The sequence below is a fragment of the Metopolophium dirhodum genome, chromosome 1 (assembly GCF_019925205.1).
Source record: "Metopolophium dirhodum isolate CAU chromosome 1, ASM1992520v1, whole genome shotgun sequence".
Lineage (NCBI taxonomy): Eukaryota > Metazoa > Arthropoda > Insecta > Hemiptera > Aphididae > Metopolophium > Metopolophium dirhodum.
This window is the reverse complement of record NC_083560.1, coordinates 12521657-12665835: the sequence shown is the minus strand read 5'-3', so window position 1 is coordinate 12665835 and position 144179 is coordinate 12521657. Positions and strand designations below refer to the sequence as shown.

The 144179-nt window shown below is 32.3% G+C and overlaps 7 protein-coding genes and 1 long non-coding RNA gene across 8 annotated transcripts; 1 reads left to right on the top strand and 7 right to left on the bottom strand.

Annotated features, from left to right (window-relative positions):
• Positions 1 to 12009: 12009 nt before the first annotated feature.
• LOC132953704 (zinc finger BED domain-containing protein 5-like) lies at positions 12010 to 12372 on the bottom strand. Its single transcript, XM_061026075.1, has one exon. The coding sequence runs from the start codon at positions 12370 to 12372 to the stop codon at positions 12010 to 12012; it is 363 nt and encodes a 120-aa protein (XP_060882058.1).
• A 31238-nt stretch (positions 12373 to 43610) lies between these two features.
• LOC132953701 (craniofacial development protein 2-like) lies at positions 43611 to 44786 on the bottom strand. The gene has a single exon (XM_061026070.1). It carries the CDS (start codon positions 44784 to 44786, stop codon positions 43611 to 43613), a length of 1176 nt encoding a protein of 391 aa, XP_060882053.1.
• Positions 44787 to 73915: 29129 nt separating this feature from the next.
• Positions 73916 to 85900, bottom strand: LOC132953692 (PHD finger protein 7-like). The gene is made up of 10 exons (XM_061026064.1): positions 85793 to 85900; positions 77111 to 77280; positions 76926 to 77027; positions 76736 to 76860; positions 76383 to 76667; positions 75606 to 75758; positions 74655 to 74770; positions 74155 to 74229; positions 74042 to 74070; positions 73916 to 73951 (listed from the first exon to the last, which is right to left on the bottom strand). The coding sequence occupies exons 1-10, from the start codon at positions 85812 to 85814 to the stop codon at positions 73916 to 73918; spliced, it is 1113 nt and encodes a 370-aa protein (XP_060882047.1). The 5' UTR covers positions 85815 to 85900.
• A 6954-nt stretch (positions 85901 to 92854) lies between these two features.
• LOC132934814 (death-associated inhibitor of apoptosis 1-like) lies at positions 92855 to 93334 on the top strand. Its single transcript, XM_061001182.1, has one exon. The coding sequence runs from the start codon at positions 92855 to 92857 to the stop codon at positions 93332 to 93334; it is 480 nt and encodes a 159-aa protein (XP_060857165.1).
• Positions 93335 to 100081: 6747 nt separating this feature from the next.
• On the bottom strand, positions 100082 to 101224 carry LOC132953682 (uncharacterized). Its single transcript, XM_061026056.1, has one exon. It carries the CDS (start codon positions 101222 to 101224, stop codon positions 100082 to 100084), a length of 1143 nt encoding a protein of 380 aa, XP_060882039.1.
• A 1354-nt stretch (positions 101225 to 102578) lies between these two features.
• On the bottom strand, positions 102579 to 112173 carry LOC132934816 (uncharacterized). Its single transcript, XR_009663087.1, has 10 exons — positions 111757 to 112173; positions 111573 to 111678; positions 111389 to 111512; positions 107267 to 107402; positions 106205 to 106347; positions 105747 to 106137; positions 104843 to 105290; positions 103817 to 103934; positions 103543 to 103699; positions 102579 to 102679 (listed from the first exon to the last, which is right to left on the bottom strand). It is a non-coding gene; the product is annotated as an uncharacterized LOC132934816 (long non-coding RNA).
• Positions 112174 to 113016: 843 nt separating this feature from the next.
• LOC132953671 (uncharacterized) lies at positions 113017 to 119018 on the bottom strand. Its single transcript, XM_061026045.1, has 3 exons — positions 118939 to 119018; positions 114761 to 114960; positions 113017 to 114506 (listed from the first exon to the last, which is right to left on the bottom strand). Exons 1-3 carry the CDS (start codon positions 119016 to 119018, stop codon positions 113017 to 113019), a joined length of 1770 nt encoding a protein of 589 aa, XP_060882028.1.
• Positions 119019 to 119086: 68 nt separating this feature from the next.
• LOC132953660 (proteoglycan 4-like) lies at positions 119087 to 120140 on the bottom strand. Its single transcript, XM_061026034.1, has one exon. The coding sequence runs from the start codon at positions 119813 to 119815 to the stop codon at positions 119087 to 119089; it is 729 nt and encodes a 242-aa protein (XP_060882017.1). The 5' UTR covers positions 119816 to 120140.
• Positions 120141 to 144179: the final 24039 nt, after the last annotated feature.

Genomic DNA, 144179 nt, shown 5'->3' with positions numbered 1-144179 from the left:
TTATGAGCATTTAAAGTTTTGACAAAATTTATCAAAATGAAATTGTAATAATTATTTTGTAGTTAAAAATTTATAAAATGTTCTACTTTTATAGTTAAGTATTAAAAATCTTAAACAAGGTTCCACGTAAATATTGTTGTATATAAATTACTTTATTCACAACAATATCATCAATCTACTTAGTAATATCATAAGCTGTCTAATTGTCTTATATTCTAACTATATTCATAGTAAGTATATTAACAATTTGATAGGTGTTTTATTTACTTCACAATACCTACTCTTACAGAAGTACACTTGCCTTTAATTCGATAAGACCATTAACTGTTAATGTGCGGTGATTTTATAATAATGCTCATTTAGTATCTTTATTTTTGTTATTATTATTGAAAATTTAGTTTTTTTTATCAAATTTTTATTCGTAATTATCTTAGTATTTTTTTAAAATTAAAATGACAAAATATCAATATGATAAATTAATAGTACCTAAGTTTATTATATAATAAGTAATTATGAATGAGCATGCTCAAAAATCAACTGTATAATGAACACGAACATATCTACTGGCTACATGTTTTTATTTCACAAAGACGACTGTAATCGAATGATCAAATACAAGACCGGCGCTGTAAAGTCTTCTCGCCCCCCTTGTTCAGTGATATGGATAGACTGTATTCCAACGTTAAATAATAGGGAAAATTATTTTCACTATACTAAACACAACATCGTGTGTTAATAAAATAAATACGATATCCGCCATGTATATACGCGACTACCAATGTACCTATGTGGAAATAATTACATGCGCAGCAAATCGTTGACAGACGTAGGTACCTACTAGGTAGGTACCTACTTATTATGGTATTATTATAATTCGTTGACTAAACATATTAAACTAATATGTAATAGAATAGTAATTATCGTTTTAATGTTTCGAGTGAACCTTGGAATATTAGTATGATCATATTTTACTGTTTGAACAAATCAAACAAATATACTGATAACTTTTGCATTATCCCCGGTAGGTAATTGGTTGGCGAATGGTGATACAAATAACGATGGTCATTGAAGGTTTATTATTCATTGATTTATAATAGTTTATGAACGCCTATATTTCCATGTCGAAATCAAAATAAAATAGTCTAACCAATCATATAGATACTATTATATAACAATAATATTCTGAAATAATAATGATATGTAAAAAAAAATTATTATTGCCGTGATTATATTTCAATAGGTAGTTTTTTTTTTTTTTTTTTGTTGATCGTAAGCCCGGCAACTATGGCCATTAGCTGTATGGTTTTTTGGTGTATGGTTTTGGTTAGGTGTATTGTATTGTTGGTAGTAGTAGGGGGGAACACGTGTGTGTTGGGTTTTGGCAGAATTTTCAATTTGGGCACCCGTAGGTATCTGCCATGCCCGGGTGGTGGATGGCGGCACTTGTTCTCCGGACACCGTGACTTGCCCGAAGAAAAATGCCGCCCAGTGGCCGGGAGTCGAACCCGCGACTGCCAGCGCCGCAGTCGACGCGTTAGACCGCTCGGCCACCTCGTCCCCCAATAGGTAGTTTTTTTATTGTCAAACAAACAGAAAAACGTTTATTATTATTATTATAAGAAATATTATATGTTTTAGAGTACCTACATGGATATTTTAATAAAATACCTTTTAGACCTATTGAACAATGTATACAATATGATACGCACACACACACGGACACACACACGAGCGCGCGCGCCCCCAAGCTAGCACGCCCCCTGTCCGTCGCGCATGCGTGCACGCTTACAACAACAATATCAACGTCTGTCCCCCGCCACACAAACGCACGAGAGATTCCGATACTCGACCGAGGTGTGTGACATACCTACCGTCACCGGTCACACACGCCACACGCACATTCTAGTCACTACACTTGTAGTTCACCGGAGGGATGTTGTGTCACACCAGAACCACCGCGGCTCATTTTCACTTATGATTTTGCGTCGATGGTCATCGCCAGGTCAATCGATATGATTCATCGTCGTTTTCACACTTGCAGCGATGCCGTCTCACCACCGTAAGTATTATTATCATATTATTAATAATAAACATGCATAGTGATTATCATTATCGTCAATTATAAATTCATACTTGTTCCCTATATTATACAAGAAAATAACACTTGTATAAATAAAATGTATTTATTTATCGTACCTACTTTGGCGTTTGTGAATTTTAATTTTAATTAACGTATTATTTTCCAATTTATTAGATACCTATGTTAATATTATTTTAATACCTACGAATTCTAAATTGCATTTTTTGCGTCATACTAAAAATTTCTGATTTTTTTTTTTGTTGAATATTTCAATTGACGTGCGTATTTAAAATGTTTTGCAGTTTGCCTTATGAAATACACACACACACACACACACACACTTGCGCTAACGCGCGCGTGGCGAGGTTACGTCCCCTGTCCGGCGCGCATGCGTGCATGTGTACAACATTATTATCGACGACTGTCCCGCGTCACACAAACGCACGAGAGATTCCGATACCGGGCGTGCTGTACTCGGCTGCGGTGTACGTCGTACCTACTGTCACACACGCCACACGCCACCTACCGTCGCCGGTCACACACGCCACACGCACATTCTAGTCATTAGTTCACCGGAGGGATGTCGTGTCCCATCAGAACCACCGCGGATCGTTTTCACTTATGATTTTGCTTCGATGGTCACCGCCAGGTCAGTCGATATGATTCATCGTCGTTTTCACACTTGCAGCGATGCCGTCTCACCACCGTAAGTATTATGATCATATTATTAATACTAAACATCCATAGTGATTATAATTATCGTCAATTATAAATTCATACCTGTTCCCTATATTATACAAGAAAATAACACTTGTATAAATAAAATGTATTTATTTATCGTACCTACTTTGGCGTTTGTGAATTTTAATTTTAATTAACGTATTATTTTCCAATTTATTAGATACCTATGTTAATATTATTTTAATACCTACGCATTCAAAATGCATTTAAAATATTCGTCAAACGCGTTTAATCGGAACCGGTTTGTATGACCTCAACAATAGTTTTGGTGGCAATAGTCGGGCGTTAATAATAAGTACCTATTTTATTATTATGTGCAACACGTGTTAAGCAGGTATAATCCGGACAGTTTATCTTGTGCGTTCGGCAACCGTAACCGCTTTAAAAAAGGTGGTCTGAAATACATATTTTTTTCAATAAAATATTGATTTTGAACTACTGATTTCCGTTGAATATAACTGTCAGTTAGTAGGCTTTAATTGTGTATATATTTATGTGTGTGTATGTGTATATATATATATAAATGTACGTGAAATTTGCTTGAGGTTATGGGAGCAGTATAGTAATCTAACGTACTTCCAAAACTCGGTCAGTGGTTAGAGGTATCTACCGTCGAGTAGCATTTCAAAGTCATTTACATGTCCTCTTAATTACCAAGATTTCTTTGCATGGCCTTGAGATGATACCAATGTTCTTTTATTATTATATTATTCCTTCTTCTGGTAAAAATCTTCTATAAAAAAAACGGTGATAATACTTTTATTTTATTACCCATACAATGTTATAAGTGTTGAAAAGAATTTAAAACATGTTTTTTGCAGTTTAAAATTCCATTGAGATTTTGGTATAATAGGTGATTGAAAATAAATTATTTACTATTTATTAGTTTGAATACTTATTCGAAGAGCATTTAATAAAGAAAATATAGTATCGCATCCAATACATTTTGTTTTCGGTGGAGACTTAAGTGAAATATTATGGAAGAGATGATTTTTTTCATTATGATTCAAAATAACTTTGTCATTTTAACAAATAAATGAACATGAATTACCATAGTATGATGCTGACCCATTTATAGTCTTGTGATTAGTGTAGTCCGTTTTTTTCTTCTTTGATCAATGTTTTTTAATTTCAAAATCAGTTGAAAGTCGCAAAAAAATTGTTCGACAAATTTTTTTGAGGCTTGGCTTTTTTTGCTTGGCTGTCTGTTATCTATATATTAGCTTCTTCTCAGGTTTACGATTGTTGTTGTATAACAATTCTTTATAATTTTCTTCAATTACAAGTTGAACTAATCCACCAACTTCATCAGATTTGACATGATGGTCTTTAATAAAATGACACTGAAATTTAAAATAAATAAGCTTAACATGTTTAAAATATTAACCTATTGATTATATTCAACATAGGTGCTAAAATGTTTGAATTCATTCCACGATGGTCTTAAGACCATATTATTTGGTGGTCCGGTCATTATTATACCTAAAATAATAATACAATATAAAAAAACATAAAATATTGTAACTGAAATTTATATTTAAGAGTTATTTGTTAATAATAACAATTAGTGGTAGTGATAGCTTCAACATATGAGTTATAAGAGTTGTTTTTTTGTAAACGAATAATGTTGTTACGTTTCAATAAATTGTATGTCAGTTAACTTTATAGCAGGAGTAGTCTGGCTGGTTTTTTTCAGCCTGTTGATGATTTAAATTTAAACTGTTCTTCCAAAGTTTAATTGTTATTCTGTTTTACTATTTGTAGTAAGTACTAAATCAAAGTTATTGAAAATAGTCGGGTTTAAAAAATAATGTGATTGGAGTCTATTATAAAATCATGCCAAATAAATTTACATCTGAATCAGTGTGGTTGGTTACTATTGTTGTGAGCGGTAAAATTTAATTTATAGTCCTAAATCATGCCTCACTAGTCACTAATACTCAGGGCTAGAAGTAAGTCACTTTTTTTAACTAAAACAGCGGTCTTTGTCAAGATTAGTAATGAAAAATAGTTTATGTTCCCATATCGTACTGCCAACTGTATCATTGTTTCCAAAGTCTCATACTTTTATTTTTGTAATTTTTGTATTTTTTTTTTTTTGATATGTCATTATCAAATAATGAAAAACAGATTAACGCTTATCATGAGATATTTTTGAAATATTTATGAAAATAAATTGTAAAACTTGATTTAATTTACACATAACCCTCCCACCCACAACCAATTTCATAATCGTGGCATAACCACTGAATACAATTAAGGTGTTTTATCTATATAGTATTTTTATTGTTTTTAAAAACCAAAAATTAAGTTCAGTTGTTATCAGTTGAGTCAAATAACTTTAAAATTATTATTTTTTCAGTAAATCTTATTTTATTTTTTATTTTTGTTTTATTTATAATTGTACACATTTTTTGGTAAGTAAATAATTCTAGAATTTGTAAGGTATTATAATATTTATTTTTTATTTATAAATAATTTAACTGACCTAAGTCCTTTATAATAATACATAAAATAAACATAAAAAAATGAAACAAAAATAGATGAATAATTATTACAATAAATTACTTGACAATTATAAACTGTTATGAATAATATCAAAAGGAAAAAAATAAATTAATTGTATTTAATTAATTCAATAAATTAAAAACAATCAAAATTAAATGAGAATAATATATTAAACATATTATTTTCAAAACATTAATTAGCTTGGCGGGCCGATACAAAAACCGAGGTTGGCCAAATTCGGATCGTGGGCCGTAGGTTGGAGACCCCTGCTCTAGATATAAGAATATTATGAATATATGCAACTTTTTTCAACAATTTGTATTCAACAATTTCAAGTTTATTATTATATGTCGATAAATTCTGTGAACAAATTAATGAGCCGAATTCCAAGGAAGAACGTACAAGAGAACAATACAAATTTTTTAATTGTTGCGTATTTCTATTTATGAAATCAAGCATCTTGTATGATTTATTCAATACGGTTTTGTGATTAAAATAACGTAATTATATTAGTTTAATACAATAAAAATAAAATTAATAGGTAAACGACTTGTACCCTTCTGCACAACATATCATAACTGTGATACTATGATAACAAATCCTCATGTGACCATGCAATCATTTTTTCAAATATTAAATATTATTTCATAATACATTTGAGAATCAACTCTAGGGCGCTAAAAAAAACCAAATTTATTGTTGTTATAAGTTAATATTAACAAGGGTTTGGCCATTTAAACTTAAGGGTACTTTATATAGTATAAACACAATTAGTATTCTCGTCCCATTGACAACAATTTTCATGAGCGTATACCACACAGTCCCATTGCCCACCCAAGGCTTGTTAGACCATATTTTGTAGTCTACCCTGTTTTTCCTAAGTATTTTTAGGATAACCCACTTTGATAATTAATGTTTTGATCGATGGTCAATCTAGCACCTTGTAATTTAGATTTTTATATATTTTTTAGTCGTTGTAATGTAATAAAAAGTTTGTTGTATGACTGTTCGCCTTTATAAACATATGGTGTGATAATTCAACTATTTTATGACAAATTTGTATCTTTTGAGTCTTGAAAATTTCCATTTTACTTAATTATAGTGATAATAATTATAATATGAACTAAATATATTTTACGCTTGTTGATGTTGATTTCATCATAAAAACATTTTATGGTAGAATCGTTACGCACTAACATAATTTAAAATAATAAATGTATGATATAATTTGGTTCTGAGTTATGAACTAAAGCTTATTACTTCAACTACACTTCACATAATCCATTTATAAATCAAAATGTTTGAAATTGTATATAAATATAATATTATTTTAATAATTATAATTAATAAACTATTAGTTGTGTACCAATACTTGTATAATAGCCATTTGTTCTTTTCTTCCACATTTGCATTAACATTGATATATATTTGTTTTAAAATTAAAGAAGTAAAAAAAAGAAAATACCTGATAATATATAACCTATTATTAGTCAATATTGTTGAATATGATAATCATTGTAAGTAAAATATTCAACTGAAACATGGTGTACTTAGATATGGTTTTATATATTCTTAAATAAACGCATATGTATGAGCCCCTGGCATAGTCTAACGATTTGTAAGCTCATAAATGTATTATTTTTGAAAGAATATTGAATTAAAACCCATAAGCTCCAACATAATTGTTTGGATGTAACTGTTAGCTAATTTGCACGTGGTAAAACGTGTTTACAGTTTAAAAACAAAAGGTATATATATATATATATATTTGACTACAAGCAATGGGGTTATATATAACATATATAACACAGTACATTAACAGTCAATAAGATTATAATCAAATGTGTGGTAGAGAATATTTAACAAATAGTGGTTGTGTAAGTGTAGCTATATAATTAATATTATCTTTATTAACTATTTAAAAATAATTTACCAATCAAATAAGATTTATGTTACTTAAGCTATTACTGCAATTCATCAGTTATGATGTTTATGAAAAAACTGGAATAAAAATTATAATGGAATACTAAATAACGCAAAATAGAATAAGTAAATAAAAAATAAAAAGTGATACTACTAGCAAATAAGTTTAGAGTGACAAAATGTTAAAACATACTGAACCATTATTAAAAAAAAAATATATATTTTTTGTTTATTTTAATATTATATCATACAAACATTATATAAAAGTTATATTAAGAAAATAATTGATTTTGAAGATTTTTTTAATAAATTTCAAAATTTATAAAAACTCAATAAGCGTAAAATAAAGTTTTAGTTTTGATAATTATTCAGGTGGCACTACTAAGGGCCCCCAATATATTTTAGGCTCACTATGTATTTATAATCTTTGATCAAAATTACTTATTGTACCGAATGTGTATAAATTGTAATTATATTTAAATAAAAAAAAAAAAAGAAAAAAGTTTTGATAATTTCTTAATAAAAATAACAACAGACTGACTATTGGTTTAGTTTTACTTTATTAAGCGTATTACTAACAACAAAAAATAATGGAATTTTACAATGTAAATGTGCTAAGGTTGTATCATCGTCTTAACCATTTATCAGTATACAAGAACATATTATTAAATTCGTTTATACACATTATCAAAATGTTTCTTACTATATAGAATCACAAATATGAGGATCTAAGTGTTTTATATTTTCTTTCTATTCTTTCACTTTTTTTATTTATATATTTATCGACCTAGGTATTTTATTGTCAAATAAATTATCATTTAATAATCACATAACCATAATGTGTAATAAAGCTCTCTAGAAATTGGTTTTATAAGACGAAACTGTTTAGAATTTAAAAATCCAAAATACTTTATACCATTATATTGTTCTTTAGTCCGCTCTATTCTAGAATATGGCTCAGTTATTTGGAATCCTTACCAAGCTGGACTAATTAGTAAAATTAAACGAGTCCAAAAACGATTTTTGTGAGTACTGGCATATGAGTCTAATAGAACTGACGTTTCATTTGAGCAACTAGCTAGCAGATAAAATATAGAGTCGCTTGAAAATAGGAGAACATTTCATGATGTGTCTTTGTTATATAAACTACTGAATTCTCAAATAATTTGTACAGAACTATTTAGCTAAATACCTCTAAATGTCCAACAAACTAATAAACGTGTGACAAAAAGTTTTATGTACCTACTTATCGTAATAATTATAGTCAATTCGCACCGATCAATAGAATGCTAATGTCTGGCAATTCAATTAATAATTACGATTTTTCTATGAAAATTTAACCAGGTTGAAATCAATATTTAAATGTTAACGGTACTATTAAGTATTAAATATAAACATTAATATAATATGTTTGAAGTTAAATAGATTAATATTAAGATAATATTTTTTTTGCTTCCGTAAGTCCAAATGTTTTTGTAAAATCATATAGCTTAAACTCTATAAAATGATGGTTATCGATGAGTTAAATATTTAAGCCCCCGTATTTTATTTCGATCATCATAATTTTTGTCCCGTTACGAATTAATTCATACTTAACTGTCGGCATATTTCTTGAAACATACTGTATAATGAAATATGTGTCTGTTCTGTTAAGACTTCATTAACACATTTAGTATTTCAAAACCGTGAGCAATAATCATATTTGATACGTGTATTCTCTTCATACGGCGAAGAAACAAATTCCACTAAACCGTAAAATGTATATTTTACTTATAATATATTCATATTTTTAATTTGATTATTGAAATATTAAGTAGGTATTTAATTATTTATATTTTTACCTGGACGATGAGAATTGAATGTAGTTGTAGCCGGTGGTAGAGTAAGGAAAAATTCAAAATGGTAATTCATTAAAATGTGGCTTCACTGAGTAGTTGGAGTCGAAGGCACAATATGGTGATAGCAACTCGAAAGACGATGCAGTTGCGGGTTGGCGGTGTTGCGTGGTGTGTGTTCGCACTGATCCGGCGGCAATCGTTTTTAGTAACGGCTCTGCGGTCGAGGAGATCGAGGCTGCTAGGAGGGACGATTGCGATTCCTTGGTGAACTGACGTCAGTACAAGGGATATGGATCGTAAGATCTGTGGCGTATCCGTGTATAACGGTGTCGTTAATACCGTCCAGCTTACGCAGGTCCAGGGAGAATGCTGTATAAATTTGGAAAATTGTGTCCGTGTATATCGGTGGTTTAATACCGTCCGGCTCACATTTGTTCGATACTGTGCGCACTGCGGACGCACTCGCTTCTTTTTGTTTCGTTACAACCCAATTGCTCAAATATTTTTCGGAGTGAATATTTTGTTACTGTGTAGTCTAAACCACCAATAAAAATAACACCAGACTATTAGCTTAGTTTTACTTTATTAAAACGTATTACTAACAACGAAAAATAATGGAACTTTACAATGTAAATGTACTAAGGTTGTATCATCGTCTTAACCATTTATCAGTATACAAGGATATAGTATTACATTTATTGAAATGTTTTTTACAGTATAGAATCACAGACATGAAGATCAACGGGTTTTATATTTTCTTTCTATTCTTTCACTTCTCAGTTTTCATCACTTTTTTTTCTAATTTTTAATTAATATTGCAGACTTGACTCTAATTTGTGAAAATTATGTATGCTGGTATGGGTAGCCGGGTTGTTGTAGACCAGTAGCGGATGCAGGAAGGTGAACTGGAGACGTTTGCCCCACATCCCTAATCGTCGTATTTGGTCTATGTTTCAGACTGTCTTTAGCCAATTTTGTAGCCTTTTTGTATTTTTAAACATGTATTCTCGTCCAAATCACATCCGTTTTCATGTACACGACAGCACAAGTGCGCACTTCCTACCCTCCCTTGAGCCATTGTGTTCAAGAATCAACCGCTTGCGCTATTTATTGTTAAAAATATAATAAGATATGTGATTATTTATTTGATATAGGTAATTTTAAATATCTACAAATAAAAATTTTGGTTGAAATTAAACGAGCAGTGGCATCAACTTTCCTGTCTAATGCGTATGCGGTCTGGTAACGTTAATTATTATTGTGTCTTTTGATATATAGCCGTCGGTATAGCGTCGGAATATTGTATTATCTTTATTCTACGTAAATTACTATTACTGTTGTGATGTAGGTATATACTATTTATATATGTATAGGTATATTCTGAGACCGTTCTATTAGGAAACTATTATAAGTGGCATGTAAACGGTGTGACCGTAAGTGTGTTATACCTTGCACTTAATATGTGAAATATACTCTATTATTATTATTATTATTATTATTATCAAAACACTTAACTTCAGAGATTAGTAAGCGTCGTGTTATATAGTATATCAACTCTAAGGAGATATGATACTATTGCCAAACACATATATTATTTGTTCTTTTTTTCGTTTAATACGTAGTGACGTGTACTCGATGATTGAATCAAGGTCGATCCTTTTCCGGTCGAAGGGTCTGGTTAGGATCGAGGTGATGAAAAAACACAAAACAAACACTTTCTGAGTGTCACAAAATATTTATAGCAATATTACGACCTTATAATAATACATGAGGTGCCGCTCGGGCAATGGGTTCAACGTCAGACGATATGCTATCGGTCCGACGGTCCGATGACGGATACTCGAATCTGTTATGTTAAGACTTCATTAACACATTTAGTATTTCGATATTAAACACAAAACTATATTTTTTATTACATAATGACAAAAACATTAATTGCACTCTTAGGCAGAGAGGCTAGAAGTGACCAGTGGCAACAACAGTGACTTGTTGATATAAATAATTACCATCTTATTACAACAGTGTCGTAAGCTTTTGAATTGTGTGCTATGTACGTTGTTCCTTTCATTTCTTTGGTCAGTGTCCATTTAAAAAAATTATCATTAGCCGAAACGGCGGCGCCTGTAGAAAATAATATTTGTTGCCTTCAAAACCGTGAGCAATAATCATATTGGATATGTGTATTCTCTTCATAAGGCGAAGAAACAAATTCCACTAAACCGTAAAACGCATATTTTACTTATATATTCATATTTTTGATTCGATTATTGAAATATTAAGTAGGTATTTAATTATTTATATTTTTACCTGGACGATGAGAGTTGAATGTAGTAAGGTCGATCGTGTTCCTGTCGAAGTGTCTGGTTAGAATCGAGTTAATGATGAAACACAACAAAATCAAATTCTGAGTGTCACAAATTATATATTGTAATATTACGTCCAAATAATAATTCATGACGACGTGCCGCTCGGGCAATGAGTTTAACGCCAGACGATAGGTTATCGGTCCGATATAATCCTAGCGTAAATATATTTTAAATATAACTCGAATTAGATATTTTTCGTTTCCGTCTAAGACTTACGTCTATACGTCGTTTCACTGTATTATCTGAAAGAGATAATTGAGCTATTTTCCTTTTGCTTTCTTCGCCAAGTACTATTTCAACAGCTTTAAGTATGCTAGGTTTAATTAATGTTTCACCCAAGGTATGGGGTTTCTTTTGCTGAGCCCCCATGAAGGCGATGTGATATGAAGCTTCAACAATTTTTTCATTATTCTGTTGAAACTCACCGGTATGGTCAATTTTCATTTTACTTGAAGAATTTTTTTTAGCAACAAAAAACTCTTTAGGTTTTCCTTTTAGCATCGGATGAGCTGTGGTTAAATGTCGTTCTAGTCGACTAGGTCGGAGGGCATCGTTACTTAATACAACGTGACAAATAACATAAGGTATGGGGTTTCTTTTGCTGAGCCACCATGAAGGCGATGTGATATGAAGCTTCAACAATTTTTTCATTATTCTGTTGAAACTCACCGGTATGGTCAATTTTCATTTTACTTGAAGAATTGTTTTTAGCAACAAAAAACTCTTTAGGTTTTCCTTTTAGCATCGGATGAGCTGTGGTTAAATGTCGTTCTAGTCGACTAGGTCGGAGGGCATCATTACTTAATACAACGTGACAAATAACACACTGAGGCTTTTGGACACCATCTTTTTCAATGAACGTAAAACCAAATTTGACATAATCATCGATATACGTTCTTATTTTCGGAGGAGCCATTACTTTGATATACGTGCACTCGCGACGACTACGTACTACGACACTGACGTGCACTGAGCAACTGCAAAATAAAACTAAATCGAGTCTAAACTAATCTAATAGTTTTTTCCCCTGGCTTTTTCTTATCGTACTGATTAATTTACGGACGATGTGGCATGGCACCTAACTATGGCTAAACACTTGTAATCTTTATCGATTACTTTATCGACTTTAACGACCCTATATTCTATAATCTATATTCCATAACGATAACCAGTCTTTATTAATTTTTCATTTTTTCTCTTAATTTTAAATATAATAAAATTTGATAAATAAAAATTTTACTTTGTGATGACTGCTTGCGCCTCCCCAGCGATGTGTATACGCCCCCCAGGTTGGGAACCGCTGGTCTAAGTTGATCATTTTTGTTTTGATTTTTTCGGTTTTCTTCTGGTTTCCATGTGTTTTGATTTAACCCACAGTTTCTCCATTGAATTAAGTATTGTATTTCGTTGTTTATTGTTTGATGGATGAATATTTTTTAACTTGATATTCATCTGAATTTATATATTATGAAAAATATAATAAGATATTATGTGAATATTTATTTGAAATAGGTAATTTTAAATATCTACACATAAAAATGTTGGTTGAAATTAAATTTGTTGAATTGATAACTTCTTCACCGATATCATAATATGTTAGGATGGTAGTGTGGTGTGCCCAAGCGTATTCTTATTGTGTTACGAGATCGGCGTAATTTAGTCAAATCACAATATCGGTCAATGGTCGACGCTGGACGAGCGGCGGCATCAACTTTCCTGTCAAATGCGTATGCGGTCGGGTAACGTTAATTATTATTGTATCTTTTGATATATAGCCGCCGGTATATTGTCGGAATATTGTAATATCTTTATTTTACGTAAATTACTATTACTGCTATGATGTAGGGTTATAATGTAGAAATGAGATAAAATATAAATACGACTCCTGTCGATAGTTATATTAAAATGGTAAAAGTTAGAGTAGTAAAATTACGCTAATACCTTCCACCAGGTGTTCGTTGGGCTCTCGAGATCGTTTATTCGAGAATTAGATCAAATATACCATACAATAAAATTTTATGGAAAAAAAGCACATACAATGTATTAACTGCAATCAACATAAAATATTATTTTATATGCCTTACCTGATTCGCAGTTGTTTGTAGATAATTTTGTAGGAGTTTTAGGTTTTAGATAAAACAAAGTAATACTTCAAATACACAAATTGAATTAAAGAACGCACTGATTATTGCTCGCATTAGGAGTCCAGTTGTCGCTCGACGAAATCGGTTTTTTGGGACTTGAGAGGTTGTTACTCTGGTGGTTGGTGCTCATGCACTGATTTAAGGGACGGACTCGAGGCTGCTGACCAGAGAGTGGTGGGTGGCTTTGTCACCAATTTATCGTGGGCCTGGGAACTAGATTTTTCTTTGGCGTTAGCATAAAATAAAGTCACACACATCCTACGTAATATTGTTATGAGTGCGTGCCGATATCTTAACTGCCGTTGTTAATGGTTTTATTTGATGCGACCGATTTCTACAAGCGACAGTCTGGCCGTTGTTTATTATTCTGTAAAATTTTAGTTTATTATAATGGTGTGTCAGCATATCATTACAGTAGATATAAACTATTTATATATTATGTATAGGTATATTCTGAGACCGGTCTGTTAGGAAAATATTATAATAGGTATGTAAACGGTGTGACCGTAAGTGTGTTATACCTTGCACTGAATATGTTAAATATACTCTATTATTATTATTCAAATTATTTTTCTATTTTATTATTACTATCAAAACACTTAACTTTTTCGGTTTTCTTCTGGTTTCCATGTGTTTTGATTTAACCCACAGTTTCTCCATTGAATTAAGTATTGAATTTCGTTGTTTATTGTTTGATGGATGAATATTTTTTAACTTGATATTCATCTGAATTTATAAAATATGAAAAATATAATAAGATATTATGTGAATATTTATTTGACATAGGTAATTTTAAATATCTACACATAAAAATGTTGGTTGAAATTAAATTTGTTGAATTGATAACTTCTTCACCGATATCATAATATGTTAGGATGGTAGTGTGGTGTGCCCAAGCGTATTCGTAACATATTATTACTGTGATAGTATGATAACAAATACTCATGTGACCATGCAATCATTTTTTCAAATATTAAATATTATTACATAATACATTTGAGCATCAACTCTAGGTCGCTAAAAAAACCAAATTTATTGTTGTTATAAGTTAATATTAACAAGGGTTTGGCCATTTAAACTTAAGGGTACTTTATATAGTATAAACACAATTAGTATTCTCGTCCCATTGACAACAATTTTCATGAGCGTATACCACACAGTCCCATTGCCCACCCAAGGCTTGTTAGACCATATTTTGTAGTCTACCCTGTTTTTCCTAAGTATTTTTACCTTTCTCACACACGGTTAAAAAAAAAAATATTATAACATAAAATTGAGTAGTTTATCAAATTTACTTGATCAAATATTGCTCTCTTTCGAGTTATTTAAGACATCCTATTCTGGAAGGTCCATAGCTAACTTATACCCACTTTGATCATTAATGTTTTGATCGATGGCCAATCTAGCACCTTGTCATTTAGATTTTTATATATTTTTTAGTTGTTGTAATGTAATAAAAAGTTTGTTGTATTGACTGTTCACCTTTATAAACATATGGTGTGATAATTCAAATATTTTATGACAAATTTGTATCTTTTGAGTCTTGAAAATTTCCATTTTACTTAATTATAGTGATATTAATTATAATATGAACTAAATATATTTTACGATTTAGTAGATTAGTATGATCATATTTTACTGTTTGAACAAATCAAACAAATATACTGATAACTTTTGCATTATCCCCGGTAGGTAATTGGTTGGCGAATGGTGATACAAATAACGATGGTCATTGAAGGCTTATTATTCATTGATTTATAATAGTTTATGAACGCCTATATTTCCATGTCGAAATCAAAATAAAATAGTCTAACCAATCATATAGATACTATTATATAACAATAATATTCTGAAATAATAATGATATGTAAAAAAAAATTATTATTGCCGCGATTATATTTCAATAGGTAATTTTTTTATTGTCAAACAAACAGAAAAACGTTTATTATTATTATAAGAAATATTATATATTTTAGAGTACCTACATGGATATTTTAATAAAATACCTTTTAGACCTATTAAACAATGTATACAATATGATACGCACACACACACGGACACACACACGCGCGTTCGCGCCCCCACGCTATATACTCCGGCCCACGAGAGAAGTAACCCGTTTCGCGCATGGAGACTGCCGGCTGCGACCATTCCGAGACCTCTATTCCCCTACTTTGTGTCATTCAGTGTCGGGTTGTGGCGTGCATACAGCGCGAAACAAGCGCTATACAGAGTGATTATAATATATTGTGATTCATAATATTAACGTATAGCACGAGTGGAACAAATGTTAATTAAAATTCATTTTTATTTTTAAATATTCAATATTTACAAAATTGTACGTAAAAGTATCAAAACATGTAAAATTTAAAGTATATAAGTACCTACATAATATGTATACTATAACGTAATATTTCACGTTTAGGTAGGTATTCAAAAGTGATTTAGTTATGTTAGTATTAATAATATATTTTACAACTGTATGAAAAAACAAAAAATATACTTATTATTAGTACATAAATACAAAAAAAAATGTAAGTCACTTTTATAAATATTATATTTTAGAATCGGATAATAACAAAAATATAATATTTAGTATATAAATACAAAAAAATATTTAAGTCACATTTATTAATTAGGTATATATTTTACAATAATTACTCGTCAGAAAAATCAGAAGAAGTGTCACCAGTTATAGTCATTATATGTGAATGTGATTCTTCATTATCCAGCATATTTTCAGTGATGAAGTCAATTTCATACAATTTGTCTTCTTCTTTAATAGTATGATTAACGAAATTGGCCCACATGTCAGAAGTCACTTTCTGGACACCTTCGATCAGCAATTTTTTAACATAATTTAGTTTAAATGTTGTATTATTTTGTTTAACATGATTCTTCACTACAGACCACGCAAGTTCTATAGGATTAAGTTCGGCATGGTAAGGTGGCAAACGTAATACATGTCGATTTGTTTTCAAAGCCTCTTCGTCAATTACATATTTAGTGTGAAGAGGTTTAATTTCGTTTACCTTATCAAGCAATCGAAATTTCACCATCGGTTTATCGAAAACAATGTCTTTAGACTTTAACCAATTTATTATGTCTTCTTTTTTCCAAGCCACTGTGGGAACCGGGTCTTTTTTGACAGAATGGTACGATGCGTTGTCCATAACTATTATTGAATTTTCCTTTAATCGAGGCAGAACTCCACAAAACCATTCGTAAAACGTGTCGCCATTCATTTCGTCGTGGTAGTCTGCTGTGTTTTTTTTCGACTCAAAACACAATAGACCCCCCTCGACGAAACCATCTGCTGAACCAATATGGACAACTATTAGACGTTTGCCTTTACCTGATGGATTTTTGGGGCCTGTAGATAGTCCTTTCAGGAATGCATCCCTATGAGATTTTACCGAAGTGTCAATCCATACTCTACTGCTACATTCCCCTGCGTTTACCCACGTTTCATCAAGGAAATATATTGTACGACCTTCACTCCGATATTGCCTTATGTCCTCAATATATTTTTGTCGCCAAACAACGAGATCTCCTCTTTCCGTAAGCGCACTATTCCGATTCCTTTTTGTATATTCAAAATTTAACTCTTTCAATATCCGCTGTAAAGAGGTTCTAGGTAAACTCGGAATATCTGGATCCTCATCAATAGCATTGAAAATTTTCCTTAAAGTTGGGATTTCACCTCTAAACCAAAATCCATGAATTTTTTGACGAATTGCGTTTTTGTCAAAATCGTCAATTTTGTCATTGATTTTGGGGCGGATTTTTGTTTTACACGGCGACTTCAACTGTCCTGTATTTTTGTACTCACTTATTATGGTTATCACTGTACGCTTTCCAAACCCAATTTCTTTTGAAATAGATGCTATCATATCTTTATACTTTATGTCTGGCTGTTGATGTTTTTTTGACTTGTATAAATTCACAATATTCTGTTTTTGCCCTCTTCCAACAAACTGAAACAATAATTATTTAATTATTTAATTACTATAATACGATGTTCAAATATAAAAATGATTTCGTTTCGTTCATAATTTAGAATTTACGAATTATGTAAAACATATACAAGGTGTAACAGATAAACCTGACCAAAAAATAAATAAATAAATAAATAATGCTACCTTAACGTAGGACAACAATTTTTTTACATTATATGAGTAGTAAATATACTCATGTCAGAAAATGTCCTAAAACTTAATTTAAAAAAATGTTATTACGTTCCTAATGAATTTAATCAAAAAAATATTCATATTTTAAAAAATTCTAAAAAATACCTCTCGTGGGCCGGAGTATAGCACGTCCCCTGTCCGTCGCGCATGCGTGCACGTTTACAACAACAATATCAACGTCTGTCCCCCGCCACACAAACGCACGAGAGATTCCGATACTCGACCGAGGTGTGTGACAAACCTACCGTCACCGGTCACACACGCCACACGCACATTCTAGTCACTACACTCGTAGGTTGTCTATTATGGTCATTGAAATTTCCGAGACTTAAAGTAAAAAAACGTTCTTTACCTATGCAGTGACACACAGCCCTTTAATATAGGTTCTCATTATATTATAAAGGTATCTTAGGTATCTACGAAACTTCCAGGCGAAATGAGAGAGTGAACATTTGGCGAGAGTTCTCAATCCTGCACTAAAACTTACGTCGGATACTACCACTATACTTGTAGGTATAAATACACTCACAGCTGCCATATGCCGAACACAATGATATAGTTTATGGTATTATATTATTTCGTATAGTGCATATATTCTAAGGTTTGTATAAACTTTTCGCTGCAGAGTGCAGAATAATGGCACATTTGTTGAATATAGTCGTGTTCAGTTTAATTATATTACACATAATAATATTGTGTAAATTATAATAATACCTATCTACAAAAAAATTTCTTTTGTACACCAAAATGTAGCCGTGTATATTATAATACTGCGGTAATATTGCGTAATAGTATATTGTTATAATTATTATATATGCCCATAAAGTTATCGGTTCCACCTTGAGGGGTACTGAATTACCCGTGATTTCGATTTAGCACTGCATAGGTAACGAACGTTTTTTTACTTAAAGTCTCGAAAATTTCAATGACCATAATCAACAATTTGTACTAGCAGAACAGTAATAAATCATATTTAAAATTAAATAATAAAGAGCATTCTCGATGATTTTCACAGAATAATGTAAATAGTGTGTCTACACTCTATACTCTAAGATTTTAACTCCACACACATAATATTTCTATAGACTAGTATAGTATATGCAGTAGTGTATATGCATAATGCATATAGTATAGAATTTGTATAGTATATATAATATAATATAGTCTATAGTCTATTAGTCTCACAATAATATTATATAGAAAAAAATCTAACCAAATTTACTGTCCTATTTGGACAGTATTTAAAAATATAAATCATAATAATATTTAAAGCAGATGATGGATATACGCATCACATTTACCCTTAACCTCCAATTACACATGCATACACGAATCAAGGACAAAAAAAATCCCTGAAGCCATAATCGTTCAATAGAGCTGTCAATAATAATAAGAATAAAAAAAATATAAAATTTAATGATTATTATTATTATATTATTGCCTGTGTACCTATACGATGAGTAATCGAAATAATGCTTTGATTTTCAATGTCAGCTGGGAAGTCAGTCAGCCTTTGTCAAAAACCAATTTTCCCGTTTTTCCGGGCGTTTTTGAAAACTATTGGGAATTTTAAATTTTTACCTCCCAAAAGTTGCAACTAGTTTCACTTTCCCATCAAACAAGATACTGAAGTTGAAAATCGAAGCATTATTTCCACAACTAATCGTGTACACAGACACAAAAATAAAAATAAAAATAAAAAAACACACATCATTGTAAAATCAATCGTTCCACTCAGAATCTAATAAGAAAAAATTCGAGCAAATGGATTTTGTTTTTTGGTGTAACTCTAAAAAAAATGATTCTGAAAAAAATTATCACTGGTTGTTTATATTAGCATTATCTATACTTTATACATTTTTCAAAATATTTCGATGTGTTATGAACTGTATACAGAGATTTACAGTTTACAATTGTATTATTTTTTTTTTCTATAAATGACAAGAAAATTGTATTTGTTGGGTAAAAAACCTTAAACATTGAATACAAAGCTCCTGATATGTTGTTACAATGACATTTGAAAAAAATAAAAATCCATAAATACAATTTTTTTTTATAAGCATAATAAAGTTCAAATGTCGACAAAACACGTAAAAATCACGAAAATGTGCAAATTATTTTGAGTTATAAATTCATAAAAAATATTCTATTCAAATCTAATATTTGAAAATTTAATACAAGATTTCTTATAAGTTTATCTATCTTTATCAATAACAAAATCTCTACCGGAAAGACAAATTACATTTTTATGAGCGTTTGATTTTAAAATTTGTACAACATTAGATATTTACTCGATTTCTCATGTATCGATTTTGTTATTTTGTTGTAATTCAAAAACAAATAACTGTTGATACATGAAAAATTGACTGAATGTTTAATTTCTCATTGTTTTGAGCTGTTTACAGAAAATTAAAAATATAAATTTTTTAAATTTTTTTCTATAAATAATAATAACTATTTATTTGTTGTTCAAGAAGCGTGAGAATTTAATACAAAGTTCCTGATATATTGTTACAACAAAAAATTAAAAATATTGAAAATGTATATGCATTTTTTTTATGAGCATTTAAAGTTTTGACAAAATTTATCAAAATGAAATTGTAATAATTATTTTGTAGTTAAAAATTTATAAAATGTTCTACTTTTATAGTTAAGTATTAAAAATCTTAAACAAGGTTCCACGTAAATATTGTTGTATATAAATTACTTTATTCACAACAATATCATCAATCTACTTAGTAATATCATAAGCTGTCTAATTGTCTTATATTCTAACTATATTCATAGTAAGTATATTAACAATTTGATAGGTGTTTTATTTACTTCACAATACCTACTCTTACAGAAGTACACTTGCCTTTAATTCGATAAGACCATTAACTGTTAATGTGCGGTGATTTTATAATAATGCTCATTTAGTATCTTTATTTTTGTTATTATTATTGAAAATTTAGTTTTTTTTATCAAATTTTTATTCGTAATTATCTTAGTATTTTTTTAAAATTAAAATGACAAAATATCAATATGATAAATTAATAGTACCTAAGTTTATTATATAATAAGAAATTATGAATGAGCATGCTCAAAAATCAACTGTATAATGGACACGAACATATCTACTGGCTACATGTTTTTATTTCACAAAGACGACTGTAATCGAATGATCAAATACAAGACCGGCGCTGTAAAGTCTTCTCGCCCCCCTTGTTCAGTGATATGGATAGACTGTATTCCAACGTTAAATAATAGGGAAAATTATTTTCACTATACTAAACACAACATCGTGTGTTAATAAAATAAATACGATATCCGCCATGTATATACGCGACTACCAATGTACCTATGTGGAAATAATTACATGCGCAGCAAATCGTTGACAGACGTAGGTACCTACTAGGTACCTACTTATTATGGTATTATTATAATTCGTCGACTAAACATATTAAACTAATATGTAATAGAATAGTAATTATCGTTTTAATGTTTCGAGTGAACCTTGGAATATTAGTATGATCATATTTTACTGTTTGAACAAATCAAACAAATATACTGATAACTTTTGCATTATCCCCGGTAGGTAATTGGTTGGCGAATGGTGATACAAATAACGATGGTCATTGAAGGTTTATTAATTATTATTCATTGATTTATAATAGTTTATGAACGCCTATATTTCCATGTCGAAATCAAAATAAAATAGTCTAACCAATCATATAGATACTATTATATAACAATAATATTCTGAAATAATAATGATATGTAAAAAAAAATTATTATTGCCATGATTATATTTCAGTAGGTAGTTTTTTTTTTTTTTTTGATCGTAAGCCCGGCAACTATGGCCATTAGCTGTATGGTTTTTTGGTGTATGGTTTTGGTTAGGTGTATTGTATTGTTGGTAGTAGTAGGGGGGAACACGTGTGTGTTGGGTTTTGGCAGAATTTTCAATTTGGGCACCCGTAGGTATCTGCCACGCCCGGGTGGTGGATGGCGGCACTTGTTCTCCGGACACCGTGACTTGCCCGAAGAAAAATGCCGCCCAGTGGCCGGGAGTCGAACCCGCGATTGCCAGCGCCGCAGTCGACGCGTTAGACCGCTCAGCCACCTCGTCCCCCAATAGGTAGTTTTTTTATTGTCAAACAAACAGAAAAACGTTTATTATTATTATTATAAGAAATATTATATGTTTTAGAGTACCTACATGGATATTTTAATAAAATACCTTTTAGACCTATTGAACAATGTATACAATATGATACGCACACACACACGGACACACACACGAGCGCGCGCGCCCCCACGCTAGCACGTCCCCTGTCCGGCGCGCATGCGTGCATGTGTACAACATTATTATCGACGTCTGTCCCGCGTCACACAAACGCACGAGAGATTCCGATACCGGGCGTGCTGTACTCGGCTGCGGTGTACGTTGTACCTACTGTCACACACGCCACACGCCACCTACCGTCGCCGGTCACACACGCCACACGCACATTCTAGTCATTAGTTCACCGGAGGGATGCCGTGTCCCACCAGAACCACCGCGGATCGTTTTCACATATGATTTTGCTTCGATGGTCACCGCCTGGTCAGTCGATATGATTCATCGTCGTTTTCACACTTGCAGCGATGCCGTCTCACCACCGTAAGTATTATTATCATATTATTAATACTAAACATGCATAGTGATTATCATTATCGTCAATTATAAATTCATACTTGTTCCCTATATTATTCAAGAAAATAACACGTGTATAAATAAAATGTATTTATTTATCGTACCTACTTTGGCGTTTATGAATTTTAATTTTAATTAACGTATTATTTTCCAATTTATTAGATACCTATGTTAATATTATCTTAATACCTACGCATTCAAAATGCATTTAAAATATTCGTCAAACGCGTTTAATCGGAACCGGTTTGTATGACCTCAACAATAGTTTTGGTGGCAATAGTCGGGCGTTAATAATAAGTACCTATTTTATTATTATGTGCAACACGTGTTAAGCAGGTATAATCCGGACAGTTTATCTTGTGCGTTCGGCAACCGTAACCGCTTTAAAAAAGGTGGTCTGAAATACATATTTTTTTCAATAAAATATTGTTTTTGAACTACTGATTTCCGTTGAATATAACTGTCAGTTAGTAGGCTTTAATTGTGTATATATTTATGTGTGTGTATGTGTATATATATATATAAATGTACGTGAAATTTGCTTGAGGTTATGGGAGCAGTATAGTAATCTTTATAAGTTAAGCTGCTTATTTATTAAAATTAAAACAAATAACAATTTTGATAGGAAATTTATTGGAGGGAAAAAAGTGTATCGCCTGTGGGCAATGGGTAGATAATTTCCCACTTTGGTCGTTATCGATTTATTTCTCTTATTTGAAATGTTATCAAATACATATAATTGACACTGTCGTATACAGAAAAAAATAACGGTTTTTTTCAAACAAGTGGGAAAAATATTACCTGTGACCACACAGTGCTAGAATTTTTTTTCTTGGGTGGGAAATATATATCCCCTTGCCCTATAAAGGGTTAAAACCATCACGATTAGTTAAAAAAATATCTAACGAATCTAATGAGGAGGAGATGTTATTAACTATATTTAACGCCTGCGGGAAAAATGAATCAGCAGCAAATTTATTAGATAGTACGGAATAATAAATAATTCTTTATTTCTAGAGAAATATGATGGTACGCAAATGCCTAATGTTTCCAATAATTTGGAACAATCAATATTTCCATTTCTTAAGTTATATATAAATAATACATCTGCTAGTTTTCTTCTAACGGACAGAGTATCTAGAGCAATTGAAAACTGGGCTGTATTAAATGATTCTCTAGATCAGGGGTCTCCAACGTTTTTTTTACAGTGGGCCAAATTTAAAATACGCTTTGGAAACGCTGACCAGCATTTTTATGTAAGACTATTATAAACCGTTATGAATAACATCAAAAGAAAAAAAATAAATTAATTGTATTTAATTAATTCAATAAATTAAAAACAATCAAAATTAAATGAGAATAATATATTAAACATATTATTTTCAAAACATTAATTAGCTTGGCGGGCCGATACAAAAACCGAGGTTGGCCAAATTCGGATCGTGGGCCGTAGGTTGGAGACCCCTGCTCTAGATATAAGAATATTATGAATATATGCAACTTTTTTCAACAATTTGTATTCAACAATTTCAAGTTTATTATTATATGTCGATAAATTCTGTGAACAAATTAATGAGCCGAATTCCAAGGAAGAACGTACAAGAGAACAATACAAATTTTTTAATTGTTGCGTATTTCTATTTATGAAATCAAGCATCTTGTATGATTTATTCAATACGGTTTTGTGATTAATTTGAAATGATAAACCATGTTCAAAATGAATACCAAGATGTTTTATAACACAAACTCTCTTTAGTAATTTATGGTTGATTTTATATTTAAAAATAATTGGATTTTCGAAGCGAGTAAAGGAAATAAAATGGAAATTTAGTAATATTTAGCGGTGGGTAGTTACCATTGATATGTAGCTATACAATTAAAATAACGTAATTATATTAGTTTAATACAATAAAAATAAAATTAATAGGTAAACGACTTGTACCCTTCTGCACAACATATAATAACTGTGATACTATGATAACAAATCCTCATGTGACCATGCAATCATTTTTTCAAATATTAAATATTATTTCATAATACATTTGAGAATCAACTCTAGGGCGCTAAAAAAAACCAAATTTATTGTTGTTATAAGTTAATATTAACAAGGGTTTGGCCATTTAAACTTAAGGGTACTTTATATAGTATAAACACAATTAGTATTCTCGTCCCATTGACAACAATTTTCATGAGCGTATACCACACAGTCCCATTGCCCACCCAAGGCTTGTTAGACCATATTTTGTAGTCTACCCTGTTTTTCCTAAGTATTTTTACCTTTCTCACACACGGTTAAAAAAAAAAATATTATAACATAAAATTGAGTAGTTTATCAAATTTACTTGATCAAATATTGCTCTCTTTCGAGTTATTTAAGACATCCTATTCTGGAAGGTCCATAGCTAACTTATACCCACTTTGATCATTAATGTTTTGATCGATGGCCAATCTAGCACCTTGTCATTTAGATTTTTATATATTTTTTAGTTGTTGTAATGTAATAAAAAGTTTGTTGTATTGACTGTTCACCTTTATAAACATATGGTGTGATAATTCAACTATTTTATGACAAATTTGTATCTTTTGAGTCTTGAAAATTTCCATTTTACTTAATTATAGTGATAATAATTATAATATGAACTAAATATATTTTACGCTTGTTGAAGTTGATTTCATCATAAAAACATTTTATGGTAGAATCGTTACGCACTAACATAATTTAAAATAATAAATGTATGATATAATTTGGTTCTGAGTTATGAACTAAAGCTTATTACTTCAACTACACTTCACATAATCCATTTATAAATCAAAATGTTTGAAATTGTATATAAATATCATATTATTTTAATAATTATAATTAATAAACTATTAGTTGTGTACCAATACTTGTATAATAGCCATTTGTTCTTTTCTACCACATTTGCATTAACATTGATATACATTTGTTTTAAAATTAAAGAAGTAAAAAAAAGAAAATACCTGATAATATATAACCTATTATTAGTCAATATTGTTGAGTATGATAATCATTGTAAGTAAAATATTAAACTGAAACATGGTGTACTTAGATATGGTTTTATATATTCTTAAATAAACGCATATGTATGAGCCCCTGGCATAGTCTAACGATTTGTAAGCTCATAAATGTATTATTTTTGAAAGAATATTGAATTAAAACCCATAAGCTCCAACATAATTGTTTGGATGTAACTGTTAGCTAATTTGCACGTGGTAAAACGTGTTTACAGTTTAAAAACAAAAGGTATATATATATATATTTGACTACAAGCAATGGGGTTATATATAACATATATAACACAGTACATTAACAGTCAATATGATTATAATCAAATGTGTGGTAGAGAATATTTAACAAATAGTGGTTGTGTAAGTGTAGCTATATAATTAATATTATCTTTATTAACTATTTAAAAATAATTTACCAATCAAATAAGATTTATGTTACTTAAGCTATTACTGCAATTCATCAGTTATGATGTTTATGAAAAAACTGGAATAAAAATTATAATGGAATACTAAATAACGCAAAATAGAATGAGTAAATAAAAAATAATAAGTGATACTACTAGCAAATTAGTTAAGTGTGACAAAATGTTAAAACATACTGAACCATTATTAAAAAAAAAATATATATTTTTTGTTTATTTTAATATTATATCATACAAACATTATATAAAAGTTATATTAAGAAAATAATTGATTTTGAAGATTTTTTTAATAAATTTCAAAATTTATAAAAACTCAATAAGCGTAAAATAAAGTTTTAGTTTTGATAATTATTCAGGTGGCACTACTAAGGGCCCCCAATATATTTTAGGCTCGCTATGTATTTATAATCTTTGATCAAAATTACTTATTGTACCGAATGTGTATAAATTGTAATTATATTTTAATAAAAAAAAAAAAAGAAAAAAGTTTTGATAATTTCTTAATAAAAATAACAACAGACTGACTATTGGTTTAGTTTTACTTTATTAAGCGTATTACTAACAACAAAAAATAATGGAATTTTACAATGTAAATGTGCTAAGGTTGTATCATCGTCTTAACCATTTATCAGTATACAAGAACATATTATTAAATTCGTTTATACACATTATCAAAACGTTTCTTACTATATAGAATCACAAATATGAGGATCTAAGTGTTTTATATTTTCTTTCTATTCTTTCACTTTTTTTATTTATATATTTATCGACCTAGGTATTTTATTGTCAAATGAATTATCATTTAATAATCACATAACCATAATGTGTAATAAAGCTATCTAGAAATTGGTTTTATAAGACGAAACTGCTTAGAATTTAAAAATCCAAAATACTTTATACTATTATATTGTTCTTTAGTCCGCTCTATTCTAGAATATGGCTCAGTTATTTGGAATCCTTACCAAGCTGGACTAATTAGTAAAATTAAACGAGTCCAAAAACGATTTTTGTGAGTACTGGCATATGAGTCTAATAGAACTGACGTTTCATTTGAGCAACTAGCTAGCAGATAAAATATAGAGTCGCTTGAAAATAGGAGAACATTTCATGATGTGTCTTTGTTATATAAACTACTGAATTCTCAAATAATTTGTACAGAACTATTTAGCTAAATACCTCTAAATGTCCCACAAACTAATAAACGTGTGACAAAAAGTTTTATGTACCTACTTATCGTAATAATTATAGTCAATTCGCACCGATCAATAGAATGCTAATGTCTGGCAATTCAATTAATAATTACGATTTTTCTATGAAAATTTAACCAGGTTGAAATCAATATTTAAATGTTAACGGTACTATTAAGTATTAAATATAAACATTAATATAATATGTTTGAAGTTAAATAGATTAATATTAAGATAATATTTTTTTTGCTTCCGTAAGTCCAAATGTTTTTGTAAAATCATATAGCTTAAACTCTATAAAATGATGGTTATCGATGAGTTAAATATTTAAGCCCCCGTATTTTATTTCGATCATCATAATTTTTGTCCCGTTACGAATTAATTCATACTTAACTGTCGGCATATTTCTTGAAACATACTGTATAATGAAATATGTGTCTGTTCTGTTAAGACTTCATTAACACATTTAGTATTTCAAAACCGTGAGCAATAATCATATTTGATACGTGTATTCTCTTCATACGGCGAAGAAACAAATTCCACTAAACCGTAAAATGTATATTTTACTTATAATATATTCATATTTTTAATTTGATTATTGAAATATTAAGTAGGTATTTAATTATTTATATTTTTACCTGGACGATGAGAATTGAATGTAGTTGTAGCCGGTGGTAGAGTAAGGAAAAATTCAAAATGGTAATTCATTAAAATGTGGCTTCACTGAGTAGTTGGAGTCGAAGGCACAATATGGTGATAGCAACTCGAAAGACGATGCAGTTGCGGGTTGGCGGTGTTGCGTGGTGTGTGTTCGCACTGATCCGGCGGCAATCGTTTTTAGTAACGGCTCTGCGGTCGAGGAGATCGAGGCTGCTAGGAGGGACGATTGCGATTCCTTGGTGAACTGACGTCAGTACAAGGGATATGGATCGTAAGATCTGTGGCGTATCCGTGTATAACGGTGTCGTTAATACCGTCCAGCTTACGCAGGTCCAGGGAGAATGCTGTATAAATTTGGAAAATTGTGTCCGTGTATATCGGTGGTTTAATACCGTCCGGCTCACATTTGTTCGATACTGTGCGCACTGCGGACGCACTCGCTTCTTTTTGTTTCGTTACAACCCAATTGCTCAAATATTTTTCGGAGTGAATCTTTTGTTACTGTGTAGTCTAAACCACCAATAAAAATAACACCAGACTATTAGCTTAGTTTTACTTTATTAAAACGTATTACTAACAACGAAAAATAATGGAACTTTACAATGTAAATGTACTAAGGTTGTATCATCGTCTTAACCATTTATCAGTATACAAGGATATAGTATTACATTTATTGAAATGTTTTTTACAGTTTAGAATCACAGACATGAAGATCAACGGGTTTTATATTTTCTTTCTATTCTTTCACTTCTCAGTTTTCATCACTTTTTTTTCTAATTTTTAATTAATATTGCAGACTTGACTCTAATTTGTGAAAATTATGTATGCTGGTATGGGTAGCCGGGTTGTTGTAGACCAGTAGCGGATGCAGGAAGGTGAACTGGAGACGTTTGCCCCACATCCCTAATCGTCGTATTTGGTCTATGTTTCAGACTGTCTTTAGCCAATTTTGTAGCCTTTTTGTATTTTTAAACATGTATTCTCGTCCAAATCACATCCGTTTTCATGTACACGACAGCACAAGTGCGCACTTCCTACCCTCCCTTGAGCCATTGTGTTCAAGAATCAACCGCTTGCGCTATTTATTGTTAAAAATATAATAAGATATGTGATTATTTATTTGATATAGGTAATTTTAAATATCTTTTGCTGAGCCACCATGAAGGCGATGTGATATGAAGCTTCAACAATTTTTTCATTATTCTGTTGAAACTCACCGGTATGGTCAATTTTCATTTTACTTGAAGAATTTTTTTTAGCAACAAAAAACTCTTTAGGTTTTCCTTTTAGCATCGGATGAGCTGTGGTTTAATGTCGTTCTAGTCGACTAGGTCGGAGGGCATCGTTACTTAATACAACGTGACAAATAACACACTGAGGCTTTTGGACACCATCTTTTTCAATGAACGTAAAACCAAATTTGACATAATCATCGATATACGTTCTTATTTTCGGAGGAGCCATTACTTTGATATACGTGCACTCGCGACGACTACGTACTACGACACTGACGTGCACTGAGCAACTGCAAAATCAAACTAAATCGAGTCTAAACTAATCCAATAGTTTTTTCCCCTGGCTTTTTCTTATCGTACTGATTAATTTACGGACGATGTGGCATGGCACCTAACTATGGCTAAACACTTGTAATCTTTATCGATTACTTTATCGACTTTAACGACCCTATATTCTATAATCTATATTCTATAACGATAACCAGTCTTTATTAATTTTTCATTTTTTCTCTTAATTTTAAATATAATAAAATTTGATAGATAAAAATTTTACTTTGTGATGACTGCTTGCGCCTCCCCAGCGATGTGTATACGCCCCCCAGGTTGGGAACCGCTGGTCTAAGTTGATCATTTTTGTTTTGATTTTTTCGGTTTTCTTCTGGTTTCCATGTGTTTTGATTTAACCCACAATTTCTCCATTGAATAAAATATTGAATTTCGTTGTTTATTGTTTGATGGATGAATATTTTATAACTTGATATTCATCTGAATTTATATATTATGAAAAATATAATAAGATATTATGTGAATATTTATTTGAAATAGGTAATTTTAAATATCTACACATAAAAATGTTGGTTGAAATTAAATTTGTTGAATTGATAACTTCTTCACCGATATCATAATATGTTAGGATGGTAGTGTGGTGTGCCCAATCGTATTCTTATTGTGTTACGAAATCGGCGTAATTTAGTCAAATCGCAATATCGGTCAATGGTCGACGCTGGACTAGCGGCGGCATCAACTTTCCTGTCAAATGCGTATGCGGTCGGGTAACGTTAATTATTATTGTATCTTTTGATATATAGCCGTCGGTATAGCGTCGGAATATTGTATTATCTTTATTCTACGTAAATTACTATTACTGTTATGATGTAGGTATATACTATTTATATATGTATAGGTATATTCTGAGACCGTTCTATTAGGGAACTATTATAAGTGGCATGTAAACGGTGTGACCGTAAGTGTGTTATACCTTGCTTGAATATGTGAAATATACTCTATTATTATTATTATTATTATCAAAACACTTAACTTCAGAGATTAGTAAGCGTCGTGGTATATAGTATATCAACTCTAAGGAGATCTGATACTATTGCCAAACACATATATTATTTGTTCTTTTTTTCGTTTAATACGTAGTGACGTGGACTCGATGATTGAATCAAGGTCGATCCTTTTCCGGTCGAAGTGTCTGGTTAGGATCGAGTTGATGAAAAAAGACAAAACAAACACTTTCTGAGTGTCACAAAATATGTATAGCAATATTACGACCTTATAATAATACATGACGTGCCGCTCGGGCAATGGGTTCAACGTCAGACGATATGCTATCGGTCCGACGGTCCGATGACGGATACTCGAATCTGTTATGTTAAGACTTCATTAACACATATAGTATTTTGATATAAAACACAAAACTATATTTTTTATTACATAATGACAAAAACATTAATTGCACTCTTAGGCAGAGAGGCTAGAAGTGACCAGTGGCAACAACAGTGACTTGTTGATATAAATAATTACCATCTTATTACAACAGTGTCGTAAGCTTTTGAATTGTGTGCTATGTACGTTGTTCCTTTCATTTCTTTGGTCAGCGTCCATTTAAAAAAATTATCATTAGCTGAAACGGCGTCGCCTGTAGAAAATAATATTTGTTGCCTTCAAAACCGTGAGCAGTAATCATATTGGATATGTGTATTCTCTTCATAAGGTGAAGAAACAAATTCCACTAAACCGTAAAACGTATATTTTACTTATATATTTTTTTTTTGATTTGATTATTGAAATATTAAGTAGTTATTTAATTATTTATATTTTTACCTGGACGATGAGAGTTGAATGTAGTAAGGTCGATCGTGTTCCTGTCGAAGTGTCTGGTTAGAATCGAGTTGATGATGAAACACAAAAAAATCAAATTCTGAGTGTCACAAATTATATATTGTAATATTACGTCCAAATAATAATTCATGACGACGTGCCGCTCGGGCAATGAGTTTAACGTCGGACGATAGGTTATCGGTCCGATATAAGACTAGCGTAGTTATATTTTAAATATAACTCGAATTAGATATTTTTCGTTTCCGTCTAAGACTTACGTCTATACGTCGTTTCACTGTATTATTTGAAAGAGACTGGTCTATTAGGAAAATATTATAAGAGGCATGTATACGGTGTGATTAGAGAATTTAAAACATGTGAAATTCGTAAGCGTCGCTTGCAGTTATGCACAAGTATGAATGGGTTGAGCAGAATTAACGGTTTTATACCTATAGATATAGGTGCAGCAGAAATAGTTATATTAGCTGATCAAATATTTAACGCTATTAGAGAATTGTAAATAAATAACTATAAAAAAAAAAAAAATTTACGTCGATTAAAAATTTGTACATGAGAACAAGAGGTTTTTTATGATCGTAAAGGGGTGGATTTGGGTGCCTTAGAAATATTCGAAGTAACTGAAATAATATTTAATTCAATGCAGTTGTAACACACATTTTTATTCAAATAATCATATCCCTACCCACCGAACTCTATTTTTTTCAAAATACTTACATTTATCTATCATTTATCAAACGATAGAACATTTTTCTGTATAGTATTGACAGGTTCAAACAGATTATAATGATATAACGAAATCTCTTATTGTATACTTATAAAATTATATCAATTCCTTTTATCTTATAAAAATTTATCGATTTTTCCGATTCAGTAGTATTCAAACTATCAAATTGTTTGTATCTAATATTTTTATTTCTGCGACACTCTTTCAAATACTATGGACTCGTATTCAAGTAAATTTCTGCATATATTTAATATTAGTACGATTTTATTTATAGTCTTAGAAGTAGTACATTATTATTTTCACTCAACGCTAGAAAAATTCTTAACATCTACATGTGGTGCTTATAACAATTTTGAAGATAATTGCCTAACTTGCAGAGATAAAATGGGTGATTATTGCTATTTATACCATATGTTAGATAGCCAGTTATGGTACAACTTTATAGCCGAAAAATTCAAATTCAAGCTCGAATGGCTCGTTCCGCTTCTGGCTATGTATTCTAGCTATGATTTTGAGTATTTTTTAAAAAAATATACGAATATGTATACCAATTAAAATGCGATCGTTGCTTTGCTAGCTGGAACCTACATTTGTCATGGGGGCGTCTGGTTTGGGATCATAATTTAGGTCCCCGATATTTTGATAATTTAGTTTTTAAAATGTATCTATAGATATCATGATATCGAGAATCTAGAATTAAGGGACGTTCGAATAGGAAGAAATTATTGGCAACATCTGACGTTCAATATTATGTTTGTATCGTTATGTAAATATTTAGATACTAAACATCTAGGTTGTTAAGATTTATCCAACACACTCCTTATAGAAACAAAAAACCATAAGAATATACTCCATCAGTTAGACATCGAAGTTGATCATACGAGAGTTGATATAACATTAAGTAATCGATTGTATAATTTCGGTGATGTGTATAATCTAGGTTACGTTAATAATCGTCTGTACTTTGAGGAGAAGACTTGGTAAATGGCTATATTCTGATTATATTCTAGTTTTTAAATATTCTATCTTGTATATATTCTAGTTTTTAAATAATTTAGTTTTTATATATTTTAGTTTTTAAATATTTTAGTTTATAAATATTTTTTTATATATTATATTACGTATGTATATATATATTAGGTCAGAATAAAATCTTTTGTTATCCCTCGGGAGACGGTTTCGTGGAATCTATGCAACAGATGTGTGACCACCATGAATTGACCACACTTGACATTTTACAATATACACTGGTCTGTACCTCATCAATCAAATTCTGATCCCACGTAAATATTGAAGGCGAGTTTTTATAAAACGATTGATTGAAGTTAGAATGAAATGATTCACACGCATTCGTGGTTCTTGTTAATGAAGAAGTTGCTTCCGCCCATAACTTGGGGGAGGGGGGGACTTACTTGTATTTGAGATGTAATTGTTCAATAAATATTGTGAATACGCTAGAATACGATTATCAGATGGACACTGTGGCATAAAATCTTCCATAAAACAACTCATTACTTCACTGGGGCTTAAAAATAATAAACCAAAGGTATGCCTTAGCCACATACCAATATTACACATATTTTTTCGTTCACAATCTATGTCATTAACGGAAATAGTAATACATGAACTTTGTCCAATTTCCCGTAAAATAATTTGTTTGGGTCTCATACTTACATCTTCTACCACTTTACGTTTACAGGCTGAATTAATAATTTATCTGTCGATTATACGTCTATCGATAGCACTATGATCTAGTGAATGACTACCTTCAAATTTCACCAGTACATAATTATTATTATTATTTTTTGTAAAAAGCTTAGCACCACACTGTTTCTCGTAGCACCTCCACCGAGTAATACCGTCTTTTGACGAATACGCACGTGTAAATTTAAAATGTTTGTATACTAGCATAATATGACTGTGGTTACTACAACTTATCACTTCAATATTATCGGACATTTTTTTTTGACACTGTGGTTTCTACTGACAGGTGCAGACTGACAGCGAACGGCTGATAACGGATAGCGCTGAGCAAACTGATGAAAACTTAAAAAAATATTTGGGTTTTAAAAATCTAAATTTTATAAAAACAAGTGACGATAAAATGGTTTACTATCCTCAAAATAATGAGTATTACATAAATATAGAACAAGAGTGTGAATTTAAAATAGAGGAAACATATAAAATACCTATTGGGATATACTTAATAAATGAAATTCAAACTTAATTAAATCTTGATAAAAATGTATGTAATACTAAACTTACAGTGGTAGACATAGAACAATAACATTCACCAATTAAAAATACTAATCAACCAAATAATTTGAAATTTGAATCTGAAGAAGTAAATCCAAATAACAACGCGAGTTTAAAAATAAGTAATAACAATTCAAAGGGAAAACATTGTCTACAGTTATTAAAAAATAAAATAAATACCAATAGCGATATTTATACTAAATTTAAAACGGTTGATAATACAATTAAATGAACTTCAAAAAATAAAATAGCAAGACCTCAACAATTTGTACCAAATATTTTTAACGGTTCGGGAGATGAATGTGTATTAGAAATGTTCGAGTTCTTTAGCGTGGTAGTTACTACTAATGAGTGGTCTCCGCAAATAAAATTAACTTAATTACCACCGTATTTAAAAAATTCTGCTGATAAATTATAAAAGACATAAACAATTAATAACTTAAATCCGACTTTTGATGAAATAGAGCGAATATTTAAGGAAAAATTTGCATCACCGGCTAAGAATCGTATGTTAAGAAACAAATTATGAAATAAAAAATTTAAATCGACATAAAAAATATTGGAGTTCTTAGCAGATATTTTATATTTAATTAGCCAAAATAATTGTACCATTCCTGAGACAGAGAAATCGATATAATATTAGAGGCACTAACACCAGAATACTATAACACAGTAACTATTATGAATAATGACACTTTAGACAACTTGGAAATTAATTTAAAGAAAATAGAAAATTCAAAATTAATGAACACAGATTTTCAAAATAGAAGTTCTGTAGATATTGACACTTTAAAGAAAAAAAATTAATTTTTAAAATCTAAATTAAATAGTATTAACAATGGTAATATAAATTTTAACCAGAAAAAGCAATTTAATAATAACATGCATATCAGAGTCCAAACGATACATTTAATAATAACATGTGCAATAATTACTATTCATACAATAATAACAATAATAATTATAATAATCAAAACTTTAATTCAAATAATTCATTTAATCCAAACAACAATTTTAATAATCAAATGTATAATACAAATAATTAATTTATTCCAAACAATTATATCAATAATCAGAACTATCACCCAAACAATACATTTTATCCAACTAATAATTGCAATACAAACAACGAAATTATGCCAAATCAATATATAGTTCATAATAATAATATTATAATAATATTAATATTCTGTAACGACTGCGGTATCCAACTAGTTAACCATCTAATACCGGCCAAACTGGAGGTTTGACTGATACGAATTGTTTTGTTTTGACTGACGGAATAGAGCATGTTCTATTTCGATACAACACGATTAGTCATGACTAGAATAAATTGACTGAAGAGCAAAAATGTTTTGTTTGACCATGACTTATCAGTGTGCGGGTTTGACTGAATTACATGTGTTTTATTTTTAATTAGTCATAATAAAGCTGCCTCAGTCTGCTTTAAGCAGTTTTGCTCTTTTGGTGTGCGGCCGGCCTAAGGCGTAAATAATTTATATTATATTATATTATTAAAATTGTGAATAAACGCCATACAGCTATATACCAACATAAGTGTTTTGATTTACACTGCAGTCGCACACACAAGACAGACTTATATTAATTTATGAACACAAAAGAATATTTTATTTTTCACTTTTTCGATTCTAATTTCAACATTAGGTACGTCGGAATATGGCTACTCCAACAGCTTTATAAGAACAATGTAGGAATTATCCATAATATTTACGAGGGAACAGCCTGAGCAAATTATTTAATTTATTTTAGTTGATTATATATTTATATATTAGTTATTATATATTATTAGTATTATATTATTATTAGTATTATATATTAGTTGATATAACATATTGCATTAATAATTTTGAAATAGTTAAAACCTAACAGGGATTGTAATTACAACAGTACATTTCCGAAATGCCTAAAATGTTGCCTAATCCGATTATCATTCCAAAAAAAAAATAAATAAATAAATAAATAATGTTTTTTTAAGATTGAAAATACTTGTAACTATCCAAGCATTCAGTATTAATAAGTAAATGATAATTTATATTCAAGTTGGGTGTGTTCACCATGCAGACTGCAGTTACATTACCTTATTTGGTACTTAGACATTCCAGTTACATTCAAATATAAATAGTTACACCAATGTAAAAATGCACCGTGTACGCAAATAAAAAAGGCACCAATTACTTTTACAGTGCACTCAATTCAAATGGACAAGGTGATTTATTTTCACATTTCAAATATGTCTACATTGCTATTTTAGCTTAAAAAAAGAAAAACTACACTAAACGACACAATGCTAATGGCTTATTTATTATATTGAACAGACATATAATATTGTTACGATAGTCACTGTCGGACGGCAGATTCACTGAATCGGTGACCGTCGTCCAAATTACTAAAATGATATTTCCACCGAAATAACTATTTAAATGTTTTAGATTTTTTTTTTTTTTTATTCGATTTTAAGGCTTCAACGACTGAGGTCATTAGCTTGTAAGGTTGGTAGGGTTGGGACTGTTAGTACGGTGGGTTAGGAACACGTGTATGTGTGACAAGGTTTTTGCGCACAACGAACCCGGATGGTCACCCATCCGAGAACTAATGGCAGCAGCCGTTGCTTACTCTTAATCACGTCGCGTTTGTGGCCTTCAGTAATAATAATTAATAAACAAAAAATAAGTATAATATACTAAATAATATAATAAATAAACTTATTCTTTGTTTATTAATTTAAATGTATGAGTAATATTTGAGTGTATTGTTTTTTTCATTTTTTCTTTTTTTTATTGTAAGTACCTATATTATGTGACCAAGTATTTGTTTATATCATTACATTTTTAATCTGTATATTAATTGTATGTGTTTTATTACGTTTCATTTAAACAATAACATTATTTTCAATACATTTTAAATAGATTTATGCGATTACGAATTTATATATTTTTTTTTTATTATTATTCTTGATAAAGTTTCAATAGCTTAGGTTATTGGCGTATAAAAATATTAAATATTAATGCTACATATTATTATGGTTGATAAGGTTAAATACAATAATAAGGTTATTCTTCATTAAGATATGTTTTTGTTGCGATATTGTCTAGATTGGGCTAAGGAATATGTCATGAATATTTCATGACAATAAATCTTGTACCATTTATTATATAAGACTATAAGAGTGATAGGACACTACATTAATACGTAATATTGAAATAAAAACTAAAAAAAATCTCAAAAACCGATAATTATTAAATGTTGGTTGTATCGGGGCATTCTAATTGCGGCTATAAATGATATTTTGTCCTAGTAGTGGCGTCCGCGATTTTTTTACAATACGTCCAAGTCACGATTGTTTGACAAAAAAAAAATAAAAATTATAACATTAGTTTTCGATACACCAATAATATATTATAATTATAGGTATCATTGTATGTTGTTCATGCAACGTAGTCAATCGTACAATGTTAAATTAGTGATAGGTAATAAATTATTACCCATCGTTAATTTAATACTTATCGGTTATCAGTTATCACTAATGATACATACCTAGGTAGTGAATGACGAGATACTAATGGTCAATTTCTAATTGCTAAACATATAATTTAATTATTATATTATGAAAATAATTATAGGCATTATTAATATTTTATGTTCTATTTGAATTCATGTAAAAAAATATTTTTAAAACCATTAATACTTTTTGAGTAGTATAATATGGCCTACGTTCAATGAATCACTCGGGATACACAAATACGATTTTATAGACGAGTGTTTATATGATATATTATGATATATTGTCGGGGGCAAGCTATAGTTACTGTCCTAAGTCAAAAAGGTCGATAGTATTTATACGAATTGACTCCCGGCTGTGAACGAGTTGCTTTCCAAACGGTGAGGCAAACGCCTCCGTCAATGACCTAAATGATTAGTTATATAGATATAATAAATTGGTTTCTATATAATATAAACATAGTATTATAGTGTTATATACAATATTATGCAGTAGAACCCAGTGCTCGAATTGGTGGGTGGGGGGTGCGCAGGGAGACGGAGCTCCCTTACTATTTTTATTTTTATTTTGCGTTCCTCTAGTATTTATTTTTACTTGGACGGGGGGACAGTACAAACTAATGTCCGAAATAATTTTTATTAAAATGTGGATTACAATTGATGTCAATTATATAACGAATTTTACTATTTTTATTACTTGTTTTTTTTTTTTTTTTAAATAATTTTGATATTATTTTATTAATATCACCCTGTGTTTTGCCTATATACCTAATCAGTTACTACTAACTGTATTTCACAGATCTGATATCATAATATGCAAGACGTATATTATCTAAGATACTGGTGTGTGATAGTACTATCTTAAATCGTCTTTCCGAATGAAATGTTATCACTTATCAGTTTCAGTTATTACTGTTATGGTTATCATTTATCGGTGTTTTTGAATTTATTGTTCGTCTTCGATTTTGTATCGTAATCGAATTTTGAGTAATTCTGTATTTAGAAAATCGTAATTAGTAATAACTTTACAGTTGTTACTTGGATAGCTGGATTATAGTTTATATCCTAGCCCCTAGGAGTACGAGTCCAATATAATGGCTGACCAAAAAAGATCACACAACAATTTACTTGATTATTTCAAAAAGCAGACTAAAAAAGTGAAATTAAGTCTCTTATTTTAATTTTAAATAAAAATAGTCTAGGCATCTGGCATACCTACCTACCATATATTATAATTAATTAAATTATAAGACTATAGTATTAGATTAAGAAAAATGATCAATATAAAATATAACTTATTTAAATATTACTATGTTACTTGTTATAATATCACTAATGACTAAATTATACAACTTTCCAGCTGAGCACAGCTGACAGTGACAATTGTATGGTAATAAGTACAAATAAGGAGTCGAATGCAATATTACAGCCAGATAAAGTAAATAGTTATGATTACCTACTTTCTTTTTAATGTCTCCTTAATGAAGACATTAATAATAATATAAGTTTTCTTTACAAATAACACGTTTACACAGACCGATACAAGTTTACAACAATCAGTATTGTACTTTTTACCATACACATTATACACAAATCATACAGTTAAGTATTAAATATTAATAATATATCAAACCATTGCAATTCGTTGTATACATTATTTTCCCTCCAATTAATGCTAATGTACACAATTTTGATATTGTTTAACTATACCTATTGATATATTTTTATTTGTCGTTTTTCTTTTTGATCCATCTGCTTGTACGTGTTACACCGGTGTTCTGTTTTGGTCATCTGTGTGTCAGTTAAGTGTCACTGGTTACCTAATGCCTATCTAGATATTTGAATAGCTTTTTCAAAGTAGAAATAACCCTTATTAGGCAATTTGCTAACGTTGGAAACAATTTTATTTTAGTTAAAAAAATATGACTTCAAACAGCATCATCAAGCTTTCGTGCATCATAAATTCTTTTGAATGTGGTTATGTCACGAGCTTCAGTTATATACCTGATATTGGTATAGGTACCTACTACCTATATAATATATTTACAAAATATAACTTACCTATAATTTACCTCACGGATTTAGCCCAAACTTTGCATTCAACATCATTTGCTGGAAATCTAAAAAACTTGCAGGTTTCTCTGTTTTGTGTATAATGTGTAGAGTAAAAAATACTGCAAATTGTTTGTTTTGACGAAAAAAGGGTTTAGCTTCATATTTTTGGTCGGTATATGAATAAACTTGTAAAGAACACGTTTTTAGAAGTTAGCACTTTAAAAAAAAAATACAAACACCAAAAAAATCAATTTTTTTCAAACAATATTTTCAACCTATGCATTTCTTATGGAATGAACCGTGATAACAGTTTGTTTTGAACCGTCAGTCTTATCAGTAGACAATGTGACGTCAATACTATTTGTGCCTATATACGTCTTGTATATTATGATATCAGATCTGTGAACTACAGTTAGTAGTAACTGACTAGGTAAATAGGCAAAACACAGGGTGATATTAATAAAATAATATCAAAATTATTTAAAAAAAAAAAAAACAAGTAAAAAAAATAAAAATAGTAAAATTCGTTATATAATTGACATCAATTGTAATCCACATTTTAATAAAAATGATTTCGGATATTAGTTTGTACCGTCCCCCCGTCCAAGTAAAAATAAATACTAGAGGAACGCAAAAAATGATAAAGATGCAGTTGAGGCTATAGGTGAATTAATTACGATTAATTAAATAATTCTATAAATTCATGTGTTGATAAATATAATATTATTGTTAATTCATATTTAAAATTGCTTATCATAGGTATTCATTTATATATTAAATATTTATATTTTTTTTTTGCAGGTATTCTTAGCCAAATAAATAATTGTAACTCTGTGGTGCATTCACATATTTAGCACCCCCTGTTTTAGAGGTCTAGTTGCGCCTATGTTAGGTAGTCGAGATAGTCAATAGTTTGATGGTCGAAAATGAAGAGTCCTAGAGGATGGTCGATAATGGACGTCGAAGGGTGAAAACGACCTGAAGAGGACATGTGGACGACCAGCTCCACCCACATTCGGACATCGGCACCCTCGACACACCATGGCCCGATTGGTAACCCTGAGTTATAGTTTATAAGTATTACCTAATAATATAATAATACATTCATGTTTATTGTTTAATAATAGATACATATGTAATAATATCACACACCGAGGTCGAGTCTTCGAGACCTCGTTAATATAAACAGAACGACACCTAAACGGGTGGTAAGAGCCCTAGGTGAAGAGGAGACGTTACTGTAACAGTAGTCTCATTCATACGTCTATAGTATAAATGTGTTATACATTTTAACCATTTATGTATACATCGGCATCGTACAATTGTACTCCACTTGACACAGAAGGTTCGGTGCATTTATTCAGGTTAGATCGAATAATGTGTTCTGCAATTAACTGTGTGCCCAATTTGGTGATATAATATTATGTTATTTTATTATGTTTACACTATAGTAGGTATGTATACCGTATACATGATCTGTATTAAGATACAAGGAGATGCCTAGTTTTTTAATACGAAATAAAAAGTAATTAAAATAATGAATTACAATTTTTTGATTAGTCATTAATAGAGTTAAATATAAACAATACATAAAGTATAAACAATTAACTAATTTACAGTTGTTAACTATTCAGTTTATTATTTAAAACTATTATTCAAATAAATACTTCGAATAAATGCAAAAATAAATTAAATAATATACAATTTTTAAGGTCCAAAATAATCATGACATTTAAATATATAATTTTATTTTAATAGTAAATCATAATATATACAAGACTCGGAATAGAGTAGAAAAATATTATAACACTCAATGGCCAGTGTTTAAATAAACAAAAATAAAAAAATAATTTAATTTTTGTTAGTACCTACCTACATGGCTTCATATCATATTATCATGTATGTTACAAACAGTACCTATGTACACATACCAATTATAGGAACAAAACATCCAATCACAATAGAACATATTGGTATACAGAGTTAAAATCACGTTGTCGATATTCGATCTAGTCAAAACATAATCTTAATTGGACATGAATAATAAATAATAATAACACGGTGAAACGTATTACAAACAATAATAAAATAAAATGCGAATAACGAGAGCAAAACAAAACGATAAGAGATAATGGGGAACGACGACCCTGTTCATTGCATAGACTCTAAGATTACCTCCACTGGTTTTAGTTGCGGCAATAGTGCACTAGTGCTTACATGTAAGGCGGGGGTGGAGGCCAGTTGCTTTGGCTCTGGTAGGTATTTGACATCTGTGGGTGTGATGGGTGATGCGGGTGCGGCAATTGCGACAGAGGAGTACCGTCGTTAAGCCAATCGTTTCTGTTGACCTCGGTCGCAGAGTAAAAACCCGTTGAGGTTGCGTGGGTGGAAGTGGCACCACCGCTGCTGCTTCGGCCAGCCAGATCGGCTTCCCCGAGCCCGGCACATTCTGAACTGGGTTTTTGTCTTTTGAAAAGACCAGATTGGTATTGTTGTATTTCTTCATCATTCTTATACACCAATGTCTGTAACTGCGGCAAAACATGATTAATGCTTTGCAGCATGGCCAACGGTGTGTCTCCAGGGTATGTATTTTCCTTATTATAAACATTAACTTAGTTAACTAAATAAAACATTTATGATATATATTTTACTATTGAACAAATAATAAATATTGAGTTAAAAAAAATAACTTAATTACCAAGTAACAAGTACAAATTCTGTGCATACATTTAGTTGACAGAAACTCTACACAAGTTGAAACCATCAGCCTACAGAAACTAATATCTTTTAACATGGACAGTTCCATATAAATATAAAACATAACCCATACAATTATAATATTAGGTACTAATTTAATGTTTAACCCATAGTATCTTATGTTTATTTATTGAACATAATAAAATATCAACTCATCTGTGTTATACAAAATTGGCTGAAGCAGATACACATTATGCTATTTTTGTGAATAAATATATACTGACTTGTTTTTAAATTTAAAGGTTTCAAGAATTTTTTTTTAATGATTTGAAATTATATATTATTTTATTCTAGGTTAGGTTAGAATAAGTTCAGTCAATCTTAAAATATTAAATGTCATTTACCCTGTACGCTGGATAATTAGATCTGTCATGCGCAAACGGTTGATCCGGTATTCTCGTCAATTCATAACCGTGATTAGGGTGAAAAGAATTCTCCTGAACAGTTTGATGAACAGAGCTTGATGGAGAGGACGAAAAGGACTTGGTTGTTGTATTATATTGGCTAGGTACAACGTTAGAGTTTTTTTTTTTTTTTTTTCAACCCGAAGGTTGGTTTACAACTCCAATTCTCCATTCTAACCGATTTCTCGCCTTTTCTTTGAGTTCTTTGAAGGTTTTGACTTTTGCATCGATTTTAATTTGTCCTATATACGAGTTCCGCGGGCGTCCAGCAGTTTTCTTTCCTTCTATCATACCTTCCAATATTATATTATGCAATTCTTCCGGGTGTCTCCGGCACATCTCCTTTCTCATATATATCCTGAGTTAGTTGGTATAAAGCATCCTTTATCTTCATACTAGCACATTGCAATAGTTCTGCTGTTATGTTATCAATCCCAGGAGCTTTATTTTGTTTCAAGTCATAGAGCGCTACCTCAAATTCTGATCTTAAGACGGGCAGTTTTGTTTTTTCCTCATTTTTTGTAATTTCCTCCAATTTTTCTCCCTCATAAAGCTCCTCAATATACTCTTTCCATCGTTTTACTATGTCCTCATCATCAACTAGTAATTGGCCCATTTCGTCTCTGATATTAGTGACATTTCGTTTTCTCTTTCCTACAAACTGTTGGATCTTGTGATACGCATAATCTATTTTGTTAGCTTTGAACATTTCGTCAATTTCGCTACACTGCTGCTCCAGCCATTCTTCTTTTGCTTTTCTGGCTTATCGATTAACCTGGTTCCTTAGTTGACGATACTTCTGTTGTCCTTCTCTCGTGTTATTGTTTTTATATTTTCGTCTTTCATCTATAAGTTTTACTATTTCCTTGTCAATCCATGCTCTTCTGGGTTCTTTATTTTCTTTTTTTGTTAGCACAGAATCCGCCGCTTTTTTAATAGCTGATTTTATGTTCTTCCAATTTTTATTCGGCGGATCATCTACATTTTGTTTTTGGTATTCGATATCCATATAACGTCCATATTCTTTCTCAATCTCCGCTCTCTTAAGTAATCTAACATTATAATTGTCTTGCTGTACTTTTCTTCTTTGTGGTTTTTTATATCTAAGTTCACATTTCGCTATTACTATATTGTGATCACTGTCACAATCAGCACTCGGATATGTTTTACAGAATTTAACTTGATTTTTAAATCGATTTTTTACCAGTATGTAATCTATTTGGTAGCGGGCAATATCACCTGGCATTTTCCATGTATATATTCTACTCTTAGGGTTTTGAAATCTGGTGTTTGTTATAATCATACCATTTTCTCTGCAAAACTTCACTACTCTTTCTCCTCTTGCATTTCTCTTACCTAAACCGAAGTCTCCGACTTCTCTACCTTCCCTGCCTTTTCCAACTATAGCATTAAAGTCTCCCATGATGATTACGTTATCGTGTGGTTTAGTATGTTGTATTAGCTCTTCAATGCCTGCATACACTTCTTCCACTTCTTCATCATCTGCTTTTGACGTTGGCATATAAACTTGTATAATTACAAGGTTGTTTGGTGTTGACTCTATTTTGATCAAACATAGTCTGCTACTATAGGTCACAACATTTGTAACTCTTTTACCCCACTTCTTATTGAGAGCAATACCAACACCGGCTTGTCCTCTTGTACTATTTGTATGAATAACTCTGATGTCGTCAGACCAGAAGTCACCATTATCTGGCCAACGTATTTCGCATAATCCTAATATGTCTATATCTAGTCTTTTCATTTCTATTTTTATATTTTCCAGCTTGCCTGTTTTCAACATTGTTCGTACATTCCACGTTCCTATTCTTTGCGTTTTGTTCTTCTCACATGTATCCTGCAGGGTAGCTCCCACCCGGACATCCGAATGGGGAGCTATTTTACGTCTGGACAAATTTTTTACACTGCGAAAATTCATTTTAGAAGACAAAATAGTAGTTGCCTAACTAGGGATGTTAATGTGGTAGTTTCCCCTTGCTTTCCACATCGCAGTAGCATCCATTATTTCTAAAGGATGCTATTCAAGCATAAATTAATTTATTCTTGATACTAGAAGAGCTGGTGCCCTCTTCTAGGTCCATTTTGGTCGCCTCTTACGACGGGCATGGACTGCCGAGGGTGAATTCTAATCCCCACCCTCTGGGATAATAACGTTAGAGTATGAGTTAGTATTACTATAAGCAAAAATGTATTTTTAGATATTAAAAACTTGATATTTTGTATTATATTGATTACGCTTACCCAGTTATTGGTGCCGTATTAGTATGCACAGCAGCACAAACTAATGGCGTTGTTCGTACAATATGACCAGCACCGTTTATCAAACTCCTATCTTGCGACATTGTTAAACGCTGAAAATCCAATAAAATATTAATGTAAATAACAATTTATTTACTAACATTTATTATACATCCCATTAATAGCAAATGTGGTAAAGTTAATAAAAATAATTAACACATGTTAAGTTAAGCAAGGTTGGCATTAATTTGTCAAAGAGTTAAATTTAAGTTAAATTTAAGTTAAAGTTATTTTTTGTTTTTAACTTTTTTAACTAATTTAATTCAAATTTGTATAGTTGCAACTTAACTTGCTATAGTTTATTGTAACTATTGTTCAGTTAAAAAAAATAGATTTATTTTCATATCATATGTAACCAACAGACACTACTGATTCGTTGACTCCTTCGATTTTTATCATTTACTGTCTAATAATACATTGTTATAATCTGATGTTTGAACAGTGTTATACGTCTTGGTAAATGTTTATTTAAATCAAAAAACTAAGGCACTTTATGACTTAAAAATATTGTTATTACAGAGTAGGGTTGATTTTATTTTCCATCTTAATTTTAAACATTTTGAGCTAAATTTTTTTCTTTGGAAACTTTTAACTATTAATCGAAAACAATTGAATTTAATTAACTTAACTTGTTACAAACAATTTTTATTAACTGCGCCAACTATTGAAATTATTACATTTTCATTGTCACCTGGAGGAATATTGCATAGTAATTTTTTATTACATGCATCTATGAATGTATAGAATTCATAAACATCTTCTAAATGGACGATACAATTTTTTCCTGCAACAAACAATTCTTTTCCGTACATACAGTCAGCATGTTTTTTGTTAATGTTATTGTTGAAGTACACAGATATACAGAAGTTAAAAGGTAAATAATAATATAATCGGATATATATAATATAATAATAAGTATAATGATACGATGTACAATAGTGTTACGAGGCGTAATATAAATCAACGACTAACTATGTATACCCGGCTACACTACGCAGGACATATATTATGCTGTAGTATATAAAAATGTATAGTCAGCGTCTGATGAACTACAGTGTGAATATATTACTTATACACTACATTATATAGGGTGTTTTGTTTATAATTCCAACAGTTATTTAATAACTTAGCCTTATAATCAGTGATACAATTACTTTTTATTGATGTGCATGTATATATATCTGCATGTAAATAATGTAAATATTTGCTGAGAAGCTGAGTTTCAGTACGCACACAAACTTCAAATATTCACCATTAATTAATCTTATGATATAGGGTACAAGAAAATTTACCTATATTGAATAAAAGAACATAAAATATAGTGTTTTCATAGGACATTAATTCCTAATTGTTTACCTTTTATGCTTTCTACGTCATATTCGCAATTTTTAGGTAATATTTCTTGATTGTTTTTTTTATTGAAATTCGTCGTATTTAATGCACTAGTCAAATTTTCTCTTTCATCAGCTTTGTTTACACAAGCATTAGCCGCAGAATCATTATGTGGTTTTTCTGTGACTGTTGCATTTTTTTTTTATCATTTTCAGAGCCGTAGAATCATTCCCAGTTTCATCGTCTTCAATTGTAAAAACAATTGTTAATATTTATATCAACTCATAATAATAGATTAGTACATTATATAGTATATGGTAAATCCCCTCATAATTTGTGGGGATCAGGGCAGAGTAAAATTGAGGGTCTTAAAATAGCATTATCGTCAGTTGCATACACACTATATAGGGAAAAAGGGAAAGGGCGCAGAAAGACTTAAAATTATAGTGCTTACAACAATATGAAAAAGTAAATAAATTATTAAGACAACACTTCAAATGCCTGTCTACTTACTCTTAGTAATATAATAATATTCATAAATTATTAAGTCAATAAAATACATAGTATATAAGTACCTAATACAATATAAAAATGTATTATACATTAAACTTCCTACTTCTTAAATAAGCATTTCTCTTTCTATACATAATATAATTAAGTTAGTGACATTTTCTTTGGACAGAGTGCTTTAAAGATTGGTTTTTTTGTACCTTTGAACTTTAAAAATTTAATTTTAATAATTAACTCGTTTAAAATTCGATACATTAATTTGAAGTCAACTAATAGAAATAGGTAGCTAGTAAAAATTAAAACAAGTGGATAAGAAGAAGTATTGAATACAAAAAAAATACATTTTTATTTTGCTTATTAACTTGATATTTTTTATTGTAACCAGAAAAGCGGGCCTAACCGATTATCGTGAATTTTTCATAAAAAGGAAAATATTGGATGGTAGTAAAGTTAGCTCCACCATCTCGTCCTATCGACTCCAAACCGTTATCAATATTTAAAAAAATTTGTTGCAAAAAAAAAATTGCAAATGATATGAACGCCGCAAAAAGGAATGTCCGCTTGGCGGGGTAGCACTCATCCCCACCAACTTGTTCCATCGAATCCAAACTGGTGTCAATATTTTTCAAATTAATTGCAAATAATTGATAGTAAAAATTGTAATTTTGGTGAGTTTTTTGCAAAACTAAGTCAGCCCACCAACTCGTCCAATCGACTCTAAACCAATGTCAATATTTTGCAAATTAATTGCAAATTGATGCAAACACCTTAGTTTTTTTTTCATTTCACCAGGAAAAAATTCACTCAACTCCCAGAATTTTCGCAAAAATTTGTCAGTCCCCTATTATGTCTGATCCGTTCCAAACCAACGTCAGTATTTACTAAATCTATTGAAAATAATTACAAATACATTTTAAGAAATTTTTAAATCAAAATTATATTTTTGACAAATGTTCAGCCCTTTCCTCTCCCAATTCGTTCACGGGTATCATCTATAGTCATCGACTCAATTGCCATAAAAAAATATTGCAATTTTTATATTTTTTAGTTTTCAAAAAATTATAATTTAAAATAATGTCAATAAAAAAAAAACGATTAACACAATACAAATTATAATAGTAAAAAATCTCATTATTCAGAATAATATAAATTAAAAGACCAATTAAGATTAGTAATAAAAACAGTCAATGACTAAAAGTCATTAATAAAACTTAATATATAAAATATGTCATATTTAAAATACAAGTTACAACTAATATTTAAAAATAATTAATACAATTCTGTATATAAATAATTAATAAAAAATATTCTTAAAATTAGTGAATAAGAATGACTGAGGAATACTTAATAAAATAAAAAAATAGTTAATAAAAAATGATTCTAGAATGTACAATGTACCTACATATATGACGTACATGCTCCTTAGTAGCGTTAATCTATAACGTTTAACGACTCAAAGGTCACTGAGAAGTTTCACTTAAAAACAAACAAGATACTACTATCCTATAATAAATATTTGAGTGTGATATACCTATACCTACAGTTTGTTTATCAGCGGAAAACGCCGTAGTAAACCTGATATCGCCACGGCAGATGCCTCACATGGTAACACATGGTAATAATAATAAAAACAATAATAGATAATATTGTGCAACAATAATAATCAATATTAATCACGATACTTAACCAAACCGAGATCGGTATTAGCCTCAATTCTCATGTCAAAGTCAAACATAATAAAAAAAAAAACAAATTCCGTTGCGTTAGTTGGGTTTAAAAAATCATAATACCTTCTTTTGCTTGAGACCTGGTAGAATTTACCATTTTTGAAGTGTTTGTCGCTGGTCGATCGACGATCCCTTAGTATGTCCCTCGCGAAATACGTTACTCGACCAAGCTATAATGCTACGGTAATGGCGGTTGAGAAAACAAAAAAAAAACAAATATTACAATTATGTTGATGAATTATTTTCAACGAACGTTAGGCGGGTCGAGCTGCAGTGCTGTTGGCGGTGACAGTGGCGGTTTCGGGAACAACGGAAACCGAAGAGTAATCGTGTAGAACAGTGACGGCACAGCAGAACGGACGAATGGCGAATGTCTCGAACGAACAAGTCGGACGGTATCTGCCAGCCACCGGGGACCAGCCCGTTGTCGGCGGTGGGGATTCAGTTTCCGGGCAGTGGGGATGCGGTGAGTGGGCAGTGTGCTGGAGATCGCGACACACACGACGATTTGAGGGATGCTTGTGAACGCTATTTTGCTTTTGCGTGCGTGTGTGTGTGTTTACTGCTAGTGTATTATGGTATCCAGCATGGTTGAAATATACAGGTTATTGCATATTAACTCGGATTGTTATCATCAGAAACAAAATGGCCGGGTAAAGAGATATCACAAAATATATACATTTTTCTTATCATCAAACGACGCTGAGAAAAGCTAACAAAATCAAAATTTTTGCGCATGTATACTTAATTATAATTGGCTCCCTTAACGCTGCCATTTTTGTTTTATCATCAAATATTTGATCTAGAAGGGGTATAAATGCAATAACCTTGTATATTTCAACCATGGTATCCAGCATGACAAATTAAATAGGTATATTACCGGTTTAGAAATAAATCGCGCACCCACCCTCCGCCCAGCCTTGTACTGTGACGTAGGCATTTCTCCGGTTCTCATTGGTTCACCGCCGTCCCTGTCGCAAATAGCCGCCGCCGCCGCCGAAGACTCCACCACTACTCCACCACTCAGCCTGTTGGAGAAATGCTTACGTCACAGACATACGTATCACGAGTTGCAGACATACCTATTTAATTTGTCATGGTATCTAGTGTATAGAAACGGAGGTACGTTGTGAGATCATTTTTCCTTGTGGGATCCGAACCCCCGGATCTAATAACATTTTAACCGGATTTAGCAACGAATTTCCATACAGAAATATATCGGATATCAATTTGAGGAACCTGCTGCCCGATCTGGTTCTACAATATTTGAGGTCTCGAGGAGACCTCTATTTCTCTTCATTATAGCAGTGGTCGAGCGCGTGCAATAGCTTATAAAATAAATATTGAATTAAATATTATAAATAGAGTTAGGATTTATATGCATTTGCATGTTTTTTTCCAAGTCCAAATTGATTGGTTGTCGGATTTGTCCACGATTTAGCTTATTCTCGTTTAAATAGAACAAATTTTTTATTGCATATTTTTGAATATTTTGAACATAGTGCATATAATTGCATATTCATAGATTTTTGAGGATTTGATTTTTTTTAACTTAAATTTTAAAATTTTAAAATTATTATAAGTTATTGTGAATTAGGCAATAGTATTAAAAGTTAGAACACAGTTTAAAATTAGTGGGGTAATAAATTACCCCGCGCGACTTACTGAAGGATATAGGCGATTCGATTCTAAACCAGAACTTACATTTTTATTCATAAGGAAAAATAAAATGGGTGGTAAGTTAAATGATTGAGAAGGGGTAAAATATGTATGGTGGACGTGCTAAAGAATGGTGGAGCGCGACACAACGTGGCGAGGAGTAGCAGAGAATGACAGCACTCGGCATATAGCCTCGCTGAGGTAGTGTTTTTGAACGCCCTTTGAAATCATACTGCTAATATTATGTTTTATGATTTTAGTAAAATATTATACAATATGAACGTTCCGATAAAAAAAAATTTTATTTCCAATACGTGGCAGTGACTATATTATATTTTATTATCAATAATCTCCGACAAGAAAGGTCATCTTTTACTTGCTTTTGTACACGACGACGACATAAACTATAATTAAAATATAATTCAGCGGTCGACAGCTAAATTTTTTAACACATAAATACCATGTTTCCGACTTAGTGGAAAAATAACCATTATCGGCACTTTGCCATCCGTAACGACCCGTACGGTCACCAATTCTTAGAATAAGATGTGCCTTTATCTGAAATATCATTAACTACACAATACTATTTACGACTAGGTACAATATATTAAATTATTAAATTTTACTGATAAAGCCGCCGTCACGAAGTCGCCCATGTTCTAAAGGAACACATGACTTTTCAGAGTACAATTTATTTTACTTGTCGTTTCCAGGGTAACAATAAAGGCGCACAAATTGAATGGAACGATAATAGTACGGTACTTCAGTGCACGACACGACACGACACAACCTGAATTGTCTACTTTACTGTGGGTCTCCAACAAGGGTACGCAGCTGTTGCCTCTCATGTGCCGTATAGGCTATAAAATATTAAACATAATAATATTATGACATGAAACATGGTTAACACGTATGACTATTCGGCTCGTTTGGAACCAATGTTTGAACTGAAATTAATAGTTCGAAATGAAAAAAGTAATGAACTGTATAATTTGATTATATTTATATGATAATAATTAACAAGACAAGTATAATAAATTATGGAATTTGCCCTTTATTGAGTTAGGTTGTGCGCGATATGATACGGCATTGTCACCGATATGGCGTTGGAATGGGCATCCACTGATTACGTCCAAAAAATAACCTTTTGTGGTGGTTTCACACGAAACGAATGTTCGCTCAGCGAACGCAGTTTTAAATCACCGTGAACGATCGCTCAAAATTAAACAGCTATACTTAAGTCACGGTATTCACACAGAAATAATCGCTTGGATACAAGTGGCGAACAATCGCAAGAAATCGGTCTTGTTTAATTTTAAGCGAATCCTATCCCAATTGTGTCCAGGAATTAGTTTCTAGAAAAAAAATTTGCCAAAAATATTCTTAGACATTAATTACGTAGATATGAATAAAAAAATATTTAGGTTTTAGGACACAATTTACAGAATTTAATTTAAATTGCAGACACAGGGCTAGAATTTTAAATAGTACTCATTTTAGAGCAACCTATCTTCCAACCTATTATCGTAGTTTTACCTATTATACTATCCTTAATACACAAAATTAAATAATTCAAACACTACTCGTTGGAATTTAAAATATGTAATTTTGAGTTTGAAAATAACAAGTTATACAAATTTAGCTATAACATTATAATTTTATTTTTTCTTACACAATTATTTATTAACTAGACTATGAAGACATTAATATATTATTAAAAAAATATTTATCCTACTATGAGTTATTATTGATATATGTACCTATAACATTTTTGTTGAGTTATGAGTATTTTAATATTATATTGCTATGTTTATTTATAATAAATGCACATAAATATATTTTATTTCTTATCTTTTACTGGTATTTTATTATTTTACCGCCATTCCACCCAAGTGTTAGGTAGAAACCCTACCAAATATGGCGAGCATAAATCGTAGTGTATTCAGTGTCATTATCGTCGTGTTTGTCTTTATATTATATACTCATTACTCGGTGGTCGGACAACAGTTATTACTTATATTAGGTATTTATTACTTATTATAACATCGTTGGTGTATGGGATATACTACCACCAAAAGTCCGTGGTTAAAAAATCAGGTACAAATGAGTTATCGAAACCTGGGTGAGTCGGTGAAAAATTAAATAAAATTCATATAAACGTATATCCCACTATTCCCACTGTGTTACTATATGCCAAAGAATAGCTGAGTACGTGTGCGTGCGTGTGAGTACGGCCCGCTCTCTGCCCCGCTCGCACCGCCACCCAATTCACCACCGCCTAGCACGTCTTGTGAAAAAGCAGCCGCCGCCGCCCGTCGTTTTGGACTCGGCGGTGATCGTACTCTTGTATCGTGTGTGCGCGTGCGTGCGATGCCCGCCGCTTCATTGACTACGCGGTACAGTCGGCTATCTCCGTCGGGCACCCGGCGGTTAACCGACACGACTGTCTCGCTCGCTCGCGCACACATTCAGACACTCCTACACGGCCGCAACGCAGTGGCGGTGGATGGTCGTCCATCGCCGTTGGTGTTCTGGTGGACGGGGGATGAGGGGGTCAGAGACGTCGGCGGCGGTGGACCCGCGTTATCGCCCCGAAGGCCAATTGCGATAGGTATTAAGTGCGCGCCAGTCTTATATGTATAATATATTATGTCTTCCAATGCTCGGGAAATGAGATCAAAATAGTGAAAAAATATTTACCGGAACATAATATTATTTTTGGAAAAAATGATTTATTTCAAAATTGTGACTTGTACATATTTTGTTCCAATGTACTTTTTTGCCAAACCATGTCTGTCCCGATATAATATTTTGTGAAAATCCAATGAACATTTATTCCAATAGTATGTGTTCCAAAGGATATAATATTATATTACAAAAATTTTAATTGGTACAATGTTCTCTTGTTCGAATTACATTATTGCTCCAATGTCTATCTCTATTGGAACAAATAAAAATTGTGGAACATTGTGGAACTCGGTGGTTTGTGGTCGGCGTGTAGGTACTGTTGCGGTGTGATAGTAGTATCATTGTTATCACCGTAATAGTGTTTGGCGTTTAATCTGGTTTTTAATATTTTATTATATTTGTATGCGTTTAATAATGTTTGTACTTCGTTTAGAAAGTTTTTGTAACACTTTAAACGCCACCGAAAGTCTGTATTCCGATGGTTTTAATGATGAAGGTGGTACTGATCGCATTTTCGTTATTATTGTGTGTTTTCATTGGCTGTCTCAATATTTCATTTAAAAAAGTTCGGCCAAGCAAATCATTTTTATATAATATATCGGCTTATTAACTTAAGCCTAAAATGATACATTTTACGGTAGAGGAAAATAACGTTTCAAACATTTTGTCAGCCTAATTTCCTAATTATTAGCAAACGTCGTATCTCCATCGTTCTTACGAATTTTTCTAGGCCTTAAAATCATTACAACGGAGATGCGACGATTTATAATTATCAATTTCATTGTTGATAAAATTATACAATTTCAGTTACGAATTTATCGAATTTCCATTAGTACCTATTTACTACATATAATATTTACCTATACAGTTTGCAATCTTTTATTTTGTGTAAGGTAGTAAGGTACCAACATAATAGTATATTATTTCTCCACATTTAAATTTATTTTCCATTTCAATAAAAAGTAATATTTACTTAAATCTTTGGATATAGAAAAATTCTTACATTAACTGATTGTGTTATTTACTATGTCCATGAACTATTAGTCAAGGATAAATTCAGCATATCCCATTACAAATGTTATTAACACAATTAACATGAAATCGTCAAAGCTAAAAACATATAAACGATTCTGACGGCTCTAAAGTTTTAATAATAAAAAAATGTTCAGAACCTTTAATTTTTCAATATAATTTATCATAACTCTTAAAATAAAGATTTTACAAAAACATTGTAAGGACTTTAATTACACATTATTATTAATATTACAACAGTTTTATACGTCTTATACATTGTTTTTAAATATTTAATTTTTAAAATTATCTGAGTTTAAATTTTTAAAAATATAATATATTTGAACTATTTTTTAACGTGACAATAAATAAAATATTTTCTATATCATATCATGCGATTTAAATGAACATAAACTTATTTAGGTACTGTATAATATAGTTTGTAAGTAATACTACACGTTGTAATCTATGATATAAGAAATTAGTATAGAATCATTAGGTACGAATAGAGTACTGAGTAGTTTAACTAATACCAGTAATACCTATACCCATATTTTTTGATTATTACGCGAAGATTATTTCCACGACACATTGTATCATTCATTACTCGTACAACAAAACTAAGTGTTATCTACATTATAGAATAAACATCATTGTACATTATTACACTTAGGACTTAGGTAAGTGACGTGTTATCGGGTTAAATCATTATAGATTTTCAGTTATTATTTTGCGATTTATTGATTTATTTCTCAGTTGAATTATAACAACAACCAGTATCATACTTAAATACTGTGTGTTAAGTTTTCACAATGTGTTATACTTTGTAAGAAATATATTTTATTTTACTGATTTGCAATGGTTACCAGGAATAGTTTACGTGAGTCAACTTATATATGAAATCAGAAATTATATTGAAAAGTATGTTTGATTTAATATTTGAGTCAATATCGGGCCCAGGCATGGCAATTTTTAAAAGGTTCCAACAAGCCTGGGGAACAATTGACTCTAACAATTATAATCATAAATCCTGGCATACCAAATAGTATTGTAATGGATTCTGGAAATGACGTATTTGATCATATTATTAAGTTTTCTAAAGATCGACTTTTAGAAAAGCATCCAAGAGATGATTACCGAGAGTTACTAGAATTAACAGTCATTTTTTTGGGCGGAACGTTTAATTATATCTCCAAAAAATGCAAACGAGTTTTTAGAAAAGGAAATCTATGATTTTATAGGTGTCAATTAGTGTTTGGAGTTATCTAGATAAATTTATCTAGATGAAAATCTAGATAATTATTTGTTCATTTTTTATCTTATCTAGATAAATAGTTACAAGGTATCTAAACGTTCATCTTACATAATTTTTTTACTAATCTAAATAAATTCATCTAGATACATTTTTTATTGATAAAAATCGCGAAATTGTACAAACGCATTTTTAAATATTTATACAGATTCTCAAACAAAGTTTATGGTTTATAAATAATGTAATTATTTTTATTTATATCATTATTATTATTATGTTCCTAGTGCCAAACTAAAATATACCTAAATTTAAAACCATTTAAAAATAATTGTATTTTTTTTATCTAGATAAAAAAAATACTTATCTAATCCAAACACTGGTGTCAATACTAAAAAAACTATTTAAACAATTTGCAATCAATACCACTTTTTTGAATGAAGACTTGTTAGTTTTAAAAAATATCTCACATAAATGATGTTGCCGAAAGAGGAGTAAAACTTAAAGAGGATTATAACAATAAAATAACCAAAGATGAATCTCAAAAAACAAAACCTACTACAAGTTTTTAGTGTTTATTGTAAAAAATATCCTGACAAAAAAAAAACACTTACACAGTCATAAATTTAAAATATAATTTAATATACGAGTATGTTAAAGATATAACTATATAAGTAATAAGTGTTATTATTGATGTAAATACATGTTATTATTTATTATAAATTGTAATTATAATTATTTATTAATTATTTGTATGTTAAGTTGCCGAACATATCCCAATTTTTAAGATTATTTGAAAAAAAATCATAAGTTAAAAATAAGGACCACCCTAAAATTTATTTATAATAATCGTACCAATAGACCGACATAAATCGTTTCTTAACAAAATACAGGCATACAGCTAATGACGTTTACTAATTATTAACGTATTTATCATGTGGAATATAAAATAATAATTATAAGTTTTAAATAAAAATTAAATAATCTAATGCCCACCCCCATCCTTAGTTGCGCTTATGTTTACAACATTTGATAGTAAAATTTGGCTTTAGCCATTTTCTCCAATAATAAAATACCTACAATTTTCCTTAAAAAACAAAATTAAAATAAATCTTGACCATTTTTAACCAATAAGGAATTAAGAGTATACAAAATAAATGTTTAAGTCGTTATTTTAACAAAATAATAATTTACCTTTGAATTATTAATAATTTGTGTTTTTATAGATAGGTATATTATTATTTAAATAGCAAAAATACTTTTTTTAATCCTATTATATTAATAACCAACAAAAAAAAATTTACCTTTTAATTATTAATAAATAGTAATTTATAAATAAAATGAAATATGTACGTATCTTATTTAGGCTTAATCAAAATTACGGCTAAAATAAAGTAAACAAAAAATTTAATTTTTATTAACTGTAGTCTGTCTGAAATACTCGGATAAAAGTTATATGCGATTAAATCGGCTAATTAGTTGGTGTGACATTATAAAGATACATTTCAGCATTGTCTAATTTAAAACCGGATTACCTACCTGATGTTATACATCATATAGTTACAAATTACGATGATTTATCATATTTCAATGAAGTCAATGTTTTTAGTCATAAAAGGAGAAATAGATCAAAAATGTCTTAAACATTTTTTAAAAAATGCATTAAAAACATCGAAAATGCCAACAAATAAAATGTTCTGGTTACGACATGGAGCACTTGAAACATATATGTACCTTGGAAAGCATTGTGGTAAGACATTCCAAAGAAAATATGTAAATGCATTGAAATCCGAACCCTAATGATAACCAATTAAAGCCTGTTTAATATGAACGGAAAATTATGTTTGTCGAATATTTTTGTTGATCAGATAATACTCGTTGTTATGTAACTAACTTAAATTTTCAAAAAATATGTTTTACAAACAGTTTGTTCAAATGACGCATTATATATGCAGTATATTATATTATATATATGGGAAGAGGAGGAGCACCGCAATTATATTATACGGAGAGAAAATTATATACCACGCCGTATGCATATATATGTTACCGGAAATGTTGACAATTTAGGAAATGATGACAATTCCTAGTAAATGTTGACAGTTCCTAAAAGCGGAAGGCAATGTTATCATTGCCTAGGAATTGTCATCCTTTCCGTAGTTTATTAGGCAGCAATGTTATCACTAGGCCCAGGAATTTGATGTTCTAAAAAAATATATAAAAAAAATGCATAAAATGACATTTATTTATTATTTTTTTTTTAAATGATATTAAAAATGTATATTTTATTGTAAAAATTGATTAATATTGTTTCGATACAAATTATTATTATTAATTAATTAAATAAAACTATATATTACCTATATACCTACTCCAATTATTTTTTTTTTATATTAGATTAGGTTAGGTTTTTATAGTTAAAAATGTACGTTAAAAATTAATAGAAATGACAACAAAGATAAAATAAGCTTATAAAATTATTTTATATATCTGTGCGGAGACATGAAATTATATCAAACACGGGTTTATGTCGATTGTGATAGCCGATTTTAAACACATGTGTGTCCCGGGCATAAAATCGCCTACAGTATCTGCCTACAGTTTATTAAATAATCGTAGATCGCGAAAATAATAAAGATAAAGATAATGAACGTTAATAATCAACAAGCTTTCTTACACATAAGCATTGACTAACTCGTAATGGCACCCACTAAGTTTGGTGTCAACTGTCAATATTTTCCGAGATCTAAAAATATCAGGTGGGGAAATGACTGATATCGATAAAATGGTTGATTGAAAAATGTCATGGATAACGCATATCGCAGTATTTATCTGTTTAATATATAACCTGTACATTCAACACGATCCGTTTAGTAGTAATTTATTAGTAGTGCAGTACTTATTTATTTTGTTATTAACTTAAAAATGGATTTAAATAAAATGCAAAATGAATTTAATAAAGCAATTTCATTAATTATTGATGCTAAACGTGATGACAACAAATCGTTCATGAATAATGAAGAATACGATCGTCGCATAGAAGACGTAAAATTATCCAAGACTCAAACAAAATGCAAAAAAGATTATAGAAATATTCGTAAGTACGACGTTATTTTAATAAATGATAAAGAACGCTTAATGAACCATGATAATGACAGTATACGTTATTTCGTTATTTGTAATTCTAAATGTCATGGAAGTTTGCCATGTGAAAATAAAAATGAGTAACTACGTTGCAAATCATAAAAAAATGTGAAAAAGCTTAAATTACATAAATTAAAATGTTAAAAAAATACTTGTTTATTTATTGATTATTTATTAAGGTGATAGTAGATTAATTAATAATTATGTTTAATAAAAGTAATATTTAAATAAATAAGTCAGATTAAATTTAAAAAATGTGGCATCTTTGCCTACTATCGTTAGGAAATGATAACATATACTAGGCGATGATATCATTTCCTTCCGATTTTAGGAATTGTCAACATTTACTAGGAATTGTCATCATTTCCTAAATGTCAACATTTCCGGTAACATATACATATAATATATCATCACTAGCTGAATAACCCGGCGTTAACTGCGAAAAAAATTTCGATTAATTAACTCCAATTGGGTGTAATTCGCTCTGCATAAGTATGGAAGCAAAATCATATTATATTTTAATTTTTAGCCATCCGGCGTGGCATTGCCCGTTTTGCTTATGGTTATGTGAACAGTATATAACCAGTATATTAACCTAACCTGTGGTAGATTGCGGACACAGTACACAGGGAGATAAAATATAGCCTAAGCCTATATTAGTACAGCTTTGTAGTTAAAAAAAAATTGTATACAGTGTACCTAAAATAGTATTGAAGTCAATGAACTATTCAATCAACTATGCATCCCGGATTTTTAGAAGTATTTATTATTTATATATTAATATATTTTGGGGGTTTATTTTATTTATTTTTATGGACAAACCGGTGTAATTGTACCTACTTTTGTGAAATAATTCGCATATTATATAACTTGCAACCAATGGCAACCATTAATACACAAAAAAAAAAGTTCGATTTCCACCGTTAATCTTAAGATTCCTGTTTCACCACATATGTACATATCAGTGGCGGCTCGTGGTTTGGACGACGGGACGTTCGCACCCCCTACTAAAATTAATTAAATAAAGAAAATTAATTGTATAATATTTTTAATTTTACATTTTTAAAAAATATTGCATATTTTGAAATAGTAAAATAGTTATAAATTACCTACTAGTTACTACTTACTCTACATTTGTCTGTTACATTTGTCGTGTGCAAATATTTATTTGTTTCTCTAGTTATTTATCTCCAATACCAGGACCATATGGGTACCCCGTACGGATTTACACACGAGCAGTGTTTGGACAACGGGCAGCGTCGTCCGAACAATATTCTGAATACGCATGTATAAACGATGAGCTGCAATCGTGTGCGTTTGGGTACGTTTAAGCTTCATTCTTATATACGGATATTTGACGATTGGCAGCGTATTTGTAAATTACTATATTGGATAATTTGTTTTTAAATTAACAGCGTTGTCGGTTGCTAATTGCTATTATTATTATTTCAATTTCCATTTTCTACTGCGACCTGCGACTATATAATAAGTAAGATGCATGACAAAATAGATCTATTTTGTCATGGTAAGATTATATTATATTATATTATATTTTCGTATATTTAAATAATTTGTTATACCTATGGCTACCGTTATTATATTTAAGGTCGCACACCAACCACCAGCACCCACGAGCCGCCACTGATTTTGACTCGTTTGGCTTATTTATAGAAATTTTAAATTTTCTATTTCTTTAGTTTTTTATTCAATATATTTTAATGAAATTGTATTCGTTAATCGTTGGGTCAAAAAGCTTGAAAATTGTATAGGTTCCCTATAAGTTTTTATAACAATATTTGATAATAATCCATATTCCATTGACACTATTTTTTTTTTAAGTATCAAAATTTCTAGTATCTATCTGTACCAACGTCAGTTTTATCATTATTATTTATTATTTTAAATTGCGATTATTTATTGTCAAAGAAAAATCCTTTAAAGCCGGTCCAACTCTTGATTTATTATTTGAAGTCCGGCCCGGCCCGTCCAATATCACTACGGGCCGGGCTTTTTGACGATCGGGTTGGGCCAGCCCGGCCCTTGCAGGTATGTATGTATGCGTAGTGCGTCCCCGAGTCGTATAGCCGGTGAGCCGATAGGTTAACATCTACGGTGATAGTCTCTTCGCTAGGGCCCTCGGCTCGGTAGTCATGCAGAAACATCGTACTGCTATTATAATACTATATTAGAGTTAGATTTTTGGATTTCGGTAGTCTCTCCTAGTGCGAAAATGGAAATGGATAATGATAACAAAATTGTTGAACTGCTGATTGGAGGTATAATATTATCTCCATGTATAAATACTAACTTTATAAAAATAATTGGGCGTGGAAAATAGTCAAACTTTAGGTTAAATTATACAGTTTTATTTCAGATCAACAGAAATAGGTACACCGTACACGTCATAATATAGTAAACAAACGTGCCGTATTATATGTATAAAAATAATAATTTTAATGTAAAAGTGTTTGCATAATTTTACAGTTTCCGCGGATTTAAGTCACTCTGATAACCTACCATATTATCATATCGCGGTAATACAACCTCCATGACTTTTTCAAGAGAAGTTTTGTCTGGCCTAGTAAAATGTACAAAACAATGACATGCAGAAAACAGCGTAAAAGTGGAATCATATTTTGACTTTTAGTTGTTGAGTGTAAAACGGTACTATATACTTGCAATATTACTATGTATTTTACGTAAACTATAATACCGTTCACGACCCCTTCACACCAAAATCGGTTTCACCATTGATCATCATAATGTATATTTAAGTAGGTACTTTGGATTCTGCAGCAGATACGTCAGTGATTCAATATGGTCTATTGGTCTCCATATGGAATGGTCGTGAAGACTTCTCTCCCTTTTTTTTAGTTTTCAGTTTTATATTCACGAACCACTGCTTGAAACTCATTACTATGGGTTGTGAATTTGTTGCTAGTTGAATTTTTTAGCTTATATTGTATTGACATAGTATTCGTACAGGTTACAACAATGTTTGAATTATGTAACAATGAATTCAATTTTGTAAAATTTTTGTATATTTGTATATTTTAGATTTTTTACGAAATTTTTCTTTAACTGTATGATGTTTTTCTCAAATTAAATAGATTAAATAATTTTTTTGTGTATTTCAAAGTTTTAAGCACTTGCCTAAATAAATTGAACTAATATGATCATAAAAACATATTTAGGTAAGATTTTATATAAATACATTCTTAAAACTTTTCCATACCCACCTACTTATATTTGTTTGAAATTCGTGAAGTGCATTACAGTTGTGAGTGCATTAATAAACTGCATTTTATGGAATATAAATGTATTTTTTTAAAGTTTGGTAATGCCTAATTCACAGCCGTCAGCCCTAAGAAGGGATGATGAGGGGGGTTGATAAATTATAATAATTAAAATAGTAACTTAACCTAACCTCAGTTTGTGGTCGGGCCCTCGTGTACCTTCTTCATAATATCATGACATTATTTATTATATATATATATACCTTATATTATACGCTGCGTATATTTTCTGGTGTCTTTAGTCAGTACCTACCTATTAATTTCAGTCAGTCTGCACCAAGGGCGTGTAGACTATAACGAAACAACGACGACGACAGCGATATTATGATAATAATAGTAATACAATCAACAGTAGTTATATTATGGTGGGAGGTTTGACGTGATCGATAAATGAAAAACAAAAAATTGTTTCTTTATTTTTGTAATAATAAAATATTATATTTCATACGTTTCTCGATGGTTAATTTGCAAGGTTATACTTATAATATGTACCTATTATAGTAATATATACCTCGATCGGTCGTATTACACAATATGGTGTGCACCTCTGCAATAAAAATATACGCACGCACGTATTATTGTGAGTTGTAACGATGACGATATTACGACGATTTGATAATAATATCGACCAAGACTCTCGGGACGTTGTCCGCGTTTATGTAATAAATATACGGAGAGAATATGTCATATATATATTCAGAAAATGGAAACGTGTAGTTCAAAAATTAAAATCGTGTCACCCAAAAACAATTGAAACGGTTTTCTGACGTGAATACAACGAATTATAAATGTAATATAACGAAATATAAAAATTAGAAAGTGACATTTCATATTATAATGTAGTATATTATGTTTTAATGCATAAATTATCCCTTTCAACTAAAAATCTATAATTTTTAATATGTAAAATGTTTAGTTCCGGCATTACTTACACAAATTGTACGTATGTTTTGGCCATCACCCCTCATTTTTAATTTAAAATCCATGAAAACTCTTACCATTCATATTTGCAAGGAATTCGCATGAATATACATGATCTATACCAAAATATACACCTCGATATTTCCCCTAAAAATAAATAACACATGGGGTCGGTAACACGTCTTGCCTGCTCCCCATACATTTTTTTTAAATAACGTATTCTCAATCATTTTATAAGTATTTATAAGTACTAATTGGTAATTTATATGTGTTCAGCAAGTTCAGCTTATTGTTTTACTTATCCACAGAAGTATAAATAAGGTATCGCAATCCTTAAGTAATTGTGAGACTAACTTCACAGACATAAAAAATAGTATCGCAAAATCAAGCGAAATTCGTAATATATGTACACAAAAAAAAATGTGGAAAGTGTTAATATTATTACTATTATGTGGGGGAAGGGCGTGCCTTGTGCTTTTGATTTTGCAAGGGATAAAGTTGCGTGAGAATTTCAAAAATAGTCTTGCAAATTCATGCGAATCTCTAGCAAACTAATGAAATATTTTTTTAAGGAGTTTGATTTGGAGGGGCCACTTACAAGTTTGTACATTATATATATTCGCTCTAACTGTTTGGCAAAAAATAATGTAAAATATTTAGTCAGGTAAAACCCTAACCGAACTAAAACCCTGCGTACGCTACTGATGATTATAATATATTATAATAATGTGTCATGTGGTATCTACGTGAAAAAAAGTTTGAACATTTCTTGTTTGTTTCACATATTATTTGAAGCAATATAGACTATAACTTACTATAATTATTTATTTCTATATATCGCTCAGATTATTTACATTTTTTTCGACTATATTTTGTCGTCCAAACGGTCACGTCCAGACCAACTGTCATTTTTGGATTAGCATTAAAAATTCAAAAAAATTTTAATTTTGTCTGTTCATTAGAATATTTATATTTTATATTAAGAATAAAAAAAAAATATTTAAAATAAATGTAGGCTAATATTGGATCTTGTGTTTATTATGCTTTAAACATTTTCAAAATTATAAATGTTGATAGATTAATATTTATATATATTAATATACCCTAAAATTGTCAAATCACTATAGCAGATAGCCCCCTAATTCCAAAAATACATTAACATTGAACTATTATCCTTATAGTAGTTATATAACTCAAAAACTGCTTGTTTGAATTTTGATTCAACAATTTCGGAAAAATTATCCACCAAATATTTTAGAGACAACATTGGGAGTTTCCTTATTTGCACATAAAAAGTTTGTATCTGCACAGGAGTACAGCCGTACAGGGCACTCTTTATGTACTACGATAAATTCAAAAAATTGAAAATATGGTATTTATAGTATATTTAAAAATATTAAAAAATCAGGTTTTGAATAACTGCATTAATTAAGGAAATAAGGGGGTGAACATACTTGTTGAATCATTATAATATGCTCTGTACCCATAGTATATTAAATATTTAAATGGCTTAAACCATTTTCAGACGGTGGGTAGATGCGGTTCTCGTTAAAAAAAAAAAACTACGTAGAGTCGATGCACCATTGGTGAAATATATATAATAAGAGAGACGATTGACCACGGGTGTCCTGTCGTAGTTGGCAAATATGATTACATATTATGTTGTAGGCATATAGTCAAATCAGGCATTTTATTAAATGCCTAGGCAAAGAATTTAATGTTTATACAATTTCACTATCCACCTAGACATTTAGTTATATGCCTAGTCATTTAATTAAATGACTAGGCATTTAACTAAATGTCTATTTCATGTCAGGCAAATAATAAAAAAAAACATTTTGTATTATTTCAAAAATTAAAATATATTTTCTATCAGTTATTTATTGCTATTTTATATATAAAAAAGCTATGTATTATTTATTAATATGTAAAACACGTAGAAAATCAAATAATAATAATAATAATAATAATAATAATAATAATAATAATAGTATAATAATTATGTGAAATAATACTTTGATTTCGTGTCCACTATTACTACTGTTTTAAAAATGAAATCATAAAACAATTCACTGTTTGACATTATATTATATTTTAAAATACAAATAAAAACAATCAAAATTTAAAATATACAAAAGGTATATGTCACAATATTACATGCAATCAAGATCACACTACATACGATTTACGTAAACGTAATACACGTACTAAACTAAATTATTGTACGATTCTATTGCATGTTCTGTATCTTTTTCCGTAACGTCATATTTTTGTCGTTATAATCGATGAGATTATAATTTGTCCCACGGTACTCAATATAGATAAGGTTCTCATACAACCAAAGTAAAAACCAATGAAACTTTTATTTTTATTTATTAAGAATATATAGTACTCACTACTCGTACTATAGACTAGACTGACGATAGGGTATAGGTACAATATACTCGTACTAACAAAATATAAACTAATAATATTAGGTTTATTGTAAATAATAATATTATATAAAACAAAAGATAAAGTATATTTAAAAAAATAAGTTTTTCTGTAATTTACCTTCGTTAGTATCCATATGTTGATTCAAAACTTCATCACCAACGTCATCGTTCCATTCTGCTTCAAGTGCTAACATGTGAAGTTCCAGGATATCATTATAGCAATCCTCAGCCCAATCAGTTACATTTTGGCTGGGTTGAGTGGTATTTAATATCCTCCCGTAAATTAGTACGTCAAATTCCGGGAGTACCTGGGGGCTGGGGCCGTACTATAATGTTTAGCACACTTGGGGAGATAGGTGACAAAGATTGGTGCCATTCATTTATCTCAGATTGTCGTCGCGACGAAGGTGAAAATACCACGCCGCTTATAACATCCAGCGGTAATATATTATATCTGGTGAAGAGTGTATTGGTGAAAACGAACGAAGCCATTCGTCCATCTGTGATTGTCGTAGCGGTGAAGGCGAAAATTCCATGTTTTTATCAGGTTCAACGCGTATACCCCCGGTGTTGTAGGTGGAGAAGGCGTTGCAGGTCGTCTAACTTGAGATAATGTAGTCTACGACTGTTGTTCGGGAAAGAAACCACTATCTTGAGTCTAAATAAAAAAATATTGTTTGTTTTAAATTATATTATATTGAGTCTAAGACATAATTTTTATTTAACACTTACCATATCCGAATATCTGAAGGGGTGACGCTGTGGGGATGGGCTAACGGGCATTGATTGTGGACTAAACCAGTTAAGCATCCACCATGGTCTTTGTCCATCTTGCATACTATCATATAATGCCGGAGCAATGGGCCTTGGGGTAACGGGCCTTGGGGTGACGGGTCTTGATGGCGGTCTATTAACCCGCTAAAACCATATTATGCACATTTTATAAATAATTTAATTTAAATACAATAATAATAATAATAATTAATATTTAAAAATATATATATACTTACTAATACAAATGTCCTCTCTGGTGAAATAAAAAAAAAAGGTGGAGTATCTTCTGGAGGAGTCGCTGCAAGATCCCTATTGTAGCTATCCCCGTTAAACCACGACAAACTAGACTACGAATCATTAGACATCTAAAAATCGATTTATACGTAACTCTTGAATAATGTGAAAATAAAAAAAAAAATACTTACGTAAGAAGACTAGACGTAAGTATTTTTTTTTAGATGTCTAATGATTCGTAGTCTAGTTTGTCGTGGTTTAACGGGGATAGCTACAATAGGGATCTTGCAGCGACTCCTCCAGAAGATACTCCACCTTTTTTTTTTATTTCACCAGAGAGGACATTTGTATTAGTAAGTATATATATATTTTTAAATATTAATTATTATTATTATTATTGTATTTAAATTAAATTATTTATAAAATGTGCATAATATGGTTTTAGCGGGTTAATAGACCGCCATCAAGACCCGTCACCCCAAGGCCCGTTACCCCAAGGCCCATTGCTCCGGCATTATATGATAGTATGCAAGATGGACAAAGACCATGGTGGATGCTTAACTGGTTTAGTCCACAATCAATGCCCGTTAGCCCATCCCCGCAGCGTCACCCCTTCAGATATTCGGATATGGTAAGTGTTAAATAAAAATTATGTCTTAGACTCAATATAATATAATTTAAAACAAACAATAATTTTTTATTTAGACTCAAGATAGTGGTTTCTTTCCCGAACAACAGTCGCAGACTACATTATCTCAAGTTAGACGACCTGCAACGCCTTCTCCACCTACAACACCGGGGGTATACGCGTTGAACCTGATAAAAACATGGAATTTTCGCCTTCACCGCTACGACAATCACAGATGGACGAATGGCTTCGTTCGTTTTCACCAATACACTCTTCACCAGATATAATATATTACCGCTGGATGTTGTAGGCGGCGTGGTATTTTCACCTTCGTCGCGACGACAATCTGAGATAAATGAATGGCACCAATCTTTGTCACCTATCTCCCCAAGTGTGCTAAACATTATAGTACGGCCCCAGGCAGGCCCGGCTCAAGGGGTAGGCGACATAGGCCCACGCCTAGGGCGGCACTTAAGCAGTACCATAGTATTATAATACACCGACGAAGAAGAGGTAGGTAGAATCACCACACGAGTACCTAAATCAATGATGCTGATCTGCTGAGGGTAAATTTGCCATGTCCCGCACTTTTAAGACGGATACAACACATTTGGGTGTGGCATCCTCTTTACCGATTGTCTTAAACTCTTAAACGAACCTGTTTACCTCCGTTCTCCATATATCATAGGCATTATCACGCCTGTGATAGCAAAGGCGGTGATCTCGCGTTACCGAGGACAAAATATGTTTGATTAGACCGTAGAATGGATAGGCCATCAGATATTATCACATGGGCATCATATATTATGTGGGGTTCCAAGGAGTCTTATTAATTATAAAAAAGCGGGTAAGTGGATATTGCTCTGCTGTTCAGTAGATTACAAGTGGGTCACTGTATAATGGATTGCATTAAATTTGAATTCAATGATATCATATAATTGTATACGAAAAACGATCCTGAGCGGAGACGGTTTGTCAGTCTGGATATGTTATATTGTTATCATATTTTAGTATAACCTGTAAGTTGAATTAATATTATAAGCTACAACAAAATAACTAAAATCGTTATTTTTATTCGTTTCTATGGTGATAAACAAAGCGTTAGAAATTAAAATCCCATTTTTAGCGGTTTTTTTTGTAATTTGTCAGTAGTTTTTCCCTTGGCATTAAAATACTATTGATAAAATCGTAAAATGACCTCTCTAAAGTACCTACCATTTTGATTCAACTTGCTGAAAGATAAACTACTGTATATATTGAAATCGAAGCATTCCTTCTGGTAGAAGTTTTGTACACAGGATAGAAAAAAAAACACCAATGTAAAACCACTTGATCTTTTGCTCCGCTCAGAATCTAAAATGAAGTGTTCTATTATTGTGAAATAAAATTAATGACACCCCTTTCTAAAATGAGACAGCTGTATAAAAGTAGTCCGTCTCTCGACTACATTCTGGCCCACTAGGGACTAAAATTGTGTGTAGTACGACACACTTTGTGCAGTACGAAACACTTAGCGTGGAATACAAAATAAAAAAGGGTGTAATGACCTAGCTGTAATAACTAGTAGCTTTTTTTTACAATTGTTTTCTTCATAAATTGAAAAATATTTGATGTTATATTGAGAAAAAGATGGATAGGAATTTTATATATTAATAATAATTACTACCTATTATTATTAGGAATAGATTTTACAAGTTTTACTTATAGATACAATATTTAAAATATTATAAAATAAAAATATTAACGATCGATACAATTAATTATCAACCAATAGTTAATGAATGTAGTTACCTATATTCGTTTAAAAGAACTGTTAACATAGGTATGTTGTTTCAAATCATGATATAAAACAAAATAATATTATTATTGTTAATGTTTGAAAACTATTCATTATAATACCTATTATTTTTTTTAATTAAAAGTATTCCTACACCTTGTATATTATATATTGTAATTAAATATTAACGATGTGGTAATTTCACTGATTAGCTTTTAAAAAAAACATTTGATCAATCAATTTCATGTGATTGTAAGTCGGGGGATAATTTTTTCCTAGAATCGGGGATTTTTATTTCACAATTCGCTGTCTGTATATAATAGTTCAGTGCATTTACTGTAAAATTATGTATAATGCCTAATTAATAATCGTACCAATATACCGACATAAATCGTTTTATTGTTATGTAGTCTGTACTCTGTAGATAGAGAAAAATAGAAATTGACTATTCTATACGTTTATGTGTATGGATTAAATACAAATTTTTTTTTTGGGGGGGGGGGTGGGCGGGGGAAAGCCTTCCACTGTATTAGTACGCCCTGTTCTTAATTATATAATTAATATTTATGCGTCTATCGTCGATTGCACTTTTGCGGTTTCGGGTTTCTGTCACAAAACACGAGACCGGCTGAAAACTCGCCGATAGACCGCATATAAAAGACCGCAAGACCGACGACCAAGCGCCAGTCTTTTACCTGTTCTGTAGCAAGACCCACCCGGGCAGATTTGCGAATTTCAGGTAGAAACTTCCACACCCGAACCTATCGGACGGTATTTATATCGGTCAATAGTGTAATAGTCGGAGTATTCTGGCATTGCACCGACTTTCATACCGTTCGGTAGATTCCTCTCCCCCGTCGTGCGTCACTTTACTATCGCGTCCCTCTCGTATTAAACTCAAATGAATATTTATTCTATTGTAAAAATTAAAAACTAATTCGTTATTATAACAATATCCAGTGTTTCTCTTTTGTAAATCTGAAATTGTTAATACAATAATTCCAATCCACTACAGATATTATATTATATATTTTTGAACACAGGATAACGACATTTCTCTTTATTTTGACAGGAACTAGGTATGAATGTTTGAACGCGTTTATATTGTTTCCTTGTTTATAATCTGTTATAACTAAATTTATAAAACAAGTAAACAATTCAATTTTAAAATAAACAAGCTGTCGCAGAACACCTGGCAGATGTGAAACATAAACAATTTTCTTTTGCTAATAATGTTAAAAATTTAAACGGTGTCGACTACCCGTCCACTTTGGCGGTTCATAATTTTGATTGGTGACAATATTATAACGTTTTCAAATATATTATAGGCGATCAGGTACTGTCTCAAGAATCTAATGGTATAATTGGTTTTTAATTTTTGTTTGTATGTTTTTATTTTTTAACCGAAATGACGATGTCTTCGAACGTCGATAACAATAACATACCATATATTATACTCTATATAGGTAATAATATAATTAATTCAATAACATTGATAACCTTTTTACGTAACATATCTTCGGATGTGTTCAATATACAGAATGATTGAAAAATATAAAATTATTTTCATCACTAATTATTGAATTTACTTTTGAAATAAAAGTTATTACGAGCAGTACTATCAGTATTTATTTTATATTTTATTTAGGTACTTCTACTCTTTAATTATTTATTTAACAATAAGATTAATTATTATTAATTATATTATACAGAGGATATATTATTATAATATACAGATTGCAGAGCGCGGGTCTCCGGTGTCGACGCATCGGCGCGGCTCGGAGCTAAACGTGATAAAGATACCATGAAGATGAGAGATATCTCTAATCTTCATGACATAGACGTAGACCTATAATTCTGTTGTTTAAAACATTGTTATGGTTTTTTATGATAAATGAATAATATTAAATATTATTATATTAATATATAATATTAATGCTGTGTTACAAAACCTTTGAAAATACGTGTATCGGTAAAAACTGTGCCCGAGTACCAGGGGCGCACGTGCTAGTCCTTCGGTTTCCGCGGTAGCGTAGGGCGGGCGGCGGCCGCAGTCATTGACACCCGTACGACGGCACGCGCACAATCACTGCATATGCTCCTGTTACAGCTTTCCCGAAAACATTCACTAACGGACAAATCAGCATCAGACTGACGAGCATTATAATATTTCAAAATTAAGACATACCCCAGGATTTAATTCAGCTGCAGCATAGATGGCTAATTTTTAAATGTTAGGGGTATCGGGAATGTGTACGAAGTTAGATTTAGTGAACTATAATTTATTTTAGACTATTAATATATTATATAATTGTTGAAACTAGTAAACTAGTAATATCCTTTCCTCCGAACTTATAATATAATTTTTTCGTACTACACACTTTATATTACATTTGGAATTACTGTGGAGGGGGGGGATTTTTCTCACAAAGTGTATTTAATCCATACACATAAACATAGAGTAGTCAATTTCTATTTGTCTTTGTCTACAGAGTACAGACTACAGACTACATCACAATAAAACGTCTTATGTCGGTATATCGGTACGATTATTAATTATTATAAATAATTTTACAGCAAATGCACTGAACTATAATATACAGACAGTGAAGTGCGAAATAAAATTTCCCGGAAAAAAATCCCCGATTCTAGTCAGGTATTATTTACTAGTCACATGCAATTTATTGATCAATTGTTTTTTTTAAAAACTAATTAGTGTAATTATTGCCACATTGTTAATATTATTTAATTACAACTCAAATCACGATTTGAAACAACGATTTTCTAACATATGTTAATGGTTCTTTTAAAAGAATATCTACATTCATTAACACTATTGTTTGATAATTATTTGTATTATTAAACGTATTAATCATTCAAAATATTTTTATTTTGTAATATTTAAATAATTTAAATATTTTAAATATTGTACCTATCTATAAGCAAATCTTGTAAAAATGACTCCAAATAATAATAATTATTAATATTTAAAATTCTTAACAATCTATTTCCCAATGTAATATCAAATAATTTTGCAATTAATAAATCTAAAAATTACTAGTCATTACAGGCCATTACACACTATTTTATTTCGTGTTTCACACTTAGTATTTCGTACTACACACAGTTTTAGTCCCTGCGAACTAGGTTTTTTTTCATATGATAATATTATAGACTATATAAATACTGCTGTTAGCCTAGGGTCTACCTCCCCTTAATCCTGGCTTGATCATCAGAACTACGAACTAACAACTATCCAGTGTTGGGTAAATTAATTTCGATAAGGAACTCAATTACGTTATTCATTACATTAAATATTTTATATAAATTACATTCGCGTCACCCGACATTATTTTTATCACGTTATGTTTTCATTCAAAACGTAATGCGTAACGAATAGTTACTTTTTCAAAATTTAACGACAATTTCAGTCCATATCGAATATAATAAGTAGTAGATATACTATTAATTATTATATATAAATTGTATAGGTTCTAGAGTAAAAACACCTATTATAAAATTGAATTATGACAATATTTCTGAGAGCAAGTCGTTATGTTTTTGTCATTATACCCAGTTTAACGTTCATTGTATCGTTTAGAAATATCAAAAATAACCTAACCTTTAACTAATCAAATTTTAAATATTTAAAAAAAAGTTCAACTTCTTGCCCTCCAAAATTTTATCATATTTTCATTTAATAATAGGTATTTTTATTCTTACAATAAAATTAAGCGAGTTCTACTCTAGACTGCGTAAATGCGTTTTGTCCATGTCGTACGTGTGTAATACGGAAACAACACATGCATGTGTAACGCACTCTTCAGGAATGCCAAATCATACATTTACGTCAAAAAAATAAAATCGATTTTGTCAATGATTGACGTTCCTGCTATATGCCTGTATTATTACATTAGTAGTTGAAAAATATTAAAAATATATAGGCCCAATTTTTTTTTATACGCCTTTAAAGTTTGAATTTTAACAAAATATATCACATTTAAAATTTAAAAATGATTTGGTAGTTAAAATTGTATAAAATGTCTAACTTTTATAGCTAAGGATTGAATATTTAAAACAAGATTCTTACACAAGTAGGTTATTCTGTAACCAAAAAACATAAAAAAACATGTTTTTTTTATAGTTATTTTGTGTACATATTTGGACGAAATAAGGTATTTAAACGGAACAGAAGGATTTTAGGTATGGTTATATATTTAAAATATTTTTCGTGGGTACCTTTTATCAAGTATATTATTATACACAAATATTAGAATATGATAATATGCAAGTAATACAACTTACCGGCTACCGTGTTAATAATAAGAATATAAAATAAAATATAATATAATATAAAATATCCTAGATTGACAAACCGTGGCCACCGCTCATAATTGTTTTTCTTATAGGTACACTGATAATAATTTATCATTGGAATCAAATTTAACACCATCAATTTACAGTGACCCACTTGTAACCTTCTGTACAGCTGAGAGACACCCCCTTACTCACTTTTCAGAGTTTAATGTATGGTACCTTGGTACCTACAGAATCAAAAAATCGCACAAATATTGAGTTTGTTTATATATGAAGGTACTGTGTACGTAAATGTTGAACACTTGTACGAGTGTTATTTTTCAATTTCTATTATATTTTTATCTTAATTATTTCACTTTTAACACTTGTGAAATCTGAATGTTTGGTTCATAAGACATGTGACATATATCTTATGTATTTTGTTGAGCAATTTTGAATTGTGTAGGTATATTTAACACATACTATAAATATGGAAATTAATTTTCATGAAATATTCATGACATATTCCTTAGCCCAATCTAAGACAATATCGCAGCAAAACCATATCTTAATCAAGAATAACCTTGTATTCAACCTTATAAACTATAGTTATATGTAGCATTAATATTTAATATTTTTATAAGCTAATAACCTAAGTTATTGAAGCTGTATCAAGAATAATAATTTTAAAAAAAAACTATAAATTGGTAATCGCATAAAATGATTTAAAATGTATTAAAAATAACGTTATTGTTGAAACATAATAAAACACATACAATTAATATACAAATTAAAAATGTAATGATATAAATAAATACTTGGTCATAAAATATATGTACTTACAATAAAAAAAAGAAAAAATGAAAAAAAATATACTCAAATATTGCTCATAAGTAACAAAATAACATAGGTACTACTTTAGTTACATCATTGTTATATTATATTTTAGTAGTTATTACATATACTAGAATACTTAACCTATATAACTCAAAATGTAATAGTAAAAAATTGATAACAAAATATACAAGAAAATAATGAAAAAATATGTACACATCCGAATTTGAAGCGTTATTCTCGTCTTTGAACGTATCCAGGAATGTACGGCTATAAAAATAATTCAACATTTATAATTAAAATAATTATAAATATTACTAATACATTTAAAATAAATTATTGTTTTGTTATACGTATTACCTGTTTAGGAATAAAATTTCCTTTTGAATCTGAAATAGGATAATTTAATAATTATTGTATCTGAGCTTCAATACAATTTATTTAATTAATTAGTTTTTGAATCATTATCTTACCAAAATCACCCAGAACTGCTGAAATACCTACAGAATTCCCATCAATAGGAAATTCCAATTGTCTTGCTGTAATTTCTGAAATTTATTATTCAATGTTTTAAACAATTATTTAAATCAAAATAGGTAAAATAATAAAGTCATTAGTGGAACAATGTTTCATTTGTGTTTGTTACATATTTAAATTGATATTATCGTTTTATAGTTTTATGAGTCAGTTTTATTTGTACCTAACCTACAGTCAAATAAATAATAATTAATATTTATGGATTTTGATATCTTTAAAAAAATTGTCTAAAACACGATGGTAAAGAAAATACCTATAAATTGTATTGTTACCAACTGTATCTCTGCACACATAGCCACCACTACTATGTTTGTTGCCTACAGACTCAAAAACATATGAACGTGTAATCAATTGGTTATTAGTTTTATTAAGGGTTTGAGAATTTTATAAAGCAAAGCATATGAAAAATGAATACTATAATAATGATAAATCATACTTTTAATCACCATCTGACATTCTGTGCAGTCCCATTTCTCATCAAATCTAATTGAATTGCAGTATACATGCGTCTGTCTGTACCCACATGTTCTGCAGAGAACTAACTTCCATCCACTGTTTGGAAAATAAAAAAATATAAATGTCACTTGAATATTTAATGTAATAACAATAACATAAAAACATACCTATATACCTAATTATGTCATTTTGGATATATATTAAGATTTAATTAACTAGGTATTTTTCAATTTGCGGGGAAGGTAATATTGTATAAGTATTACATGTCAACATAGATTAATTTTGACTTTGATTTATTACAAAGCAGACAATCATATCAAATGATATAGCTTTTGCAAATGAGTTGACTTTTAAGTAAATGTAAATAAAATATTAGTACCTACAAACCACGTTTTTAATTTATTAACCAATCCAAAATTATAAAATATAGTATTTAAATGGAAATTTTAAGTTAAATAATTTATTATTTACTAGGTTAAGTTAGGGTTTCAGCAGGTCTCAACTTTTTTAAGGCTGCTTCCCACCTATAAGTACAGTTGTAGTTCAGCGTACTGGTGATTTTAATAAGTTATTTCGCTATCGCTTTACATCAGTAATTAAAAATTTATACCTAATTTGATACCAATGGAATTAAACACAATGTGAAATTAAAATTTGGATGATAATTTATTATTGATTGATAAAATGTACGATGATGGTTAGAAATATAGAATATAAACAGAGTTAGGGATATTATTCTTCATACAAACAAGTTTAAAATTTATAGTAAAAATGATTTGAATTAAATTTAATATGACAATTTCACAAATATTTCACACAATTTAGGTAGGTGCTAATGATTTAATGAGTATTTTATTAATTTACTATACCTAATATTTAACTTTGGTGCGTAAAATTAAAACTATGTTTATAATTAAAACAAATTACTTACAATTCATTTTGAAAATTGCGTTTGCCTTCATGAGGACAGAGACAGTGTATAGCATCGCATTGCGTAGCCCTTTCAGTGAGCTGTTCAAAACTGTTCTGTAGAGTATTCAGTAAAGTATTTTGTAAATACCTTCTTTTTTCCCAAGTGTGGTACCTGTGATTTAAATGTTTAAGTTAACTGTATATAAAATAAAAACTATTTAAAGCGTATTCATATTGTTCATAAATTAAAACTCCATGTCTTAGAATTTATTAAAATAATTTATTTACAGTAGGTACAATTAGGTATTATAGAATGATAATTTAAAACTAATTGTTTGGTTTTTACTAAATTTTTAATTAATTTCTACGGTTTTAAATTTACTTTTTAAGAATTTAGATAACTAGACTTCATTATTATGAAAATTTAAATTTCTTTAAAACAATTAACAACTTAAAATTGAAATTTGTTCACAATTTTCAATGGTATTTGTATGTTTTTTTTTTGTCGAATGACAACATTTGAAATTTCATATACTAAAGCAGAATATATTTTGTATCACTCCAATGTATAAAAATACAATTTTGTACAAATTATATATTTTGTTCCTTAGCAATGAACTAATATTAAAATATATTCTACTTCTATGAAAATTATATTTTAAAAAGTTGATAATTTTTTGCTAAAAAAGTGACTTTTAAATACTTTTATCATTTTTCTATACTAGTATTACTTATATAGTTTTGTACAAACATATTGCATATTACAAATATTAGAATAAATAAAACTCAGTTTTACCGTGATGGTATATATATTCCAAGAATGAGTATTCTGCTCTTAAATTTATCTACGTTTTCACATCTTGGGCATTCAATAAAATAGCCTTTCCGCAATGCCAGATCTTGAACGCAGTCTCGGTGGAACCATCCATTAATTCTGCAGCACGGCACCCATATGGAAGTTGATGAAGCTGATGGTACAATACTATCATTACAAATGCCACATTCTACAGTAGGATAAGCAAATGGAGGTAACTCTGTTACATCTATAACTGGCTGAACGCGGTGCTGTTGGCAAAACGACCTAAAGTTTTTTGTTTCAATAAGAATCATATACAAAATAGGTTAACAAATATAAAATTAACTATGTACTTGAATGGCGAAAAATAATGATGCATAGACCCATTTATCAACCCACAAGGAAGATGGAACAGTTTTCGACAGCGTACTTCACTGCACATTAAAGTTGCTCCCTTTTTATTGCAATAAACGCAAGTCTAAAATTATGATATAACTATTTAGTACATGGTACACGGTGCATAATAATATGGAAAAAACATACCACTCTAGATCCTCGAAGTATTTCAGCTCTAATATCGTTTAATAAATAACCCCAAATCCCCTCCTTGTCGCTACCATTTTTCAACGCTTTTGATGATAACATCTGAAAACAAGTAAATTATAGTCATATTCTACTATTAACACACTTACATGGCATTTAATATCTGAGGAAATAGGTATAATTACAATGCAAAAATAATGTACTATCACATCATTGAGCATGTACAGTGAACCATTTAACTGTTGACTTATTTTTTTATGGCCACATAACATACACTTTTTCTTCTGACTCTTATTAAGCTCTACCTTCTGGCTATAAGGTTGAAGGGCAGTTGAGGTATGTGCCTCTCGATGAACTGTAAAATTATAATAATATATCATTAATTTGCAGGTTTAACAATGAACATTAGTTGTAATTTTTAGTTTTTTAACAAATGGTTTTAAAAAATTATTTGAGTTGAAGATATTTAAAAAAAATTTTAAAAATAAGTCAAACACTACTAAAATGCATTTTGGTAAATATTAATTGCTCACTACTATTCTGTATCGTAGTGAGAAATTGGTTAGGATGCTAGGGCATCTCATCAAAGGCTTTTTGTTATGTTTCAGTTTAAAAGTTGTTTTATGAGTATTGTAAGATATACAAACAATTTACATTTTAAAATACTCAGATATCGCTTTAAAATTTAACTATAACGAAGATACCCCAGATAACAATCTTAGATTTACATTTTATAAATTCACTCTACTTTTTAAACTAACAGAGTTAAACGTGATCTGCTATGTGCAAAATTTGCCATGATACGCACTTGTAAGACAGAGACAATAAATGTTGGTGTAATGTCCCCTTAATTTCAAGTTTTAAATTTTGATTTGGTAATAATTGGTCATTGGTGGCGCATTGCTAAAAATATTCATGGATATACGCCTTCTTGACGTGGTTAGATCTTAGGCGTTTATAATAATATATCCTTAACATTTAATAAAAAAAAAATGTTACTCGTTTCGCTCGAATACACTTACAACCCTAATTATAACGTTCAGATTAGAACTATACAAGAATTTTTAAACAACAAACTAAATGAAGAATATAAAAACAATAAAACCACACAATTACTTTTTATTTTGAATATATTCTTAAAATAAAATATATTATGAACTTTAAAATCAAAATAGTCAAAATATGCACTATAAATGTTGATTATAGAAGTTAGGTAGTTATTCTAAATTAATTAAATAAACATTGTTATAAATAAGCGATTCAGAATTGTGGTACTGAGAATATATATGGGTTGTAACAGAAAGACCTGAGAAAAAAATTATGCTACTAAAACTAAAATTATACGATGAATAAATAATTTAAGAAATATACTCATGTCAGGCAATTCCAAAAATAATATTTTTAAAAATTTTTTAAGATGGTGTTAAATTTAAATTCAATGATATAATATCTTTGTATAAGAAAAACGATTCTGAGCAAAAACGGTCAGTCAACCTATAATAGTACTACTAAGTACTAAGTATATTTGATATTATTGTGAATAAAGCAATTTATATATTTACGTCGAACCTTGTTTTAAATTTTCAATCCTTAGCTATAAAATTTGAACATTTTATACATTTTTAACTACAAAATCATTTTTAAATTTTAAATTTGATAAATTTTGTCAAAATTTGAACTTAAATTCTTATAAACAAAAATTGTGCTTATGTATTTTTAATATTTTTCAACTGCTATTGTATCAATATATCAGGAGCCTAGCATTCAATTTTCACGCTTTTTTACCCAACAATTAAAATTTTGAATATATTTTTACTCTTTTTGGGCTTAAAATTTTGATTATAGTTATAGAAAAAAAAACTAAAAAAATTGAAAACTGACAATGACTGTAAAGAGCCCAAAAAGAGTAAAAATATATTCAAAATTTTAATTGTTGGGTAAAAAAGCGTGAAAATTGAATGCTAGGCTCCTGATATATTGATACAATAGCAGTTGAAAAATATTAAAAATACATAAGCACAATTTTTGTTTATAAGAATTTAAGTTCAAATTTTGACAAAATTTATCAAATTTAAAATTTAAAAATGATTTTGTAGTTAAAAATGTATAAAATGTTCAAATTTTATAGCTAAGGATTGAAAATTTAAAACAAGGTTCGACGTAAATATATAAATTGCTTTATTCACAATAATATCAAATATACTTAGTACTTAGTAGTACTATTATAGGTTGACTGACCGTTTTTGCTCAGAATCGTTTTTCTTATACAAAGATATTATATCATTGAATTTAAATTTAACACCATCTTAAAAAATTTTTAAAAATATTATTTTTGGAATTGCCTGACATGAGTATATTTCTTAAATTATTTATTCATCGTATAATTTTAGTTTTAGTAGCATAATTTTTTTCTCAGGTCTTTCTGTTACAACCCATATATATTCTCAGTACCACAATTCTGAATCGCTTATTTATAACAATGTTTATTTAATTAATTTAGAATAACTACCTAACTTCTATAATCAACATTTATAGTGCATATTTTGACTATTTTGATTTTAAAGTTCATAATATATTTTATTTTAAGAATATATTCAAAATAAAAAGTAATTGTGTGGTTTTATTGTTTTTATATTCTTCATTTAGTTTGTTGTTTAAAAATTCTTGTATAGTTCTAATCTGAACGTTATAATTAGGGTTGTAAGTGTATTCGAGCGAAACGAGTAACATTTTTTTTTTATTAAATGTTAAGGATATATTATTATAAACGCCTAAGATCTAACCACGTCAAGAAGGCGTATATCCATGAATATTTTTAGCAATGCGCCACCAATGACCAATTATTACCAAATCAAAATTTAAAACTTGAAATTAAGGGGACATTACACCAACATTTATTGTCTCCGTCTTACAAGTGCGTATCATGGCAAATTTTGCACATAGCAGATCACGTTTAACTCTGTTAGTTTAAAAAGTAGAGTGAATTTATAAAATGTAAATCTAAGATTGTTATCTGGGGTATCTTCGTTATAGTTAAATTTTAAAGCGATATCTGAGTATTTTAAAATGTAAATTGTTTGTATATCTTACAATACTCATAAAACAACTTTTAAACTGAAACATAACAAAAAGCCTTTGATGAGATGCCCTAGCATCCTAACCAATTTCTCACTACGATACAGAATAGTAGTGAGCAATTAATATTTACCAAAATGCATTTTAGTAGTGTTTGACTTATTTTTAAAATTTTTTTTAAATATCTTCAACTCAAATAATTTTTTAAAACCATTTGTTAAAAAACTAAAAATTACAACTAATTTGAAAAAATTAGAAAAAAAAAAACTGACAATGACTGTAAAGAGCCCAAAAAGAGTAAAAATATATTCAAAATTGTATTGTGTATAGAAAATGAAAATATATACATTCAGTAAAATTTTTATGTATCTACAGTTATTCGTTTTTGAATAAGAATAAAATAACAAAACCACTACATGAGAAATCGAATGAACATCCAATATTGTAAAAATATGCTTCAAACGCTCATAAAAATGTAAATTGATTTGCTCGTAGACATATTTTTTTTTTGATTAAAGTAGGCAAACTTATGAGAAATCTTGTATTACATTTTCAAATCTTAGATTAAAAAAGAAAAATTATGAATTCTCAACTCAAATTAATTTGTAAATTTTCGGGATTTTTACATATTTTGTCAAGATTTGAATTTTAAATGCTTATAAAACTGTAACTAAACACTTCAAATCAAATCAAAATATTTTGAACATTTTACCGTTTATAGAAAATACGAATTTAAACAACCAGTGAAAATATCATTTATATACTTTCATTTGTTTTAAAGTTGCACCAAAAACCAATAACGATCTTGTCAAAAACCGTTTTTGCGTAAAAATTGCCGTTTTCCCTTAATTTTTATGTTGTTTTTCACGGCGCTTTTGAAAACTATTGGGAATTTTAAATTTTGACCTCCTCAATGCACCAACTACATTCACTTTCCCATCGAATAAGATACTGTTGAAGAAAATCGAAGCAGTTTTACTGCCCCAAACCATGATGACAGACACAAAAATAAAAAAACACTCATCATTGTAAAATCAATACAGTCATCGCTCCGCTGATTACAAATAATTATAGATTATTTTGTTTTTATCAACAAAAATTCTAATAGGCACGGGGGTATACTGCCATAAGACCGCGTATCATCGTTTATTTAAAGAATTTACGCTAAAAAAAAAATAGAGAAGTGAGTATACCGCCCTTCTAACCGAAATACTACTGGGCCACTGCTGGGGTAACGTTACCGCAGTGCGGACACGGGGAAATCGCATTTTCTCGTGTTCGTTGTTCGTGGAGGTGTAGGTAAACAATTTTATTTTGACCATACAAAATTGTACATAGGTAAATAGTATTTATTAAACATACTAAATAATTTTGATATTCAATTTCAAACATGACAGTGCTAGGGAGACGGATCTATTGTAATATATTATAATATCAATTTATTGTGAATGTTTGTTTTTAAATCATACATAGACAGACAATGAGATATCGTTAATATATTATTATGTCTTCAAGACTATAATAGCGCAGTTAGGATAGTGGCTGGGGGGACTTCTCCCCCCCCCCCCCAGTTATACCCGTTGCACCAGTTCTTTAATCAACTTGATGTTTAAAATATCAATTATCAAGATCTGGGGATTTATTATCGTTAAAAACGAACATACGTATATACGGGGTACTGTCTGAGTTGCGGTCGCAATAGACGAATTGCGGTCTTAATAATATTGAAGGTAAAATTAACGTCTTAATTGCGGTCAGTATCCGGTTATCGATTATCCGATGAGCTCTTATCCAATTTTCGATAATATTTTCACGTATTATTACGCCAATTATTATGATACGAGACGCGAGCTTTATCGACAATGTTATCATACGTCAACGTAAGTCAACGTTATATCGTTTAGTCTATTGCAAGGCGTTTTTGTATCAACACGTCAAAATGTCACAACTATCTGTTATGTATAGTGAAAAAGAATAATGGAAGTGAAGCGTTCAATTCTAAATTAAAAACTGAGAACCGATCGCCACATCCCAACATATTTGAATTTTTGAAATGTGTCAAAAATATTCAGATTGATACATATTCAAAAATCAATTCAGTAGTTTTGGAAACTAATAAAAAAAGCGAGAGCATAAATCAGAAATTAATTAAAAATAAAATACAACAGTATTTGAAAAAAACAAATTGACTTGCTGACATTTGTGAAATGTGTATCATACAAATATGAACCGGTTTAATATTATAAATGTATTAATTTTATTCGTTGAATATGTGTTTTGTATTTTAAAATGTGACTATATTATAATTGAATGTGTAAGTGTAACTATAAACTAACTATAAATTTGTATTTTGACGTGACGTATTTTGACCGTTTTATTTTTGTATTTAGCATAATAATATGTAACTATGTCAATATTTAAAACATAATAATTATTAATCATATTTTTTTACCGCAACTAGGATTTTTACCTATTTTGATTTTTAACCTGTTTTGATCCCGACCGCAACTCGGATTTTTTTTTTTACCTGTTATAATCTCGACCGCAACTCGGTATCAACCATATACGGTACACGTAATTACTCGTACACGAGCCCTTATGGACATTACTTAGAATATGATTTAATTTAATAATTAAAATGCTGAAATGCCGGTTTAATAATCGTTCAAAATTATTACATGTACTTTTATATGGGTTTATTCACACACGTAAATGAGACGCGTTCGTTCGGTCGCGTTCGAGCACGTTTAATATTTTATAGTAGATTTGTAGCCATAATTAAACATTACTTTTCCAACATAATTCCAATGCATTGACGGCGATGCAATATGCTCGGACAATTTAAGCGCCGCGACTGCCCGTGTTTATTGGAAGTTTTTTTATTTAATTACGCGTATATTATTAGTCTTTATTAGGCGGCTATACACATTATGCATTTCTATCAGCCATGCATTACCGTATTGGCGTATTGTCTACAATTATACGTACAATCTACCAATTTTTCAAGCTGCGTTAGGTGCCCGTGGCCCACAGCCCGCAGGTGAAATTACAACAGCCACTGGAGGGCGTATGTAAAATTGACTTCGGCGGTCAACCTTACCTAATCATACCTATCATGCGCATAATCTACAAATGTGATAGCTTACCTATCATACCAAAAAAAAATTCTAGATTTTATTACGTGTTCAAAAAATAATTTTAATTTTAAATTCTGATTTCTATATAAAATATCAATATTGTGCTGTACATTTTGATATTATAGTGAATTGACCTATTATACAATTTATAGGTACGGGAATTTATATTATCTAGTGGTCACGTGAAGACTTTTATTGATATTATAATTTTTAAGTAATTTATGATTATTTTTATAAAATGTAAGGTTTCAAAAAGGTCATTTTTTCTCAAAAACCATACCTTTAAATTGTATAATAGGCCAATTCACTCTGATATCAAAACTAACAGCACAATATAGAAACTGTTGACGCGCTCGTCGTGACCGGCGGCGGTACTTGGTGAGAGACGCGCGACACCAAAACGTAAACCTATTTAAAACGGAGTATAGTAATTGGTATCACAAATTAAAATATATAATAATATAATATAATACAACTTTTAAGCTTTGAATTATATTTGTCATAATGGCCGCAGTATAAAAGAAATATTATATTATAATATTATGTGATATAAAATGTACAATAATAATTAATTATTGCAGTATACCTTATATCTACTATTGAGTATTATACTTGTAAATATAGAAATATTGACACTGAAATAATTTATTAATATGTTTAAAAATAATAATTGACAACATTAGAACACAGTTATTAATTTATGTTGATGTGTGAAAAAAATTATGGTCACTTTCCAAGTACCTATTAGGGCAATAATTATTGTTCCAGGCTCGACTACAAATTGTAGTCTGTGCGCGCATAATATTTATAATGATGACTGTGTTATCGGTACTGGAATACGATAATAATATGTTTCCCGTTAAAATAAAAATCGGTTACTTGTATATACATTTTAACTGAAAACAAAATCGAAACAAAGTACCCATCTATTTTTATTCGAAGTAAAAAATACATAGTTTTATTATTGTTTGTTATTGAAGGCCGCACACAATCCTAATCACACAAGCCTATAAATGGTTATTTCGACGGCGATGTTATTTTAATCATATTTTGGAAGACGGTTGCCGATTTAGTAAACCGCGGCCCGGCAGTGTCAATCGTAGATTCTTGTAAGGTTTAATAATATATTTTTATCGCCGGACGGACGGAGGGAACCCGCGAGGAGAATGAACCGCGTTTTATAAAAGCACCATGGACACAATAGGTTCACAACAATAATATTATTACAACAATACGCCGGGCCGCCGCGCCGTCGACGGTCACTGTTACTATTAGGTTTGGTTACGGTCGTGGCGCGAGTTGAGTAAAAAAAATACATAGCGGCGGCAAGTGTACATAATATATTATCTCGAAGCAGGAACCGTTTAAACGGTGTACATTTTGATGTATTTTTAACCAGACCTAACTAATATCTATAGTTATCTACTAAATCGATTAATACCTCTGATAAAATGGAAAAAATCAGAAAAATTGTGCAGATGATCCTTTTGCAAAAATCATAGAAATTATACTGTTGGAAATTAAGTTCTCGAATGAAACGTACAAACTTTTTAATGGAAAATTATAATGAAATCTGGAATGACGGCGGCCGCATCTCACGTTGTCAATATACGCTCTCGCCAAGTAAATACATTATTGAAACAAAATAAACGTAGGTATTTTAATTCAAATAACTTAGCATTTATGTATGATATCACATCTTTAAAGTGCTTAAAGACCTGTTTTTTTTTTACTTAGCAGTTCGGCGAAGTTTTTTGTTGAGATATTTAATAACCTTACGAAGTTTATGTCTTGAGCTATTATTATAATATTAAAGTCTTCCCAGAATTTTTACTCGCTTTACTCGAATTGATTCTATATAAGTAAATTAAATAAAACATCAAAACAGAATTAGTATTAAACGTACATAATAATATTATAATATATTATACTTTGAACTCAACAGGTGACGAGAACGTTTTAGGTACGATTTGCTGCGGCCGCCTGCATGGGATACGGCTTATGACGTCACGTGTACATTCCTATTTTACCCATACCCACGTATATAAAAAAATATTAGACAGCCGACTTCGGTATTATTATTATTGTCGCCAATAAATTGACTGCCGCCGTTATCTAAGAGGTGGATATTTATGTTGTATTTACAGATTTCGATCGGTTGAAAATCGTACGATATTTTATATTATTATGGTAAATGAGATTAATTATTATAATTTTTGTTGTATTGTATTTTATCATTTCTATAGCAGTCGTTTAAAAAAAAAAACAAAATAAAACAATGTAAAGTATGTAGGTTATAGTATGTATATATTATTTATCCGTGATATGTACAAAATAGTATCTGTCAACGTGTCGCATCAGTTTAGTTTGTACACAGTAACCAATTAGAGAATGACTGGCGGTCTTTTTGTTGGATACATTATTTTATACGTAGGTGTGGACTACAGCAGAAGCCGGGATATCTAGTATTTTCATATATATGTGCCCGTGCCTAACTTAAACAACAATATTATATTCATTACATTTTGAAGTGTAGTATAAAACCAAGCCTTATCATAAAATGTAAAATGTACAGATTCAGAGACTTGAACATACGAAAACCGAAATAACATTCGAAAATAAAAATACGAATAATAAGGGAAACTGGATACTCACCACTGCTAGTAGTCGGCGCCATGTTTGCGATAAATATATGTGCGGTGGTTCTCTGTTTTCTCGCAAAATATGTCCCGTGACAATAACAGACACGTGCTCCTAGGATAGACGTTCATTGGCAAATGAATGCGGTACACTGTGGAATAGTGACTAATAGTGGTTGAGGCGGGCGGCGTTCACCAGGGGCCAGAGAGCGTGTCGGTATTTGGTCATCGGAAAAAGACAGCTGTCACATGTTGTCCGCAAAGTCGTATTGACCGTCCTGAACCCATAGATAATAAAATAATTGATAAGCCATGATATCAGCTTATCACACGTGCATGGACGTTACTAGGGGTCTTAATGAAAAATCGATAAAACCACTTGCTAGAGTGAAAAGCACTATATAAAAGCAGTCTGTCTCTCATCCACATTCCGGCACGCAAACCCCTCGTACATTAATATAGGAATGGCCTATCCATTGTTTTATTATCTATGCCCGAACCGGTCCAAGTCGATACATCACCATGCATATTTTCGACACACACGACGGTTCTTAAGCGGCGGTATTGCAGGGTATTTTTCATCATTTTTCTCCGACTGCACAAATGTATTTCCACAATGGGATTATAGTAGGGCAATTGTCTACGCAGACTAAACTCCACGGAATGTTATCCATTGAACTGTGCCGGCTATATTAGGCTTATATTACTGTATACTACTATACTATCTACATTTTTTAATTTTACGAGACCGCATATTATAAGTACTCAGAAACGATATGTAAAAATATCTAAATCCAGACTCTACCCATGATATACCGAATAAATCGTTTTATTTTACACTATTTTGCACTATTTTTATTGTAAATAATAATTTTATAATTCTGTTTTTGTAAATATAAATGTTATATTTTATTAAGTAATATTTACTTGTAATAGGTAATTTGTAATCATAGTAACCAGTGGCGACAGTTGGCGTTGACAACGGCACCAGGGCCGTCCTAAGGCCGGGACGAATATTAATCAAATCATATATTTTTGTTATCAAGTCGTAAAATCGTTAGGTGAGGTACTGGTAATGGTAATAGGTAAAAATACTTTACAGACGTCCAATTTTTTTTAAATAAATCTATAGGACACTTGGTATCAAGTTTACGTTCAAAATATAAAAAATCTTGTTCTAATTTTAAAAATTTTGAGGGGAAAGGGGGCTACTAATATAAGTAAATTGTATACCTTTATTTATTGAAACTGCCATAATTGAATATTATATATATATATATATATAACAAATTTATGATTTCTATGTTACATTAATGGAAAATAAAAAAATATAGTGGTATTGTATTTAATTTGAAAGTCAATGCTTTATTCTTGACCTACATGTTACAGGTTAGTGTATTTCGAGACAGGTATAGTGATGAAGATCAGTGAAAATTGTAATGAGAGTATAGGTGTTATATTATATAGCTGATGACTGTGGCTCTGATATATTTTATGTGTCTACTGTAAATATATAATAATTAATATATTTTTAAGAATTTAGGTATTAAATAAATTAAATATCAAATATATTTTATGTAAATTATTATTTGAAATAATCGATCGAGTCTATGCATGTATGAATGCTGTTTAAGTAAATAGATATGTAAATGTATGCATGTATGATTTCTATAATAAAATTGTATTTTCAATGAAAATAATGTATACAAACTTCATATTCATATTAAAAATCAGCAGGTTTTAAACCTGGCCGACCAGGCTCGGTCGTCGGCCCACTTCTTCACCTGGATCTCTATTTTTGGGTCTCCATCTGAAGTTAACCTTACATAAGCTAACCTAGTGGAGGGGTGGAGGGGGAACTATAGTCGTTCACGTATGCGAGTGGTTTTAGTGACGGTGCAGGGGTGAACGAGGTAAGGTATGGAAGGTAAGGTAGGAAATTAAACATTTTTGCGATATTTCTAATAATTACTTATCGTCTCATTAAGATATGTTTATCAAGATCTGTATAGTACATTAGTACCCATATATTATGTTGAAGTATAAATATGTTTATATTTATGATCTAAACGGTGATATTTACGATAAAACCTACAACATTTGACTCGCTTCCAGTAAGTTACTTATTTAACATATAGATTTTTTGATTTTTTTAACCTGTTTATAATTAAGCTTGATTTTATATTAGTTATCACCACTGTTATTCGCCGATGTATTCGATTTCAATGATTACATCTTCAATACCGGTGTAAATGGAGGTGTCGATGATTGTGTATTATTCGATTTCGACCCGAACCAACCCTTCCCATGTCGATCACCCACTGCATTGGATATAACATATGTATCCTACACTGAGATACTACAATTCAGTAAGACTTACTTGATATATACAAATAAAAAATACTATGGTTTTCTAAATCCGTGCATCATATTTTCCAGATGATGCTCAATCGAGGCATCTACTTGATAAATATGAAGTGTATTGGAAAAAAAAACGTTACAAAGATTTCAATGGCAAACTTTAACAAAAAAAATTCCTATAAATGTATCAAATAAAAGTTTTTGTATTTCAAATAATCTTTTTTACTTATAGAATATTAGATAACACTCTATTATATTATTATGATTAAAATCATTTGAATGAGTATAATATATCAATATTATTATTATTATTATTATTATTATTATTATTATTATTGAATAATATTTCAAATAATTTTCAATTAATATTTCACACCAATTTTTGAAATGAATTTAATAATAATAATTATTATTATAGCGTTGCAGCTATATGTATAAGTAAAACATTTTTGCTAAGGTTCCTATAAAAATATGTATAGCTATACTTTGAAAAATATTATCTAGAAAAATATATCAGCGTATCTATGACTGAGTATAAATTAAAATAAAAATGTAAATAGGTGAACGGGTATGGTTGCAGCATAAATACCCTCATGTATTTAACGATAATTGGTGACAAATATATGATTTCTATGTTACATTGGTGGAAGATCATAAAAATATAGTGGTCTTGACCGACGTGTTATAGATTTGTGTATTAAGAGACAGTGATGAAAATTGGTGAAGATTTTAATGAGAGTATAGAAATATTATATTATATAACTGACGAATGAGGCTCTATGAATACAGTTTTTATTATGTTTAATTAAAAATAATAACTTTAGTAGAAGTATCTATGAAAATACCGGTTTTCAAAAGTAATGTATTAGTTATATATATACCTATTTTTACAGTGAGATTATGATAATTGAACACATTTTTATTGAACTTATGAAATGTTTACATGTTTTAACATAATATTATAATGTATGAGTCATAAAACTTGATATAAATCTAATGCGATATGATTGATGGAATGATTTGCAGACTATCGTTATATTATGTAATTATTAAGATTCTCGATATTTTAGACATGTCCTTGACATAGAAATTATATTTGTATAAGATTTTATCGACATTAATATACCTAATATAATGATTTGGCAGAAATTAAAATATTTTTATAAATTTTGACTAAAAAAAAACAAAAAATATATATTTCCAAGCTTGTGATGGTAATATACAAGCGATTTCATGATTATTTTACAAAGTATGCATATAGAATAATAATACATGAAAAGTATTGTAATGATATCTACATCATTGCGCCTACACGGCTTAATGATTGAATATCATCATAATAATATTTAATATGTCATTACTCATTACCAAAAAACCACAATAAATATATGTAATATCTGATAAACACTATCAAAACATAATATAATATATATCTGTACCCATGTACCATTGTACCCTGATATTATTTAAAATGTACAAATAAGTAATAACTATATTATATACTCATATCTACTAATGTTACTAATCTGACAATAACATATTTTGATTACACCCATGTATTTACACAAAATAAACAATAACAATTTAATATGGAACAACAAGATATCAAAGATCAATACTATAAGTACACCCCCCCATTTCAATATTCAGATCATTCCGCTCTCATCAGCCTAGTCGGGTCTAGGCAGAACAGTCTGCTCATATTATTCAATACTGACCAACAGTCTTTCATACGCACCGTCTTAGCTCGCTATACTCGTAAAGCGCTTATTAACTTAAAAATGCACTTATTTCAGATCTTATAAAATCTTGTTGTGAACTATTAAAATAATTTATATATTCAACTACAAAACGTACTTACATTATTTCAACAAAACCAATATCATCAACACTCATTTCAAGTTCCATCATTGTTCAGGTCAAGAAATATCAACCAGGTAATAAGTCACACTAAAAAAATACTTACATAATTTCTATGGTAAAATCATCATCAACGATAAAGTTAATTAAGACACGCAGACTCAGGTGCATGACAAATCATTATATCCTTCGTTTATAAATCTCTACATTCACGATCCCAATTAATCGTAATAATTATATGCTTTAACTGATAGTAAAAGATAGGACAAAGGAAGTAGCTATCCCTAATCCCTTTAATTATTATTTATTTAAAATAGCTAACTGTACCAGCTCAGTTAATATATTATTATAAGGTGAAGTTTTATTAATAGCAATGTACATGCTTATTTTTAAATCATCACAGTATCAGTGATAAGCATCCATGTAGTATAGATATAACTGTATAAATAATAAATTCCTATTATTTAGTATAAAATAAATGCTGGGCCATCTGTGTAAGATTTGCGTTAAAAATAATTGAAATATATATGGTTTTCTGTATGATATGATAAGTGAAAGATTATCACAGCTTTACGTAGGTACATTTTATTTTGTTTTTGTTAATATGTGATGAAAATAACTATATATTATTATATTTTTTATTATCGAAACCATGGAATTTAAATATGATTTTGTAGGTATTATATTGCATTTAATTGTTGTATTAGTATGCACAGCGACGTTGTGATATATTTCAAGTATCTACTGTAAATATATAATAATTAATATATGTTTAAGAATTCAGGTATTAAATAAAATAGGTATATATCGAAAGTATTTTATATAAATTATTATTTGAAATAATCAATCGAGTCTATATGTATGCATGAATGCTGTTTAAGTAAATATGTATGCAAATGTATGTACGTGTGTACTGTGTATGTGTGTGTATAGTGTATGTACGTATGTATGTACTAACTATTATATTATAGTGCAACGATATGTTTCGGATGCTGAGACTTGCAATAATGGCTCGTTATAGTGATGGTCATATATTTAGATACATTTAATAACTAAGCCAATATATATGCCTTTGATGGTAATTAGACATGGGTATGATATTTTTTATAATATTACATATATTTAATGAAATTATTATATTTTTCCCCTTTTTTTACTAAAATATTGTGATGTTTATACAATATTGCTTTATTGCAATTTTGATATTTTTACTTATTTTAGCAAGATTTCTGTATTTACACACAGACAGCTATGTTTTTTTTTTTTTTTTTTTTATCAAAATCAGTACATTTTAATGTATATTCACATTGTTGAGTATATTTTTAGGTTTCAGCATAAATTCTACCTACGTATTTAACGAAAAAATGAGTAAATTATAATATATGATCGGGTACTATATTGCATTTAATTGTTGAATATTGGATATCGTTGTATCAGTATGCACGGCGACGTTGTGATATATTTCATGTACCTATCTACTGTAAATATATAATAATTGATATATGTTAAAAAATCCAGGTATTGATAAAATTATATACCAAAAATATTTTATGTGAATTATTATTTGAAATAATCGAGTCTATATTATGTGTGCGGGCCGGGAGCGTACAGTAATAATACGCGCGCACGGACACCAACTTAGGGTTTCTACACCACTAACACCTAATTACACCTTATTACACACCCAGCTTGTTCTCCATATTTCTAGGTCGGTTAGGTTCTAACGATCGTCGGTGTGCGGGATGTGGACGGTGAGGCTTGAGGTTGGGGAGTAGGTATGCCCAGACGACGGCGGCGTCTCGAGATGTCCGTCGGAGCCAGAACATCTGGCCGATCGTGCGGTGTAGTGGCGGGGGGTGCCCAGCATATGACTGATGCGCGACCTAACATATATTATTAATATTTAGATAGTATCGTTATTATTATTATTATTTATAAGAGAAAAAAATGATTTACCCATTGCACCACCTATCCGTACAGCACTGTGGAATTCTGGAGTGTTTTTAGCGATCTCTATTTTAAAAATAATTTAATTAATAACCCAAGTAAACTATTGTCGAGCCGAAAAAATACACATACAATGTTTTTTTTCGGGTCGATAGCGAATAATATTCAATGTACTTACTATGACGATTTTGAACGTGGATATTAAGATTGTTCAGCTGGACGAACGTCTTGAGACATATCCCGTACGAAATCACCGATCCATCGTGGGTTTTAGCGTGTCTGTTCAGATCGCGCTTATGAACGTACACTTTTTCACATATCACGCAGTTAAACATTTTTAAAGATTTAATATGAGGAAAGATATTAAATAGAGTGAGCGAGGTAATACGAATGTACCAGTTGTCGTCGAGCTGCACTGACCGTCTGATTCGTAGAACATATGCGGTTGCGGCGAACCCGAATATCGGATGCGGTGGTGGGTGGGCGGTTGGTGGGGGGTATCCGACGTTATCTATAAAGGCTGTAGAAATATTCGACCGCTAGTACTCAGCGGCGCCGGGACATAATACATTTTATAATTAACGGTAACAATATGCACATCGCGAGTCATGTGTCGAACGTGATAACGATACCAGTGACGGTAATAATATGCCGCAAATCTGTCTACGACGGTCAAGACTGTTATCTGATAACTGGGGGGATAACAAAATATTGTATCACCGTTCAAATATTTTAATTTATATTATTATTATCTGCATATAACTTGCAATGTCCGCTAGCTATCACCGTATAGCCGACAGTTGCTTACAGACGGTTACACTGGCTAGAAGTGTCTTATTCACGTTTAAACGTTAACATTTAGAACACGCTTTATTCACGATTTAAAACATTTTCATACGCTTCATTTGCAATGAATTTATTAAAACTTACCGCCGATTCCCGATCACTAGTGCGTTTAGTACATGAGAACTCGGATCCTGAATATCCTCAGTATACAAGCTTTTTATCGAGGCTGAAAACATTCGATTCGCACTCGCCTCGATCGTGTCAAGATAAATATTCGCTGGCCGAATGTGGTTTCACTTATTCCGGAACGGGCGACTTGGTTCAATGTCACTACTGCGGCTTATTGTTGGGGCAATGGGAAGAAAATGATGAAGTGTGGCAACAACACGCCATGTACAACTCCAAATATGTATTCGTATTATTATATAAAGGCATGGAATTTATTGAAAATGTAAAAAATGAACTTAATAACAAGCGTAGTAATAATGTCGGCCTTCGAGACTGTAGATGTAAATCAGAACCGTATGATGTTGGTAATAATCGTGATAATAGTAATAGTCGAGCCCATTTATGTAAATCTGAATCGTACGATTTTGTCGGGTGATCTTTAGCACCACCCATGTTCATTATAACACAATAACCTATTTTATATATGTATATATGATATTTGTATTGAATAAACAACAAATTATATTAAACAATTAAATCGTGTTAATATTTGACTTGGTATCCTGCTTGTATGTATGTACGTATGTATGTATGTATGTACGTATGTATATATGATAAAATTCGAAAAACCGCGTCCATCCGATTATCGGATAGATGGCGCCACCGTCGGTGATATACGGGTCGAGCGGACGTCGGCCGATGAGTCCGTCCGCGTGACAGACAGAGCGCGCCACGGACGGGGCGGGCGCCGCGCGGTGAGCGTCTGATGAGCGGATGGTGTGGTTTGTGTCGGGGTGAGGCGGGGGGCTATCCACCGCGATCAACGTTACCGAGATATGGGTGGGGTGGAGTGGTGATGATGTATGTTATGGTAGGAGGTGAGGCGGGGGGCTATTCACCGCGATCGACGTTACCGAGATATGGGCGGGGTGGGGTGGTGATGATGTATGTGTTGGTAGGAGGTGAGGCGGGGGGTTATCAAGCGCGGCCAACGTTGCCGAAGTATTGGTAGGAGGTGAGGCGGAGGGCTATTCACCGCGATCAGCGTTACCGAGATATGGGCGGGGTGGGGTGGTGATGATGTATGTGATGGTAGGAGGTGAGGCGGGGGGTTATCAAGCGCGGCCAACGTTGGCGAGGTATTGGTAGGAGGTGAGGCGGAGGGCTATTCACCGCGATCAGCGTTACCGAGATATGGGCGGGGTGGGGGTGGTGATGATGTATGTGATGGTAGGAGGTGAGGCGGGGGGTTATCAAGCGCGGCCAACGTTACCGAGGTACGGGCGGGGTGGAGTGGTGATGACGTATGTAATGGTAGGAGGTGAGGCGGAGGGCTATTCACCGCGATCAACGTTACCGAGATATGGGCGTGGTGGGGTGGAGATGATGTATGTGATGGTAGGAGGTGTGGCGGGGGGTTATCAAGCGCGATCAAGCGCGATCAAGCGCAGTATAGGTTTGGGGGGGGGGGGGTGAAGCGGGGGGTATCCGGAGTCGGCCTTTTCACCCTACTTGTAAGGATATAGGTATACAAGTGTGTGCTTACTATGTGAGTAATATATGTGTATCCCTATATGTAGATGACTTATTGATGTGTACCTATATATATATGAATGTTTATATGTATATATAGTTATGTTAACTATAAAATATGTTTAGGCGTTTGTAATATCGAATATGTATATATGATTTAATGTGGGTTTTCATAATATCATACTAGGTATCGCGTATTCATGTAAGTAACTATAGAACTAAGTGATGGGTCGATAATAGTTTTTAGTATTATTTTTTTTTTTTTTACTTATTTATATATATATATTATAATTCTCACTACACTTGACGAATAATAATAACAATAATAACATTTAAAGAGATTTATTTTTTCTCGTATATACCTATAATCCATGTATGTGTATATAAGCTATGATTTTAGTCTAATGTAATTTCATACAATATTTCAATGTATGTATAATTGATTAAAAATATAAGTATCTGCAATATTATTCAGGATAGGTTAGCCTGATAGTATTGTGTATATAAAGATACAATAACAAGAATGTTCCCACATGTATGCACATTGTAGCATGATCCTGTATGGAAAATGACTAATAATATGAAAATTTTTAATTATTAAATTGATAAAGATGTTGGTATGATAGGTACTACAGATGTGACGTTAATTATTGTATATTTCTAAATTTAGGTAATAAACCGCATAAAGTATCTGCTGAAATGAGAGATATTGTTAATAGTTCTTAATTTTCCGATATTATAACTTATACAATAATATATGGCGGTGGTGTTATATGCCTGTGTGTATGCACACGGTAAAATAAAAATATTATACAAGTGATATGACTGTTGTACGTAGGTGCTGATGAAATATACGCATCGGTCACTTGAGTGATATGTAAGTTGTTGATGTGCAAGCACACATGCGTTTTCTCATATGTAAGCGTGAAAAAATATGTTTTGCTCGTATCGGGAGGGTTTCGTTGGTGGTGACTGTGACTGGCAATGGTGTGTGTTTTTCTCGTGTACATGCATGAATCGATATATATATATGTCGGTCAGGTTATTGATAATATGTAAGTTGTTGTATGCGCGTTCGTGTATGCGTTTTCTCATGCACAGGTATGAAAAATATAGAACACGATATCAGAGGATCAAGGGATCAAGGATAAGTGATAGGTAATGATTAAGGATTAGTGATCAAGAGGGTTATATGTATAATAAATTAATAATAATATGGTAGGTGTGATACATAATGTAAAAAATAAATATTACACAAGTGATATGGCTTTTACATGTATGTTTCTCTCATGCGTTATTAAAATATATCAATTGTTGATTAACAATAGTTACGGTTTTATTAGCACACAAACATGTCGATGCATGCCTAGTCCTGATGAATGTTGTTTTTCTCAGATGTATTACATACCAATTGATCAAGGCGTTGTTTGATACATAATGTATCCGTTGGTTCGAAAGTATAAAGAAGATATAAAAATTAATATACCGTTGGATATATAATATGGACGAGGCATCATATAAGTTTTTATATATTATTACCTAGAAGATGTTGAAATGCCGAGAATTGTATGTTACTCAGATAATGATACTGCAATTTCATAATCCATTTAATGGATAAGTATGAATCTTGTAAATATTTATTGTAAACCTTAATATTATTTTAATAATTGAAAATACTTTTTATACATCGTATCTTTTTGTTTCATATAATTAATTATTTAATTCCCTATAAATATTAGAATAATCTACGTCTCACATTGCGGAGGTGCTGGTGCGGTGTGTTTGGCGAATGTTAATTGAGACGGCTGTGGTGTAACCTTATGTAACATTATTACCAATGAATAAAAAAACTTTGTATCATGATCGGGGGGACGAGCAGTTAAATATAATATATCCAGGGAGAATCGAAGGATCCTATAGATATAAATACCATAAGTTAGGGGCAGATATGTAGATATCAGAATCTTAAATAATATATTTAAATTACTAGGATTCCATTTCAGTTATAATTATGGTTTATTGTCTACTAAGCACTGACAAATAATAATACTCGCAAATATAATATACCTAAGCTATGTTCTATTATAATAATATGTGACTGTATCGTAGTCATATATAGTCGTAGTGTGTATTGAGATATGAGGTGTATATAGTGAACTGCTTTACTAATCCATGGTGTGTGTTGGTCATAGCCCTTGAAATTATGTGTGTGTTTTAATATTAATGTATCGATCAACAGTTAATCGTACATAACGTAGAGTTCGTATTATATACATAAGTGTTATGAAGTATATAAATATGTTATATTATTATATTTATAATTGTTACAACTTGTTTTTAGATATCACAGTTGTTTTTATTTTACACCAAAATTATAATATTAAGATGAAAAGTAAGTATAAGCATATTTGTGTTTAATTCAAATATATTAGATACTAATTGTAGATTGTGTGTTACGTAATATTATTAAAGAGTAAAATAGCATACACTTTAGTATCTCATGACCAATTTAGCATGCATGTTTCAATAATAATTTTACCAACGATAGTTACATATTTTAATATGTTCATATTAATATGATAACCATGATAACTTATGAATTACGGCATAACAATGCTTTTTAATATTAAGAAAAGGTGGACAAGTGGTTGTTCCCAAGTGCTTCTTAATTTATAACTTTTAGTCACTAGTGGCAAACATTATATAAATAATAATAATATTATAATGTTATAATATAAACAATTATTTTAATATTTAATACTGAAAATAAAAAATTCAAAATAGCGAATTTATAAATTTGATTATAAGGTCAATTTGATAGTAAAAACATTAATCTAAGTCAAGTAGTTAGTTTTTAGAATTTTTTTAAATATCAATACATTTTTGAATCAATTATTTTAGAACCTAATAACTTTGTTCAAAATATTATGTTAAGTATTGCCTGACATGAGTATATTTCTTAAATTCATAATAATTATTACTAATTATATTATATTATAAGAATATTTAATAGAACAAGTACGTACTCATTCAGTCATTCGTCATTATATGACGTAAACTCGTCGGATTAAAAAGATAAAAAAATTCGAAACGAGGCATGGCAAGTATTCATAATAAGTTATCACATTTAAATGAATTATATTTTATTTATTTTCCGATGTCTTAAAAATTTGCGTGTTGTGAGCATAATATCAACGTTTTACCTTCCGTAGATGCCTCACTTAAAAAAAATATATTATTTTATTAAATATACAAATTTTTGGTTGTTTTCGACAATTTTATTTTATGTTGATTAAACAAGATTACTAATTGTATGCAAGGTTCATCATAATCAGTGTCGACGCTAGATATTTTTTTTCTGGTAGGGCATTCATGTATGGCCACTCGATCACCAATTAATTTGTTTATACCATATGTAGTAAACCCAAAAGCCATTATATTATTTTAAATAAAATAAGTAAAATAATAAATTATACATAGTATAATTTATGAGTAGAAACGTAGGTATTAATATAATCCTAAATAAATAAGTATTGCCTGACATGAGTATATTTCTTAATTTCATATTAATTATTACTAATCATATTATAATTTTCAAAATTTTTTGTCACTCGTTTAAATAACATTATTTTTATTTTTTTTTACAGGTCTCCCTGTTACACTCTGTATGTGACACATCCGTTACAATGACGTATTCTACAACTACTGTACAACAGAGCACTATATCTACTCGTCCGCCTTTATATGATATTATATTTATTAGGTTACAGTCGTAATATGTTAGAGTAAAACCAAATTATATTAGTATTTTATCTATATACATCCTTAAACTGTACGTTATCTTGGTCCTCTCAGTTTGAATATAGTTTTGTTTAATTTTTTATAAGATATCAGTTATAGGTATATATTGTAATACTTACTTATTTTATTTTATTTTAATAAACAAAATACAATGAACGAAGAATATTTAATAAAACAAGTATGTACTCATTCAGTCATTCGTCATTATATGACGTAAACTCGTCGGATTACATAGATAAAAAAATTCGGAACGAGGCATGGCAAGTATTCATAATAAGTTATCACATTTGAATGAATAATATTATATTTATTTTTCGATGTCATAAAAATTTGCGTGTTGTGAGCATAATTTCGTTAAAAAAGTTATCAACGTTGTACCTTCCGTAAGATGACTCACTTAAAAAAATATTATTAAATTAAATATACAAATTTTCGGTTGTTTTCGACAATTTTATTTTATGTTGATTAAACAATATTACTAATTGTATGCAAGGTTCATCATAATCAGTGGTGACGCTAGATATTTTTTATTAGGAGGGCGATTCCGTGCCAAATTTTTTTTTCAGGTAGGGCATTCATGTATGGCCACTCGATCACCAATTAATTTGTTTATACTTTATACCATCGGCGGCTATTGTTCGCATGTATATTTGCCGGTTGCAGGTATAAATGTACCTATAATATACGATTTATATATGTTAACGGTAATGTTTGTAATACGTTATTTTATTAAATAACTAGCTATTCTATAAAATTCCTTAATATGTTCGTTAATATATAGATTACTGATTTGGTTTTCGCTAATGTATGGGAATTATATCGTTAGGTAGATATGACCGGGACTGGATTATAGATACCATACAAGGTTTGTTGCCGTTGTCATTGTATTAATACAAATAATACATTTAGAGTATATTGAACTACAAAATTCGGCATAGACTAGACTTATTAGTGTGACGATGATCTGTCTTAAGATACCAGGAGATGATTACTTTCTTTAATACGAAATAAAAACTAATTAAAATAATGAGTCACATTTTTTTTATAATAACTATCTTAACTATTTTACAGTTGTTCACTATTCAGTATATTATTTAAAACTAATATTCAAAAAAATACTTCGAATAAATGCAAATATAAATGAAATAATAGAAAATGTTAAAGATCTAAAATGATTATGACATTTAAATATATTATTTTAATTTTATTGTAATAGTAAATTATAATATATACAAGACACGGAATAGTGTAGATAAATATTATAACAACCAAAAGCCTGTGTTTAATCAATAAAAAAAAATAAAAAAAAATATTATTTTTGTTTGTACATATCATATTTTATCATGTCTGTACTATGTACACATACTATTTATAGGAAAAAAACACCCAATCACAATAGAATATATTGGTGTTTAGTGTTAGAATCTCGTTGTCGATGGTCGATCTATAGTCCGCGCAACGAAAACTGGCCGGTGACTGGTGCGACTCTAGTGGCAATTGTCAATAAGTGGTTATTAAACTAATTGCCGCGTTTTTTTAAAATTATTTGTTCACATGGTATATATTAATTAATTATTATACCAATCATGAGAGAAAATGGTTTAAAAAATTATCAGTATAAAACATAATTTCAATACGTGATATAATATATATACAGTGTATTGATTGTTAATAATAATTGCAAATCAGTAAAAAAAAAAAATAATATTTTTACACATACAATAAAAATAAAATAATATTTATACCTATACTGGCTATACTTAATATTTTACATTTATTAATAATTGTCAATAATATTGACAAAACAGTCTACAAATACATAAATACATAAAATTATTATCAATATCAGTTATTCCAATTGCTCTATATCTGATTCCTCATCACTGCAATCGCTGTCATCGGGCAATATGGTCAAAACTACTGGTTCCATTAAGGTGTCCCTAAGAATTTCCTTTCGGTTATCTGAATCTTGTATTTTTTCGGCATGCCTTACACAATTTTCCCAATCCTCTTTGGTTACCGCATCCAACGCTTCATGGGTAAGACGCTCGATATCAACCATCTTGAATGTATTATTATTTTTTGCTACTTGACCCTTAACTTGGGCCCATATAAGTTCAATTGCATTGTATTGGCAATGATATGGAGGTAGGCGTATTACTTCGTGACCTTTTTCTAATGCAATTTGGTCAAGCAAGTATTTTTTTTGGCGCGGAATTAAGGCTTTAACTGTTTGATGAAGTTCTGCTAAAGTTTCAAGAGGATGAAATTCAATATTTTTTTCATTCAACCATTTTTGTACGTCCGATTTTTTCCAATTACTTTTTGGGTGATTTTCTACTATTGTGGAATGATATGACGCATTATCCATCACCAAAACAGATGGCTCTTCTAAATTGTTTAATAATTCAATAAACCACTCTTTAAAAACTTCGGCATTCATTTGACTGTGGTAGTCGGCGGTATTGCCTGTATTGCTACGGAATACTAGTTTGGACCCTTGAATAAAGCCATAACGAGCACATCCAGCATGGCACACGATAAGCCGACCTCCTTTTCCTGTTGGAACTTTCAATCCTTCAGTGCCGTGTTCATTTTGCCAAATCATCGACCTCGAATGATTTTGATTAACCCATGTCTCGTCAATATAAACAACAGGGCGATCATCCTTCATCTCGCGCAACGTACAAATTTCTCGAAGAAATTTACATCGAAGTGCAACGATGTCATTTCTCTCCATCAAAAATTTACGGCCATCATTACACTTCTTATAAGAAAATTTCAAATTCTTCAATAAATATTGCATGGAGCGTAAGCATCCGGAATAATTGATTTTTTGTCTTAAAGCATTTAGTATCAATTGTGCAGTTGGATACTCACCTCGATCGTAGAACTCGTGCACAGTTCTCCTAACGACATCAGAATCAAAATCGTCGATCTCCGACACAGTTTTTGCACGTTTGTAACCTTTGCGTGGAGACTTAAATAACATAACTGACGTTGATTCTTCGGTTTTTTCTTTTGCTTCGGAGCAAATACGTCGGACAGTGCGCTCTGACAATCCACATGCTTCGGCAGTACGTATTTGTGTTTTTAAAAAAATCGGCGGTTAAATTTGGTTGTGTTGACAGTTGTTTTAGAAACGTATACACTTTATAAACAATTTGTTTAGTCTGGCTACGAGTATCACTATTGGTAAGAGACATTTTTAATAAATCTAAGAACAACAATTTATTCAAACAGAAACACAAAAAATACACAAAACACTGGTACAGCACACTGTCGGTTACAAATGTCTGTAGCATAATGCACAAAATCAACAGTATACACTACCCACTACCCTCCTGTTAAGACCCCTCCGTGTTACGACCCCTCTATACAATACATTCCAGTAATACAGCCAAAACTGGTTTTCAACATCGCATAACAAACACACCGCGTGCGCCTATTGTATAACATCGCAGCGGCGACGCGTAGTTTGAGAACCCGCGGCTAGTGGCACGTTCATGGCGGGCGGGTTTCGGGGGTGACCGGCCAGTTTTCGTTGCGCGGACTATAGTCAAAACATAATCTTAATTAGTACAGGAATAATAAATAATAAATAATAATAACACGCTGAAATATATTACAAACAATAATAAAGAAAACGCGAATAATGAGAGCAACAATACGATAAGAACGGGGGACGACGACCAGTGCATGTTGCATAGACTGTAAGATTACCTTCGCTGCTTTTAATTGCAACAGTGTCCTTACATGTAGGGCTGGTTGGAGACCAGTTGCTTAGGCTCTGGTATAGGTATTTGATATCTGTCGGTGTGGTTGGTGATGCGGGTGAGGCGATTACGACAGAGGAGTACCGGCGTTAAACCAATCGTTTTTGTTCACCTCGGTCGCAGAGTAAATCGTTTGGGTGGAAATGGCACCACCTCTGCTGCTATTGCCGCGTGCCCGGCACATCCTGAACTGGGTTTTTGTCTTTTGAAAAGACCAGATTGGTATTGTTGTATGTCTTCAATATTCTTATACACCAATGTCTGTAACTGCGGCAAAACATGATTGATGCTTTTCAGCATGGCCAACGGTGTGTTTTCAGGATGAACCAACAAGTGGCGTCCATTTGACCGCAACAAGGCCAACTGCTCGCTGTAAAAAAAAACGACGGATTCAATTTATTAACCTCTTCCTAACACTATAAGACGAGTAGTAGGAGGGCAATGATGATTTTAAATAGGAGGAGCAAAGACACTTACGAATTTCCACTGTATAACGTTATATTTAAGTATTTGGTTCAGAAGTAAGCGCATATCGACATTGTACACTTAGATAACGCAATCTGGACTATATCATTTAATGTCACCATCAATTCCGAATAAATGTAAGCTTTGGCGTTTATGCATTGTATTACGCATTGTATTACTCTCCCTTGAAGTCTTGCCTTTTGCAACTGTGTTAAATATATATATTATTTATTTAATAAATACAAACGGGCGTTACTATTATACACATTATATTTTAATAATTTAAAACAAAATTATTCAGTGTTTTATATAGCAAATGCCTAAGTTTAATTACTAATTTTTGGTGTTTATACTACTCTGCATTTAATTTAATAATATAAAGGATTGTCATTTAATTTTTTTTTACATTAAAGATTTTTTAATTATTTGATTATCACAATATAATAACAGTATAATTTAATTACATTATATAACAAATACTGTACAATAAAAAGAGAGAAAAAAAGACTATTTAAATGTACCGTATGTATGTATTTTACTTAAAATAAACATTGAATTAGTTTACTAAATAAAACATATGTGATAATGTGATATATTGCTATTGGTTAAATAATAAATATTGAAATGATTGTAAGGAGTTGATAAATATTTCACACCTATTAAGTTAAAAAAAAAAACTACTTAATTACCAAGTTACATGTACAAATACTGTATGCACATTTAGCTGACAGAAACTCTAAACAAATTAAAACCATCAGCCTACAGAAACTAATATCTATTAACATGGACAGTTACACTTAAATATAAAACGTAGTCAATAAAATTATAATATTACTAATTTAATGTTCAACTCATAGTATCTTATGTTCATTTATTGAACATTATCAACTTATCTGTGTTATACAAAATTGGCTGAAGTTATGCACATGCTATTTTTGTGAATAAATATATACTTGTTTTTAAATATGAAGGTTTAGATTTTTTTCAAGGTTTGAAATGATGTATTATTTTATTCTAGTGTTAGGTTTGAATAAGTACAGTCAATCTTAAAATATTAAATATCATTTACCTTGAATGCAGGATGACTAGATCCATCATGAGCAAAAGGACGATCCAATATTCTTATCAATTCATATCCATGATAACGACAAAAAGAATTTTCCTGAACAGTTTGAGGAACAGGGCTTGACGTCGAAGACGAAAACATAGTTGTCATATTATATTGGCTAGGTACAACGTTGGAGTATAAAACAGTATTATTATAAGGAAAACAATATTTTTTCTGTTTTTAGATATTTAATAACTTGATTTTATTGTATAATTTTTTATTTCATTACACTTACTTAATTATTGGTGCCACATTAGTATGCACGGCAGCACAAACTAAAGCCGTTGTTCGTACAACATGATCCGCAGCGTTTATCAAACTCCTACCTTGCGATATTGTTGGGCCCTAAAAATCTAATAAAATCTTAATGTAAAAAATTTTTACTTACGAATATTTATTATATAACACACAACAAAATATTAATAGCAAAGGTGTTAAAGTTAATAAAAATAATTAACTCATTTTGTGTTAAGAAAAGGTTGGCATTCATTTGTCAAAGATTTAAATTTAAGTTAAAAAGTTATTTTTTTAACTAATTCAATTCAAATTTGTGTTGTTGTAACTTAACTTTTCATAGTTTATTATAACTTTTATGTGGTTAAAATAATATTATTTTCATATCCTATGTAGCCAACAGACTTTACTGATTCGTTGACTCATTCGATCATTATCATTTATTTTTTAATAATACATAATTTAATGATGTTGAAACAGTGCTATAAGTCTTGTTTAATGTTTATTTAAATCAAAATACTAAGGCACTTTATGACCTAAAAATACTGTAGCATGAAAAAAATTGTTTACAGAGTTGGGTTCATTTTATTTTCCAATTTAACATTTAACTTTTTGAGCTAAATGTTTTGTTTGTCAACTATTAACTTTTAACCGAAAGCAAATTAATTGGTTTAACTTAACTTGTTACAAATAATTATTTTCATTCACTGACCCAACAATTGAAATTATGTTAAGAGAACACGAAATCGTTAAAAAAGTTAGAAGTTAGATAACAAATCATACATTTAACTCGATAAGTTAAATGTTATTATTGAAAAAAATATTAACCTACCTCTGTATAAAATAGTTTATTTACTTTTTTAAATTAGCATGTGTACCTATCACATAAATAATTACTTTTATTTGTCTGATTTCCTGATTTTTAATAAATAATTTTATTTAACTTTTATCATAATGTGAAGTGTATATTTTACACATTTTACATATTGACATTTATAGATAAATAGATTTATGTTGTAAAACTTACCTTTAAAGTTCAATGTATTTGTGAGTTGTATACGACACCAAAGCGTGTACAGTGAGCCTCTGTGACAATCTCCAACATAACCTAAAGGCTGCTGTTGTTGAGTTCATACACTAGACAGCTGAGATAGCCACTGGCTGCAGCATCTTCACATGTCATACTGTCCAATAGGCAACCATTTTCAAGTGCGTACTACGGACACGTTAGGTGGCTGTGGGCCACGGCTTCCCGACACGTGGCTGAATTCCAGGGACAACCGCGCTCGTGAGCATACCGAAGTACATCGATGTTCCCCCATGCCGCGGTCGCCTCACATGTGGATATGTCCCATGGGCACCCATTTTCCTGCAGGTACATAAATGTTTTGTGTCCATGGGTACCCCCGACTTTCAGCAAACGCCAAACTCTTTATATGTCCATTGGCAACAGCGTTTTCAATAAATTGAGTATTCTAAAAAAAATATAAAGCTTGATTACAATAAAAAATATATTAAATACATTATTTAGGAAAAATTTCCCAGAGTCCTGGGACTAATATTTGAATAATTATACTTGGGGAGTTCAAAATCCCAACCCCCCTTTCATGAGCGTTATTAACTTATGAACTTCACAGTAAAAATGCCAAATTGATTTTGTTTTTTGGTTTAATTCCAAAACAAATGACTGCAAATACATGGCATTTTCACTGAATATTTGTATTAGAATTTTACACACACCGACACCATAACATTTTCAAAATATTTCTACTTTTGATGAGCTGTTTACGGACATTTACAGTTTCCAATTTTTTAATTTTATTTTTTTAATTGTCAAACAATTTTCTTTATTAGTGGGTCGATATTAATAGAAGAAAAATATGACATTTTCTCTGTCAGTATAACAATATTATCAAGGGTAGGTTACCTACATTTATTTGAGCAATGCCAATTTTTTACGAAACACGACGCCACTGCTGCACATGTGTACAACCGGCAACTGCACTCACACGCGGCCAGTTTCCCTAAATATTGACCTTAAATAAACACTAACATGTCCAGGACTACGGTTATCTATTCGAGTTGTACCACTGTACCGGAAGTGTGTAGCTTGTATAGTACTACAGTTCTGTGCGTGGCCAGAACAGTACATAGCCAGTCGATGGGTTGTAACTGTGAGAGATGTGACATCAAGGCTGTGCGACATCAAAGTCTTTCCCGTCGAAGAATAACGCCATACGCCGTCAGATAATAATAGTAATATGTCGTAATTTTCGTCCGTGTCTGAATCATCAACTGATAACTTTACAGAGTCAGCGTATACTAATCAACAAGAAAAAACAATCACCAAAAATAAACAATCATTTCTTTATAAATACTAAATACAAACATATTTCTGAATTCTCCACATTTATCGTTGAAATATTCTTATTCCGTGAATAATATTCATACATCGTCTTGGGTTTTAGAAAATATGCTTTTTGAAAAATGTTCTTTTTTTAAAAATACACTCAGTAGTTTTAGTAATATTACCTGTTGAATAGTTTTAATTAATAATATTTCTTAATAAACAATATAATACAGATTACTGTTAAATAATATACTATAAACATGGTTATTGATAATGAGGAATAGGCTTATTGACATAATATTATTATAGTCATCAATACAAGTACAGCAGCCCGCTACCTCCAGATGACCATACAGTTTGTAAGTCTTTCGTTCTACTATATTTAATATGTAACTAAGATTGTTGTAATTTATTGTGTAATAATAAAACATATCAACTAGAACTTAATGTTTGATCTATCTTTCATGAAGCTCCTGAGTTATGGTTAAAATATAATTCAAAGGGGTTTCCTCACTGAATTATCTGAATATAACTGGTTCCCCAACCCTGTTACATAAGCATACAAATAAGGCGATTGTGCTTAAAAAATCAGCCTGTTTGTATCTTTTTTACTAGCTGTAATTGCTAGTTACTAGTTAATTTGTTTATACATTTTATATGTTTATATAAATAGTTATTATACAAGCATGGAAGTATATTGTGGTGTTAGAAAAACTGAAATTATTTTTAAAAAAAGTGACAAAAAGAATTATATATATTTAATGAAAAAATGCATAAATTAGTGACATATACTCATACTAGTGAAATAAAGACAATTGACATTGACTATGAACAAGTTATAATATACTTTAATAGTTTTCAAGTTGATCAATTATAATAAAAAAAATACATAAAGAAAAAAGTGACTTTTAATGAATTTATAGTAACTTGCTTACATACATGTAGTATAATATGCAGTAAAAACAAAAACAATTACAGATATTAAATAATTAATAATTATAAGTTGGTTTTTTTTTTTTTTTTTGCTTATTCCGGGCCTTGAAGGTCCATCCTTATCAAATTATAAGTTGGTATATAAATTAATAAAGTAGGTATACTCACAAATGTTTTGAGATAGGACTCAATGTTCATAAAATATGAAATCAAATTTATTCGGATTTGCAAGATAGATTCTCAATTTTTTTGCCAAACGATTATTTGGCCAGGCTTAAATTGTAGTACTATAATTTTAATAAAGCTGTAAAATATAAATTATTAATTATATTCATATATTGATATTATAAAAATCAACTATCAAATAAATAAATAAAATTGTATAAATAATACCGTTGCCAATAGTTAAGTATGTTATATGATTACAATACCTAATATTATATTTTAATAACATGATCAAGGTGGATTTTTCTTTTTTCATTTTACTTAAATTACAATTTCTGCAGCCATGGATATAAAATTTTAACATACCAATTGAGTGGCGTATATTAGGTTGGGGCTGATGTGCAACGAGTACACATGGTAGTTGCGGCACTGGCAACATGCAGTAAGTGAATTTTAGTTGTTCACTTATTTTAATTGAGTTAAGTAGTCAAATAAATTTTTTGTAATTTTGATTTCATAAATCAATGTGTTTTGGGGTATTTATTATGTTGACATTTATTTTTTTTACAATTTTTCATTACCTAACTAAGGTTATTCGTATAAGATGTGATCTACCGATAATAACTTGATAATTTAATGACATGACCTAAATACCTATTACGATAAAGTAATACTCGTTAAATTTATTATAATCACCAAGATTATAATACCTAACAAATGTTATATTTTGAGATTCCATTAATGTGTTCTTCACGTTTATAATGAACTTGAATATAAAATTATAAATAACCATATTTGGTGTAAGTGTATTTTTTGCAGATATGTTTGTATGTAAATTGTAGTGAGTAATTTTAAATAGAGCAATAAATTAATTTGTGTGTTTAACAAAAACATTTTTTTGTTGGCAATAAATGGTATATATTAAAAGAATATAACTGTGGGTGGTGAAACTGTGTAGTGTTAAGTTTTTAAAAAATATACCAATTATAATTTTTTTCAATTCATATAGTAGAGTACAATAGCAGTTCCAAATGTTATGTAGATCTTACATTTTATCACTTTTTACTATTAGGTAAAACATTTAAGGACACCATCTGATTTATATTTTGGGATACTGAATTTACTATTTAGAATACATTTTAAAAGTAATTTTTACAACATAATCTTAAAGTATAAATGCATTCTTTACACTGAAGTCTTGTTTGATAACTTTTGGTAAGAATGTTGATTTTGATTGTTATTAATTATAATAGTTATGTACAGTTAATTTTTAAATGAAATTAATATTATAATATTCAATATTTTTTTATTTTTATTTATTCTTCAAGAAGATAATGGGCCGCACTTAACATGTTCATGTGGGGGTCCATGAGTTCACAATTTGAAATATCAATACATTAAATAGTTCTTATAAATTAAAGAATTACAATTTGTAATATACATTTCTCACATACCTAACTATAATATTAATAATATAAGTACTTATATATTTTATTTTATTTATTTATATAATATAATATTATAATATAACATTATGTAAAAAAATTATGTAGTTAAATAATGCAATATAATATGGTACTATAAAACTAAAATTAACAATAATTACTTAAGTCGTACAACTTAACTGATAAATAATGCAGTCATCCTATACGTTTGTTATGAGTCAGTCTATATTTTGTTCTAGTAATAGCCAAAGTGTAATTTTTTTTTTTTAAGAACCTTAAAAGAGTTGCTGTGTTTAATTTCTAATGGTAGAATATTGTAAATTTTTGGACCAATATATAAGTATGTGGATTGTGTTAATTTTTTGTGCATAGTTGGTACTTTGGTATTAGATATTTGTCTAGTATTATGTCCGTGTTCAGCTTAAAAAGTAAGGTTATTTTTAATTATGTAAAGTACCAACACTTATAAAATAATTTTTTAATTGATAGTACATTCATGTCATTTTATTTTGTGTGGTATTTTGAGTTTACTATTAATTAACAAAACACGACTTCGCACAATGAATGACCGAATTGAACTGAGTAGAGACTGAATAGTGAATATAGTAGAGAATTGTTGAAATAGTCCAAGATGTATTCTTTATAGTAAATTACAAGTTATTCGCCATGTACCTAACCTTGTATAATTACAACTTGTTTAGTATAATGCAATTTTATACATACTATTAGTGCAAATTATATATTATTAAGATGATGCCAAACCCTGTTGTCTCCGTCTGACAAGTGCGTAACATAACAAATGTACCCTCAGCAGATCATGTTTAGCTCCGTTAGTTTAAAAATTAGAGTAAATCGACCTATTGAACTTGATGGTAAGAATATTATCTGTTAATATGTTGATTATTACGATAGTTAAATTTTTTAATAAGTTATGTGTATATAATATAAAGTAAATTAAAAATGCTCATAACTCACTCAAAAACTGAATAAACGTAAAGAAAATAAAACCTAACCTAACATACGAACAATAATGTTCTTAGTATCAAGTTTCATAATAGGTCGTTTCACTCTAATATTTGAACTAACGGTATTAAACGTGATCTGCTGTGCGTCAATTTCCTATGTTACGCACTTGTAACACGGAGATCTTTGTTGTTGATGTTTTAAATTATTAAAAAAAATAAAATAAAAACAGGATATTTGTGGTGACTTTAACTTCTAGTTACAGCTGATCATAATAAATTATAACAAAAAAATATGCCCGACTGCAACCTAACTATAAAATAATATTAATTATAAATATAAAAATGCCACAAATGAGATAAATATCAATCAGAGGCCATAAATTGATTGTCACAAATACCAAAATTTACAGGACAGCAGTTTTAAGGTTTTTAATTATTCTACATGAAATAATTTGTGTTGTATATTTTTGATATCCGTGTTGCAACTTATTTGTTTGTAAAATATTATGTAGATTACATGAGTTATTACTTTAAGGTCTTAACATTTTTTTTCAACGTATTTAAAATGTTTCTTTTAAATTTAAATGGGATTTGTTATAAGTAACAATTATAATATATTATTACTGGGGACATACAATGTTTTGATGATGGACAAATTAAAAGTGGTTAATTTAATATAAACTCCAATTAATTTATGATATAAATAGTTAAAATGTACTTAGGACTAAGTTTTTAAATATGTATAATATATAATTGTTGTAAACATTTAAAAAAAATAAAAATTTGGTATTTTGTATGTGAAAAATAAAAAGTAGCATATTTAATTAAATTTTTAGTCTAATAAAACAAGTTGTTTAATGTGCTTATTAAAGACATCACATTATTAAATGTAAGAAATATAAATAAATGACATAGTTATAATTTCTATTTAATTTAATTTACTAACAAATGCTAAAAAGAAAATTATTTTATTATATCAGTTCTTCAGTATAGGTATAATAATAACAAAAACAAATTAAAAATGAAAGAAAAAGTATAATTTACTCTTTATAATAAAAAGTATATATTAAAAAAAATGAATAGTAACAATACTATAAGATATTAAACCAAATTTGAAATGTTAACTAATTATATTGACTATTAACCAATTAAAATAAAATAAGAAACTCACAAGGCTGTATACACAACTAAAATACAAGATGACACGATAGTCACACAAATGATAATAATATTATAACGTATCATCAGTAATTAAAACTACAGATATTAAAGAGTTTTTCAAAAAATTAATACAACCGGACATTTTTATATTTTTTTATAAATAGATTAACAAATTCAATAATATTATCTTCAACATTACAAGTCCAAAATTTAATGAATTGTTTTTGACAAAAATAACAAGTCCGGACTTGTTATATTTGTCCGCTTAATATTTAGATCATGTTAAAATATGTATTGTATGTCTCATTAATTTAGGACTTGTTGTATGCGTGCACAAAATAATCCTATCTTTTGCTAAAAACACAACAATTAAAGTATAAATAAAAAAGGTTTTACTTATTATATTGACTTTTACTGAATCAAAAAGATAACACAGATTAACCCAATACTCATAAAACGATTTTGAGAAAAAATGGACATACAACTTTTAGCCATTGATATGATTCGGTCTTACTCTAATTAATTAATAACACAAATGGTTGACTAATACTTACAAGGGACTGTGTTGAGTGGTAGATTTAATCTAAGTGACCACTTAGCCACATTCAGAAGACGAACAAAATACACAATACTAATGCTCAATGCTCATCGCTAGAAAACGTAAGAACAGCAAACTCCCTAAAATGGAAAGACAGATTAATATATATATAATTGGAAGTTGCACCGAACAATAATTACCAACAAATCAATAGAACACAAATTCAATTTGTACAATACAAATGGAAAATGCACTTGTGTGGCACCGTTGGCTTCGGCCGCAGCTGCAAACACGCTGCAAGCTGAGCTGAAAACATTAAAGAAAGTAATCATTAGTAAACGAAAAAAACGGTCATTGCAGGGATCGGCCGGATTAGGTACGAACAATCAAACAGGAACGGCAGATGAAAATCAAACGAAGAACGAAGGCATTATTAGTATCGCCTTCTACATACGAACGGTTAACAATACAGACAATCAATGGCACTGAAGGCCTTACAAAACCTTAAAATTACCTTTAAAATATACATTATAAAAACATGAAAAACCAAAAGACTTGCGAAAATGCGACGTTCACGGAATGATGTCTGTGAAGCTGATAGCTCCCGTACTTTTATCACTTATCAATTCTGATAAGACAGGTAACCGCAATATTGCATATTATACAATTGCATATTCATATCTCACAAGTGGTTTTAATAAAAACATACTTTTTTTTCAGATTTCAGATATAATTCAAGATTCAAGATGTATGGATGAATAATAATAATTATTATTATTGAGATTATATTATTATGTACTATTAAATATTATTAATTAATTAATTTATACAAGTAATAAAACAAGAAGTATTTATTTTGCGAATTATGTATTTAGTATTTACCTAGTTTGAAAAATAGATATATCAATATGACAATATATGACACAATGAAACATTTTAAAGTATTTTACTATTCTAAACTAGTATCAATATGATTCCATTAACAATGATTATAGTGTAAGTAAAAGCTTACAACCAACTATCCTACAGAGAACCTACAGACATGATCGCAATTTTTTTATTTGGAATATAAAACATACTTTTATTTTAGATTTTATCATAACTATTTTTACAATTTTTGCACGAAAACTAAAAAAAAATTCATTGCAATGAATAATAATGTTAATTCAAGCATCAATAGAGTACAAAAAAAAAAGTCGAGGTAATTAACATATTGTATAAATTATGATAGTCAAAAATTATGAAAAATAAATAAAATACCTACTAATCTCTAACAATGTCTAAATCTTCAAAATGTGCATTACAGACAGTTAATTCAATTCAGCTACGAGAACAGTTTGTTATCCGACAATATACCTAAATGTACACCTAACCTAACTTCACTTAAAGGAAATAACAAACATATAAATTGTAACTTTTTAAATGCAATAAATGTTAAAACAATTTTAGGAACAAAATTCACATTTAAACATTGTCTCATAATCTTTTTCTTCAATTCCAGCACAAAGACAATGAGCCCATTTTTTACACTGTACACACTGAATCCACCCATCAACTGAAGTCGAGTAAGGCTCATCACAATACAAACACTTATCATCCTCTTTGTTGGTTTTAGTTTTTTTATTAAGATTTTTTTTGGTTGTTCTAGCATTTTTTTTTTTGGCCGAACGATAAAGAACGTCTAACTTGTCTGGGTGTTGCACTTAATATGTTAGCAGCTAAAAGCTCATTTTTGTAAGGAGATTCTGTGAGAATTGCTGTTTTCCCTCTTTTCCTAGATATTCGTGCAGTGGTTTTGTTACTTTTCGGAATAGGTTGAATTTCTTCAGGAGATAAAGCAAAAAATGATTTTGTCACTGATTTTTCAGCACCTGCTGACCAATGAGAACATCCTGGTGAACTATGCTGTGTTATAGAAAGAGTTGAGTCATTATTTTGCTGTCCAATAGGATTTGAAGTTGAAGGATGAATGATGGGCAGACTATTTGTTTGTATGATTGGAGTTAACACATCTTTAGCTTGGAGCACACTGTTCGAAATATTTTGCAAATCTGTTACTGAAACATTTAAATCAATGTCAGTAGCAGCACTAGCAAGGAAGTCATGTTCTTTAAATATGTTGGCATCTACTGGCCAAATGCCTGTTGCTCTAAAGCCACTGATAGCTGTTGTCATAGTTGATGCTTTTAAATATGCTTTACCAAAAAGTGAAGCAATCTGAAACTGTGTGACAACTCTATGGTCTTTAGCGTGCTCTCTAAGCCATTTTTTAACTTCATCGCTGTAATATAAGCTAAGTGGTTTCATAAAAGCTACGTCTAATGGTTGAAGTCTATGCGTGCAGTGAGGTGGAAAGCAAAGCAATATAACACCAGCATCTCTAGCTTTATCTATAAGTTCTAATGATTTAGTATGGGTAGCATGGCCATCTAATAAAAGTAAAACCTTATGGGTCTTAGAAGCTCTGGAAAAAATTACAAATTTATCAAACCATTTAAGGAACAAATCGGTCTGTATCCATCCACTTGGATGAACTTCAGCCCATGCTCCAGGTGGTCCACCATCAATAAGTTCTGGTTTGTTTCTTACGCGAGGAAAAATAAGCATTGGAGGCATGTATGACCCATCAGCACCCATGCATATTTCAGCTGTTATCGTCTGACCCCTTTCAGCAGAAGTTATCGCTCCTGCTTGTCGACGGCCACGGCATACAATGACTTTAGAATGAGATTTTGGAACACAAATTATCCCAGTCTCATCGACATTGAATATTTGTGAAGCTGTTAATTTATTTTTGTCTACTACTTCAGTTAGCAAAGCAAAAAACTTACCAACAGCAATCGGATTAAAACCTGATGCTCTAGCAGCTGACGTAGCTTCAGGTTGACGTAATGACAAATCTGAATGTCGCTTCATAAAGCCATACAACCAGTCCACTCCTGCTAAATCATCTTTACAAAATGTATGGCTTATATTATTTTTAACTGCTAATTGGTATGCTAAACTTCTCAACTCTAATGAAGTCAAACCAAACAAACGTGCTTCCATAGTCTTTATGCACTCTACTAATTGTACATCCTGCTCCTCAGTAAACACCGTTTTGAATCTTCCAAGAGTTAAAATTATAAAGTCAACTTCATTAATTTAACTTCATATAATACTTAGTATAATTATTCTATATTTAAATTTTAAATATAGTATTATCATAAATATTAAATAAAAATATTACACATTTTGTAATTGAGAATTTAATTGTTATTAAAATTGATATAAATTTAATATAAATGTATACATATAAATTATTATATTATTACCTTAAACATTTGGAATCAGAATTTTAAATGTTGTTATTGTGTTTATTATATTATTGTAAATAAAAATAGGTTACCTTTTGTGCTAGCTTTAGCTAAATTTTCAGTTGCTGCAAATTGTTTTGCTCTTCTTTCTAAAGTTGTTTGAGGAACACCAAAAGATAATGCAGCTTTTCTGAATCCCATCTCCTTATTATTAAATGCCAATATTGCAGACTTCATTGAGTCTTCAGACCATGAATGTTGGTTGGTCTTTTTTTTATAATGCCTAACCATTCTGAAACCACATCATTTAAATTTAATAAAATTTGAAATATGGGGCAAAGTGAGGACGTCCCCACATTGCCCCAGACTGGACGGTGTAAACCACTTTGCCCCGATTGATTAACTTACCTAGAGCCGTTGATTTTATTTTATTCTAATAGTTAAATTTAAATAAGGAACATATATCTTAAACTAGGAACACACACTCTTTAATAAAAAAAAAATTGTTAAAAAATGTTCACAAAATAATTTAATAGATCAATAACAAAATATCAATTTGTAGTATCAATTAAATGATAACAGGTACATGTACAGTTTTTCATCGATTAATCGCAAAATAATCGATAGGTTGATTCAAAACTCTTATCACACAATCTGAGACGACCAAGGAAGCTATATATCTAATAAAATTATCAATGTTATACATTAATACCTAGATATTACGATGTCCCCACTTTGCCCCGGTACCCCACTTTGCCCCATGTTACACTATTTGAAACTTGAAAGTAAATTATTTATTATTGTTATATATTTTATACACACATTGACATTTTCAGTTGCAATTTTTTGTCCAAAACTAATTCAACCTATCTACCCAATTAGTCAACAAATCTAGTGCACTGATCTATTTAATTTCGAGGTACCTAGCTATTATTTTTATCAATTTGATCTAATTTTTGATGTGTTATTTTTAATTTAAAATAATTTCCAGTATGATTATTAAAAATTAGTGAATTATTTTATAATGTTAATGTTTGAATTAACAATTTGTTTTAAGTGTTTTAACATCAAATATTTTATTTGTAAAGAGTTTAAAACTACAATTTTAAAAGAACATTTTGTATGAGACTAGTTGAATGAACATTTATCAAACCGGGGAAACTATTTGGTATAATATAGAAGGTATTGAAACTTGAAAGTGTAGTTGACTCCGAGTCCAATCCTACTTTTGATATTCACGGTTATCGGACACGACTCGCGATGTGTTGAGGCTGAAGGAAAGGCCACCAAATGTATATAAAAAATGAGTACACTATAATTATAGAAATATATGCGCAATACGCATTGCTAAATTGTATTACAAACAATCATACAAATAATACTCTAATACAGGCGCATAAGTAAAATATATATATAGGGCTTATACAGTTTTAAAGAAAATTTAATAACAACCACTGATGTAGGTACAAAAGGATCAACAAATTTTCTTAAGGCAAGCTATTTTGCATAAAATGCATCAATTGATGAGCAAGACGTACTATTTGAAAATTTTATGAAATTTAAAAAAATTAAATATTTCAGTATTTTTACAAATTTTATTTTATTTTTAAGTAAGTTTTTAACTATCATAAAATACCTTCATAATTGTATGGTATCTATATGTATCTATATCTATATCTATATTATATACCTAACCTTTGGTATTATACATTTAAAATGATATTCAACATTTTTAAATATTTTCATATTTAAATGATACAAGTAGGTATACAATATTATTTATGTATCTTGTATACCTATTGAATTCTTACATAAGAATTTAGAACACTGAACATTGTGTTCAAAAAATAAATAAACTGTGTTAAGAAATTTCAATGTTTCAGGTTTTTGTATTTTTGTTTTTTTTCACATTAAATATTTCATACTTCAAACACTAACGACATGTTGTTGCAAAACAAAGTGCACCACCAAAAAGTGTGGTGTAGAAATGTTGACATTTTATGTAGTGCAAAATGTCATGAAAGTTTGTAATGTTGCAATATGTAAAATAATTTTTGTAAGGTTAAATAATCATAATTTAAATTAATGATAGAAGTATAATACTGTTTAATAATAACAATTTATAATTAAACATATTTTTGCTATTTTAGATTCTGAGTGGAACAATAAATGTATTGATTTTACAATGATGTGTGTGTTTTTTTTTTGTGTCTGTCATCACCATTTAAGACAGTAAAAATGCTTACATTTTCTTCAACAGTTTCTTTTATAATAGGAAAGTGAGTCTAGTTGGTAATATGGGGCGTCAAAAGTAAAAGTAACTTTTCCAGTAGTTTTCAAAAGCGACATGAAAAACAAAAGAAAAATGAAGGAAATATGGGTATTTTTACGCGAAATCTGTTTTCAAGAAAATCGATTTTGGTTTTTGGTGCAACTCTTAAACAAATAACCGTAGGTACATGAAATTTGACTGAATGTTTATATTAGCATTTTCTATATAACATCAATTTTTGAAAATATTTTGACTCTTTTTGAGCGGTTTATGGACATTGTAGGTTTCAATTTTTTAGTTTTTTTTTTTTATAAATATCAATACAATTTTATTTGTTGGGTAAAAAAGCGTGAACATTTAATGCAAGGCTCCTGATTCATTGTTACAATAACAGTTGAAAAATATTAATTTTTTTTACAAGCCTTTAAAATTCGAATTTTGACAAAATTTATCAATTTTAAAGTTTAATAATTATTTTGTGGTTAAAAATGTATAAAATGTTCAAATTGTATAGCTAAGGATTGAAAATTTAAAACAAGGTTCCACGTAAATAGGTTATAATATGTAAATTACTTTATACACAATAATATCATCAAATATACTTAGTAATATCATAGGCTGACTGACCGTTTTCGCTCAGAATCATTTTTCTTATACAATGATATTACACCATTGAATTCAAAATTGACACCATCTATTACAGTGGCCTACTTGTAACCTACTGTACAGCAGAGAGACATCTACTTGCCCACCTTTTTATTATCGTCTATAGACAATAGTACCTACTATAGTATAATAGTATGTGCGAAAACGTACCTATGTTAACCTTAACCAAAACCGTATTGTGTATGTCAACATTGACCAAAATATTGATTTAAATGTTAACATCCACTAGTAAATGTCTATATTATTTAATTTTTCAACATTCACTAAATTAGTAGGTGTATTCACTAGGTAATTGTCAGCACTCACCAATTGTGGACATTCACAGTAACATATTATTCATTAAGTTTTAATTATAAATTTTATTTCTTGGCAGAATTTGTAGTTATAGTTTATAGACGTGTCGTAGAAAGTTGTTAATTTATTATTTAGATAATACGTGTTTAAAAAATGTTTTATTACGTTTTTTATAGAAAATAACGGTTTTTCATTTATCAAAATTAAGAGAAATCTTACTGCACCCGGTGGTCATCGAAGTACCTAATTTTGTAAAACAAAATCTTATTAGCGTATAAATGTATAATATTATTTCAGTATCGTTTTTTTATCATGGTTTTACCCTTACATACAGTGAACTTTAGTTACCTTTTATATTAAAAAAATTGTGATGATTATGGCTTAAATATACAAGGTTATTGCACATAGCCCATATAATATTGTAAGCAAACAAAAATAAAATGGCAGCGTAAGGGTACGGTCCATATCATAGCATATAATATCATAGTATATCCAGTATACGTCGTCCCCTTACGCTGCCATTTTAATTCCTTAACGTGATAAAATGATATAGTGGGGGTATTGCTGACGCGGCTACGTCGGTGGTGGCGGGTGATCCGCGGTGAGCCGGTCGTTGGTTGGGTGCGTGGATGGCACACTCGTTCGTTTTAAATCAAACACAATTCAGATGGTGGAGAACTACTTTTATTTTGTCCCGTACGGGCTGCACGATTATATATAAATATGTATAATAAGCAAAAAAAAAGAACAACGGACGGTGAATTGTTTTATGACAAAATATAGTTAGCTTTATCTCGATGGTCGTGGTACGTGTATACGGCGCGTGTAAGGCTGTCGTGAAAAAAACTGATGTCGGAAAGACAGGGGTGTTACAACTGGCGAGTTTACGACGGCCGGTACTCGTTCTACGCGACTCGCCTTCCCGTCCCACCTTGTGCCTTTGTGGCGCGGTGGGGGAGTTGGCGTTGTCGCGCTGTAGCCCGTAGTGGCGGTTGACGAAAAGTGTAGACTGGTCGCTGCGGTACCTGTACTTTGTACTGGTGGCCGCTGCGTACCGCGTCATACTCCCCCGCCAAACCGTCACATGGGGTACACTTGTACCGGTGTCCGTGTGTCATTTCAGGACGGGGTGGCTTGTACTATCTCTGGCTTTCGCTTGAGGTAGACTTGCCCGCACCCGTGAGTGTTATTGGGGGTGTTTTGGGGACCCTACCGGAGTGTAGTACGAGTGGTGCTCGTCCAGCTCCGGCATTCCCTCGAACGCCACCAGCCAATCTGACTCGGTAATTTCTACCGTGTCCTCCGATTGGTCTGGCGACTCGTGGCTGGTGGGTTGTCCCGGCTCCTCGGACTTGCCGTCCTTGGATGCGGGTTTGTCAACCTCCATCGGTGTAGGGTTGGTCGGAGGCGTGCCGGCTGCTTCCGGTTCTGAGGTTGGCGCGGGTTGCTTGGCAAGCCGACGTTGTTGGCTTGCCTCGCTTTCCCTGGCCTTCCTCTTCTCCTTCAGCTGTTGGAATTTCCGGTGGTTCCTTGCCTGCTGCGCCTCCGTCCTCACCCTTCCCGTTGGGCCGGGGAGTACCCCCGTTGGCCTGGGTACCGGTGCCGGCTCCGCAGGTGTTACGGGGGCAGGTGTCGTTGCTGGGGGTGGTGGCCTTGTCAGGGACGGTGTGCGGCTGCCGGGTGTTGATGTTGATGGTGGTCGGTGTGGCCGCAACCTCCGCTGAATGTCCGTCGTACGGTCCGCCCAGCCCCGGTTGTAGATGGCCGCCCGCACTGGGTCCTGCAGGAGTTGGCGGGTTGTCATCCTCGCGACCTGGGCGGCTGTTCGCGGCTCATCCTGGCCACCGGATACCAGCCCCAGCCGTTGGATGAGCTCGGCAACCTGCTGCCACTTCTCCTGCTGTTGGCCGGTCATGTTGTCTGTAAATGATTATTATTACAGACAATTGTTTATTTAATGTTGGCCTATCGGTGCCCGTTTTAAGCATGACACATGTATTTTCCGCGGTGGTTGTTGGTCGGTTTGGAAGACTCCTTTCCCGACCTGTTTCGCCAGTCTTACCGGTCCCCACCACTTTGGTGCGAAACCGGCGTGAAAATCTTTGTGTGCCTTAGATAAGTGGTGTGCTTTGTAGTAGACTACGTCGCCCTTGCCGAACTTCACCGGTGTGCCGGTGTTCGTGCTTGGTTTTACCACTACCTTTTTGCCTAAAATACGTTTCTCCCGCTCTACCCTCTCTTCCTGTGTTTTTTCGATGTGTACCGGCGCCGCTTTAGACAGCGCCCAATCTCCGGGTCTCTTGCACTCTCTGCCGAGGACCAGGACCGCGGGAGGGTAGCATGTCTGTTCGTTACACCTGTTCCGTATCGAAAATAGGATTGAGGGTAGTTTCGTGTCCCAAGATTTATGTTTGCCCGTTACTAGTTGTGCGCGTAACCCTTTTTTTAAATCTTGATTACGGCGTTCGACTGGGTTGGCCCTCGGGTGGTAGATTGGGGTCGTCCAACCCTGTGCCCCCCAGCGTTCTAGCGCGTTCATCATTTCGTTTGACACAAACTGTGGGCCGTTATCACTGAGACACACGCGGGGGTAACCGAAACGCGAAAAGAACTCGCGTTCTAACGTTTCGATTATTGTTTTAGAGGTTGCTGTTCCTAAGGGGTAAGCCTCGGTCCACCTACTAAAACAGTCGGTTGCTACCAGTATGTACGATTTTCCCTTACCAGAACGTGGGTATGGGCCCATGAGATCGACACTGATAACTTCCCATGGTTCACGGGGGGTTCTTGGTTGCATTGGGTCGTTTGGACGTGAGTTTAGTGGTTTCGTGCACGCACATACGTGGCACGCACCGACATATAACCTGACGTCGTTTTTTTGACCTTTCCAATAGTACCGTTGTCGAACCGCCCGGTACGTCTCTTTCCAACCCGGGTGGTTGGATAAGACGTGATCGTGACACCTCCAAATTGCATGTTGTGCTTTGGTTTTTGGTATCACGACGGGTGTGTGGGAGCCTACGTTTACTCGTAAGAGACCTTCGGAAAAAACGTATGCGTTTGTTCCCGATTTTGTGCTCCTAGTGTTCCGCGCTGGTCCGTCCCACCTGTGACCGGCGACTACTTCGCGGATTGTGGCGTCTTCGGACTGCCACTTTTCGAGAGTCGTTGCGGTGAGTGGTGTGTCGTCACTAACGTGGTTATCGAACATGGAAAATATTCGATCAGATTCGAGGTCAACACTGGTTGTCGGTGCTGTGGGCGCCCCTACTAATTTTTCCTCAAGTCGATCTTCGTCTACAGGTGTGCCCGGTGCCGGGTCACGAGATAACAAATCTGGTGCTTCGTTTTGTATTCCCGGGACGTGTACCGTACTAAAATCTAAATTAGCTAGTTGTAGTGACCAACGTGTTAATTTTGAATTTTTGTCTTTAGCCCTGTGTAACCATGTTAGTGCCGAGTTGTCGGTTAGGAGTTCGAAACGTCGGGTTTCTAGGTATGGACGGAATTTGTCTGTCGCCCAGATTATCGCTAGGCACTCGCGTTCGACCGCGGCGTACCTTGTTTGCGTTTCGCTAAACTTTTTGCTTGCGTAGGACACTATGCGTCTTTCCTCCGGTCTGTCACCCCGTTGGAAAAGTACCGCACCGGCTCCTATTTCGCTTGCATCTGTTTGCAGACAAAACGGTTTGCTGTAATCTGGTGGCGACAATTTTGGTGATGTGACTAGCGCGTTTTTTATTGTTTCGAACGCGCGTTGTTCTACCTCTGTCCATTTCCACCGTACTCCCTGTTTTAATAATTTAGTGAGAGGTGCTATGGTATCCGCGTAATTATCTACGAACTGGTTGTACCAGTTGCACACGCCCAAAAATTTACGTACGTCCCTAACCTTTTTGGGAACCGGAAAATTGTCAATGCATACCAATTTTTCCAGTTGTTTTTGTATGCCCTCTGAGTCTACGATGTGCCCTAAAAATGAAATTTCGCGTAGGCCGATTTTACATTTTTTTGTGTTGCACGTTAGTCCAAACCTCTTGAGCCGCTCGAGAACCTTGTCTAAGGGGGCCTGGTGTTCGTACTCGTCCCTTGAAAATACTACAATATCATCCAGGTAAACTTGTACGAAATCATCCTGGTACCCCCTCATGACCTCATTCATGAGTCTCACGAAAGTCATTGGATTATTCTTTAGACCGAAGGGGAGGACTCTGAACTGATATAGACCTCTACGTGTTCGGAATGCCGTATATTTTCGTGCATTTTCGTGTAGCGGCACTTGCCAGTACCCCGACTTAAGGTCAAAAATGCTGAATATTTTCGCGCCCCGCATTTGCCTAATCATTTTGTTGAGATCTGGCATAGGGTACGCGTCGGATTCCGTAACGTCGTTAAGCCTCCTGTAGTCAACACAGAGACAAAAAGTTCCGTCTTTTTTCTTTGCCATTACTACTGGTGCGGCCCATGGTGAAGTGCTTGGTTCTACGAGCCCCTGGAGTTCCATATCGCGTACCATATCGTCGATAGCAGTTTGTTTCTGCTGCGGATATGGGTATGGTTTGAGCGCGATTGGGGACGGGTCTTTTAGCAGAATTTCGTGTTCAATTAATTTGGTACGTCCTACTTTTTCGCTGAATACTACCGCGTATTTATTTAAAATCTTGGTTAGTTTCGCGCGTGTTTCGGGGTCGTTTCCAAATTCTAATTGTGACAGGTCGGGACGAGTGGCGGGTGGTTGAGATTTCCCTTTCCAACATGTCGACGTACGAATTTGCTTACCCATGTGAATTGTGCACGCGGCGTAATCCCAAGAGACTTCGTTGTTAACAAGAAAGTCGTGTCCTAGTAACGCGTCACAATACAAATTGTCTAGGATGGTAGCTTCGAATTTTATATCGAGTGCACCTATCCTAGCTTCGAATGTGGAGGTGCCACTGGTTGTTGCAGTGCGACCGTCCGCCATCCGGACTGTGTTTGTTGGTCCGTGGGTGGGTGTTTTGCCGTATTTACGGGCTACTGTCGGGTTTACGTATGATTTTTGTGCCTGCGAATCTAATAGGGCTGTTACGAAGCCTGACGGAAATTCGAGTTCGACCGCGGGGGTCGGAATTTTGTCTTGGCATGTTCGCGTACCGTTATTAGTCGTATTGCAATTGGTCGAGCGGGACAACTGGTTCTGAACCGCGATGGAGACTGTCTGGTCGGTGGTGTTAACCGCCATGACCATACTGTCAACATCGGTTGCCTCGTTGCTCGCCTGTTGCCTTACGTGCGCAGACTGACCTAATGCGGGGATAAGCGCGGTGTGTGTGCTTGTGTCCCCGTCACCCGTGCAGGTGAACACCCGTGTCTCTGTTGCCTTTGTCCCTACACCTGTGGCTGCCCCATGAGCCGGTTGTTGCTGAGCACACGTGTCACCGGTGAGGTGAGTGTGTTCAATGGTGGGGTGGTGTAGGTTGGGGGTCTGTGAACGGGTGCCGAGTGGTGATTGGACGGAAAAAATGTTCGTAGTTGGTTGTTCTGTGTGTTGAATTACCGAACTACGCGCTTTTCGATTACGCTTATTTTTTCCGTGTGTACTACCGTGAGTGGGTGGTGATGAGTGGGGGGGTGGTGATGAGTCGATGAGGGGGACTAGTCCTCGTCGACTCCCCCGCCGTTTCCCGACGTGGTCGGTCTGTTTGGACACTTACTGTTCCAATGGAGTTCCCCACAATATCTGCACGGCCCCGGTGGTGTATTATCAGTTGCTTTCGCAAAAAATTTTTTTTTGACCGGGGGGGCTGTTTGTGGGGTTTCCACCCCTTTTTTAGTTTTAGGGGCCCATTGTTGTGGTGGCGGGTTGGTGTTGTCCGTTACCGGGTCCAAAACGCCTGCGATGCGTCGCAGCTCGCTGAACGTCAATGGCCGGTGTAGACGTATGTGCGTACGGAAAGTGTCACGCGTTAGTCCGGCGATAATACCTACCAACTCCGATTCGGATAGGCCGGTATTTACGCGGCGCGCCAGCTGGTTTTTAATCAGCACAAATTCCGTTAACGACTGTCTGGGCGTTTGACGTGTTGACACGATGTCGGCGCGCAATCGAGACTGAATTTCGGCGTTATTGAAATTTTCATAAAATTCCTCCCTAAATTCTGTCCAGGATAGGTCGAGTGCCCTGATAGAATTGTACCATGTACTTGCCGTTCCTTTTAATTGCGGCTCGACCGCCCTGCACCAACCCGATGGGTGTATACGCGCTTGCGTCAAAATCGACTCGGTATTGTCTATAAACCGTACGGGGTCCTCGGCCCTAGTTCCTGTGAACTCGGGTAACGAGGCTCTTGCTGTACGCAAGTCCTCGTACGGTATTAGTACCGAACGTTCATGTACGCGTGCTTCGTATGACGCGTGTTGTGACGCGCGTGTGGTGTGACCCGTATAGTCGTGTTGACTGTCGCGCGTGAAGAACGGTCGGTTGTTCGTGGCGGCAGTGTGGCTGGCGCTCGGCTGACCGCCGCCTTCGTTGCGCTCATACGACCTACCCGACTGGTAACTATCGTGTGTACGAGTTGTTATGTGTACGGGTGACGGGTGGTTGGTGTACCGCGGGACTGCAAAGTCGTGTGGCTGCTGCGTGGCGGTCGTGCGCGATTCCGTAAAGAACCGCGTCATGCTTGCCTCGAGCGCCATTAGGCGTGCCTCGAACGACGTTTTGTCGTTCGTTTGTGGCAACGCCAGTTTTAACTTTTGCAGTAGTTCCGCTGCGGTTTTGAAAGTGTCGGTATTTAATGGGTGTGTGGACTGGCCCTGTTGCATGGTCAGCTGGTTGTCGCAGTCCTCTGGCCGATCGTCCGTTGGTCCTTGACTTGCCGTATGGCTTGTCGAGATACCCCTAGCCGATGGTCCGAAAATCTGACTGACGTCCGTGCTTAACAGCGTTGATCGAACGTGTGGTTGTTGTCCAGTACCGTCCCCTAATCCTGTGATTGGGGGCTGCACTGGTTCAAACCTCACGTTCTCGGGAACTAGTCCGCTTTCCCTAAGGTGCTCCTCTAGCCTGACATACACATCCGACTTCGACCCGGACACACTGAGTCCGCGGGCCGAGTACTCGCTACGCAGCTCCGCCGACGATAACTGTTGTATCGTTTTACCAGTCATTATGTACGATTAAATTACAAATGTGGTCGTTAAGCTGTTGGTCGGTGAGGTAGCTTGTGCTTGGTGTGTGTACGTGGGTTAGAGATTTTTTTTTTTTTTTTACGTAAATTCGTGCGGTGCCTACGGATGTTTACGTGTTCTATTTGGCGATTTCGCTAATAGGTCAGCTGTTGACGGTACCGCCGTTGCGTTCCCAGAATAGCCGAACTGGGTCGACGTACTCGGCGGCGGCAGTTGACGGCTGCAGCGGCTGAAACCGGTTTTGGCCTGCGCGCTGTGCTGTTATCGACGGTAATGTCGCGGGACGAAAGGTAGGCGTTGCGGAGGGGTGGCGGTTGTTAAATAACTACTTCCCAATCCGTATCACGGTTATGCACGGCTGCGCGGGATTCCCTGTTACGTGCTAGAAATAATTCTTACGTAATGTTCACTGGGAATCCTAGCTAACCGGCAAACACACTCCTGGCTAAAAGTCTTAATATTAACTTAATATAAGCAATCTACCGAGGTATGTGTCAGCGTGAAAAAACTCTTACCTTTACGCTGTCTTGAGGCGATGATTCCTCTGCGGGGAGCCAATTTGACGCGGCTACGACGGTGGTGGTGGGTGATCCGCGGTGAGCCGGTCGTTGGTTGGGTGCGTGGATGGCACACTCGTTCGTTTTAAATCAAACACAATTCAGATGGTGGAGAACTACTTTTATTTTGTCCCGTACGGGCTGCACGTATATATATAAATATGTATAATAAGCAAAAAAAAAGAACAACGGACGGTGAATTGTTTTATGACAAAATATAGTTAGCTTTATCTCGGTGGTCGTGGTACGTGTATACGGCGCGTGTAAGGCTGTCGTGAAAAAAACTGATGTCGGAAAGACAGGGGTGTTACAACTGGCGAGTTTACGACGGCCGGTACTCGTTCTACGCGACTCGCCTTCCCGTCCCACCTTGTGCCTTTGTGGCGCGGTGGGGGAGTTGGCGTTGTCGCGCTGTAGCCCGTAGTGGCGGTTGACGAAAAGTGTAGACTGGTCGCTGCGGTACCTGTACTTTGTACTGGTGGCCGCTGCGTACCGCGTCACTGCTGCAATAACCTTGTGTAATTAAGCCATGGTATACACAATTCACGTCATATATACGATATACCGACAAAAACCATTTTGCAACTGCGTATTGGATTCACAGTCCACAGATATGTATAATATATTATATTATCAAACGTATCTTCTGTAATTGGAATATATAGTTATATCAGGATAGTTATAGAATTATAAAAAAAAATGGGAAAAACAATATAACTGGAGGGGGAGCTAGCGCTTAAGCCCCCCTGGATCCGTCGAAAAAAATAAATAAAACCAGACTACCGCAGCAGCGGAAGGAGGTCAGTTTGCGACGTGTATATAGTAAGCTAGATGTAGGTACTATGTTATTATTATAAAGGTTAAAAGAAAAAACCGTAAGGCTCGCTGCGGCATAGCAGTAGGTACACCGGGCACCGTACGAGCTCGGATTTTAATCTGGTCGGTGGTGGTGTCCGTGGTATACATATTATATTTAATAATATAATATGTCAATACATATTATATTTTATAATATGTATTGACACATGCGTGCGTTGTATAGAAGAAAGAAAATCGTCGTACCCCGTGACGTCTAATCGGAGCCTATCGGTAGTCAGATCATGGCTCAGGGGCACGCCATAACTCTGTCCGACACTTTGCACCCGGTGTCGGTGCGTATTATCAACAAAAGTTTCTCTACCCCCCCTCCACATTCAAAATATAAAAAAATTGTTATGACATTATTTAGCATGCTATTAGCATGAATTTTCACGACTATTTTCGTAATTTGCACGTTTTTAGATTATGCATAAAATCTAAAAATATCCGTGGGGGGCTGGAGAAATATCCAGCCCTGACAAAAATAAATAAAGTCAAATCAGAATTAATCCCTGTCCCAATATTTAGCACGTAATTGGCACGAATTTAAACTGATGTGATTTTTTATTTGTATCAGTGTTAGCATTTTTTGAACATTTATTTATATATTATGTCAGTTATGTTTGCAAACGTTTGCGTACGTTAGGTAAAAATAAACATTTTCTCAGATTAAACTCAATTGGTAATATTAAATAATTTGTTCCGATAATTTATCACCTTGCCTATTGTACTATATTTTATGGTTTCAATAAGTCGGTCATTCTTCGATTTTGTCAATAGTAATTTAATGGCACTGTAAAAAAACACCGACAAATTACGCTAAAGATGGGATTTTAATTTCTAACGATTTGTTTATCACCATAGGAAACAAATAGAAAATAATTATATTATATTAATATAATATTAATTCATACTAACAGACTATAACTTAATTTAATATTTAACTTATATTAAAATACTTTTAATAACATAATATAACTAGTTTGCAAATCAATTCATCAATCATATCGCGTTAGATATTAAATGCAACTATACACTACAACAGAACATTTAAATTCTAAATAGCTAACTTACATATCTTCAATCTACACTATAATATGATATTATATCAAGTTTTATGGCTCATACATTATATTACATATAAACATTTCATAAGTTCAATAAAAATGTATTCAATTATTATCATAATCTCACTTAAAAAATATATATATAACTAATATTTTGCCTTTAAAAATCGGTACATTCATAGTTGCCTTTGCTAAGAGTTATTATTTCTGTTTAAATAACATAAAAACTGTATTTATAGAGCCACACTCATCGGCTATATAATATAACACCTATACTATCATTAAAATTTTCACTGATTTTCAACAGTATAATATGTCTTATAACAGTACCTGTCTCGAAATACACAAACCTGTGTTAAATACTTAAATAGTTAAATTGGTAATCTAAAATGTTCAAAAAACAACAAACAAAATTGTTGGAAAATATATAGTACATTATTTAAAGTAATTTTTCGTGATATCAAATTGAGAAAAATTTTATTTTATTATAATTAATAATAATTTACATACTGTACCTACCTACTTAAATAATTTTTTTTAAAAACTGTATTAGACGCGTTAAAAAATATATTTTGGGGATAAAGACTAGCCACCAAAATCAATGGGCCCCGTTACCGTGCCCCCTTGCCCCCCTTAATCCGGGCTAGTACATACATTCATATCACATCACATCACACACACACACCGCCAAACAAGCCGCCCAGTCTTTATTCAGTCAATTACATATGAACGCTCATACACACACATATATACGCATACATACAAAAATGCATACATACATACATACATACATACATGGTGTTTATATTTGCATTTTCTATACACGATAAAATTTTCAAAATATTTGGATGTTTTACGTTTCCAATTTTATTAGTTTTTTTTCTATGAATGTCAATAAAACTTTATTTGTTGAGTAAAAATACTTGAAAATTTAATACAAGGCTCCTACTATATTGTTACATTGACAGTTGAAAAATATTAAAAATCCTTAGTCACAGTTTTTTTTATAAGCATTTAAAGTTCAAATCTTGACAAAATATGGAAAAACCACGAAAACTATTAAATTATGTTGAGTTAAGAATTCATAAAAGTTTTTGTTTTTAAATCTAAGATATGAAAATGTGATACAAGATTATTCATACGTTTGTCTACCGTAATAAAAAAAAGGTAAGTAAGTGGATGCTGTTCTGCTGAACAGTAGTGTTCAATGTACAGGTAATAAGTATTATCGACGATCATCGTTATCGTAGGAATGAGATAGTATTTATTATGTTATCCCAGGTGGGGTAATAAAAGGCACGGGTCCCCAGTTCGATCTCAACAATAATAAGAAAAAGAACATATACTATAGTAAAATCAATACATTCTTACTCCGCTCAGAATCTAAAATCAAAAATTAAAAAATATTATTTAAATACCTAATAGCTAATACGGCAATGCTTTGCTCGGTGGCATGGTCAGGGGGGAGGTTAAGAAGTTATATCCACCACATTGTCTTTTTTTTTGCCGTTCTACAGAAAAAAACTTATTAGTTGTTACAGCTGTCTTAGAGTCATTACTTTTTATTAATTATTAGTTTTATTAATTGGTTCAAACAGCTTGAAAATTTAATACAAGGCCCCTAATATATTGTTACAATGGCCTTTGAAAATTATGTATTGTGCATAATAAATTCTACTTATTTAACAGTCGCATACATACGCTTGTGTGTGTGATTTATATTTATATACACAAATATAAACTCAGAGACGACGTTAGACTGTGCGTATCCGACGTCATCGGAACATTGCCGCCGGCTGAAATAGGTACAAGCGTTTGGTTACGTGATAATTATTTCGTACATTTCTTATCAGTTTATCGCTATTTTTGGTAATACCTAAACACGAAATGATAATATACAATATAATAAATAAAAATACATGATCAATATTGTTAAACTTCGTAAAGAAGTATTTTTTCTCAAATAAAATCATAAATACGTTAAACATTTCTATTGAAATATGTACTATCGGTGAGCCAAGAAGTATACTTTATGAGTATTATTTACTTGATCATTTTAGGTTAGGTTAGGTAAATTTTCAGAGTGATCCAATAATGTCCAACAAATCAAGCTGTACATTTTTCATAAGGGTGAAATTTCACTAACGGAAAGTTGTGCTGTTGGCAGCACAACATTGGAAAAGCTCTACCGACAGAAATGAAGTCCAACAAAGTCTGGGATTGATCCAACAATGTCCAACAAGTTTGTTGGGTGTATTGCATATGTGTCTGTACATATGTACACATCATAGTTGTGCTGCTAACTTTATACGGGTGTGCTTTATGGTCGTTTTTTTAGTATTTTGGTTTATTTTATTCATGTTTGTACTTTTTTTTTTACATTTATTTGCATTTTTCTTGTTGAAAGTTACACTTTATCGTAACACATTCAGTTTCCATTAGCTTGTCGATTCTCGACGTTCATTTTCTTTATCGTTTGTTTTCGCAGTCTACGATTATTTAATAAACTGTAGACGAATATTATTTAAGGCCCGGCCAAATAGAAAAAAATTTTACAAAAGTCTATCGAATTATTTCAAACTTCAAAAAAATATTTATGAATGCTCTATCGAGAGTAAACATTTTTAAAGATCTAGAACCTTTGATAAATACGATTTATGACCCATGTATAAAACGTAATTATTGTAAAACTTAAATTTTTAAAAATGTTATTATTAAGTAATTTTTGGTATTTCTGTGGTCATTTTTTAAGTTATTTTTTAAGTCATTTTTTTTATATTTATAAGTCGTTTAAGCATTTTTTGAAGATTTTTAGATCATCAAGTTTTGGTTCTTATTTATCACGGTTGTACTTGTATACCCAATACAATTTAGTTACCTAATTAATATACCTAGGTATAGGGTTTTGGCCATAAAACAACTTACTCTATTTTTACAAGATATATTTTATTTTTATTTTATTTTATAATACAACATAGGATTTTGCCCAATTTACAATAATACAATTTAGTACAATAAATATATAGAAAAATTCAAAATTATTTAGTGAGAAGAAAGGGTCTAGATTAGCTAAATGCACGTAGTGGTTAATTTTGACCATAGTTAGTTGAAGAGGTGGCATGTGAAAAAGGAACAGGATGACGAGAGTTCCGACTGGAACATTAAAAGAGAAATGGGATAATACGTACGAAAAGTCAATTTTATCCAGCAATAATTTGGCCAAAAAGGTGAGATTTGCTTTTAAGGCGAAAACGGTCAGTCAGCCTATGATATTACTAAGTATATTTGATGATATTATTGTGAATAAAGTAATTTATATATTTATCTATTTACGTAGAACCTTGTTTTAAATTTTCAATCCTTAGCTATAAAAGTTGAGCATTTTATACATTATTAACTTCAAATAATTATGAAATTTGATAAATGTTGTCAAATTTCGAACTTTAAATGCTTATAAAATTGTGCCTATGTATTTTTAATATTTTTCAACTGCTATTGTAACAATATATCAGGAGCCTTGTATTAAATTTTAACGCATTTTTACCAACAAATAGTAGAGTATAGTGTAGCCATGTAGATATGTAAGATAACCAACCTAACCTGTATATGATTGTGATGCACTTAACGTTAATTAACTTCCTCCAAAAACACATATAAATAAAATCGAAGTTTCAGGCGATTTCTATTACGTTTTTTATTACTTACATTGATTATAAATACTCATAATTATTCATCATATTTTAATCGTAAATAAAAATAAAAACCGATATTTTTCGTTTAAATTTCCAATTTCATCAACATTTTACAAATATTTATAAAAATAATACGTGCCTAACCGGCTATTCGTGGTATTATAACAGATGTAGGTACAATCATTTATGACTATTGAAATGCCGAGTCTTTTGTAAGCAGGTGGTACCTATACAATAACAATCTTTTATATTTTGAATTATAGTACAATAAAATGTGTATATAACATGTGTGTGAGTGGTCGATCTTTGGCCAGCCAAATTCTCGGAATAGTGGTACAGATATTACCGACGACAATATTATAGCAATGCAGACCTTATGTTATAACGATTATTATATGAACACATTTATATACTACGTATAGGTTACCTACTTATATATTTTATAATGGTATGTAATAATTTTATCCAAATATAATATCTATATAAAATTATCATATTCATAAAGTTCGTTAAGTGACAATATACCGTTATAATATGTATATTATAATATATACTATAATATTGTCTATGTTATAATATTATGACAATCGATGTAAAGCGAGTATTAAGTAGGTATGTACTAGGTAGGTGAGGTATCTATCTCAAACCGAACGGCAAAAATCTTAAAATATATGATATATATTGTGATAATAATTTAGGTTTGGTTCCAGCCCCTGTAATCTGTACACAAATAATGTTACCTACATTATTACCTATACCAGTAGTTCTCAACTTTTTTTATTCTACGCTTCCCTTGTAAATTTTAAAATATCTCACGCCCTTCCCACCACAAATTAAAGTTTAAACAACCTTCTTTTTTAAGTGATACAAAAAACCATATCATATTATACAACTAAAAATTTAAAAACAATACACAATTCAACTTAATAGTTACAATTTTACTGGTTGATTGCCGTTTACATTTTTTTCACTGTTCAAAAAGTAGAGTAATAACTAGTAAGTCGCCGGGCGGGATAGTCAAATGTTCTGTTGTGTGTGGTTATTTTCTTTTTTTTCACTAAACGACTGGAAAGCACCGTGAGTTTAGCACTTTTCACATCTTATAATAATAGAAGATACGTCTGTGGATCCAACCATCTCGGCGGCCAAGCCGTAGTTAAATTTTAAATTGTGGCGTAAATTGTAAATTGGGGCGTTCCAAAGTTCAGAAAATTACTTAGTTATAATTGATTATGCTTATTGTTTTACATCAGCATGTTGTTATTCTGGCAATTACTCTGAGATGTCGTTCTAATATTCTTCTGGAATACGGAGTACGAAGCTCATTTCAATTTAAATGACAATATATAATATAGTAGTCCGTTAAAGACTCCCAAGTGCGTATTTCTAAAAAATGTATTATTTTTAACACAATTACAACAAAAAAACGTATTATTTAGTATCGAAATTTTTCTGAATATTATGACTTCAAGTTCAAAACACATTACCTAAAAATGAAAATTTTAATAAACAAATAAAATACACTATTTAGAGAATCAATTCTGGCTAAAGAAAATCTAGGTATATGATTATTATCACACATTCCTATGTTATTTCGATAAAATCAACTGACCTCTATCTTATTTAATATAATTATTAATTAGTAATCAGCAAATCATCAATCATTTTAAATTTTAAACTTGAGAAATATTAAACTTATGATACATATTTTACTATATATAGGTAATCATTAGTTACTATAAGTTATAGCTTAGTTATTAACACAGTATTGCTATTTTAAAATATTCTTCGTAATACATAATTAGTATTTCAGTTTTTAATGAGAAAGGGCAAACATTTAGCCCGTCCACAATACACACACACACACACACACACACACACACACACACACGCACCTCTTACATACTATTATATTCCAACTCAAAATTCTAATAAACTTAAATTATAACTGAGACAATTATTTTCACAGTTCCTATCCACATAATATTATATTTTCTCAAAATTATATACATTTTCATTACGTCTAAGAGAATTTAAAACGAGACAGGATGAAATTGGCAACACCGCCCGCTCCTAAATAACACCACTATACAAACCGTATATTTTTAAATCGAAATGTTCGTAAAATCACCATGTACCTGGTACCCACCACAATACTTTTTTTTTTTTTTTTCCAGTTTTGAACCGACGACGCCGCGGGAACTGCTTACGCATTGCTTCCGCGACGCCGCAACCACCACAATACTACAACAGCAAGGAACAACACAATTCAACACAATGCGCTTTGTCAATAGAAAGATACCTACATATATATATATATATATATATAATATTGTACTTAAATATAGTATATACATAGTACATAATATAGTCGCCGTATGCGAGTGGATCATTAAGACGTCCATGAATTATTGGAACGATGCGTGATCCGCGCTGAAACCGTCTCACGACCACTAACAAAGGGGCTGTTTGAAGAATTTGGGGTAAGAAAAAAGAAAGAAAAAAAGAAACGTGACATAATCTTTATACAGATGCGGCAGATGGTAGGTATGTGCGTACCGAGGCGTCGTTAAAATGTATATGGCCGATATCGGTGTCTAAGACCCAAAAGACGAATGAAATTGATAAGATGTAACGGGGACGCTATGTATCATGTATATATTATTTTACATGTTCCCCGTTACAGATCCACCCCCGCCGGCCTGATAATTGATAAGCTTTCAATCGCCAATAGACTTTTATTCATCTCCCGGGGTAGACAATTCTCACGACTGGTGAACTAGCACAACAGCGTACTTGTACAATTATTATTTAATACTGTTGCCTTTCCAGAGGATTGTCGACACAATTCAAAGAAACGGTCTATATACTTGTACTACTGATCCCACGACAGGTTCGTGTAGACCTGGAAAAACAGAAGCATGCTAAGTGCTAACTTTGGTCCAAAGGCAATTCATAATTTTTTGAATGTAGGTATAATATTATATGTTATAATTTTTTTTTTTGTTTCAAAAATGTACAATGATTATATGCACACGTTTGAGATTGGTGGTGATTAACATTTTTCGGTAAATCTACGTACTACTTATTGTATATGATACCTAGGTAGCGTATTTACAGACCGTAACTAAATTCGGCCAAACGGGTATGAACATCACTCAATACGCATGCGTGCGGCACAACTGTAGCACAACTAACGTTATCATAGTTAAAATTTAGACATTGTTTTCAATGTTTACAATTGAAGTTTTTTTGTACTGTAGTTCTGTTCTGGTCTGTCTAGTTGTATACTTTGTGTTATTTAATTCATACAAAATTTATAGCAGACAAAAATAAATGACTTGTGTCAAGATACCTAAGTTCATTGACAAACGGTTTATTTTTTTAACAATCTTTAAACTAATATATTTCTTTATACTATCAATAATATTCAATAATTATAATAATAATAATAACTTAAAAAAAGCTAACCATAGAAGGCGAGCTTGGGCGTTTTGTTGCCATATTAATCATAAATTAAAAAATACTGTTCAGTAAATAACAGTAAAATTATACGTTATAGTAATATACGTACCTGTGTACACGAAAGCTGTATAGTCGATAGCAAAAGTGTCGTCAAACTGTCGCGGTCGTTATCGCAACGACCGCGGCGTCTCTATCGACGTCCGCGAGATCGCGACCGACAACCGGTCTGGCCGCCGCCTGTGGCACGGCCGCCGGCCCGGCCAGCGGCGGTGGCGACGGCAAAACAGCTTAAGCCGAACCGTCGTCGACGAACCCACGCGCGATTATTAATTGTAACAAATTGTGATTCGAACTCTGAATAAAAGGTGCTTCACAGAAAAAGCGTGTGTCGTTATTGTGTTATTAAGTTTGCCCTAACTGTTCCAACACCTACATTGGCGCAGTCGAGTAAGGAGTAAGGTAAGTGCTAATTTTAATAAAAATAATTTTACGTAAATTAAAGTAAATTAGCACATATCGGGTTAAAAGAACCTACAATTTATAGGTGTCCTGATCATACCGGTTCCTAATATTTTTTATTCTGATTTTTTTTTTATTATAAATAAAATATTAAGGGCTTGTCCAATCTAAGGTGGTAAATTGTAGCAAAGTTTGCATAATTTAGCGTAATCCCTACAGTGCTAAACTTGGTTTAGGCTATTTATAGATTGGAAAGTACATATCTCTACCAGCGATAGCCCGAGTTACGTAATTTCGTATCCATTACGTAATTTCGTAATTTAATTTAGTATAGATAATAGCAATTAGATTTAATCTCCACAATGGGTGTTAAACGCATTAGTGAGTTAAATATTGTCGATATTAACAGGGAATTATTGAAACGTGGTATTGAGACCGGGGGGTCCAAGGCCGATAAACTCTTAGCATTAGAAGAGTATATTAGGGCTAAGGAAAATATGGATCCAGGATCAGTACGGTTTGGGGAAACTGACGAGACGTCAGCCCAGGTACCGGAAGGGAAAACATCGGAGGCTCTGAGTGGGGAGGATGAGGTCGACTCTGATAAGAATTTGATAAACCACTTCATGGAGCAGATGTTAGATAGACTGGAGGGGTTGGAAGCAACGGTCGACAAGCAGCAACTGACAATCGCTACTCTCAGCGAGAGCGTGGAACGCTTGGAGCGGGAGTTAGCCGAAGAAAAGCTTAGGTCGACCGAACGGGTGGAGCAAGCAAGTTGCTCATGCCGTGGAAATTCCCAACAACCATCAACCAGCGATATGTCCGGGGCAAATCAGATTTGCCCGGACAAAAGTCAAAATCTTCCGGTCAAAACTCAAAGTGTGAGTTTTGAGAGCCGATGGGCGAACATACGGAGCAGATTGACCGGGGAAAACCCGAGAAATCGGAGTGTTTCCGGAGTTTCCGGTAACCGGTCCGGAGTGTCCGGTGAAACGTCCGGAGTCTTCGGTAATCTGTCCGGAGTGTTCGGTGAAGGGTCCGGTAGAAGTCGTGAGGAAGCGTTACGGAGTAGTTTTTCCGGTGAAAAACGCGTGCATTTCCCGGATAGCCTGCTCATTCCTCAAAATGAGTTGAATATGGCCCGTGCGTCGATACCAGAGTTTGCCGGTAAGAGGGAGGAAGACCCGGTGCGGTTTTTGCTCCAGGCCGAGGCAATACTTGAAGAAACTGGTATCCACAAGGCTAGATGGGTGACCGTTTTGGCCCCTCAGCTTAAGGCACAGGCAGGAACATGGTGGGGAACCATGAGAGCGTTGGACTTACCATGGCAAGAGTTCAGGTCTGAACTATTGGAGAAGTTCAACGGGGACGAGTTGCAGTCGAGTCTGCAATCAGAATTGTTGAGCACCGCTCAGACCAAGACCGAAACACTGGGGGAGTACGTCCTACATAAGTACCAGTTGTATCGGAGGTTAAACCTTGGTCTGACAGAAGAAGCGGTGGTGATGACAGTGATTGGGCTCATGCGTGATGAATTTAGAATTCATGCACGTATACAGCGACTGAAATCGTTCAGCGAATTACGAGCGCTTGCCCATGTACTGGATGGTAGCAAGGCCGTAATGTCGGATAAGGCGGGAGTGAGCACCAGCGTACCACCAAAGTTAAAATGGTTGGATAAACGAAAAGCTGAGAGTGCTGAGAAATCCCAAGTGCCGAATCCGAAGCAACGACAATCTTCGGGAGCAGGGTGCAGGGTATGTGGTAGTCATGACCACTGGCAAGCTGCATGTCCAAAAAGAAAGTCGGAGTCGGGAAACGCCAAAACGACCGGCGGGACCGCCGGGTCCCGGCCGGCCAGGAAGTAACCGGCGGGAAAAGTACGAGTCGTCCGAAGAGAGGTAAGCAACGGAGTTCAAGTCGGGCAGTGAGTAACGTTCCGGTACAGGAACCACAAATTACAAGAACTGACCCGAAGAAACGGAACTTCGGAGCGTTACGGACCGGAGACTCGGGAAAGGACCCGAAGAAATCGGGTCAGAAGGGTTCTGAACCGGAGAAATCCGGTACGAACGGAATTCCTCCGGAGAAAAACTTTGGTCACCCGAAGATAACCTCCGGAGTGAAGAGTTGTCCGGTGAAAACCGTCGAGCCTCTAGGAAAACACCGGAGAAATCGCCGAATCCACCCGAGAAAACCCATTGAAAGCGACGTTCCGACAAAGGAACCACAGTGCGTGACAATGGACCGGGTAAATGGTTCGGTGATGGATACGGGTTCCGACCAGCTGGACAACAGGTCGGGAAAATCATTAAGGATCGAAAATGTTCCGGACAAAAGTGAAAATTTCACCGAGGTGAGTAATTTTTCCAATAAAAATGTCGCGGACAGTATTTCAGGTGATGCGGAACAAGATGAGTTAACAAAGCAGTTGTTAATTTGTCCGGTCACATCCGAAGATTTTTCCGAGGAGTTTATTCCTGATCCACGGGAAAAGTGCAAGAGGAGAGACTCGGATACGGACTCAAAGTTTGAGTTGAGAAAACGCTTTTCGGATCTGCGGACCGGAGTGTTAGAGTCTCCAGCCATTGCAACGGTGTCAACGGGGAAAACGAAAGTAACGGATGTTCCGTTACCGGCCATTGAACTAGAGTTTGCACTCGGGGCAGTAGTAGCGCTACTGGACTCCCAAGCGGCGAGGACATACGTCAAACCGTGGGTGGCAAAGAAGTTTGGCCGGAGTTTTACCGAAGAACTGGAGATTGTCCGGATGGCGGACGGTCGGACCCGAGAAATTACGGAGTTTTCCGAATTTCGGGCCCGGATAGTGGATCTGGAGGTAAGCTTTAGGGCCGCAGTGCTAGACAACCTAATTGGAGATGTCTTCCTGGGCCATGATTTCCTCGTGGAGCAACAAGTCGCTTGGGACTATAGCGGTTGCATAATCCACCTGGGGAAAGAAAGACGTGTTTCCGTGAGTTGGAGAAATCCAGTAACTCCGGTCACCGTAGGAGTGGACTTAACAACCGCAGGTTTACCCGAAGGAGAGTACGGTATGCGGGTCAAAGAAGTCCTATGCCAATATCCGGAGGTATTCTCCGGAGAGGTAGGCAGAACTCGGGTGATAGAGCACCAGATCCGTCTCAAGGATCCAAATCCGGTGGCTCTAAACGCTTACGGGTACTCCCGAGAGAAAAACGAGGTGATTGCCGAGATGGTGCGAGACATGGAGGAACAGGGTTTTGTCGAACCGAGCATATCTCCATGGGCTGCACCGGTGGTACTCGTGAAGAAAAAGGATGGTTCACGTAGATTTTGCGTTGACTATCGCCGTCTGAACATGCAGACGGAGTCGGACGCTCACCCGATGCCGGATCTCCATGACATGGTCCGAGGAATGGGTGGAGCGAAGATTTACAGCACCATGGATTTGAAATCAGGATACTGGCAGGTGGGTCTCTCACCAGAGACACGTCCACTCACGGCGTTTAGGACCCAAAGAGGATTATTCCAGTTCAGAGTAATGCCTTTTGGACTTAAAAACGCCCCCGCCACTTTCTGCCGCTTGGTAAACGAAGTCTTCCGTGGGTTAGTTGGTAAATTTGTGTTGGTTTATTTAGATGATATCGTGGTATACTCCGAGGGTCCCGATCAACATCTAAACCACTTGCAGAGAGTCTTGGAGCGACTCCAGTCTTACGGTCTGACGTGCCAGCCGAAAAAATGTACATTCGGGGTGACACAGATCAAATTCCTAGGTCACGTCGTGGACGGTGAAGGAATAGACCGGGAGCCGGAAAAACTGACGGCGATTCAAGAATTACCGGTTCCAAAGAGGACTAAAGACGTGTTGCGGGTGTTAGGCGTTTGTGGTTGGTACAGTCAGTTCGTGCCGCACTACGCCGAGATCACAGCACCACTCACGAGTCTGTTGGCCAAAGGGACCAAATGGCGTTGGTCAGAAATTGAGCAAGAGGCGTTCCGGAAGTTGAAGGAGTCTTTGGTGTCCGCACCACGGCTCTGCCCTCCTCTTCCGGGTAAGCCATTCAACCTACAGACCGACGCGAGCGAAGTCGGAGTTGGTGCCGTGCTCTTCCAGCGGGGGGAGAGTGGTGACAGGAAAATCATTTCCTACGCCAGTAAAAAACTAAATCCAGCACAGGGAAGATACTCGGCAGTTGAACGTGAATGTCTAGCCATAGTTTGGGCGGTTGACAGGTTCAGGCCGTATCTTGAGTCTGGTAAGTTTACGTTATTTACAGATAACGCGGCACTCCGATGGTTACAGCAAGCTCGCTGTACCAACAGCAAACTAACGCGATGGGCGCTACAACTCGGGGCTTTCGATTTTGAAATCCGGCACGTGCCCGGAGTAGAAAATGAAGCAGCCGACGCGCTATCCCGTTGTCCGGTGGGACCGAACACAGTGGACGAAGAATCGTTGGAGAACAATATCCACGATCCCCCAGTGATTCGGCCCGGAGTGTCCGGAGAAACTTCCGGAGTCTTCGGTGATCTGTCCGGCATGTCCGGAGGATCCGGTGTGGGTGTCACCCAGTGTGGAGCGATCCAGCCGAAGAGGAGTGACGGAAACGTCACATTGCAAGCTGTCCGAGAGTGGCAACAAAACGACCCGAACATACGGGAGTTAGTTGCCAAACTCTCTGGAGACGGTGCAAGGTTCGGTCGGCTTCGGAAGTTGTACGTCATCCGGGACAAGGTGTTGCACCGCCACCCTCGATCCATCGCGCTTGGAGAAGAGGGGGTGGTCGTCCCGGTAGACAAGGCCCAGGTTTTGCTACAAAGGTTTCACGACCATGAGGCAGCGAATCACCCAGGGTGGAAAGAAACGTACCGAAGTATAAAGAGTCGTTTCTTTTGGGCCGGTATGCGTGAAGCAGTGCGTAATTACGTGCGGGCGTGTGACGTCTGTGCACGGGTAAAACCACTGAATCGCAAACCAGAAGATCAGATATGCACCAGAGTCCCACGGCAACCTTGGGAGGTGCTGAGTATCGATCTTATGGGTCCATACCCACGAACGCAGCGGGGTAAGACAACGATTTTGGTGGTAACTGATTGTTACAGTCGCTGGGTAGAGGCGTACCCCTTAGGAAAGGCGACGACCAAATCGATTGTAGATACATTCGAACGGGAGTTGTTCCCACGGTTCGGATACCCGAGGGCATTATTGTCAGATAATGGCCCGCAGTTCGTGTCCAAGGCAATGGGAGACGCACTCAAGAGGTGGGGAGTGGAAGGATGGACGACCCCAATATACCACCCCACGTGCCAACCCGGTAGAAAGGCGAAATCAAGAGTTGAAGAAAGGGTTGCGGACCTTACTCGTTGATAAGCCTCATCATCTGTGGGATGTCTACCTGCCACACGTGTTGTTCTCTGTAAGGAACAGAGAAAACCGAAACACTGGACAGTCGCCAGCCAAAATGATGTTTGGTCGGGAGATCAAGGCCCCCGGAGACTGGCAGCTCGAGTTGGCTGAAGAGTCGCCGGACGACGGCAAAGGTGGTCCGGAGGTGTCCGGAGCAGATCGGAACCCTTCGGTAGAAATCGAAGATCCTCCGGTGGAACCGGATGATGCTCCGGTGGGAGAGAGGGGTTACCCGGTGGGGTCCAGCCCCAAAAGCCCCAGTACCCATATAGCCCCAGAATCCCCGGGAAAAGACAATCTGTCAGTAGGGGATTGGGTATATTACAAAGCGCATCCGCAATCAAGTGCGGAGAAGCGTTTTCACGCGGGGTTCGCCCCGAAATGGTTAGGTCCGGTTAAGTTGGGTAAACCACTAGGGACCGGAGTGTTCTTGACGGAGGGTAAACACCCTACTAAGTTACATGTCTCAGCGATGAAGCGAGCTGTAGGACCGTCAGAGAACACTAACTAATCATACTTTGTTTCAGATGGCAGAACGCGCCAATAACCCCCCACCGAACCGCAACAACCGGCCATCCCGCGGCATGATTGCCGCGCATGTGGAAAAGCTCCGGGCAATGGCCGCGCAGTTGTTGCGGGAAGCCAGGAGGCTGTCGGGCGATGGTCCGGAGGACACGGTGAGCGGTTGGTCGGCCGAACGCGCGGCTACCGCGTCGTTCGGCCGGATACGAGCAAGCCCGACTGCATGGGCCTTGTTCGAGCGGGGTTTCGCCGAGGGACGCCGGTCCACTCGAGCGAACACCCCACAGCCCGAAGCCGCCAGGCCTAGGGCAGGACCGCCCGGACGAGTGCCACCTCGCCGAACAGCGCCGGCGTACCAGCGCCACGACGTCCGGGATGGGCGTGACCGGTTCAGGCGGCCAGCGGTTCAGCCACAAGCCGACCAGACCGACGAGCGGCCCATGGTACGGCCGCGAGCCCAGCAGCCCGTGGTGCCCCCGCCAACAGAGCCGCCAGCAGAGCAGCAGCTGGCCCAGCAGCCAGACACCCCGGAACAGCAGCTGGCCGCGGTGGAGCGGTGGATCCAGGCCATGGAGGTGACGCCCGGGGACCCAGTCATCCTCCCCGTGGACTAGGTTGCTCGGTCGCGTCTCGCGGACTCGGGGGGGAGTATGTCGCGGTCGTTATCGCAACGACCGCGGCGTCTCTATCGACGTCCGCGAGATCGCGACCGACAACCGGTCTGGCCGCCGCCTGTGGCACGGCCGCCGGCCCGGCCAGCGGCGGTGGCGACGGCAAAACAGCTTAAGCCGAACCGTCGTCGACGAACCCACGCGCGATTATTAATTGTAACAAATTGTGATTCGAACTCTGAATAAAAGGTGCTTCACAGAAAAAGCGTGTGTCGTTATTGTGTTATTAAGTTTGCCCTAACTGTTCCAACACCTACAAAACAACTGACTATCAATAAAATGGAAAACGATTACGGAGTACATATAACCTAAAATAAATAAAAAAATAGATGCGTATAGGTACTAATGATTTTGTAGGTAATATTTACACATTTATACATGTATTTAAATGTTTAAATTTTATAGCTTAGGATTGAAAATGTAATTAGTACAAGGTTCCACGTAAGTAAGTTATTCTATGTAACCAAAAAATCTCAGAAATATAAAAACACGATTTTTTTTATAATTATTTTATGTACAAATTTGGACAAAACTACATATTAAATATTAAAATTACAATCAAAACTTTAAATTAATATATTTCTTCATACTGCAGTCAATAATATTCAATAACTATAATAATAATAACCAAAATACACTCAATACTTACATATATATCAAAAATACTGTCAATAATCAAAAAAAAGTCTTAAAATGTCAAAAAAATATAAAATAAAATAATACTAATTAAAATTAACGAGATTTTGCATTTGTCACACTGTTTTTTATATTTAAACCTTAACATCTTTTTTTGCGTAACTGATAAATTCGTGTGAATTTTGTGCGAATTAAATCATTATTTTCACTGGTACTAATTACTTTAGAAAATATATCAAATTTAAAATTAATAGGATTAGACATCTTGACGCAAGTGTACAACTAGACAGAACAGGACCGAAACAGAACAGAACAGAACTGTAGTTACGGTAAAATGCGTATTGGATGATGTGCATAGTGCATACCGTTTGGCCGAATTTAGTTGCGGTCTGTAAATACGCCCCCGGGATAAAATTTAGTTACAAATGTGCGAACGCGAGTTGTAAGTGCTGCCTAAATAATTGCTCATTTCTTTTTAAATAATTTTTTATCGGTTTCATCCGTCATAAATCATAATGAAAAATGAATACAAACATTAAATATGATATAATACAGGGACTGCTCGGAACTTATTTCAATTACACATTCTTATTTAATAATGACCGTAAAATATTCGAAGTAAGATATTATTATGTTTTAATTATTATAATAATAATAATTTATTGAAAAGAAGAATTTACAATAAATAATAACGCCATTTATGGGCAAAGAATAAGGTAGGTGATATTAAATAACTACCTTACAACTAATTCGAAAATATGAAAATTATAATAATATATATAATATATTGTATATTAATTGTATAAAGAAGAAATGTAAAAATTAATCTTAAAATTAAAAATGTATTAAATTGATTGTATACACAAGTGTTTAATATTAATACAAAATAAATAATTATGATGGTTGTAATGTTAATAATGCTAAGTAAATGTACTTGTAGGTTAAATATATAAAATTAGGAATAGTTATGAAATATAATTCTTAAGAAATTATATATTGTTTTTCAGTATTTTAATTTCTAATGCTTCATCGGTATTAATAACGACCTATATTTTCGTTGAATATTTTGTTAAGCATTATTTAAAATTAAATAAAAATTCAAAGTCTGACTTGATCTGTATGTATATTATAATAGTTATAATATTATAATTCATAAATATTATTTCTATAAAAAAAAAACGTAACTAAATTTGTGTATTTATTTATTTTGCAAATGTGAATTATGTCAGCTTGGATATGATTATGATTAATGATATATTTAAAAAAAAACAAATCGGTATAATAATATGATTCTTAAAATTATCATACGTAGGTACATGTTTTAAATGAGTTACCTATCCACTGTTTTTTTCCGCGGGCTGATTAGAAGATCGTTTTAAATATAATTAAAATAAATACGTACGTACGTAGTAGTTATAATCAAATAACAGCTAACAAGTCAAGCTGATTTAGAGTTATCCTCATCATTCCGTGTATATTGCTTTAATAATATTATTTTGTATTATATAGACGTACGTTACCCCAGCCCCCCCCCCCCCCAATTTGACATTAACAATTTCTTTTGCGCCAATAATTAGTACTCGATTCCTGTGAATTCCTGACCACACTTATATAATTCCTGCTCTGACGGTTTTCCCGGAAAGTCAAATTTTCCTCGGGTGGGGCCGGGGTAACGTTACTCCAGCCCCACCCACCTTTCAAATTTAACTTTTCCCAATTTTTTTTGCGCCAATAATTAGTACTCGATTCCTGTGGATTCCTGAGCACACTTTTATAATTCCTGCCCTGAC

What these genes read in the sequence shown, in the direction of transcription:
- LOC132953692 (XM_061026064.1), bottom strand. Translation starts at nt 85,814, where the DNA reads ATGGCGCCGACTACTAGCAGTG. An exon ending in TACTTCGAGGATCTAGAGTG is followed by an intron (nt 76,861 to 76,925) that starts GTATGTTTTTTC and finishes TCATAATTTTAG; the next exon opens with ACTTGCGTTTATTGCAATAA. An exon ending in GGAATATATATACCATCACG is followed by an intron (nt 75,759 to 76,382) that starts GTAAAACTGAGT and finishes TTTAAATCACAG; the next exon opens with GTACCACACTTGGGAAAAAA.
- LOC132953682 (XM_061026056.1), bottom strand. Translation starts at nt 101,224, where the DNA reads ATGTTATTTAAGTCTCCACGCAAAGGTTACAAACGTGCAAAAACTGTG.
- LOC132953701 (XM_061026070.1), bottom strand. Translation starts at nt 44,786, where the DNA reads ATGAATTTTCGCAGTGTAAAAAATTTGTCCAGACGTAAAATAGCTCCC.
- LOC132934814 (XM_061001182.1), top strand. Translation starts at nt 92,855, where the DNA reads ATGAATTTATTAAAACTTACCGCCGATTCCCGATCACTAGTGCGTTTA.
- LOC132953704 (XM_061026075.1), bottom strand. Translation starts at nt 12,372, where the DNA reads ATGGCTCCTCCGAAAATAAGAACGTATATCGATGATTATGTCAAATTT.
- LOC132953660 (XM_061026034.1), bottom strand. Translation starts at nt 119,815, where the DNA reads ATGACCGGCCAACAGCAGGAGAAGTGGCAGCAGGTTGCCGAGCTCATC.
- LOC132953671 (XM_061026045.1), bottom strand. Translation starts at nt 119,018, where the DNA reads ATGACACACGGACACCGGTACAAGTGTACCCCATGTGACGGTTTGGCG. An exon ending in GCGGTACGCAGCGGCCACCA is followed by an intron (nt 114,961 to 118,938) that starts GTACAAAGTACA and finishes ATGTGGTTTCAG; the next exon opens with AATGGTTAGGCATTATAAAA. An exon ending in AGCTAAAGCTAGCACAAAAG is followed by an intron (nt 114,507 to 114,760) that starts GTAACCTATTTT and finishes AAATTAATGAAG; the next exon opens with TTGACTTTATAATTTTAACT.